The following is a 143104-nucleotide window of genomic DNA, read 5'->3' on the forward strand; positions in this document are numbered from 1 at the left end:
CAGTATACAGTATCGATACGTTTTGTATGATAAATGCAACTCTTAACAACTTTGTGACATTCTTATTTGCGTTTTAGCATTGTATAGCGACGTTTCATATACAAAATGAATAAATGTAATATATAAAAAGAAAAATAAGTTTAAATTGTAAAGTAAGATTTTATTCTAGCGTACACAAAACAACGCAAGTCAAAATATTAGTTAGAGCTTTAGGTCTTATTGTTGTTAAGAATTATATAGACCGTTTTGTCGGATGAGCGAGCCTGACCCCCAGTTAACTTCCAGTTGGTGTCTATTCATATTTAATGTTAATATTATTTAATATTATTTTATTATATACTAATTGTATTAAATAAACGATTTGTTGAATTTGGTTGTCTTTTCATTTTATGAAGTAAACAAAACAATTTGTTGATTGGCTGTCGTAATTCGGTCGCATTTAAAGAAACCGTACATATTATATTTACTATCATCTAGTGGTTGAGTATCTTGGAGTCTAAATTCACAATATTGGAAAGACAAGTTTAGCCAAGTAACGGTTCTTCTCGGTTTCTTTAGATTGTTATTAGATATAATCTACCGGCAGTCTGTTGTTTGTGAATGTGTACTGGAAGTTACACAAACGGATCACAAAAGTGCGTACGTTTGTTTATGGTGTTAATGCTGGGTTCATACCAAACGCGAATTAAGCGATTGGCGTCATTCGCACCACCATTTTTAAAAACGTGTTATTTTATGGCACTCCCTCCAGATTAAGGTGAAGACAGCGAGAAAATGATTTAAAAAATGTAAGGTTCGATTTGGTTACAGAATATTACAAATACCACACAATTACCTATTTTTGTATGAATGGGTGACTTTCAGTCCATCACCATCACATGATTTATATTGTTCAATAATCCACTGTATTTTACAGTAATACCAGTCTCTCAAATTTGCTCTTTTTAGATTTAACAGATGACGGATCAGCAACCAATTTCTGCATCTCGGAAGGTAAGATTTTCTACAGGGTATGAAACGATATTTCTGTCCATCTCTGTATTTCTATCTGCCTGTCTTTCTAATATCACATCTGTATTACGTCCATCTCATCTCTATCTCTATTTCTGTTTCTATTTATCTGACCTGTTTATCTATTCATCTTATCTGTCGGCCATCTCCCATAGTGATTACTGTATAATGTCCTCACAAGAAGCATACATGGCATCAAACAGAGACATCTGATGTTGTGGCCGATGGTTGTATACTTTCTATAACTATGCTAAAGAAATTCTCAAAAACTCTTTTAGCAAACTCCATATCTACTTGATTGATTGGTAGATTATTGTCAGATTATTTCCCATGTCATAGATGTTCATGTCATTGGTCATAGATATTCATGTCATGTCATTGGAGTTCATGTTCAATATTTTAATAACCGAATGGACGATTTTGAAGGCGATGGGTCACACGATGAAAGAATGTTCAGAAGTTCAGTTTCACTGAAAATTCGCTTATCGGTTTCGATCATCAACAGGCTATGTGCTTTTAGTTATTCTACACATTGTTTAGAATTGTACATTATCTTTTGCACACATGTGCCAAAACACATGCAATTTGCCTAAATCAAATTCAGAGATCCGAACCTATTGTTTGTTCTTATTGTGATCATTTAGTACCATGTCCCTGTACTAAGATATTATCATATGACAAAGCATGCGTTTGCAGAAAGTTGCGTCTTGCAGTTCACACAGAGACGACCACAACACAGTTTTCAAAGCTCTGTTTTCAGTCCCCCAAATGCAGTTGTCTACATGACTACATTTACATAATGATCGCATAATGATCGCATAAATTGCATGAAAAGGTTTTCAGTTAAAAACATCATTGTGTAAATGGCTTCCAAAAGATTAGAGTTGTTTGTAACTGCTAGACTGCAATGTTTTGTTATTCAATGCCGCTACACACACACACAGCAGACACTCCACAAACACATGAAAACCACAAAAAAGAAATATTGTTCTGTACAATTTATAAGCTTTTTGACCCTGGAAGCCTCGAGTTTGGTCCCCACGGTGACACGAGTCCCCATGTGTTGTTGTGCATTCAGGTTTAGATCCCCAACCGGGATATAAAAACAAGGCCATGCCCACACACACACACACACACACACACTGTTCAGTGCAAAATGGTTTGAGCCGATCAATTATAGATACACACATTAGCATAGTGTTATTTCACACCACCACAAGTGGTTTAAATTTCATACCTCTCCTGAATACAGCTCTCGCTGTGTCTATTATAAGTCACAACGTTTTTAACCTCCCGCAACCTTTTTCTACAATAGTAGTCTTTGATAAGGCAGATATTGTAGAAACCCAAAATACTTAAAGACGTTATAATGCCGTGACAAGCACATCCAAACCCCCCCTCACATTTGTAAATGCAATGTAGTTCAATTATTCAATTCAGGTGTTCACGTTTCCAAGTTCAATGATGTTTAAGCATTGGTTTAATGATGTTTAAACATGAATGGTTGCCGTTCAGATTTAATGATGCTTTATTGGTTTTCTTCTGCCAGATAACATCCCGTCGATAAACCCAACAGAATTACCAGAAGAGACCATTATAGCTTCCATTCAAACCAATTATTACCGTTTAATATAAAACTCTAAAAGTGACGATATATGTTGCGAATTGCATTCTCGGATCATGTTTTTACCGTTACAGTATGACCTTATTTTGTGGCACTTAATGCAGTAAATTTAGCACTGGCCCAGATAGTAGTCGGATCTCCGCACTTGCATTTCCATCTTTTCTGCTCTTACTGTATATAGAATGTGCAGAGGAAGACAACGCTTGCCTGTGAGGGAAGGGACGCCACACGCTTCAGAAATTAGAAAAATATATTGTTTTATAAAGCCAACTGATATAGTGGTACACTGTCGACATCTATATCGATTCCGTGTGCCAGATGGATGCAGTTTACTAAATATTGCAATTGTTTAGAGCCCCCGCGATCCCACCCCCTGTACATAATGTACTTAAATCAACATTCAGAGTTAAAGTTAAGCTCTCTGGATAGCATGGAATGGTAACCAAATTCAGATACACACCTTTTCAAACTAGTCCATAGATATTGTAAACTATGACATGAGGTTATGTTAGGTGTGTTATTGATTTACTAAACTTGTGTGTATTTGAATTAATGATCATGTAGATCCGGTAAATTTGGTAATGTTTGCATGAGCACACGCAAAGATCCTACAAATATCCACTAAAGCAAGTGCTATTTGGATCATTTGACAGCTCAGAAAACACATACATACAGACAGACTGTAATAATTTCCCCAAAATTGTCCAGAAACTGTAATTATATGGAATTGTACATATATTTCATGTCATTTTAAAAACATGATCAATTTAAAACAACGTAAATGACAAAAAATAGATGAAAACTGGGAAAACGCAGAATTTTACAGGGAAAACTGTTATTCTATGGTTTATTTGTGGGCCCTGGTTTTTATTTAAAGTTAAGTTTTGAAACTATGGTCAAAAAACGTTATATTGCAAATATATATTTTTAATGATTTCTTTACAGCCTATACGGAATTATGTATACAACAAAAATAAAAACCATTAGAAATGTTTTGTCCCATAGACGTATATGTCAAATGCCTTACTGTAAACAGACTTAAAGTGGATGTAACACGCAGTTTCTGCCAATCTATCTCATATTAATCTTGAGTACCTATAGAGTAGTACTGCATAGTTCGTATCTTCGAAGAGTCTTTAGTCTGATCATATCAGATAAAAGATTATTTCCGAAAATAGTTGATCTCCTGATACGCGTGCAGGGGGCGGAGCTTATGCACGAGCACACAACACATCATCGCATTATCCCTGCATAACTTTCGATTCGCTATTCGTTTGTGTTGTTTACCTTATGCACGTACGCACCAGTTGCCAACGAAGCACAGACAACGGCGTGGGGTTCATGACCGCCGTCTTTTAGTGCTGGGGCCATTCATCCGTTTCAAACCGTCTGCAAATCCAGCGTTACATCCAACATTTACATAACATTCATCACCCAAATGCAGTGAACAGACAAACACAGCAGAACTTTGTGGATGCAGGGAAATTGATGGGCGTGGTCTTTTTCTCGCTCTTGCTGGTTGACGTGTTGGCGTGCTTTTCCAGGAGAATTGTCCTATAAGGGACTAAGAAAAGTTGGTAACGGAATTTCACGGTCGGATAAAAACTTCCGAAAGCTAGGGGAGTGTATGGGGCACGGAAATACTACGTCCGACACATTTTTTGTTGACCATGTCAAACATGAGAAGCCAGCATATTGAACATCGTAAAGAAGTTAAAATGCTCCAGAGTCGCTTCGAACCCAGAATGTTACGTCAATATAGTAAACAGTTAGTTTGTCTAAGTTAGATTTTTAAAAAAGATGTCTTTACTGTGAAAGAAACTACAGATGACATTGGTATTTATACGCAGGTTGTTTTACTTTGACTATCGTGTGCATAAGCTTTGGTGAAAGAGACTCATACTGTGAGGGGATTGTTTTAGGACAACATGCAGTGGGTGGGCCCTTCCTGTACAGATTATGAATCACAAAATTCAACAAAAGCTTCTCTATCGCCTCTCTTTGAAACATACATCTCCAATTACTTCATATCATTTAGCTGACTTCAGTCAAATGACTTCAAACTGATTTTCTCCACGAAATCTGACCCGAGAGTTCACGTAAAATTCATTATAATAAGCTTATTGTTGTAAATGAAGGTTTTGTAAGGAGACCATTTTATCCGCACATTTATTTCAATAACCGTTTTTATTTGCAACAAGATTACCTATTGCAGCTTTTGGCGTATTGAACATATGTCGGCATTGAAGAAATAGCTAATGTGCTTGTCCAGTCGACGGACCTGGCAGATTTAATTTCTTGGATGAAAAGGAGCTATATTTAGACTCAAGTATTTGGTCATTTTATACACACAGACTGTATTCATTAATAATTTACTTGTGGATGACAGGAAGATGATTTTTTTATCATTAATAATGTGACATCAAGACAAATTCCCTTGAGAGACTGTCAATTGTATTTTAGTTCAACAGTACGATACAGTCCATTTCCGAACCTAAAATCTCAATAAACGCACATTTGAATTCATACAGGCCCACCATGGAATCAATAGATGCCTCGGAAACCAGCGGTCAGCATTTAGACCAATAAAGTTTGGTTGGATTCTCTGCGAAAATAAATCATAAGGTTACATGCAAACAATGCCAGAACTTTCATACGAATTGGCGGTCACTGTTGGTTCTTGAAAAGCAGAGGGGATTTTCAGATTTCAGATCTTTTACTGTAGACGGTAAAATCCTGTCTACCTGCACTTCTGGTGTGTCATGAAAGAAATAGCAGCCATTGGCTGAGATAAAAGGAAGAACGGCCGATGCATTTCTGTGTGCACGTGTACCTTTTCATCTCTCCCTTCAGAAGATTAAATCCCAGAGCCATTATGTCATGTCCCGCGGGAGGGATGACTGACCTGAAAGACCAAAAGTCACTTTTCTTTTATCTTTTAGTGATTTATCTTTCCTTTATGTTGTCTGCAGCGCTAGTTTACTGATAAGACAAAGGAAAGTGGATGTGTAAGAAACTAATGAATGGACACAGGAGCGATAAAAGATCAAGCTTGCAAACTTGCGTCTATCCCGTTTGACTGGCTGTTAACCAAAAAGTTCAATTTCATTATCTTTCAATTGTGCAAATGCAAATGTTTTGATGAATAAAAAAAGCCTATTGATGACAAGAGTCCATATAGGAGTTGTACATTATATTCCAGCTCTTCTTAAATCATTACATTTGCGTGAGACTAATAAAGAAACATAAAAAACCTTCCTTTCTTAGATCTCATATCTTATTCACGTTTGCATTTACAGCCATATCAGGACGTGATTCACGTCAGGTTTGATGTCAATGGTTCTTAACCCAACAAGGGTTCAAACATGATACACCAAAAATAAATATGCATCAGTAGTACAAATAATGGCTGAATGGGTAGCATGGTGAGTCCCTGGTTGTCTCTGCGCTGCTGTGTTTCGGTACTCCGGTTCATCAGCTTGAATTGTTGGAATTGCCTGTTGTGAACGGGAATTATTTGTTGGTCTGTTTTGGCCATTCAATGGACTGGCCACCTGTTTGGGGTCTTTTTCCGCAGTTGGATGGAGATGGTTTGGGGTTAAGCTTCAACGCACTTTTGGCATCCCTATACATTTATACGGGAGTCAGAATGGATAAATATGCACAAATAGATTTGAGCTGATATTGTATAGCTTCAGGTACAAGAAGAATGAGACAAAAGCATAGGTTTGGATCGGCCTTTTTATTTCTTTGGTTAAACGGTTAACCGTGGAAAGTTGGAACGGAAGCATTTGGAACTACATGGATTTTTTTTGCGTGTTTGTATTGTTCGTCCCTTTAACTTTTATAGCTTTTTAGTGAAAACCTTTTCCATTTTAGCTTGTTCCAATGTCTCTCTTCACCCATGTTCCTGGGAATTTTGTGAGTAAAGAGCACTGGTCAATATTTAGGCTTTGTTAAGGCTTTTTTCAGTTACATAACAACCAATAGGCGTCGTAATGGCTTTTCACAAATTGTTAAAAATAGAAGTCACATCCTTTAAAACACCCATTCCTACCCGTTGACAGCTGTGTGCATTTGTGTGTGTGTTTTGGTTTGAGAAAAAAAAGAAAATATTAAACCATGCACATGAATTTGTGTTTATGTAGATGTGCCACACAGACCTCCATCCATTCTCTATGCTGACCCTATGTGTGGTCATGGGAAATGTTAAGTAATAAATAAACAGTGCTATAACTATAAGTATGCAGGGAAATATCGGTCAAATGATGTCTAATATATTCATCAAATGTGCTTCGCTTTTGCATAGAGTACATACGTTTAAGCTTGTTAACCCAAGGCCATACATCAAATCGATGGCTGCAAACTCGGAGGCAGTTGTGTGTTCCCGCAGGAGCAGATGTGATGATTCATTCATTTAATTCTGTTTGGCAGCTACAGTCTGTAGGTCACTGAAACGGATTCATTACCATCTGTCTGTATGAGAGATTGAGGACACGATATTAAAATGCAGAAGTGCTTTAGTGGAGGGACGCAGCTGTTTGACAGCTCCATATTGATGAAGAAACTCGAAAACAAAGTAGTCCAATCTTTGGGGGGAATACAAAATAACTAGGTTTTTTATATGTTGTCAAGATGTTACCGTAATGTCGCAGTGGGATTCTCGTTTTTCTGTCACCTATTTTACACTATCGTTGGTCAAGAGAACATGGGGAATATCTAATATTGAACCCGTAACCATTTTTGACATTGGACAACATTCAAAAAACATTCATTACATTTCTGTTGTCTTCCTTGCTTGGATTTATCAGTGGTTCGGGGTCACGGCTGTTCACCGTGTCGGGTTCGATGAACTTCTATTGAACTTTTTAATGGATCTAACAGCATAACGCTCGCAACGCTGCCGAATAACCCAACATTGTCCTTATGTGTTTGTGCACACACACAATGTTCAAGAGTCAGACGTGATCTTCTCTGATCTGAATGTATGTGCAAGCTCTCACAGGTAGAATAAGTGCTGCTATGATTGTGTAAGACGCTTGTGTTTGGAGTGTGTATGTTTGTGCGCTGTACTCGAGAACTCATTGAACTGTCTGTCCATGCACATCATGCTAAATGGAACATCAGCCTCAATGTGTATATGTGCCTTTGGCATTGCCGGCAGGGCTATTTCGCACACTTGAAATAAAGTAGGCCCTCGAGAACAGTATATTTACAGCTGGTGAATATTTGATGTTCTACATTTGTTTTCAAAACCGCAGGAGATTTGAGGTACCAGAACTGGTGGTAGTTAAGCAAGATGTTGAAGTATTGCAGATCTAAATTGACTTCGATCAGAAAAGCAGGAGAGGGCAGCTAGTATTACATATGTTCTTTACTAAGAGCGTTGCGACTGAAACGGACTTGGGTTTGATCCCAAGGGAACGTGAACCTTAACTTTGACTTGTAATGCACTCGAAGTGACTTTGGATAAATTGGTCCCCCAAACTCATAAAAATGGTTTTTAAATGTTCCTGTGGAATACGTTCCTGGGACAAATAGTTCCAGGTTATTTCGGTGGAAGTGCGCCATAAAATCCCAAAATAATAGATTCTGTGTTTATCGGTTTGCACTTGGTCGATACTTTATCCAAGTCGATGTACAATGCATTCAAAGTATACATTTTAAATCATTTTGTATGTTTCCTTTGTTTCTCAGCCATCATTTTAATACATTAAGCCTATATTTTTATTATAACAAGCAAGAACAAGCATACCATGAATAGTGTTGATCTAGAAATTGATAATGTTTGTGTTACTTAAAGTGGAGGAGAAAGTACATTTCATGTTTTAGTACACCAGAAGCATATGCGTACAGAATTTCACCCCAACAATATTTCATTAGTTACTTACGATAACTCAATTTTGATTCTAGATTGGTTACCAGCGTTCTTTAAAAAATATTTTTTATGTTCTGGAGAAGAAAGGCATACATAATCATGAGGGTGGGTGAGTAAATGATGAAAGAGTTTGTTTTGTTCAAGTCCAGAATGCGGCTGCACGTAGGTTCCCCTTTTGTGGAATGAACTGACAGCCTCCACCCAAACTGCAGCATCTTTCTCAACTTCAACTAACCAATAACTGTTCATGGGTCAACTCGGCTTGTGTCTACTAAACAAAAACTTCACTGGTTACTCCACACTGTAAAACTGTAAAAACAGAAATATACAGTCTCAAAAAGAAACCGTCTTGCCTGTAATTTTATAGTTTTTGACCGTATTTCAAATATAAACCGTTTTGTCCTGTAATTTTATAGTTTTTGACGTATTTCAAATATAAACCGTTTTGTCCTGTAATTTTATAGTTTTTGACCGTATTTCAAAAATAAACCGTTTTGTCCTGTAATTTTATAGTTTTTGACGTATTTCAAATATAAACCGTTTTGTCCTGTAATTTTATAGTTTTTGACCGTATTTCAAATATAAACCGTTTTGTCCTGTAATTTTATAGTTTTTGACGTATTTCAAATATAAACCGTTTTGTCCTGTAATTTTATAGTTTTTGACCGTATTTCAAAAATAAACCGTTTTGTCCTGTAATTTTATAGTTTTTGACGTATTTCAAATATAAACCGTTTTGTCCTGTAATTTTATAGTTTTTGACCATATTTCAAAAAGAAACCGTCTTGTCCTGTAATTTTATAGTTTTTGACCGTATTTCAAATATTAACCATTTTGTCCTGTAATTTTATAGTTTTTGACGTATTTCAAATATAAACCGTTTTGTCCTGTAATTTTATAGTTTTTGACCGTATTTCAAATATAAACCGTCTTGTCCTGTAATTCTATAGTTTTTGACCGTATTTCAAATATAAACTGCCTTGTCCTGTAATTTTATAGTTTTTGACAGTATTTCAAAAATAAACTGTAAAAAAATACATTTTCTGGCAGCTGGGATGCAGTTGGGGAGCTAGAAATAAACTGTAAAACAACAAGTTTTCCCTGTAAAATTGAAATTTCGTACTCTCTTTCTGTAATTTTAAGTTTTTGACCCCATTTAAGAAATACACAAAAAAAATCGGAAAAAAACATGTAAAATTCAATTTTTTACAGTTCAGCTTTAATCCTCCTATTAGCATGGCCTTGTAAACTAACAGTACTGCCAAGCGTGTTGACAAAATGTTACATGCATCTCCTACTTGTAAGTCGCTTTGGATCAAAGCATCTGCCAAATCAATAAATGTAAATGTGATAACGTAAAAACAAATTTACACAAACCTTTTCAGTGAGTTCAGACCTTGCGATTCTGACCTCCACCTTCCATAACACTCACTGTGAGACTGTGTGTGTGTTTGTGTGGGTGTGTGTGCGCTTGGTGTGTGTGTGAGTGTGTGTGTGTGTGTGTGTGCGTGCGTGTGTGTGTGTGTGTGTGTGTGTGTGTGAAAAAGATAGAGAGGTTCGTAAAGCTTGACACGCTCTAAATCCGTTTGGCCTTGACACACAACTCTTTCAGACCAGCCGACGTTTAAATATTCAGGACTCATTTGAAAAGGTTTGTCTGATAAAAGATTAATGCCGTTACGTATAATGGATATTTATGGCGAGGGGCTATCTTGTGACATCATTTCTAGGTCAGATCAATTACTCACGCCTTCCTGTATCTCAGTGTTAAGAGCGTGGTGCTGGCAACGCAAGGTCATGGGATCGATCCTCGCACATAGATTCAAACGTACCGGTCGCTGTGGATAAAAGCAGACGTTTATCTTCTTTTTACCTTCCTCTTGCTTTGTCGTTTGCATTGGTGATGAACTGAACAAACATCGTGTATTAGTATTTCTGTAGTTTTAAACAAGGTTCCATCATTGTGTCAGAAGCAGTTACAGGAAAAAAATGATATTATGTTTTACAGTTTTTTGCCACCTGTAGCACCTCCCCCAAATGACTGTCACGCCATAACGGGATAGAGTCCCGCCCCCCTCTCTCTCTCTCTCTCTCGCGCGCGCGCCCGAACGCTATTGGGCTGAACGCTGACGCTAGAGTCTCGTGCGGATTACAAAGAGGAACATACACAGTGAGCGCGCGAGGCACATTGTACTGCTACGCAATGTAGCGAATCACCGCCGTAACGACACGCGAGTCCACTTTCACCGGACCGGACTGAAGTGAACTATGCCCGGCGCCGAACTCGAGAGGAACTCCTTCTTACACGGCGACATGGTAAATAACGTCCGAGTGTGATTTAATCCGCGCGGTATGTTATCTATCTAAGCCTATGCGCTCGAGATGCACGTCTCGAGCTGTCATCAAATCGTGCTCCGTACGGTTATCGATAACGCTTCTGTTCGCGAATAACGCGCGCGGCTCGTGAAATGATCGCGGTTTTACCACGTCGGCGCTGGAAACCGTATTTTGCGTGCTGGAGTTCATGGTAACGTTACCGCTATCGTGACTTTGTTATTCTTTTCCTGAGATGTATTGGTTTAACTACAATTACGTATGTAGACACTTTGGTTACTTAAACCGGGGTTCCTTTTTGTACGGATACTTGGGTAAGGAGCTACATATGTAAATGGTTAATTATACAAATGCATATTTTTTTGCATGCATGCATTATTTGTGCATAGCGTTATGAGATACAAAGTACGTTGAAATCGTGTAAAGTATTGTTCTTTGTATATTCATCTTAACCAACCGCGGTATTTAAAATCTTTGTAAGTCGCTTTGGTCTGCTAAGTGAGTTAATGTAAATACTATATCAAGTTCGACTCAGTCGATAAGACACTACAAATTAAATCAACCCTGAAAACATCCGACCAAACATGGTCTGGTAATGTCTTAATCAATAATTATATAATTATATTAGTTTATTGTTTCTTTTGTCGGTATTTACGTTTAGTCATTTAGCAGACGCTTTTATCCAAAGCGACTTAAAAAGAGTTCAGGAGCAATAGGCGATATGTCATAAAAGAGCAATAGTACGATAGGTGCTTATACAAAGTTACTAGTTTCAACAATATACAAAGAGGTTTATTTTTACTGCATTCTGCATTTCCCATTAGCATCCACTGGGATTTTATGACTAGTATAAACAGCAGACAAACATCTACCAGTTCACTACAAATCCCCATTGTGAAAGTGTTTACTAGCTGCTTGTGTTGCACATCAGAGCATTTTCAAAGGCAATCCGTTCGGACAATAGCGATCATTGGTTCTAGTTGGACCGGTTACGCTGGTGTTTCCCCATACGAGTTAACGCTTATAGTTGCGAGTCATGAAATTCGCTATTCCAAGTATCTGTTTCACACACGCCTAAATGCATTTGTAACACCGGGGTGATGGGTGGCGTGCTGCGACATGTGCTCGGGTCTTGAGACGGGCTGTTGTAAGTCGAACAAATGCTCCAGTGTGTTGTGTGTGCGCCCTCGACCCCGGCACTGGGACGGCGTGTGTCCCACACTTGTCCTGCACCCACATCATCACCCTTTTAAAGATCTCGGAGAGCGTGTCTTTTTAAACACGAAGGAGTGTATCAACTGTCAGAGGCTGTCAAGCACATTTGCACTTTGAGTAAATTGAGAGCTTAATTGAATGTGTTAATGTGTCGAGCAATTCATGCATTATTAATTCGTGAGAGAAAGCGCCATTGTGGCGGTGCTTTTCGTGTACAGCTTGATGTTTTATAAACGCGTAGTGTCTGTCTGTATCGATTACTACATTGGTGAAGCGATGGAGAATAAACTGTACATTTATACAGCAGATACTGTTGTTTTAAAACAATGATTGTTAGTTGTGTTTGCCAAGGCAAACATCGGCATGTCTTTTGCCCTCCCAGTGTTTGTGCTAGAAATATTTTGTTTAATGCCGTAAATCACATTTCTTTAGCAAGGAGAGGTGTGCTGTTACTTTTCCAAGTGACCAGATTTACGGTTTCGTCTTGGGCAATACAAAATCTTCGGGGCAGGAGACCGATAAGATTATCATTGAAGGAGTAGTTCACCTTAAATGGAAATTCTCTCATTATTTACACTCCCTCTTGTCATTTCAAACCCGTACGACTGACTTTCTTCTGTAATGTATTGGAAAAAAACGTGAGGTGTATATGGGGTTTTGGGTGGTTTCCAAGTCCTCCAAAGTCCAACATCATGTCTTAAAGGACTTAAATCTAACTTCCTTTTGCAGAACACAAAAGAAAATATTTAGAAAAATGTTGGTAACAGAAAACTGCTGGTCCCCATTGACTTGCGTTGGTTTTGTGTCCATACCAGTGGTTTTTTGGGTACCGACATTTTTCAAAATATTTTCTTTTGTGTTCTGCGAAAGGAAGTTAGATTTTAGTTTTAAAAAGACAACCGGTTGAGTAAATGATGACAGAATTTTCATTTGGAAGGCGAACTATTCCTTTAAGACATGATGTTGGGCTTTGGAGGACTTGGAAACCACCCAAAACCCCATATACACCTCACGTTTTTTTCCAATACATTTTCTGGCTTCTGGTGTCATCCACAGCTGTAAAAAAGGTTTGTTGTGCTCCTTGTAGTTATTGGAATAATATTCCGTATAATTTTATATTTATTTTTATAATTCTAAACATACCGGTTTGTAGCGCAAATAGTTTGACAGTTTCTTGCACAGTCTTGTTCTCTTTAACAGTATTTCTGTTGTTGAGGATAACCTGTGTACTCTTGATGCGCTCAACATTTTTGGTGTCTACATGTTGTGCACTTGGAGAGTAGGACACGTTTAATCTCTACCTCGCTATGAATTATTAGCGTTTCGGTCCCTGTGGTGACATTATGTCCTGTGCGAACATAACTTATAGTTATTTCGTGATAAATGAGATTGTGGAACTGACTGTGCCCCAGAATATTCAACAACAGAAAGCTTGTGGATGAGTTTGGTTTGAAACAGAGCAGATCTTATGTGTTCTGGAATACAAATGCAGGGCTCCAGACTGCGACTAAAACGGTCTCATTTGCGGCTTAAAATATACATTATCGAGTGATGTTTTTGCAGAGATTGTGACCATGCAAGTTTACTCGTTTTTCGAGAGAGAGAGAGAGAGAGAGAGAGAGAGAGATGTGAAGGTAAACCTCACTTCCCAACCACATGAGGTTCTCTAGCTACAGACACAAGAGGTTGCGGTCTTTCCTCGTAAGAGCGCTTAATTCGTAGCAAGAGCCACACTCAGCGAACAAGAGCCTGATAAGGAGGCGTGGAATATGCGCCCGCAGATCTACCCGGAAAACTCCATGGAATTCCGCGGATTTCGGCTCTTGTTATTGACAAATATACAAACACAATGACGTGCCAGATTTTAGTGAGCCCGAGGATGAACCATGTGATATTTGAGACGGTTAAAGCGAAACTAACCACGAAGAAGTTCAGGGAACGTAATACGTCTATTACTTGAGACACCACTGGATCATTTCGGATCCATTCAAGTTTCAGAGTTAAGAAAGTCATCTTGGCATCAATCAAACAAAGCTTCTCTTCCTCTTTTTAAATAAGCAGAACCAAATCTGCTATCAACTGCATTAAAAAGTATAGACTGGCAGCTTAAAAGAACAATAAGAGAAAGATATTTGGAGGAATTCTTGGAACCGAACAGATCTTGGCCTCCGTTGACTGCCATAGTAGGAAAATTAAGATTGTGTCAAAAGTGCCCATGAACTTTTCCTTTCCTACATTCTTCAAAATTTCGTATTTTCGTGTAACAGAGCAAAGACAAATTAAAAAAGCAAATTTTCCTACCATGGTAGTCAATGGGGGCAAAGAAGTGCTTGGTTCCAAGCATTCTTCCAAATATCTTTCTCAGTGTTCATCAGAACAAAGACATTATACAGATTTGGAACAACATGAGGTCGAACAAATGAAGACAGAATTTTCATGAATGGGTGAACCGTACCTTTAAGTCTAAATGTCTATGTTGTAACTGATTGCATACCACACGTGTTAACTCATAACAGTCCGTTAATTCCACGTGACGTAATAACAAAAATTTGCACGGCATGTAACAACTGCTTCGTTGCATGCTGTGCATGTATAGACAGGTGTCAGTTCTTCATATAAAGTACAGGAAGTCCATCTGTTTTCATCACCAGCATCTCTGATGTCTGTACGTATACTGATACGGTCATTGGTCAGTATTATGCATTCGAACGCGCGTTTCAGAGATTGTTGGGTGTGATTAAACCTCAACAATGGCTTTTGTCATTCCCACACAACATCTACATTATATGCCTCTCCCTGCTGTGTTTCTCCGAACTTAGTCACGTGACTTGCAAGACGGGCAAGTTTATGCATGACCTAACAGCTGGACACACCCAAGTCTTGTATCTGCAGATACGGTTTATGTGTTAGAAGTAACAACAGCGTGATAACGTATTTCTCAGGACGTGGATTTGTGTACAGGAAGAATGACTTGGTGGGGTATATTTACAGCTCATCCAGTTTGTCACGTGCCTCTTTTTTTACTTTGTGACTGTATACATAGTTTGAAGCTGGTAAAAGGATCTCTTTCAAATGAGGATGCAGTTCTCTAGTTTGTCTGTGGTATTGGTGCCTGATTTGAATGAGATTAACAAGCCACACTGTGAAAGTTTACGATAACGTAGACGAGAGGCCTTCAGACTGCATTCGATTTGTAGCTTTAACATTTCACGTCATGTATGTAGCCAAGCACGATTGTGATAAACGGCTTTTATTTTTGTATAAAGTCAAACGGTTTCATTGTAACTGGTTGTGGTTGAGGTTGAGTTTAGCTTGATGTACTACTAAAACATTTTGTACATGACAGAACTGAAAACCCTGTGTCCAAAATGACCGGAGGAGACTTGTTCTTAAATTGTTGGATTCATGAAAACGATACTTAATACCGAGTCACAGAGGAACTAAGAAGAAAATGCCAGAAATTGATGACGCTATGGTTGCTGTTGTATAAACTAACCGTAAGGGTGAGATATGGTCAAAGGTTATCGGCCCTAGCACTGTTCCTTGCTTCCATTGTTAAAAAAACGTTAACGTCTTAACTTTTTCCTGACTTAAATAGTTCTGTGGTTTTGCCGACTATACCGTTTTGACACTAAACTCTGAATTCGCTTTTTTTTACATCTTTCCCAGACAAAGCGTTTTGCCAATAAGAATACTGGAGGCTTTAATATAAGTTTTAAAGGGATAGTTCACCCATAAATTAAAATTCTGTCATCGTATAGATTGTTCCAATTCCTGTTTATCCTTCGTTGTTCTGCTGGACACAAAAGGAAGATATTTGGAAGAACAGATCTCATCCACCATCGACTCTCGTGGTATTCATTTTCCCTATGGTAGTAAATGGGGATGAGATCTGTTGGCAGAACTGACATTCTTTCAAATATCTTTGTTCAGCAGAACAAAGACATTTATACAGGGTGGGAAAAATCTGAGGGTGAGAAAATCAAATACCATTTTAAATAAGTGTACTTGAGCTTTACTGCATATAAAAATGAGACGGTTGTTTACTTCCTTACTAGAAAGTGGTGATCAAAAGAACAGCATTGTTTTTTTGTAGTCTCCTCTAGCATAACAGTTTCCTGCGGCACATTCCAGAAGCGCTGCTTAAGACAGGATAAGCTAAGGTATGAGGTCAGCCATACAGTCAAACAATTCATTTGGAAACTATTTGTGTTTGACACTTTGTAATACTTTAATACAAGCAGAAGCATATATAATAAGATTTTGGCCCTTAAGTATAATTAGGATTTAAGTTGTTTGTCCGTGCAGGTTTGGTGTTGCTTTATTCTCTTACCTCTAAGACGAGGCTTTTTTTTGAAAATGTATTTCACGGAATGAGTCATTTTATTTCACGTTGACGATATATTTCAAGATAACAATCTCCCATAATTCTATACCTAATATTTCTTAGATTGACTTCATTTATTTATTAATTACAGTTCATCTGAATGCTCACCACTATAGTTATAATGTAGGCAAGTTATGAAAATGTACTAAAGATATCAAATTCGGATCATTCCATCATATAAGAGGTGTTGTAATATCAGAGTATTCCGACTTTCGTTCATGTGAGGGCAAACGTCTCAAACAAGGTCTTCCTCAGCATTTAAGTGGCCCGAAATCTGCGTTTTGATTCGGTCCAGTTACATACCGGATATATTTCGGTTCCCAACCCTAGTTATGTCATGTTTATTAATTTTATGCTTATTTGTTTGGTGAGCCCTTCTATCCAAAGCGACCGAGTACGTTCAAGAATTTCGCATGATGCAGTTCACCGCAGTTGTACTGTACTGTATGTTTTCTGTATTACTAAATAAATGGTGCCAAATTTTGAGGTTGCAGTCTGTGATGACATCCCTGATAGCGCACATTACATCTGCAAGATATCTACAATTCATAGTTTTTTCATCAGCAATACATCTCGGAGACATCTGCTGTCAGTCATCATATAGACATCTAGAAGAGTTTATGATTTAGAATGGATGAACAACAGCTCTTTCTAAGATGTTTAGCAGATTATGCTGCAGATCTTTCCAGATCTTTAGCAGACGTATTGCTGGCGTTCGGACGTTTCCGTGACATATTGCTGACGTTCGGACGTCCCCGTGACGTATTGCCGACGTTCGGACGTCCCCGTGACGTATTGCCGACGTTCTGACGTCCCCGTGACGTATTGCCGACGTTCGGACGTCCCCGTGACGTATTGCCGACGTTCGGACGTCCCCGTGACGTATTGCCGACGTTCGGACGTGTCCGTGACGTATTGCCGACGTTCGGACGTCCCCGTGACGTATTGCCGACGTTCGGACGTCCCCGTGACGTATTGCCGACGTTCGGACGTCCCCGTGACGTATTGCTGACGTTCGGACGTCCCCGTGACGTATTGCCTACGTTCGGACGTCCCCGTGACGTATTGCAGACGTTCGGACGTCTCCGTGACGTATTACCGACGTTCGGACGTGCTCGTGACGTGAGCAAACTATGTATTGCAGGTTAATGCCAACGTCAAATAGAAGTAAACCAGATGGATTGTGCTACCTGGGATAAAACGACTAGGTACTTTGAAAATATGAACAAAATAGTGTCTTTCTATCATGGTGTATTTGCTGGCTACAACGGACCACAAGTGTTCATTAGGAGACAGTTTTCTTTTTGACAAATGACTTGTTAATGCAGTCACTACTTTGACTGATTCAGCAGTTGACAACATTGTGTAATTCGTACTGATGTAACAAGTCACATTCAGATTTTTTCAAATGACTTGAGACAAATTAGAAATGAACAACTGCCCTTTTAGTATTTCTCAAATGCTGCACAATTCTCTCTACATGTAAAATAAAAAAAACGACATTACTATATTAAAGAAAGTACTAAAGTAGACCTGAATACAAAAGAGAAACGAAAATGAACGGGTAAGAAAGTGTATTAATATAGTTAAGTGCATAATACCTTATTTTTACAGATTTGTTCCCCATTATGGTTTAAAGTACAATTGCAGGTTTTGAATATAGTTTACAGAAGAATTTGTTATGCGGACAAACACATCACTTACTCCTGCACTGCAAAATACCTAAAACACGGAATCCATAAAAATAAAAACAGGAAAAAAATGAATTTAGGAAAAATCGACAATAATTTTTTCTAAAATGTACATATTTAAGTGTATTTAATGAAAATAAATAAGTATTAAATTAAGAAATTGTATTTTTAACATGTATTTGTGAGTCACTCAGATTTACCACATTTCTGTACTTACATTTACCCAATTTAAACATTATTTATAATTGATTCAACAGCTTTTAAATGTACGGATTTACTTCTGTTATTTTCAACCGAAAAGTTTTCTGTCTTAATGTAAATGCTATTCTTTTGTTTTAGTGTATATATGGGGATGGGATCAACTGATTTCTGTCTAGTATGCATAGTCACGAGTTGTGTGTGCAGTTTAACCTGTTAAATCTTATTGACGGGAACACTGCCGGCAGAAAAACCCTTTTCATTATGACAGATTCCTTGATTTCAGGATTAGCTTTGAGTTCAGATGAACTCTTTTGTAAGATTTCGGCAACAATGTCCGGATGTGATCTTTAAATCGACCCTGTTTAGGTTAAAGCATGTGTGTGCGCGAAGTGTGAGGAACTGCATCTATTCTAAAGTAGTTATGTGAAAACCTGCTGTCTCAGACACTTGTTTAGTAGTTTCTTCTATCTGCTTTCATTTCCTCATTCTCCACATCTGGCTCGCACACACACTTCTCATTTGAATGCAGGCCGTGCACATATAGGGGAAAGGAAATTGCTTTGTTTGCAGCCCTCAGCGATATTTAAAGCACATGGACGGCAATGAAACTCATACACAAACACAGAAGGTTCATATAAAATGTGTGTGTTAAGGAATGTTCGTCACCTCCCCCTGAGCACATGCAAACTCTAATCTTTCGTCTATAGCCTCTCATTGTTCAGTAATAATCCTGGTCTAGATTATAATCTCGGTGTTGTTCGACTTGTAATGGATGTAAACCACAGTCATGGTGAGGCCCGGAGTGCAGTTGCACAGCTTATGTATGTTACGCAACTGCACAAGAGTTGTTATAAAGATGATACGAGGATCAGATTAGGGCCAGTGCAAGAAGTTCTACTGATGTATAAAATATATAACCGGTCATGCATGTCAGACACCAGATGTGGGGATGTCACGCAGGAAGGGGAAAGTGAGAAAGGCTAGACGCGACAGACTCTCCAAAAAAGGTTTGATTCGCTTGACCTAGTTCTCCGCAGGACTGTTCCTACCCTTAAGACATCAAATGGGTCAAAGGTTCTTCAATGACAGACAAGCACACATCATCAGAACGTCATGTAATCATTAAACCCAATTCACAGGCCACGTAGAAATAGTATGAACTTGAAAATGTATATATACCGGGAAAACTTAGCGCACAGTAAGTTTGTTTCGGACAGTACCCACCCATTTGCAGTTTAATGATAGTCGGGTGTTTACGCTTGGCTAAGTAGGGGGTCAAAAGACGCATCCAAAATAAAAGTTTGTGTTGTCATAATACACGTCTGTGATTCGTGCATATTATTTTTGTATTTACAAACACATTAGGGTAGTGATTGTATTGGGGGTCGCGCGAGAAACAATACCGTCTCGTCACACCCCTTATACACGTACACACACATGTATACAAATGTAGGAAATATTGACATTTATATATAAATGTTTATTAATATATACTGCGTGAGTGTGTAGATACACATAGAATATGCAAACTCACAGTACACAAACCTAAACTGTATAATGTTGCGATTAATCGGACGGCCTTAGTTTGAAGTAAATATGAAATAAAATACAAAGTAGCGCTTTTGAAAATGAATGGTTCACTTTGTCATATCAGGCAAACGCACAATTCCTTTAACATAATAAACAAACGATTATATGTATTGGTTCAGATTCATGACCGATGTGAATCAGTCGGCTGTGTGCTCTCTCCCTGCGGTCTGCATCTTCTCTCCAGTTGAGTCATAAAAGCCGGTGTCCATGATCTCTGATGACCTGTCACTGCTTGATGGCAGGTTGCCGTAGTAACAGACGAACTTGATTTCAACGCAAATGTCTGACATTTGAAAGTTTCATAGAAGCCACTTTTTCTTCTACATTATTTACAGTCGAGAGCATTGCGGACGCAGAATAATGCGCTTAATGCCACTGCTTCACACATGAGCATCCCGGACGCATAATGCCGCGGTCACACTTGACTTTTCCCTCCGTTGACTTCCATTCATACGCATGCGAAGGACCGGAAACGCAAGCACGTCCAACGATATTTTGCATTTCGCTGCATAGCAAAGTACAAGTTTGAGACTTGCGAGAAATTGAGGAATCGTCCCGCCCATATTCGTACCGAACCCCGAACGATCTTCGCATGCTCAAAGTCAAGTCTGACCGCGGCTTAATGATTTTAATTTATTTTATTGGTTTACACACAGTTTTTTTTTCTTTAAATATGCATTTTAAGAATGAAAAGAATCTACAGTTCGCTTTGTTATTAAGAGTTTGTAACACAGTTCGTAGATGTAGGGAAAGGAGGAGGCGGGAACCGGCGAACATTCAACAAAACTTTAAATAAATAAACAACAAACAAACATGTATATTTACTGTGTTTATGCACTAATATTAATTTACCGTATAACACTTTGAAAAGGGACAGTTTCTTATATAAAATTATTATAATGATATTTACAAACTATGCAATGATGGGTAACAGGGTTACAGACTTGGTGCATTTAAAACAACCTTGGAAATGCATTAATCTTACATATAGTTGCTATTCCTACGAAAACTATGCATTTTTTGTCTCTACTTCTTAAAAAATGGGGTGTTCAGTTATCTGTATTTGGTTATTAATTGTATATATTTCATTTATTTTCAGGCGGAGAGGGTTGGCGACGGGAACACCCTCAGCGTGCCGACGGCCATGCGTAGAGGTGGCTCAGAGAACTGTTTAGACCTGGACACAACAGACCTGGCGGGACGAGACGTCTCACGATCGCGTCCTGCACTGGACAGCTTGCAACAGAAAATACTGAAGATCAAGGAGCAGCTGCGGATCGAGCAAAATCTACAGGATGAAAACGTGGCCGAGTACCTCAAGCTCATCGGCAGCGCCGACAAGCAGCAGAGCGGCCGCATCAAACAAGTGTTCGAGAAAAAGAACCAGAAAACGGCGCACAACATCGTTCAACTACAAAAGAAGCTCGAGCAGTATCAGCGCAAGATGAAGGAGTGCGACATCTCGAACGGGATCAAACACACGCCCCCGCCCTCCAAAGCCTACCACGAGTTTCCCAAAGACAACCTCAAGGAAACCCTGGTGACGGGGAGCGGGCGGCACCCGCATTTGGACAAGGTCAAAACCATCGGCCCGGGAGTCTCGCTGTCACCACCGTTCTTCTTTAGCAAGTCCCGCGAGATAGCCAACCTCATTCGTAACAAGTTCGGCAGCGCAGATAACATCGCCCATCTCAAGAGCTCCATGGAGGCCGGTGGGGGTCTGCAGGCGGAAGGAGGAGGCCGAGTTCTGAGCGGCAGTGCCACGCTATCCTCCAAACACAAATACCCCAGCGATGATGAATGCTCCACGGAGACTTCATTATCTGTAGAGAGTAATGGTCACGTGTCTGGATTGGGAGTGACGGGACAGAACCTCGGGTTTGGGAAGCAAGGGGGCCAAGAGGACAACAGTCGCCTGACGGAGGCCTGGGAGGAGATCAGGGAGTTGAGGGAGGCTCAAAATCTGTTTGCAGAAGACATCGAGTCCTTGAAGACCCAGATTAAATGTGACTTTGAGAGCATAACACAAACACTACAGGAGGAGCGGTACAGGTTAATATACAGTTTTGTTATCATTTGCATTTTTTGAAAATCCGCTCATGATGGGTATTGTAGCGCTCGGATCTCTTTCAGTTGATATCTCATTATCAGTTGTGATGCGTGACGACACTAACATCCCAAACACATCACGGTGGTCTTGGGAGACACATTTGCTCTCTATAATCTCTCTGTGATACACTAACGCTGAATGTTTCCCGTGTAAGGTGTGAACAGTTGGAGGACCAGCTGAATGATCTCACAGAGCTCCATCAGAATGAAACGGCTAACCTCAAACAGGAGCTGGCCAGCATAGAGGAGAAGATGGCCTATCAGGTTTATGACAGAGCACGAGATATACAGGTACATATACGCAAGGGATGGCGAACCCTCGTTTTAACATTTTGCTCTTCCCCCCCAACTTTCACTACGATGGTCCGGGTCATTTTTTTTAACAATGTTTTCCCTTGAATTGAACCCCTGACGTTTGTGCTTCTGATGCATGCTATACCACGTTCTTTGTGTGTGCTGAGGTTTTATAAAACGTCCTTCTTATATCCAGTGCAAACCTCTATAATATTCCTTCATGACGTCTGTCTGCAGGAAGCACTGGAGGCCTGTCAGACGCGAATGGGCAAGTTAGAGCTACAGCAGCAGCAGCAGCAGGCCTTGCAGTTGGAAGGCACGGACGCCAAAGTGTTGCTGGGAAAATGCATCAACATAATGTTGGCCATTGTCACCGTCATCTTGGTGTGCGTCTCCACAGCCGCAAAATTTTCTGCACCACTGATGCGGAGTCGTCTGCACGTGTTCGGGACTTTCGTATGTGTGTGTCTACTGGCGTTCGGATGGAGTAACTGGGAGCATTTGACGTCTGCCGTAGAGCGAATGCTGGTGCCCAGATGAGGGATGTGAAACGTGCGGCGATGTTAAAACGTTCCCTCACAATGTGACCGTCCCAGGACAATGGCTTTAGGAATGTGTGAGAGACTGTTCTTGATGTACTGTAGCAGAAACGGGTCCATCTTTGTGACTGTATTGTTTAAGATAAACACGTTTCCATTTGTCTCCTGTCTTAAAAGCAAAGATTCACTTTTTGACAGGTTTATTTTTGGATTTCAGAGTAGGTAATATTTGTTTAGTTGAATCTCGTTCATATTTTATCCCATAATCGAATGCAAAATTTGTAAGGAACAAAGTGTTGTTTTTATTTATTTTAACTTTTTTGCTAGGCTACTTTATATTCATAACAATTGAACTGCACCCCTTCATTATTCATTATTATGTCTAGTTATACCACGGCCCGTTGAATGCTTCAATCTGATTGGTTGAAAAACGTCTATGGGTATGCATTACAGTTCCGTACCACTTCGGCAAGTTTAAAGAACAGAAAGGTTATAGCGTAGCCTACAGGCCGTCACCTCACACAGCATTACTGACACGTTTTGGTTCAATAAACAAAGCATTTCAAAAACAATATAGAAGTGCAAATACTGAAATCGAATAAATAAAAGCACTATATAGAAAAACCAAATGAATTATAAACACGAATAGCCTACTGGTTCGCTTTCCTCTTCCTGCTGCTTATAACCGATAACAAATATATTTTTATAGACCAATCCTTTCCAAGTTTTGCGTGATGTTTTTTTTACTACCTCCGAGTCCGCTCGCTTTACCAGGCGCTGGCCTTTCTGTCCCATTACTGCCCCTCTCTCTCTCTTACCTGCACACACTATGTGGCTCAAGCTTCCGAGAAATGAGATGCACAAGAAAGTAGTTCTACCATCAACAGCATTTAAAAGACGATGACAAACATTGAAATTAAACATTTGAACAACGGTCCATTGGATTATTAGAAAGTTAATGCACATCCGAGGTGTAATGCTGGGTTCACACCAAAAGCGAACAATCGCGTTCCACGCTCTTTATGTTTTCACGTGAGTGACACGAAATGACAAATATCTTCAATCTGCGCGGAAGGATATATTGACGCACGTTCGCCGATTAAACGGCCAACGATTCGCATCATTCGCACAGCCAGTTCGCGTCTGTACATTGACTATGTATGTCATTTACTCGCCACGTTTGGTGTGAACCCATTGTAAATCCGCTTTATGTCGTGGCCGCATTACCACCTCAGGGTGTATGTTAACTTTCTAATAATTGAACGGCCAGGAGTCCATTATTCCTCACTTAATGTGTACGTTAACGGTGTAGTAATTGCGATAAAGTCACTCAAGGGGCTTATTTTGCGATAACAGAGACTGTTACTTGTACATTATCTCGCTTATTACACGGCCTATTCCACATGAGAAAAAAACTGGACACGAAATGTGAATTTGAAATATTTTGCCTTCCGTTTACTTATAAGAAACGACATTCAAATGTCACGAATAGGCAATTTGGTGTAGTCATTTGTAAATATAACGTCATGTATTTTATCAAAAGTTGTTGAATTTGTCAAAAACAACTGTCAAAATGATTTGCTGCATCCGGTTACCGTGCGTTTGGTTTTGAGATGTTGCGTTCTGGGAATAAGGAACCTGTCAACCAATCAGAACCACGCATTCGAACGAGCCGTGTAATAATGACGATTAATATATGCCGTTTCGTCCTTTTCATTTTGGGATCGATACACGACTGTGAGATTCTTCTGTTTACTAACATAAAGCATTTTTTTGTACTGTTAGGCCTGAAGTTTTTTTTACCGGCACTTTAAACGCAAGGCCCAAATTTGTGAAATGTTTTAAATGTGGTTGACATTTTCTGTAGTTGTCATAATAGACAGAAACAATGATTTTCGTTTGTTTTATAGAAATGCCTTCATTGAAACAAAGACCTACGCTCCTGTTTCATGTTTAAGTAGTTGCGACACTATTTGGGATGTGTTCTGTTAGATTTGTATAAATTGTTGAATGCTTGGTTTAATCTATGCTTCAGTGACTCCCACAATGCAAAGTCTCACACTTGTATTACCACTGTCAGTTTTGAGTGTTTGCCTGCCTGTGGTTTGACTGAAAAATGCATAAGACACAAAATCTGAATTCACACATGTCCTTGAACTACTGGTTTGTTTAGAAATTCTTTTAAAATGCCTTTTATGCCCATGTTTGATCGACAGAAAGACTGTTATTATCTCGGCGATTTTCTGTGAATACTGTCAGAATGTTATGATCTAACAACAGGATGTTTTTTTGATAGACACGCTCCATTGTTTTCTCATAGGAAACTGTCTGACATTCTCTGAACTGAGAAATAAATTGCCTGATTTTTCTTTAGTTGTTCATTGTTTTTTCGAACATTTCACAACTGTGCTTTCGGTCTTTCGTGGGAAAGCTCCATATAACTGTGTTTCTCTAAATGTATATACAGCATTTTTTCTTTTAAACGTATCTAACCCTATCTCTCCAGGGTGTTTCATGTTTATGACCTGAGATGCTGGAATAGAAGCAGGGTTGGACCTGAACAACGACCAGGTAAGTCCAAATCTCTAAAAAGATCAAGGAAAAATCCAAGTCCAAGGCTTTATTATAGTTGTCACCCAATGGGACACCTTTATGAGTAACATTGAGTGTCCTGAAAAGAGTACATGATTACAGAAATCAAAGAATCCATTAAAAACGAAGAGAGGTATTACGTGGGTAAATATATTTGAACCACCAAATATTTACATCTGCTCTGAGCCACAAGTATGTTGAAATCCTTCGATTCAAACTCTCGTGGCGATGTTGATGAAATTGGCCTTTAATAGTTATCATTAATCGTAATAACGGGTGTCTTCGTCAACTTTAATGATATCATTGTGATACAGAACATTTTTCATGCATTCATTCAAAAATACAAACAGTAAAATATGCAGTAAATAAATGGCACGTGGGCCGTTTAGTGTAGCTTATTTTAAACGTTGACCACAGGATGCGCAGCTGAACAATGATAATACAACATTTCCTAGTCCTGTGTCTCGATCAGCCCTCTTGTTCCCGGGGGCGTGTTTATGATTTTGGGGACCCTAAGCAAAGTCAGTTATATCGAGTAGCCCTGCGCAAGGAATTGTATGATATGTGTATATAACCTGGATTTATTTGACTTTGAACCGCATAACGGCACACAAAACTGTTTACGGTTTGGTATAAAAATAAACCTTTGTTTTGGAATCAAATATCTGATATGTCCGCTTCATGATTGTGTTTCTATGCCAGGGGCGGCACCACTACTCCAAGAATTGTGGGTACATTTTCGTACTTTAAAATCCAGTCACGGAAATTTTAGGGAACGGATAAGACAGGAGGGTGACATCAAAGTACCGCGAGAGTGATTAGAAAAACCAGAAAAGTTTTCCTTTCGAATCGCTCTTGTGGAACTTAGATGTCGGACCATGCGCCACGGCGCATTGTGGGAAGTTTGTGGAACGAATGACACGGCCCTTAAAATGTCTGACTCCCTGGTCTGTGCCCTGACTACTGAACAAGGGAGCTGATCAAGACAAAGCCTCTGTCTTTTTTAGTGATTCTTAGGCACAGATGCTAAAGATGGCGACCTTCTGATTGAGCTCCCGAAGAACATTTCTGGCTTCATCCTCCAGTCTGTCAAATTCCTCTGCTTTTATCGCAAGGGTTTGCTGGTTTACTTCGAAAGATCTCTCCAGCTCTAGATCACAGCGAGTCACAGAAACACGTGAAAGCAAATCCGTCGTTATTGAAGACACTTCATGAATAAAAGAATTGTATGTGTGTGCCGCATTTACCTCTTAGTCTCTGGAGTTTGTTGGTGGCATCTTCTAGTAAATCTTGTGCCTCCTGTCTGAGTTTCTCAGCCCTCAGACGTTCACCAAATATACCCTCACCGTTCTGCTTGAGCACACCACTCACCCGTGCATACTGGGGTTCCACAAGTGAGTCAAAGTCCTGCAAAACAAATATACAGGCTTATTTTCAGATATAGCGATACCAAATCCATTCTTCCACAAAAGGGAAATTCACATGATTAGTCTGGGTGAACCATTCCTTTAAAAGGAAGATTTAGACTTTAGTACCCGTTCAGTTCTCTCAACGTCTTCGTTGATGTGTTCAGCCTGTGTCTGAATGTCCTCGGCTTTGTTGGACGTCTCTTGTGTTTTCTTTCGAAGTTCATCCACTCCTCTTTCAAGATCCAAGAATCTCTGTGTGCTGGCGCTCAATTTGAACTCCGTCGTTTCAGTTTTAGATTGTACCTGCAAACGCACAGGTCAAGCTTAGATATCACAGAAACGCAAGCCGGTTACTAACATACTGAAACTGCATTGAAGAAAGCATGAAGGTATTATTATTCCAAATTTTTGCTTAAACGAACAAGAAATATTCACTTGAGGAACAATGTGACCAACACATTTATGTCTTTCACAGAAATGTTGTGCTGTTTTGGCATTGATCTGTTTTTTGAATGTTCATGTAATAATCAGAAATAGTCTTCACAGTATGTACACAGACAGGTATGAATACCTCAAACTGCATGTGCTATACATCAGAGGCCGGATTCACAAAACATTCTGCCACGTTTTCTCTTAAATTCGAATTTAAAGCGGTGATGCAACGGGGGGGTCATGCATTCTGACTTATTTACAATGTTAAACGTGCTGTCATCTCGTGCTTAACATGGTCCACTTGTCAAACAACTAGTTGGATGTATTACGTAGCATTTCTGTGCTCCATACACTCCCCCACATTCGTACAGGTTTCGCAAAGTTTTTTTCGAACGTGAATAATCGTTACGTAACAACTTTTCTTAGTCCCTTATTGGACAATTCTCCCGGAAAAGCACTCGGCACGCCCACGCATCAACCACGGAGAGCGGGAGAATGAGTGCACAAGTCACTTTCACTTGTTTGCAGGAGAGAGAGCAAGAGCGCTATGTTAGCGAAGTTCAGCCGTGTTGTTTGTTCGCTGTATTTGATGAATGTTATATAAACGGTGGATATAACGGCAGTTTTGGAGATCGTTTGAAACTGATAGATGGATCGGCGGTCCCAGAGCTAAACGAAGCCGGACATGAACCGCACGCGGTACGTGAGTTTGCTTCCTCTAGATAGTCAAGATCGATCGTCTTCCGGGGCCTCAGCCAAGGCCGGCGAGGAACTCGCTAAACCATCCGATCGGTATTAGCGACGGGAGGAGTATTCAAAGGGCAGGGACTTAATCGACCACTAGGAACATGCTTTAGTTCAGAAGCCCCTTTCAGAAATAATCGTACAGCCGTATCCGTCTTTTATAAATGTGAGCAAACTAAGTGACTCTGCGGATATTTGAAAGGTGTATTAGTATTCAGTAAGTACTCAAGATTAACATGAGATATACAGAGACTTTCCGAGATACAGTCACTTTAAGAAAAAAGTTAGGAATGTTATGTTTTCCAAAAAAAACATTCTTACACTTTTCTCAAGGTTGATCTCAAGAATCCAAATTCTCGAAACAAATCTTAAAATCTCAAAAGGTGAATTGTTAAATACGTGTATTTGGTCGTTTCACATGTGACGTGTATTTTTGACGTTTACTTGCCATTAAGGAATATTTATTTTGATATAATAATAAGGTCTACCTCCCTTACTTTAGTTTTCTTTATTATAGTGCTTTTTACATTATTCTGGGACATAATACTCGAATCGGAGAGAGTCACAAGTCTTATGCCGTAGTAACATACAAAAGTGTTATAATAAGTATATTTTTTAACGCTTGCTAACATATTAGGTAACATGCGATCGTAAATGCCTTTTAACACATCGCATGCTAATATACTGTATATAGGCTACATAAGAATGCGACGTGCTTGTTACACACATTTAGTTTATTGTATAAATAAACATATACAGTTACCCCACAAGCAAGCGAGTTAAATCATATTATTTTAATCTTACGACAAAAATGAAGATATTCGAGAATGTTAAGAACTGTTTGAGTTTGCTCATACACACATTCTTACGAACTTCCTATAATTGATCTTACGAAAGTTCTTATATAACATTTTCGTGAATCCGGCCCTAGGTTACTAACTGTTTATATGCCTACACTTAACTTAAATGATCCTAAAAGATTGACGGTAGTTAAAAGCCACGACTGTAGACTGTAGAAAAATGATAAACCCATAGAAAAGGTTGTAGACGTTTGCACCCCTTGTCAATTTAGGAATGAAAAGATTGTGATGTTTTATCAATTTTCTTTTACGCTTTGAAAAAGTGCCATGTGAAATGATCTAGCTATGTTCATCTGAGCCAAAATACTGTACCCGCGTGATGCAAAATCAAACTCATATGCATCACATACACACTCACAGCATTGATTTGATGTCTTGTGACGTTCATATCGCTCTCAACTTCCTTCATTGTCACATTGGCCGCCAACTGTGCTCGTACAGTATCCTCTAGAGTTTCCTTTATTTCATCAGCGGACCGTTTCAGAGCTGTGGCTGTCTCGCTGTACAACACAACACACATTTAAATGTTTAAAAATGCATTACAGTATATCGGTATATATGACAAGAGCATATTTAATTCGGTTGAAGTCACTGGAATTTCTCTGATATTTTTTATCTGTGTGTATCTAAACTATACAAATGGGTTTTAGGATTATGAACACTTAGTTTGATCCTTTTCCCAGACTTGCGTTCTTTAAGTATCTTAACTATATAATAACGTTTATTCATGTGACTAACTTTTACGGTACACTTTGAACTGTATAATCGCGAGCTTAAAAAACGTGTTATGAGACGTGATGTGGAAAGTATCGCTTGTGACCGAACTGTGTTTTTTATTTATAATAAATATGATCATTTATAGATCAACTTATGTACTATAAATGATACAATAATAGCAATTTATTTAAGCTGTAATTTTGTCAAATAAGTGTGAAAACATGATGTCATTGTATTTATTATAAAAGACAATGCAATTCGCTTTATCAAGACAATTTCTGATATTTAGAAATGAAATCAATTTCCATTATGCCATATTGTGTCATGATTCTGCCTTCTCTTGTCTTGGTTTTCTGGTCTAGAGGCAGAATCATGACGGACCCACGTGTTTTATGTGGAGAGAAACATATTATTGTCAATCAGGACATAATATGCGTTCTCTCCTGTCTCGTCATTTGGCCCCGCCCCTCTCGTTTCTAGTATAGCTTTCCTCCTGTGTCTCATTACCCACACCTGCCCATCGTTATATCCTTTGTTCGTCTCCCTATTTAAATCCCTTGTATTCTCTGTCCTGGGCTCGTTTGTCTTGTATACTTGTAAATGTTTCCTTGCGTGTACCTGTACCTTGGCTCGTGTTCATGTTCCCTTGTAGTTGGAAGTCTTTACTTTCTGTTTTTGTATTGTGCCTCCGTTCAGTTTTCCCCCCATTGTGGGTGTATTATTTGTAATTTGCAGCTTTTATTTAGTATTAAACTCTTTTACCCCGTATTGCTGCCTGCGCTTGGGTTCTTCTCACCACCTGTTCCGTGACAGAACAAACGAGCCAAGACAGAACCCAGCAGCAGCATGGACACTGGCCGGTCTAGCTTGGCCCGCCGCCTCTGCAGCCTTCGCCAGGGAAGTGAGACTGTGAATGATTATGTGGAGAGGTTCCTGGACATCGCAGGACAGGGCGTCTTCGGGGAGGAGGAGCTGGCGGTGCTGTTTAACACCGGTCTCAGAGAGCCACTCTCTCGATCGGAGATGAGGGCGATGAGGCCGTTGGACTTCGACGCTGTGTGGGATGCCGCCACAGGTCGTTCGTGGTCCACGACCTCATCGAACTCCTTTGACTCATCTCCGCTGGTTGCGATACCAGAGAGTGGTCCTCTGCAGATCAGGAATGTGGGCATCGCCACGCACCACTCCCCAACCTCTGCAGCCTCTCCACAACCGCCCAGTCTCACTGGCAAGCGAGGGAGACGGGAATCCTGGGGGTCCTCGTTTGAGACCTCCAATCCCGAGCCGCTCATCCCGTTCTCTTCATTCCTGCAGCCGGCCTCCAGGCGGAGGGCTCGGCTGAAGAAGAGGCAACGGAGGGCGGCTCGAAGGGTGGTCCCGTCGAGCCCGGTGGTCCCGTCAGTCCCGGGGGTCCCGTCAAGTCTGGTGGTCCCAGTGGTCCCGTCAAGTCCGGTGGTCCCGTCAAGTCCGGTGGTCCCGGTGGTCCCGTCAAGTCCGGTGGTCCCGTCAAGTCCGGTGGTCCCGTCAAGTCCGGTGGTCCCGGTGGTCTTCCAGCCGGCGTCAAGTCCGGCCTTCCAGCCAGTGTCTCAGCCCCAGCCGGCCTTCCAGCCGGCCTTCCAGCCGGCGTCTCAGCCCCAGCCGGTCTTCCAGCCGGCGTCAAGTCCTGCCCTGCCGGCCTTCCAGCCGGCCTTCCAGCCGGTGTCTCAGCCGGCCTTCCAACCGGCCTTCCAGTCGGTGTCTCAGCCGGCCTTCCAGCCGGTGTCTCAGCCGGCCTTCCAACCGGCCTTCCAGTCGGTGTCTCAGCGGGCCTTCCACCCGGCCTTCCAGCCGGTGTCTCAGCCGGCCTTCCAGCCGGCCTTCCAGCCGGCCTTCCAGCCGGCCTTCCAGCCGGCCTTCCAGCCGGCCTTTCAGCCGGCCTTTCAGCCGGCCTTTCAGCCGGCCTTTCAGCAGGCCTTTCAGCCGGCCTTTCAGCCGGTGTCACAGCAGGGGACTCCTAGAGCCTCTATGACTCCCCCTAAGACTGTTTCACCCAATCCATTCCCTTTTGGACTGCCCCCTAGGCACTCTTTGCCTCCACCCCCCCTCCCTTGTTTGTTATTTTTATTGTCTCACCCCAACCCTTCTGTTATTATTTCTTGTATGCCCCTAGTCATGTTTGCAATGTTTTGTTGGTTTATGTCTGTTACCCAGTCTGTCTTGTCTTGTTAGTTGCTCCCCTGGTGAACGCCAGGAGTCGTTCATTAAGGGGGGGGATTCTGTCATGATTCTGCCTTCTCTTGTCTTGGTTTTCTGGTCTAGAGGCAGAATCATGACGGACCCACGTGTTTTATGTGGAGAGAAACATATTATTGTCAATCAGGACATAATATGCGTTCTCTCCTGTCTCGTCATTTGGCCCCGCCCCTCTCGTTTCTAGTATAGCTTTCCTCCTGTGTCTCATTACCCACACCTGCCCATCGTTATATCCTTTGTTCGTCTCCCTATTTAAATCCCTTGTATTCTCTGTCCTGGGCTCGTTTGTCTTGTATACTTGTAAATGTTTCCTTGCGTGTACCTGTACCTTGGCTCGTGTTCATGTTCCCTTGTAGTTGGAAGTCTTTACTTTCTGTTTTTGTATTGTGCCTCCGTTCAGTTTTCCCCCCATTGTGGGTGTATTATTTGTAATTTGCAGCTTTTATTTAGTATTAAACTCTTTTACCCCGTATTGCTGCCTGCGCTTGGGTTCTTCTCACCACCTGTTCCGTGACATATTGTTTGCTGGAAATTATTAGATTAAAATAAAAAGTCACCCAAATACTGAATGTCTGTATGTTTTGCTCACTTGGCAGCCTGTGCTTGTTTCAGCAGCGTCTCGGCAGTGCGGGCGTGTTCTGCAGTCTGGGTCAGGATATCATCCACCTGGGTCAGTCTGGCCACATGGTCACGGATCTCTGTGGTCAGAGCTTTCAGTGCTCCGGATGACACCGGCAAACTCAGTTTCATCACCTCATCGGCGACTTCCTCTATACGCTTCGGATCTGTTGTATCTACACATACACACATTTCCCAATGAATTAGTGATACTTCACATAATGGTCAGGAGTCATAATCGATCGGTTGAACAGGTTTGGGTCACGCCACAGTGTTTTATGTAACAAATCGTACTTGTAAGGAAGTCTCGAATTTGCTGAATGAGGTCTCTGAGCTCATCATTGGTCTGTTGCGCTCGTGCTTTACTCTGATTGGCTCTCAGTGACGCATTCTGAGAGCTGATTTTGGCCTCATCCGCACGACCTCGAGCATCGGACACCTAAAAAACATGCATATATGTGCTTACATAAATTCTCATACATGCTTTAGAAATGATATCTTCAATATTAGCTTACTTTTATAAACACTTTCTTTAATACTATAGTTGGATCAAGCACAGGAAAGCACGAGAGATTTAAAAACACATCGAGTTAATTTGAATAGCTACCTCCTTGTTTAGATTGTCTACCGCTCTTAAAGCGTGTAGGATCTCTTGGTCAACGTTTTTGACTCTGTTCAAGGCCTCTTGGGATCGGGTCACTAATGTCTCACATTCTGTCCCCCCACACTGGGACACGCCTTCCTCGCTCGCACACCCCAGACCACCACAGTCGCCGCAACCGTCCGGACCCGGTGCACCTCCGCACACCTAAAACACACACGTAATATGAACTTAAAATCAAATGAAAACATTGAACTGAGAAAGAAGTAAAGTTATTTGGAAAAAACATATTGAAATGGTTAATTAAATACAATAAAATGAATTACAAATTAATTTTGATACAGGAATAATAACATTAACATTATAACCGATACACCGGAAAACATGTACATTTCTAGATGGACCTAAGAAACGTAACGCTGTTTAAACAACAATAAAACGTACAAATGAAAAGGAAGACAATACTAAATATCTCTGTTTATAAACCGCATTAATGTGCAGTGCAAGCGTTTAAACACAAACCTAGTTTTGTTGTTGTTGTTTTATTGTATTTTTATTTTGAAGTCGATTTTAAAATTATATTCTTAGCAATTTTGCTATTTCTCTTTCTCGTTTCATTATTTATTTTGTTGTGTTCTGTACGTTTACCTAGTTTTTATTTTACTTCCGGTTTAATCTTAATTTCTAGAGGCTCCTTCCAGTTTATTGCTAACATTTAAAGTTCTTCCTGAACATTCTGTCCTGTTAATGTTTAAAAAAGTGAATAGGTTTAGGGGCAAAAAGCTACGCTGTAAAAAAACAATGTAGTTTTTCTGTTGCTTTTTAAAATATTTTAATTGAAAAAATCTGTAATTTTACGTTAGTTTATTACATTTTTACAGCTTTTTCCTGTATTTTTCTAAAATACTGTCAAACCCCTGTAAAATGACAAAAAAAAGACTGCAAATAAACAGGGGACCATGTAATATTACGGGTTGTTTCTGGTGCCCCAGCTGTCCGAATACATTTTTACAGTGTTAGTCATTAAGCAGACGCTTTTATCCAAAGAGACTTGCAAAGACTTCGGGGAGCATGTCATAAATGAGCAATAGTACATTAGGTGTATTTTTCGAGATTTATCCCATTTATATTTCGAGATTTGACTCAAAAACATCTGCTGTAAAAAACATCGACTTACAAGGCGGCTTAGTTCTGAAAGATCTTTGGAGTCCAGATCCGATGTTAATTTCTCCATCCTCTGCGCATGCAGCTGATGTTTCAGGTTAAACTCTTTCTCTGTGGCGTCCAGTCTTGCGTTTGCGTCAGCCCGTAGCTGAGCAGACCGTTTCACTATACTGTCTGAATCGGATGCAGCTCGACTGGCGGTCAAATTCGCCTCTGAAGATTCCCTGTAATATTCTCTGATGCTGTCCATCGCACCTGCAGACAACATGAACAAGATTCAAGATTTCCTGTAGCCGTAAAGATGTATTTGTGTGTGTGTTTCATCTGTATGTATGATCATCTGCTCACCTCTGGGGTCTGAATGTTTCATGTTCAGGACCTGCTGCTCTTTGTCTCTGGAGGTCTCGTGTAGGTTCTGGGCATCCTCAGTAAGACTGTTCAGACTCTCCACGACCTTCTGTCGGTCGGCAGATATCTGCTCCAGATCTGATACTGATCGGTTCATAGATCCTTGCAAAAGTTGCGCCATCTCACTGGCATAAAGAGTAAAAACAATATTGTAAGTGCACATACTGTCAAATAAAGTTTGTGTTATGTGTGGATGTTGCATACCCGGCTTGCTGACGTAGACTCTGCGTGTGTCTCAGAGTTTGATGGATCTTGTCATCGTCCAGTATCTGTCCGAGCTGTTTGATCCCATCATCCAGACTTGATATTGTATCTTTATAAGGCGACGTCACGCCCGTGTCTTTCAACTCCTCTACCGTGTCCATCATCCTCTGTGTTTGATTGGTCAGCTCTCCCACGTTAGTGTCCCAGTCGCGAAAGCACTTGTGACACGGCTCGCACTGAGGGAAGGTCCCCACGTAGCCACGCCCACAGGAGTCACACCTTCGCCCGGACACACCCTCCATGCACGCGCATTCTCCAGACGTCTTATGACACTGTTGAGTGGCAATGCCTCGTGGGTCGCAGTTACATGCTGGAACGCAAACATATGCTCGAGTTAATAACTCGTAGTAAATTGCTTTGATTCCTTGGGTATACATATTTAGCATCATATTCTACATTACCATTTTTCATTTAAAATATTGTTATTTTTTATTTACTCTTATTCTTTCACAGTGAAATACGACTCTGTCTTGTTTTTAGGCTTTGTGATGTGACCGTACGAGTGTATTTGATTCTGTAGCTCTGTTCTGGGTTTGCTTTAGGAATTTTGTGGGATTCAGAGTAAAGCATATTTTTGCTTCCAAATTTCCCTTTACGTGAACAGCCTCAGTGCTAAAAGTTCACAAAAAAATCCGGCCAGGTCCTGGCCTATATGCATTTGTGACGGGCCCCCTCCGTCACCGCATTGCGCATTACTGGACATCGGTTGTTTACTCGGGTTCGTTATTTAAATGTTACCTAACGGCAGACCCCGAGGGAGCGAAAACTCCGAATCGCCAGAAAGAGGGAAAAAGTGATGCTCGTGTTTTTACACACGACGATTGAACGGCCTTAACATTTTTATTAAGAGCAGTTGTCAAACGTTAAAGGTGTCATGAATTAAGAAATACATTTTAACCTGTGCTTTTGTTATATATAAGCTCATCGTATTGAAAAAATCATCCTGTTAGTGTCGGAACTGAAAACGTCCTTGTTACAAAAATTTACTGAACGCTGGAATGTACCTAGATAGGTTAAACACCGCCCCCTCAGAACTTTTCTTCACTAGCCCCGCCCCCTTGGTTCGCGAATGACTTTAGCCATGTACACATAGTACTCGCTCCCGTATTTGTGATGATTGACATACTGGTAGCCACAGCGTCATATTTTTCGGCTAAAGATTCGTTTTGTCCGTCAGTTTAAACGAAACCGTGTTGTGTTTGTGAAAATGTAGTTCGGCAAAAGGCGGATTCCATCTTTCGTTCGTATGTAGCGTCCGAACTTCTTGTCACGTGTCTTACTCATGCCACTGAACCACTGGAGTAGAAACTTCATTTTCTTTCCGGGGGGACCCACCCACATGTGCCCATGGGTAGATCGGATCTGAGATCAATCATCTAGTCATTTTCTACATTAGACGGCATGAGTTAAAGGAGTTGGTGTATTCTAGACTCACCGTAGCAGTTGACCTCAGGATCGCCCCAAAATAGGTCTCTACACTCATCACATGTCCTGCCTCCAAAACCGGGCTTACACGAACACCGACCAGACAGCTTATGAAGAAAAGACAAACATAGAAAATAGTTTGTAGAGCCAACTGGCGGTTTATCTGTCTCGGGGCACATTAACAATTACATAACATGCCTCAGAATGGCATCTGACATGTTAAAATGTTCAAAACAGGTGTACGTGGAGTTTTATGCAAGTGTGTTCACACCAGGTCACAGGATGTACTATAGGAGTGTTCAGGGTGGCACTGGCAGGGTTGGCATCCTTTTCCACTGTTTATGTTCCATGTGTCGGGTGCACAGCGGTCACACTGCTGACCCTCTACGCCAGGTAGGCACTGGCACTGCCCGCTGACCCTGTCACAATCGCACAGACCGTCGGCACAGCTGCGTCCGGAAGTGCCCATGGGGTTGCACATACACACTTAATTCAGGATTATACAAAAAACAGGTTAAAAAACATACAGACGCTTAAAATCTCACAAACAAAAAAAAACATGCCACTCACTTCTGCAGTTCTGTGCCTGGGTGTCTCCATAGTAACCATGACTACAATACTGGCACGCATCACCGTCAGTGTGAGACAGGCATTTGAGACAGACGCCAGTGCGGGCATCACAAGATTCTGGGTCCTCCATGTTGATGTTTCCGTTACATTGACATGGACTGCACCGGCCACCTGGCACCTGAGGGTCACCATAGTAACCTGGAGCACATTCGTCACACCTAGACCCTAATGATCAGGAGCAAAAGTGGGATTTGTTTTACATGAATTTTATGAAATAGTAGGTTCATGTTGTTGATTTGCCCAGGAGACGCATTTACCTTTGTACCCTGAGCTACATACACACATCATTTGGAGAGAGTTGCGATTTTGGTAACAGCTCTCAGCGAACTGCCTGCCACTGATAGGTCCGTCAGGGCACATACAGGGCCGACATGGCTCCGATGAGCCAAGCAAAGCACTGCCGTGGTAACCCATTGCACATCTGGGGGAAAGGGTTTTGGGAAGTAAATGACATGTGGTCTTTGAGTCGTGTAGTTATTTAAAGCTGCAAATAGTAACTGTTGCCTCTCTTTTGCCCCCTTTGTTTGAATCTTAAATAGCAGGGTCCTTTACATTCTTATCTTTACATGAGTTAAAGTAAAATCATGGCAAACTGACATTTGGTGCAAGAACAAGTCCTTATAGATTATTTAAAGCTGAAATCAGGGTAAGAAGACAATTTTATGCTTTATAGGCACAATATGTATTTTCCGCTACTAGAGGTCGCAAAACAATAAACTTAAGGCGTAGCTTGATGATGCTGTAAAGAACGCGAAAGGATGGGAGTTGCCTTCAAGTGCCAATGAAAATCAACCTGACGGGACTTGCATATTTTGCAAAAGTATTACATATTGCGCCTTTAAATGGATGAGATGTGCGATTATGTCAATATGCGCTATGCTTTCTCACCTCTCACAATGATGGCCAGTGGTGTAGCCCCTACAGTCCAGACACTCGCCTGTACGCGGGTTGCACTGCTCGCTGTTTCCGTTACAGAAGCAGGGTTGGCACTGAGGGAAACCCCAGTGGTTGGGTTTACAGTGGGCACACTGGCGGCCATATGCCCCTGGCACACACAAACACTGCCCAGTGGTGGGGTGGCAGAAAGGGTTCTGAGAACCCAGCGGGTCACATTCACACGCTGCAAAGGAAGGGTTGAAAAGACACAATTTAACTGTGTTTCAGTGTTAATTATTAAATAAAAGTGACTGGAAATTATGTTAAGACTAAAAACCAAAACGATGTTATATTTTTGCATGTTCAGTGTGGTCCCTTTGCCTACAGCTTACTGGCTTTTTATCAACCAGGTTCCCGTTACCATCAAGGCCTGAGATGCCTTTCAAACATCTATTCTGGGCTTTCTATTTACAGTTTAACACATTTCGCCCGACTTTTCTATAGTTCTTGTACAATTTTTATTTTGATGTAGCATCAATATTTAAGTGTATATTTAGCTCAGGTCAATTTTGCGCTTTTATCATTCATCACAAAATCTCAGTGTATTGCAAATAGACAAGAGCTGTACCAAAAATTATTTTTTAATTATTTTCCAATAGTCACACTGTAACAAAAACTTTTTAATGTATTTTTAAAAATACGGTAAAAAACCATAAAATTACAGCAAAGGACCACAAGTTTACAAGAACAACAGGGGGAAAGTGTAATTTTACAGGGAAAACCTGTAATTTCAACAGTTTATTTCAGGCGCCCAGAAAATTTATTATTTCTTACAGTTAATTTTTTTAAAACGTTGAAAAACTATAAGATTATAGAACAAGACAACACACAACATGTACAAGAAAAATGGGGAAAACTATTTAATATATATCCTTTCATCTTATAATTTCACAGATGTTATATTTTTTATTTAAAAGCAAATCACAATTCTTTTACATTGTGTTCAAGTCATTCATTTAAAAATATCTTTGTATATTTATTTAGTTTTTGTTTCTTTTGTAAAGAAATAAATGATGGCACAGTATACTTTCTCCACATAACTAGTTTCAGATTCTTTCAGATATGCCTTCAGATCAAACGATTTTCACGGAAAAAGGTTTCAGTCATATGTTTGTTTGTATGTGCGGAGATCACTAACGTCTGCATCCTGAAGGTCCAAACAAGAAGGTTGCGGGAGCGCAGGTGTCACAGTTCCTGCCTGAAACATTGGGTCGACACTGGCACTGGCCACTGCTGGGGTCGCAAACAGAGCTCAGTGAACCGCCTGGGTCACATTTACATTCTGCCAGTAAAATGAAAAAGGATTGAGAGGAAGGGAAACCAAAAAACAGTGCTCCATTGTCAGTGTTGGTTTTTTACTCAAATGAATTTGCCCAGTGGAATTTAATGTTATTTTCCCAGAAACTGAGCTACATCATGGGGTCACTGAGCCCAGAGGTGGAGCTGCATAACAGGACACCAGAGGCAAAAATTGTGGAGAACCACACATCAATTATTGGCAGATAAATCGATATATGAGAGGAGATGGAAAAACAGATTAGACCGAATCAGGGTTCAAAACCACATTGTGATGTTCTAAAATAAACAAAGTCCAGTGACTGGAGGGCACACACAGGACCTTTATTTGTCATGTTAAATGAGTCATTGGATGCTACCTTTATCATTTCAATGTTCCCACTAATAAAGTAAAAAAGTAAAAGTGTTTTCTAAATTTGACTTTCTAAAAAAGAATAATTTATGAATTAAAAAAGGCTTTTTTGCCTAGACTAAATATATAGAACTAGAATTGGATTCTTGATCTGATTATCTTACCCAGAGCTTTATTGTGCATTAGCGCAGATATGCTGTGGATGTAGTCTCTACAAATATCCGTTATGGGGATTTTAACAACATTCTGGCTGCGTTCCATGCATCGGTACTTCTTAAACATCTCCCAGTTATCTTGCTGCTGGACTCCAGAAAACAGTTCCAGATCTTGCACCACTGGCAGCAGCGTTATCTATAGAGGTAAGAGGTCACACCGTTGTGTTGTGAGTCATGAATCACCGTGTGTGTATAAATGGTTTTGCTATGTTTATAGGGCTGATATTTTCAAGAAAGTCCTCATATGGAAGCCACATGACCAATGGACCTTGTAGAGACAAACGGTTACAAAATGGACGAAAGTAATAATCTACTGTGAAACACTGCTTTGAGGACATTTATAGTTGAATTCATAAATAAAGCAAAAACTGTTTTTATCTACAAGGATTGGGTAAGGGCTGTTGCATGGAATAACACTAAACAGTTTGGTCCAATGAAAGATGTTTTTGATGTGGTAGTTGTACGATGAGGTCTTTATTAAATAAAGAAGTCTTTCTCCATATTCCCATTCAAAACTATTTTTGTGGGTCTTGAGATAGATTATACCTGGAATGAAGGTTTGGGAGCCACCGGTAGGTTTAGTGTTAATGTGTATCAATATATGTACAGTACTTACTGAATCAATAAGTGTGTGAGGAGAGGAGTGATAACTGTATGACGAGTACAGTGGAAAGTTAAATTTCACAGTGTAGTTTTGACCCTTCTCCAAACACACTGGACTAGAAAGAACTACATATCTGGAAAATAAACACAACACACAAAAGCACTATCAATTACAAATGAGTCATAATGGTTGTCTGTAGTCAACGCGAATTCCAAAAACAGTATTTTCTTTTGAAACATAAAGTTGAGTGCTGTGTCTAAAATTATCCCAATTCCCTCGTTCACTACTCTCCACAGTATACTTGAAAGAGTAAATGAAAACGAGTGGGTGAATTTGGAAACCTCCTTCGGTCAAGAAGCACGAATTCATTCAGCGCAAGCTTCACAATGGTATGTTATTGGCTAGCCGTGAGTACAGACGGTATGCATGTGACATCACATTCCCACGTGAAAACACACGCCCCCTTGAGTACTAGGACACGTTCCCTTGAGTGGTAAAACACGCAGCAAAACGTCTGCTTTCAATATAGGAGGATCAAAGAAAGAGGGCCTGAAATGTAAAGCAACAACTTCCAAAGGAACCAGGTGCCTTGGACACTGATGTTGCACGGACCTTTGCTTGTTTTGGCGTGTTCATGTGGGAAAGTGACATCACATGCATACCGTCTGTACTCCGGCTAGCCAATAACAGTCCATTGTGAAGCTTGCACTGAACGAATTCAAGCTTCTTGGCCGAAGGAGGTTTCCAAATTCACCCACTCATTTTCATTTACTCTTTCAAGTATACTGTGAAGATGTGTAGAGTACTGAACGAGGGGATTGGGGTGATTTTAGACACAGCCCTCAACTTCTTGTTTCAAAAGAAAATATTGTTTTTGTGGTTCACAAAATTTGGTGGTTCACTTTGAATAAATGCACTCGATCACATCCGCATGAGTTTAAAAATGTCTGGCCCCTCAAATAGTGGCCCATATTACGGTATGGGGGGGATTATTAATAGCCAATTGCCGTTAAAGTTTAACCTAATTTCTCTACTTGCTATTTGATGCGAATGGTGGTAAAGGAAGGGGTGTATTTATTCAAGAAAGCCTCTGAATTAAAAGGATTGGACAAATCTGTAGTGCAGGATGAGTCATCAATATTTTGAGTGTATTTTCCCCCGCCCAAAAAAGAATGAAAATGTAAAATGCTTCAACTTTTGAGAGTACACTACTTTAAAGCTGACCTTAAAGCTAACACATCTGAACTAAAAGCCACAAAACTGATTTCATGGAGTCTTTAATGCAACACTTTACAACTATGTGGTTGATAAGCGCAATTGTCTGTTCCCAGTGTTGAAAACAATGTTGCGTATAAGTTTTCCCGTGGGCAGCGCAATGCACGTGAATTTATATACTAATCTGATGAAACCGGCGAATGCAGAAACATTGTTTGGAAACCATGTCGCTCTCTTCCGCAAGCAGGGGATGGGCGGGCTGTGTGAGACAACCCGAACACAGAACTTACAGAGTGTGGTTGTAGGCGCTATGAGGCTGCTCAGAAAGCAGCAGGAGCAGAATTCGTCCGGTTAAGGCCACGTTTACACGATGAAAAACGGAAAAGATCTCTTTTGGGTTTTCGAAAAGTTTCACTTACACACGACAACGTTATCAAAAAAATCTGCATTTACACAGATCCACAAAATTGACTAAAACGCTGTGTTACGCATGACACGCAAGTAGTTGGCGACATCCCTTTATAAAGAAAAATTACCAGAGTCCCTGACGATTGATTGACGGTTTATTGGAAGGCGGACTTCCGTCGCTAAAGAGAACATACAATACAGAGCGCTGCATTTCTCCTTATTCATTTACATTTACATTTTAAATTTATTCATTTGGCAGACGCTTTTATCCAAAGCGACTTACAAGTAGTTTTATACAGTGGCATATTACTGCAGAGCAATCAGGGGTAAGGTGCCTTCAGTCATGACCTGCTGGCACTGAGATTAGAACCGGCAACCTTCTGATCACAAAGTTTACACGGAAATGAGAACGCTGTGGTTTTTCAAGCTAGCACTTTGAAACCCATTTTCAAAAGTTTGCTTTATCACTCCCCAAAACAACGTTTCCGTGTAAACGGATAGCCAAATCGCATATATTGTTTTGCGTTTCACTTGAAAACGGTCTCGTGTAAACAGCCCCTAAGAGTGAAATAATTTTTAAGTCGAAAAAACTACAAAGTGTTGCTTTAAAGCTAAGTAGTTTACTAAGGCAACCCACCAAGTGAATTTTGCAAACACTTACATTTGTACACCCCTACTATACACTAAATACCAACTCACCTGGAGCCAGGATGCAGTGAAATGCTTTGCTCATCATTGTAAGTAGAAGTGCAGAGGGCTGATGGGTAACCAGCGTCGGGCCGCTCCACCGTCATCACTACTCGCTCCCATTCATCAGGCAACTACAAAAGAGAAACCAAACTTGTTTGTCACGTCAATGTATGTAGATAAGTAACTAATTCAGTTATATGTTGAATATTGTGTTTGTGTATTACCTGCGGTTCATAGCGGATCAGGAAATTGTATTGCATAGACCGCGGCAAATTGTAAATGTTGAACCTCAGCGTTTCGCCCTCCGGTACCTTTACAAATCCTGGACCAGTCCAGGTGGGCTTACGATCCACAGGTAAAGGTCGTTGAACCAATCTCACCCCCTGTGTGCAATAAACACATTCTTATATAAACTAATGTGCTTCTGTCGCTGTGTTAATGAAGTTAGCTGGTGTAATACATTATAATGTATTGACTTGCGCTAATATAGTGCGTAGAACTCAAATACCGGTCCGAATGATGCTTCCTCAGCTTCAAAAGTGTAGTGGTCCAGTCCTGCGAAATAGTACCCAGCGTGCACCTGGTCGCAACGCCTCCCAAACATGTGTTCCTTACATACGCACTGTCCTGTCTCTGGAAAACAACTATAAATGGGAGAAATGTGCTCTTAAATATTGACATTATTATTGACATTTCAGTTTATACTGTATATATATATAAAAACACAAGCTTACTTATTATTCAAAGCCCCGCCCATGTCACAGTCACATGGTCTGCAGCCGTCCATATCATTACTGAGACCCCAGTGCTTAGGCTGGATGTGAAAATAGTTACATTCAACACAAAGGTCTTCGTATTTTGATAGTATATAACATGTACATTATATAGTAATACATTGTCATTTTAAATGATTTATTCCCAGTAGGATCGCAGGCTATCGTCTAATGTTCTCTTACCAAACACTGGTCACAGTTTCGTCCCGTAACAAGACGTTTGCAGTAACAGCTTCCTGTCTCTGCATCACAGGGACCTCCCGCTGAGAGCGTGCCCAGTGGATTACAGCTGCAGGCTGGGGCCATAAACACAAGAGCGAAAGGAAAAGACAAACACAACTTTACTGTTAACTAACAGGAAGTGTTTTAAAGCCTCGGAAATAAATCAGATGTTTACTGACGCAGACATCCCAGTGGGTCATCACTGAGGCCGTAATGTCCCTTTTTGCAGTGGTCACAGCGCGCTCCTTCAACATGAGGTTTGCAGTGACACTGTCCAGCAATCATATCTTCCGTAACATCTGTAGCGCTGTCACACGAGCCTCTGTTCAGAGAGCCCACGGGGTCACAGTCACAAGCTAAACACAAACATCGAAGGGACAGTTCACCCTCTTATCTTTCGAACTTTCTGTCTTCAGCGGAACACAGAAGACGACATTTTTGAAAAACAGTAATAGTCCGGGCATTACTTTATTCTATGGACACAAAATCCAATGCAAGTCAACGGGTATCGCCAACACATTTCAATGCATCTTGTGTTCTGCTGAAGAAAAAAAGCTTCACTTGTTCTCAGACTGAGTCCAACATATGATAATGTCAGAAGATGTATACGTTATACAGACTTACGTTCACAGATGTTGGGGTCTCTGATGTCTCTGTCGGGGTGCTGGTAATAGAACGGTTTGCAGGTCTGACACCATTGGCCTTCTGTGTTGTGTAGACAATCATCGCACACACCTCCGCTTACGTTACCAGATGAATGATACACTGCCATGTCAAAATGACAGGAATACGAGTGACGGTTACACTCACATTCTGTGAGAGAGAAATAGAGGTAAGTGTGGCTCTACATCCATTAAACACGATCGATGTCAAGAATTCCTTTAATCCTACTGCTGAAAGGCTTTTACGTTTGTGAGATCCGTTTGTGTGTTTTTTGATAGTTTACAAAGTCTGTGCTGCATCACAAATCGTCCTTTTGGGATTATAATAAACGTTGAACCTTGAATATCTGACAATATTCACCGAAACGATGACTGGGATTTTATATAGGTGGTTTGGCAATGTTAGGACAGGATTTTACCGCTTAAAATAATTTACAAACTTAAAGGTGTCATCAATAGAAAGGTTGTGTGAGAGGTGTAGACAATTAAATGTTTATTTATTTTTAACGATGTAAATAATGTTTATAAAAATGAATAACAAATAAACAACAAAACCGGTTTTATGGTAGAATATTATAATGATATAATATTATTTACATTATTAAAAAAATAAAAAGATATCAAAATGAATAATAAATACAAACAAATAATAAACATAACATAACAACATCTAATTTCAACTATTTTTTTATCCGCATTTTTTTATTTGCGTTTGTCATACTCTTGCATGCGTTTGTGTTGCGGCCCTCTGCCGGCCTCCAGGGCAGATCTTGATAAATGTCCTCACACTTCTCACAGTTCAGTCCAGTAGTGTGGTGTTTACACACACAATGACCGTGAACCTGCACACAAAAACACACACGTTTTGGGTTTACATTTTTTGGGGGACTTTCCATAGATCAAATCATTTGCATACTATGCAAATTGTATATAGTATCTCCTCCCCCGACCCCTTTCTATGTTTATACATTTTCAGATGAACGTGAAATGAACACGTACACACACACACACACACAGTCAATGCCAAATGGATGACATCGCCTCGCTTTGTCGCCGAGTGTCGCTGGCGGTCTGAACGGGGCTTTACCGGTGAAGGAGAATTGCAAACTGCCCGATTGGTATAAAAACGTATAGTATTCCATTTGAGATGAAACTTCCCTACTAAAATCCATACACCACGTGGTTGAGTGCATAGTGCATACTATGTCATTTGGGACGCAGCTATTGTGTTTACTCACCATGCCCTCAACTCCTCCCTCATCGTCGAGTGGCGCACACTCGGATGCATGACCGTAACAGAAGCAGTTGCCACGGATGACCATGTCGTAGAGGGCGTAATAATATTTATCTCGCACCTCCTCTCGATCATCGAACAGATTATCCCCTAGAGTGTGTAACTTCGTCATCCGGATGCGCAGGTTCGTGATCTTTAATAGATCTACATTCAACGACCAAAAAAGAAAAACACAATATGCAACCAAATCAAACAATTTGGCACTCGGAAAAGCACATAAAAGATTCTAGCAAGGGCCACAATATTGATCCAGTAAAACACATTATACATATAATGCATAGGTTAATCTACCCATGTAAAATGTAAAGGATAATGCAATGTAAGTCGCTGTCAATATTTAATACATTTCTACGTGTAACGAAAGGGAAATAGTGCACGTCTCTTCTGCTTGTACTAATACGGTATGTATTTACTGTAAAGCTGCTTTGAAACGATGCACGATGTCAAACAAAAGAAAACATTGAACTGAACGTTCAACAAAGAAGTTCAGAAGACGTTATGATAATAACTTACTCTGGATATGCGGGTTGTACGGGTCAGGAATCACAAATGCAGGATCAAGTGCCCTGAAAATAACCTACACACAAGCGCATACAAACATTAACAGACATTTTTATATTTACTTAAATAAATGTCAAATAAATGCTATCAGGTACTGTACGCAGTCTTGTCACCTCTCCTTCCGTTGATGGCTCAATGTCAGAGTAACGGCTGTCACAAATGACATCATCCACTTTTCTAATTGGCCCCTGAGGGACATGCGGAAAGGAGTCTGCGCAGTTGTATGCATAGTACCGGTATACCTGCCAGCTCCTGCCAAAATCTGCCGAACGCTCAATCACCATAGCGGCGGGCCGAAAGCTCTGACGAACGATATAAATCGACAATTCATTTATTTATGAAACTATGTATAAAAATGTGCTTCCTATTATTACTTTAAAAGAAGCACTTCAGTCATGGCAACGGCATTCCATGAGAGAATATCCGTCTCACCTTAAAGGTCATGATGATGTGTGTGAAGTGGAATTCGGCCTCCAAGTCCAGCTGAATGGTCACATTTTCAACTCCTGATAGAGAAAAAAGGGATACGATTAGCTGAACTTAAATTTAGTATCTGTACCAAACTATTTTTCATTTCTAGATCGTTTGTGTTATGGGCGGGGCTTAAACATTTACTCATGTGTGAAAAGCGTGTTCGTATTTGTGTACTTGAAAGTATCTGGCATGGACAGTTTCCCAACCCGGAAATATCGAAGTCATTTCATGGGAAATCAAACGTCCCTTGATCTTTGGAAATGAAAGAGTTCAATGTACTTTGCAAATATACTTGATCTAAACGTTCTTCCGAGTCCAAACGCATTTTTCTCAATTGGCGAAACTGGCTTATTCTACTGTGATATGTCCGCATTAAGGTCGTAGCGTGCAAATTACGCACCTTGTAAAATAGTTACGAATTCCCACGAGATTGTGTTGGAAATTCACGGATGGGACAGTTATTGTGTAGGTTCTCCGCAAGAATTTGGTAATGTAACTTAGGTACAAAATACAGTAACTAATAGTTTGTGTTTTAACCATGTAACTCCCTAAATATAAGGATGTTAAGAATAGGATTTATAGTATTTAAATGATAGTATTAAAAACACGATGTCTGGAGTACTTCATGCTAAACTTAAATATTACTTCTAGTTCTTAAACGAGACCACTCACGATGGTTTTTGTTGGTGTGAATGTACATTACGTCTAATAAATATGGTAAAATGGCACATTTTGTGCAAACACATGTAGTTTATTTACTAAGTAAAAATTCTGCAATTGAAGTTTGACACAGTGCCAAATAAAGCATCCAAGTCAAATTTTCCCAGACGTGGTGATGGTATGGCACACCCCTGCATTCAGTCCATCAGTATATTCTAGAGACTGGTCACTAGGGAGAGAGCGGGCCAGCTGTTTCCCACGCCCAGCTGCTGTACTCATCTCAATACTTCCTGTTTGCTCGTCTCATAAATTACCAGTATCTCTCTCCCTATTTCTCTCAAATACAAGATTCCAGTGTTTGTCCGATGGAAATTTGGACTGATGAAATGAATAAAGTAAATGTGCTCATTATAAATACATTTCCTTGGAGAATCTCTAAATAGAGCTTATGTGTTATGATTCGGGTACGAATACACAGACTTACTTTTCTGAGACTGCCACCAGGTTTTAAGACGGTTGGGAGCAAACGCTGTCACCACGTTCTCAATAGTGTGGCTGTTGGGATCGGTGAACTCATTGTACATCTGTCGGGAATCGCATTCGAAACATTTCTTATCGTCCTGATGATGGACAGAGAGAGAAGGATGCAGATGTCAGATAAGTCTGTGAGAAAAGCTCAATCTTTGGGGGATTGGCGAAGTACATTCATGCATGAGGACGCCAGATGTTCTGGATATGCACCTGTTTTTCTCAAACTGCTTTCTTACTATCATAGACACGAACGTTCGCACATTAATACTCACAAATGAACTGTATGGCAAGTATCTCAAATAAACTGAACTAGCCAATATATGAAAAGATTCAGAAAACAGAACTCAGCTCTGTTCAAACTACAACATTCTTCAAAGTTTTGACGTTTGATATCCAAACTAATCTAAATTTTTCCAATGTGTGAATGGGTTAATGTGTTAGGGCAACATAGACATAGATCCCAGGCAGATTCTCTTTCGTTAGAGGATGGGCAACTCGGACAGTCTAAAGGGCAAAGCAGTGGCCCGAGGGGTCTGTATAATTTCTAATAGAGGGGCCTTCATCCATCCTCCTCCCACCACATGTTCTCCGCACAGACATGTGATTGTTTTTTAGACAGTGACTGTGAATGTGGGTGTAAAAAGAGAACATTGTTTTTCCCAACCAACAAGGACTATGATCAAATCGCTGTCTTCGGTTTGCATGCATTATATTACAAGAGGTGAGAAAAATAACTACTAAACACATTTTATATGCGTTGCTATAGTGTAGTACTTTCAAATCAAAACCGAATCTGAGTTACATTTGACCCCCAAATCAAAGGAAAGAAAATACAAATGGTGCGTTTATCAGGGAACATTTCAGCATAAAATACATAAAGTATAAATATTTATCTCTATAGTGTATAGAGGTGACACAATATCGCCATTAGACTCGATATATTTGATAGTCATTCAGCTAACAAGACAGTTGTTTAAATGCATACTTCGCCCATTTTTCAAAATGTCTTCTTTTGTGTCCAACAGAACAAACCCAAAAAGATAAAAGTATTTTTCCCACTATGGGAGTCAACGGGGGTCAAGATCAGCTTGGTTATAAGCATTCTTCCAAATATCTTTCTCTGTGTTCATCAGAACAAAGAAATGGACGCAGATTTGGAACAACTCGAAGGTGAGTAAATTATGACAGAATTTCGGGGTGAAGTACCCCTTTAAGTCGCATTACCTCCAAATGGCTCATGATGCAGAATGTCTCTGGCTCCTTCAGTCCGCAGGTGGAGGAGGCTGTAAGTCGATGTGCTCTCCCGATCAGCAGATCGCCCGTAGAGGGGTAACAGCTCCCCTCAGTACACTGATCATTGTGATCGGGAAATTGCGCCAGGGCGTGCAAACCAATAACTGTGAGACGCAATATAAATATCAGGACTAAAATGTAAAAACAAGCTGCAATTGTCATATTTTATTAAATCCACAATAGATCTTCAGATTCGCATACGGTGTGTTGAATTCAAAGAGACAACTCTCACAATAGCCCGATAACTTCTCTAAACTGTTATAATTGAAACAATGTGTGAGCTATGTATGTGCTGAAAGGATTTGGCTTCCGCTTACATCCGAGTCTCGCATGGGAACACTTATCAACATCTGGAAAAGCTTAATTTTCACTATAACACCAAATGTCAATGAATATATGAACCACCACATGGATGCTGGTGTTGCATCACATACCGTACAGTATTTTATTTATATTTGATATGCTGTTTACAAAAAGTACCCATGTAACAACTCTTTAAGCAAAAAACAGCTTTGAGCAGAAAATTCCAGTTTTTAAAACATATAAATATGTCAAACCCTTGAGTAACTAAGGACTTTGAGTACAAACATATTCGTAAACAACTCACATGTGGTAAGAGCTGCGATCCTGAGTGTCCACATTATTGCTCTGTTTTTCCAGGAGTGTTTTCCAGGAGACTCCAGGGCTGGAGAAGCGGATCACGCCCATGATATTGAACAACACTGATGTACGCATGCACTGCTCCGAACTCACGCAAATATGATGGGCGTGTCGAAAACTACGTGCGCTGCCTAGAAAGTACGTCGGGGCATCCAAGACGCGACCTTGCGTGCGAAACAGCTGGACGTAAAAACAGCTGGAGAGTGGATGAGAACGGATTACTTCAAGGACCCCGTGCTGCTTCGAAATCATGACGAATGTGAACATTACTAAACGAGAGAAAAAAAACTGCGTTTTCCCGTTAGTCACGAATTTTTAGAACGCCCCTTAACTGTTACTTATAGAGTTGCGTAGATGTTTACATTTTATATTCCACAAGTTCCTCTAAACCTGCTTTTTATTTTATGCAATTTAATGAATCTGGTTATCGGACGGTTTGATATTTTAATTATAATAAAACATCATTAGTTATGTCCAGAGCCGTTGAAAATGAGAGTTTCGACACTCGATATCGCCGCGCGTGATCACGTGGTTCGCGGAGCCTCAATGGTTTCAAACAAATCCGAGCTGTCAACCTATTAAAATGAATTTTAGCGAGTCTGATAACACTTAACTATATTTATAGTTTTGTTTAACGAAAGCTGCATTTAGGAATTTATAGTCTGTCTGATATTTGACCTGTGTTTTGACTTGCATATATGTTTTGCTTATAGTAATGTTTTCTTGTACAGCTGCTTTGTAACAATGAAAATCGTAAAAAGCGCTATATAAATAAAGCTGACTTGACGATTTGGAAAAAGTTTCCTTAATATAGTAGCGCATGTGTACACTGAATACTGCGTTGACTTCATTTATAGAAACCATTTGTCAAACATATGAATGTTAGTTATATGAATGTAAGATACGTCCACTAATTCGTTAAAATGTATAAACATGCCGTTATTTCACAGACTACACAGCGCAGTTTTTCAACGGTTATATCGCGCCATTCATATCTATTCATTTATAAACTTCTTTCGTTAGTGTTATTACGCCCATACAATAACGTTTTAAATACAGTTATACATAAAATGATTACAATGTAAAAACAGAAATGCAGACAGAAACCGTATTTGTCAAACAGAATCAATACACTGTCACTAATTGCAGGAAATGCAACGTAAACATTGCAGTTTATGGATGTAACGTCATACAGTATGTGTGACGTTCTGTTGCAGCCGATGTTTGCATTCATTTTTTTCTGACTGTTAAATATTTAACTTGCTTCAATTATAATTCAATTTCCTCATACAAAGACCAGGGGCGCCCCCAAGGGGTTGCCACGGCCACCAACGTATTAACTCTGGCCACCCCATGGCCACCCCTAGTGGGATTTACGTTAACGGGTATACAGCTGCTGTAAGAAGACGATCTGCCACCTGCTGCATCTTCACACTCAACAAATTGATTTTGGAAAATGTTTTACCAAAAAAGGTTACGGACTGCAGCTTTAAATTAATATCATTACATTAACCAGAAACAAACATAAACAAGTATAACACACATTACACTCGATTTTTTGTTTGTTTTGGAGACACCCCAAGATTTTGGTGCTACCCCTAGTGGCCACCGCATTAAAATGTTCTGGGGCGCCACTGACAAAGACTGACTGTCTTAGTTTGATAATCCATCTGCAGTAAATGTATTTTACGATTTACTAAGAAATGTGTCTTGCAGTATGCTATACATATTTCTTTGTGTGTGTGTGTGTGTGTGCACAATACTTCAATAAAATCCCGTAAGCTCAATACATTCATTAAAAGGCATTCACAACAGTAAAAAATACGTGCTTTATTGTGTGCATTGATGTGTCGATCTTGAGAGCGCTAATAAAAACATCTTTTCCTAGGATCATAGTTCTGAAAATCACAATAAACACGAATATGTTCATTTAGAGACATCGGTCAGTGTTGTAATGGCACAACTATAGTCTGGCTTTAACTTCATGATTTAAGCTGGAATAAAGGTGTTGACGCAGAAAGGCTAAAATTCTATTCCACGCATCCTCTTGTGCGTCTGCATGCGGCTTCGTCTGTCCACCCCACAGCATGACAACTGCAATAAAAAAAACACACACAAACAGATGTAAACGCACAGTTCACAATCAAACAGAGACGAAAATATGCCACTGAAGAACACATTCACTGATGCTTGCAGTTATACACAGTATGAACGTTGCAAAAAACAAACAGGACAGCACATCATAGATGCATGCATACCTTTCTCAGTGCCTTCAAAGATGAAGTTACTGGCACGGAAGTGAGGTGTGTAAGGCGGTTCGATCAGGTGACCGGCACCAGGATACATCAGGACTTCCAGCAAGTGAAGATTCCCTGCATTTGCCATCATCTCTTTCATCTTGGTTTATAGATCACAACATTTACAGTTAATAATAAATAAGATAACATCTTTACGATGTTATATATATATATGATGTTAGTAATACAATTCCCACCACTGCGATTGAAAACTGTTTCACACTAAATATATTCTGTTCTAGTGCATCCTTATTTTTCAGAATACTTTTCAGGATATCCACATAATAAAATAAAATCTCAAAACACAATTAGCTAGTAAAGAATAAATACATTCTGTCAATATATATAACTACGACTCACATCTATAGCAGATTCAAGCGAAGGCCAGTTCTGATCATCTCCAGCGGTCACCAACAGAACTGGACACTTTATTCTCCCAACCTGTGTATATTATAACAAACAGACATTTTACAAATGAGGCACAAAAACAGACTAATAAACCATGTTGACGTTCTACTCACGTCTACTTTGAGCGTCATGTCTGAGGGAATCGGTAAAATTAGGTCTCTGTGGATTACCTGGTTATCCTCATTCACACGTATTTTATATATACTCCTGCAATCGACATTTTCCGTTATTGTTCATTATTTGGAAACAGGTTATTTTTCAAAGGTGGCGCTTTAAACAGGGAATTTATGTTCTTTTGGTCATAACTTGGCCAGATGACACAATGCAAAGACTGAACAGTTCAAACAGTTTACAGAAAGATCTTAAAATAACGTATTAATACCATTAATAAGGTCAACGTACAGACCTAACCGATAGTATGGTTGTTTAATAGTGCTAAAACGTTCTGAAAATCTCAGTCTAAAGCGTTTTAATATTGCTTTAGATGTGGTTCGGTCTGACTGTAAATGTATAAAGTTATTAAGCATCTTACTTTTTAAACTCCTCAAAGATTTCAAACAGAGATTTATCGACAGGGATCGCGTGACTTCCGCAGATACATATACAGCACTGGGGCTACAAGAGAAATAAAATCATAAGACTACCAAAAAGCTGCACCTAAAATATAAATACATGAATGTTTATGTGGGTAAAAACTAAAACCTTGATGATTTCCGAGTAGGCCGCCATGCTGAGTGTGACTGCAGCTCCAAATGAAAGTCCAATCATAGCCAGTCGGTCTCTTTGTACCTTTGGATGGTTCTGCAGGATTTGATATGCTTTCTACAAAATCGGACAAATGCAGATGATAAAAATGCTGCATGTTCAAAGATCTAAAGTCTATGAGACTGTCGACGATCTGAATTACCTCAAAGTGTGAGGAGTCAACATCCGCGGTCCTCAGCTTGCTGGGAGCCAAGTACTCGAGTGCCAGCGAGGCAAAGCCATGAGATGCAAGCAGGGCTGAGCGATACTCAACTAAACCACCTCCTCCTCCCCACAAGTCCAGCACTCCTGGGTAAGGTCCTGGTCCTAATGAATATGGGGAGACATGCAAAAGTACCAACTTCAAGCTAAGAACAGGGATCATAGTACAAGCATGATGGCATGGTCATTCTGGTTAGATTTAGAATTGCATTTATAGTATATACTGCCCCTTGATTTTGCGACATGGAGAAACGTAATCCGGACAAAAAGAGGAACTTCTCAAATTTAGAATTGAAACTTCATCCTTGAAAAGCGGAATCAAAGGAAGTAAAAAACGGTTTGGGAATACGTGACTTGTCACCTTGCAAATAGATAAACTTACAGATTGCTTGTAAATATATTGATTATTGTAGTATGTTTTATTTTTAACTGTCGTAAATGATCTTCGAAGTAGCCTAACGTCTCATCCGTTTTTTTTACACCCAAGCACCAATTAACCTTGAAATTTTAAATGATTAAATGTTCATATAATTAGGCTAGAAAAGAAAATACTTTATTAATGTAATGAAAAGAAGATATTGCTTTGGAATCTATTTTTACATTTGTAATACTAAATAAAAAAATATATATTTCTATTTGTCATTATTCCTTTTCAGTAATCAAAAGGGTAAAGCGTAGACGGACCTTTACCTTATCTCAAAACTTGCGTACACGAGCGGAGACCTGTCGTGAGATTCAGTGGTGTGCGGTGGACTTAAAAAATGAGGAGGCAGATTTCTACCCATGTAATTTTTGTTCATCTCTGTACTATTAACAAGTGCGTTTGTCAGTCATTTCAGTGTTTATGTGTGAAAAATTCCCTTTAATTACTACAAGTTCATTACAGTATGTACTTCTGATTTTTGTAGTTTTATATTTTCTCTGCTTTGGGAAAAGGTACATCAACACCACCTTCATCTTCCTCTGGTACTATATTTCCTATATAAGAATTACATCATTACCAGGGCCAGACGGAATCTGCAGACTTTTTTTGTTAATTCTGCGCAGAATTTTTTTCTTAATCTGCCGAATAGTTTTTATATTGTTTGAAATATGTTATAAGTTGAAAAAAGGTTTTAAAATAAATTTGTTAAAAGATTTGAGAGAATGGGCCTTTAAACTTTACAAAATAAAAGCATTTACAAATCAGCTGTCAAAATTGCAATTAAACCTAAATAAAAACGTTATAGACATGTTTTATAAACACCATTATTGAATATAGACCTACTTGTTTATTTATAATATACATTTAACATGCAGAATGACATATTTTTATAATGATGATCATACATGTAAATGCTGTTCACAGCTTTAAACTCTGACGATCTCAGTCGTGTTTTTGACTACTTTAATGGATCTTTCAGTGTTACTGTCTCAGCACATGAGATGAAGAAGAAAGGAATTTATGTGGAAAAAAACATAAGCGCTTTAACAAACTTGTTCGCTTTAACAAACTTGTTCGCTCATTGCATTGTTGTGTGTGAGTTTGCTGCGTCTGATTACGCAGCGCTTCTTAAACCCAAGTTTTATGTGTAGGCTAAGCTTGCTTTTATCAACAAAAACATGTGATGCAATACGAACACGACAACCATATCGTGTGGACATTTATATAGACAGATTGCTTCATTAGTGGTTTTTACTTTTGCTTTGCGTGAGGTAATATTCGCTTGGTCTGTAGCCTATTTTAGAAACGATTACGATCTATTAGATTCGCTTGAGAAGTAGACTGTGGGTGTCTTTGGAATCGATCACGCCATAAAATCATCAGATTGAAACACTAAACAGCAGAGTACTTGATTACTCTTCCGCGGAAATATCCGCGGGTACCGCGGTCCGCGGACGCGCATTCCGTCTGGCCCTGATCATTATCAATACCATCAATTTAATTATTAGCAGTCCCAGAAATATTCAAAGCATTTAAGAGATCAAATCAAATAGATGTGACTTACTTTAAACTTGCTCTTATCCTGAGCAAGCCTGATCACAAGCAAACGTTTTTGAACAAATCTGAACCACGTAATATTCTGTCAACAATCGATAACTCCTCTGGCTCTGCCATCTGCGAAACGAATCTTAACTCTGATTAATACAACTAATAAAACAATTTAATTAACGTTCAATCTAATTTAGCGCCTGCAGTTTAAAATGAATGAAGAAGACGAGCAGGAAGGCGGGATCTCGCTGATGAGTTAATCCAATCATAGCCCGTTGGAGGCATTGCCTCCTCTCACGTGACTTTTCTCCATTCTTTTCAATTACCCCCACTCAAACTCACGGCACGCTTTAGCGGGTATATGTAAAGTCTATGAGCTTAGAGGAGGCAAGAGAAACGCTGCCTCCCTTTGGATTTCTTTCGAGCGGGGTCGCTGTTTCACACTGTTTTATACGCTGATTGATCTCATATTTCGCTTAATACATTCTATCAGCTGTCCTATTTTATTTCTGAACTGTTAATAATATTCTCATTCGATTATTTTCGAGGGGGAGGGGAGGCACCGCCTCCCTTGCCTCCTCGGAGGAAACGCCCCTGGTGAGATTTGATCATAGCAACCGCACGCAGTTTTCTGGTTTGATAAATGAGGGCCATTGTGTGCACGTACATGGAGTTCAAATGTGTGTGTCTTTACCTGGAGGAAGGAACAGTGTGCCTCGTACTCCGTTTTCTTTGACATCCACCCTCTGCACACCTGGTGCCATGTACCAGCGCTCTGTGACACTGGTTGCCAGCACAGTTTGCTTGCTGAAGCCTTGAGATAAATGACCGCCATATACTGAAATATGAACTACCATAGGTGAAAGTACATCCCTCTTGCGTAATCTTGAACAAAGAGATTGCAAGGAAAGAATATGTAAGGATAGAGAAAAATGAAGACAAATGCAGCCAATAATCCGGTCTCATCTTTATAGTTTTATAGTTCATGTTTGTAATTCATTTTGTAAGTTTGAGTTACCGGAGTCCACTTCGGCTTCCAGGTACAGGCCTCATGCTCCACAGCAAACCCATCGGCTCTGTCCCTTCATAAGAGCCTCCAAAACATTCATCTTGGGCAACTAAATATCATACAACAGGATATTATTTGTATTGGATGTCTGGAGGATTCTACACTGTTATAAAAGTTACACTTACAGAATGAGTGACTACAGTTTGCACTCAAACTTATGGAGTTATACTTTCTATTAATGCGACACTATCCATGTTTTCATTCAACTTTATCGTTATATTGATCTTTTTTATTATTTTTACCACTGCTTTGCACTTAATTTCTTTATATTTTAGACAGAACCAAAAAAAGTTCCTTTTTCTTCTCATACCTTCTATATTAAGTTTCTTATACCTTCAATAAAGGAATTCGTATTCTCATATCAAATTATTTTACAGCTAGTGGGAGTCATTCATCCGATTGTACAAGGCACCTGTCACTGTTCCATGTTCATTACTGATGTAATGTCCAAACGCCTCCCAGAAGTCTTTGTCCTCAGATTGATGTAAAGAGTGCAGCGTTACCGCCTGGTTTGGCAATAAATTCTCTATGACAATCTGAAACCTCTCATCCACCAGACCTCGACTGGGCTGAACAGACAGCAACGGACTTTTCCCCATCTCAATGTTCACAGTCCTAGTTATTAACAAGAGATTTAATAAAAGTGTTAGCAGGTCTTTAGTCGTTTTCTAAGGATTGTACTGGTGAACTGAATGAAGATGCATAAACATATTTCTAGGGGGAAAAACCTTATAAGAGTTTAGTGCAATATTCAAGAGGAAGAAATGTGTGACTTATTTTGCAAGGCGGGACGCGAGCCGTGAGGGAACAGCTGAGGCCGGTGACACTAGTAATAATGAGCATCAGCTGTGCGTGCACCAGTCTCGCATCTCTCACGGAGGACCTCCGGGAGCATGAAAGGACGAGCGACAGAAGGGTACGACTAGAGAGGACCAGGCCTGGACTTTATGTCGTTTTTTTATGTTTTTACGGCAGTCGACCGCGAGGGAGCTGCCGGCATTTAAAGTTTACGTTGTTGTTTGTTTATTTAATTAAAAGATTTAAACGTTCGCCGGTTCCCGCCTCCTTCCTTGCTTTTATCGAACCGTGTTACAATTTCACTGAACAATTGAAACCCCTAGAGTGGTTTGGTTGACTATAATGATTGACGTATGTTCCGTTTGGAGCTTTATCCTTTTAAAGATGTGAAACAAACGTTACATGCATGAGGGCGAGTACTTTTGAAGAGAATATTCATTTTATGCGCAAAACCTTCTTTAAATCAGACGGACAAGGCTCATATTTTTGAATATCTCCAGATATGAAAATACAATATGTGTGGAAACGAAGTTACAGGTGACAAAGTCATTTTGTAGGGGCGTCTTGACCATTAAATGACCTTACCTTTCGGGAATCAACATGATGAAGGCATTCTTTAGGGATGATTTTTTCAGATATCGAAGTATAAAAACTGATTAAAAAAACATCAATACTGTCAAAGTGGAATGTCCAGAATGAATAGCACCAAAATTATATTTGTACACACCAAATAACAACAATGGAACTGAAATCTTACCTTTAGGATGTAAGCGAGGCTGTGCGTAAAACTCGATCTCTTGATGGTCTCGCAAATCTATCCTGCTGGTGACGAAATCCTACCTTTGACACAGTTAGTATTTGTGAGTTCACAGCACCAAAGGTCGTTTAGACCCCTTTACAGGATTGTCTCTAATGATCTTTATATCGTACGATACTTTGTATTGTGTGACATTTTCAAAATGATTACATGGAATCTCAAGTTAAAATTACAAAGAGATCTTGTAATGGAGGGATTTTTGCATTAGGTTACATTAAACGAGACGAGAAGATGTATACCGTAATGTTACGTGTAATATAGAATGTCATGCCAATCCATATTCACTCCAGTCCAGTTTCTGTGCGTCCACACGCGTGACGGTGTTGCCCGAACCGGAAGAGGGTACTAAAGCGGCGAAACTCCGGTGCGTTCTTTTAAACAGCGCGGCCGCCATGTTGGGATGAAACGGCTTTATAACTATTGTTTCTCACGAGCCAATGCTTTTTTGTCATCGCGTATTGTCATCACTCAGGTCGAATCAATTCCGCGTTAATGTTTTTTTTGTACAAAGCAGCTGACATTGCCGTCGCGACAGAAAAGAGCCGACTCGCTTTCACCCCAAAATGGCGGACATCGCAGGGCGCTGCTGTCGCAATGGAGCGTTCTATTGGTCGTGTGCAGTCACGTGTCATAATATGGAGTTAATGTGCCTTAATTTAACAAACAAATCCAGCATTTTACAAACAAACTCAATTTGCTTTGCAAAATTACCTCGCCTCGCAAACAAACAGAAAGCATTGTGCAAATACAAAGGTCCGTTTGAGCGAGAACTTGGATAATTAACAAATATAAATTATGTTTTACAAATATAAATAAAGGAGCCCAGATAATATTTCACAAATAAATACAAGCCATCCTACAAATTACTTGTAACCTGTGAACAAATACTAAACCTATGGCATACAAATGCATTCCTGTCTGTTACGATTGTGAGACACTTGCCCCTTTTAAGAGAAATTTGCTTGCACTCTGTTCCGGTCTACATTCAGTAGATTAAATATATATATATATATATATATATATATATATATATATATTGTATTAAGTGGTCGTTGTCTCTGTTAAGCTGTTTCATTTTAATGGACTTATTTGGGCGAGAATTGCTAAAACCGAAATCACCTTATCTTTTAAAGCAAACAAATATTTTTCAGTGTTAAATAACGCATGCAATTCAGTTTTGAACATTTTGCTAGTTGCTATTCACTGATTTCATGGTGGGCTTTTATTAAAAAGAAACATTTATTAAAACCAGTTAGGGTCAGTTTGATATGCGAACAATACTATTGTAATTAAGTGCAATAAAACAAAAACTCATCAAAAGTCATGTGTATAACTTTGTTCCTCCGCCAGAACACCACAACATATAGTAGCTACATATTGAATACTTCTTTTAAAGTATAAAGAGTAAACCCGGAAGAGCAAAGTCCAACAGAGGAGGGAGGGCGGGGGCTCGGTAGGTGGACGAGGGGCATGCAACAGGGAGAGGTAGCAGTCCGTGGGGCCAGTGTGGTGAGGATGGTGGGAGGAGCACGGAGCAGGAGGAGGAAGACCAGAGGATCCATGATGGAGGAAGGGCTGACGAACACCAGGGGGAGAAGGAGCCCAGGGTGGAGACGAGCAAATGGGGCGGAGTGACAAGGCTTACCCAGAGGATTGGAGGTTCCACCGGGTGGAGCTGGTGGGATGACGGGCCACAGAGGAGATGAGGGAACCTCGGATGGTCGACGATTGACCAAGCTGTAGCCGGAGGAACGAGGGAGCCTGGTGGAGTTACGGTTGTGGAGTATGACGGTCCACGGCGGAGATGAGGAAGGCAGGAGCCAAGGTATAGCCGATGGGTTGGAGGGCCGACGTGGAGTCCGGGTCTCTGAGGCTGGAGGCGGAGACATGGGATACTCAACACCAGAGGTAGCTGGCAGCTGGAGACCCAAAGTAAAAAAACATACAGTATATAAAACATTGTTTGGTTTAAAAGCTGAAAAAAAAGCTTACTTATTATTCAAAGCCCCTTTCACGTCACAGTCACATCTGCAGCCGTCCATATCATTACTGAGACCCCGGTGCTTAGGCTGGAAGTGAAAATAGTTACATTCGAACACAGCTGTTTCTCTTGTGTGAGAAACAGCTGGAGAGTGGATGAGAACGAGTACCCCTAAAGTCCGAGTCCCCCTAAAGTAATGATGGATGTGTACATGACTAAAAGAGAGAAAACAAGAGCCAGCGTCGTCTGTTGTGCCCTAGATTTTAGTCACAGCATGTTTAATAAACTTTTATATTATTTGTAACTTTTAAAAGCGTTTCCTGTTAGTTTCGAATTTTAAAGCTGAGATGTTACTTTTGGCTCAAGGAATGTTACATAGATGTTTAATAATAATTATAAATATAACATGCAAAACCATTTTTAAGAGTGAAAACAGCGCCGGTTCTAAACATTTGGAGGCCCTAGGTAGAATGTATTTAGGAGGCCCATCACAGCACCCCCAACTCCTCCACCAAAGATTTTCACTGTAAAAATATAATGATACAAAGTAGGGAGGAAAGTAATGATATAGTTTCAAAATAAAATTTAATGGCAGCCTGGATTCATTTATTTAGTGTTTTCTCGCAACAATTTTACAGTAACACAGCCATCACTTCTTCTTTTGGGTGAGTATATATTTCAAACGGAAAAAAGCACCATCATAAATAAGTGTCTTAAAATCAGTCAGCTGCAGGACAGTGTTTATTATCTTTATAGCCTACATTCAGAGACTGCACTAAAAAATGGCTCTTTGGTTTAACATGATTCAATCATGGACAGTGGTTCCACATTGTAATGAACTCTCCGCCACAGCCAGCCATGCCCCCTCAGTGCCTTCCCCCGGTTGCACCTGTTCCCTTTCACCGGACTTTTAAACTCGTGGACTAGACTTCCCATAATCCTTTGCACCCGTTCACACCATGAATGCACCCCCACCTGATCTTCATTCCCTGGACACTATATTACCCTCGTGTTTTCTTGTAGTCTCGGTCAGGTCTAGTTGTAAGTTATCAGTTGTTCTTGATGGTTTGCTATTGCCGACCCGCTGTTAAACTTGTCGTTTATTGTGGATTTACCCTTGGATGTTTTTTGTGGATTACCTGTCATTTGTTAATCTGTTTCACCAACATTAAATCACCAATCTCTTTGCCCCGTGTGTGGCATAATCCTTCAGTACTGAAGTGTTACCGAAGAATTGACCTCCAAACGCAATGACCACTCCATCACCATCTTTATCACCGGAACCCTTCACCACCCTAGAGCCCTTCACAGATCTCTTTTCAGATCTGGACTATGACGTCACCTCTCCGAGACCCATCTGATGCAGTTCTGCCAGGACGGCATGTCTCTGAAGAGGTATGCAGAGGATTTCTTTGAGGCATGCAGGCTGGTAAATTGATGCGACCCCCAATTTAAACCCTTATTTCAGTTGGGACTGGATGATGAGCTTGTTGTGTATTTGTCAAGAGATGGCGCTGTAGACCAGATCCTGTTGCCTATCAAAAGATGCAAGTGTTTTGCACCTGCTGCCTATCATGTCATGCCTGGCTATGTTGGCTTGTTTATGGACTGGAATAAAGGGTTAAGAATTGAAATCTTTCTTGTCCTCATGCTTTGGATTATCTGGATTGAAACCAAACAGAGCTACTCGCTCTCATTATGCTTCCCAACGCAGATGAATACTCCCTGGAGGACTTTTTTAAAAGTCCTCCAGGCAGTGGGGTGTGAATTTTTGCATTGGGGAAAGTGATGAGTGAACCCCACAGATCCCGAACCAGAGACTAGCCACCCCTCAGCATGGAGGGCTCACCAGACGACACCGCAGACGGAGAGCCTGAGCCCACAGCGACACCAGTACGCAGTACACATTGACTGAGCATACATTCGCTCAAAGAGCTATTTTTCGTGTGAGTTTGAGCTAGAAACCATTGTGTTACATTAAAGTGATTTGTTCAAGTAAGCCAAATTGGCTATGGATTTAATAAAACATGACATCATCCTTAGACTTAAAACGGGGTAAAACTTGAATCTACGACTCAGGTGTGTTACATGTTCGCTAATTCAACGAATTTAACAGCTTAAAACATTAAACAATGGTGTACACCGCATAATACATTTAAGAAATTGAAAATACTTGCATGCAAAACAAACAATATAGTCCTATAGTATTTACTGTAGTAAACAGCATTAAAAGTCCTAGAGACTATAGTGTTTTTTAACATTACCTTAAAGTATTCTACAGTTTTTACTACAGTTCAAAAATTTGATACAAGGGTACTACAATTATCAATAGCAAATACTAGAGAACACTGCAGTATTTTGTAATTTTCAGGTTATAGATTATTCAGGCAATGACACGGTTGTGCAGATCATAGTATAAATACATATTGTTTTTCTGACTCGTGACACGGCGCGCAATAGGGGCTGCAGAGATGCAGTAGTTTTGCATGCGAACCCCAGAAGCGAGTTAGCATTTAAGGACTTCCGGTTCCACCACCTCAAAGTCTATGGGTTTTTTTAATGGGTTCTTGGTAAATCGCTTTAAATAAGGTCTGTGTTTAACACATTTTCACGTATTGTAAGATCCCATTGCGCATATAAAGCTCACAAATAATGCAACATGGGCACAGATCTCTTAAAACGTAGATGCTAATTCATTCACAGAGAAATTCTTTACCAGGGAACACATTTATAATAAAGTTTGAACAAGTTGCTGGAGGCTTGGTGCAGGCGATATCTAGCGACCATAGTGTAGGCCTAGTCTGTTTATAGCATCATGTTAGCCTTTGAATTCTGGCAATTGTATTTCGACTTCAAAAGTAGTGTTTCCTTTGTAAAGATTATCAAAATGTGTAAACATCATAAATCTTTGTTTATCACAGAGTTTATTTTGTGCAATCTTCCAAAAGTCTATGAGAAAAATTCATATGCTTATGGTCAAGGGAACCACTACAGTGCTAACTTCCGGGTTGGCCTACAAAAACAAGTCATCTCTGTGGTTCTCGATGGCAGTTGGGAGATTTTGCCTTTCCACTTCCAGCACAGTGATGTATCGATGTTCCCTGATTCCCTATGCCGTTTGCAGTGCCCTTCGAAATTAACATGATCGCTCCCTTTGCATTGGAATCTCTCTTACGATGGGAGAAAACACCCTGTGAAGTCCACTTCGCAGTCCAATTATGGCCAAATGGAATGCACCTCATGTCTTCATGTCCTCATACAGTGCAGATGCAGACAAAGCCACGACTGTGACGTCACGTGTAGCATGTTAAAAGGTGCAGCTCATTCAATCAACCACGCAGACCAGCCATATGACATATTTAAGGATTGCGCGTCAGTGAATCTGCGTTTAGTTATACGGACTCAATGCAACCTAACTCCCAAAAACTAATTTAAAAAGTAGTGCGCCCTTGATTAATGTCACACACAAACAACCACAACAACAAACTCACTTCACACAAACACGCAGCACTGTCTAATACACCTGACAAACTGTGTCGCATGCATGCTCCACTGGTTCATTTATACTTTGCACAGACTGGTTTTCTCGTACCGTGTGCAACATAATTATGTGGCAATGTATAGCCTATACATAAACGTTACTGCTCAAGCGTTCCTTTGTGGCTTTGGATAAAAGCATCTGCCAAATGAATAAAGGTAAATGTTTTAGTCTATAATAATACATCTGAAGCAGCAGAGAAAGCCTCAAGATGGCTATGGCTCAAGAGAGGAGATCAATGGGGGCAAAGTAGCTAGACTCGCCAACTGGACACAAGCATGGGTCCTGATCAGCCTTAGCTGGGTCACCTGGATGAGGGCGTATGATGTTGAAAGACCTGAAACACCCAATGATTCCAGGAACATCACTTAAGATGTGTCCAGTAGCATCAGTAGATGTATTTGTACAGTCAGACACTGTCACATTTTTGCATGAACTAACCCTAAACTAAACTGAATAGCTGTGTGTCCTGAAAGGCAAATTAACCATGTATGAGCTAGGGATGCACAGTATATTCGTCCATATCAGTATTTGCCGATAAATGGAGATTTTTTATGTTATCATATCTGATAAATTATAAATAATTTCCTCTGGTTTAACCACTTCTGGTGCACACTGCTTTCAGTGACAATACCGTAAAGTACTGTCTTTCTGTCATTATCATCACTTACTGCTATTAGCAAAACGTTGATGTACAGTATATAGATATTTATGAATGAGTAAATTATTGGAACAAAAGCATATTGTTTGAATCAGACTGCTGTCTGGAGGATTTCTGCCTTGAGACCGGTTAGACTTGTGGCTATTGAGAACATTTTTCAATGGAAGAACATCTATCATTTATTTATCAAATAAACATTATACCAGAAAAGTTTAGGAATCTTTAACTAGTGTAAAGTAGGCTTGGTAAATGATTTTCGGAAAAACTAAATGTTACCGTGTTTACTGTAATTATTCTTTTAAAATAAAAGCATCTGCTTTGTTTCAGGCTGAGGAAAATGTAGAGTACAGTTCCCTTTCGAGAGCGGTCACTTCGACATTGCGGAGACCGCATATGAAACTCCTCCTCTTTTTCACTTTTCCTGAAGTCCTATAGGATAACGCCAGTTAAAAAACTGGCCAATTGTCGCAAGACATGCACAGTATGCAAATACTGACGAATCTAGACAGTATAAATAAAGTGCATGAGACGACAATACCTCAGAATCTTCTTTTTCACGCTGCCATCGTTGAAGACGCAACTGGATACTTCTTCACCGCATCCGATGGCTTCTTTCTGTCGTCTCTGCGCGGGCCCCATCGGCCCGCAGGATACTCACGAGCACTGCATTGCCTGCCTGGGCCTTGCCCATGCGGAGGATGCACTCTGCGAGTCCGATTGCGCGCACTGTGCTGACCTGCCGGCGCGTGTTTTGAGGACTCGCAGGAACATTGCTCGTGGACTCTTAGGGTCGAGGCTCACCGCCGCCAACGAGCCGCTGGTGAGTCCACCCACTCCACGAGGTGGCGGCGACGACCCGGCTCCGGGCCCCCGTCCTCTGCCGTCACCTCATTCCCCAGTCCTCTTCGTCGACGAGGTCCTTCGTCCTTCCATCGCGGACGCCGTTTCCTTCGGCGTCGAGGAGGACGATGACTCCATGTCCATATCAGCTTCGGACAAGGACTGGGCAGGATCGGAGCGTGATCGTCCCGATCCGGAGAGCACCCCGGACCTCCACGAGGAGTTCGTCAGGGTTCTCGAAAAAGCTGTAAGCGAGCTCGACATCACCTGGGATCCACCCGAGATGCCGGCGAAGAGTAAGCTCGACTCCTGGTACTTTCAGGCGAGTCGCCGCCAGGCCACGTCGAAAAGGAGTTTGCCGTTCTTCCCAGATGTCCACGAGCACGTGGTGAAGACGTGGTCAGCACCTCAGTCGGCGCGCGTCCACGCTGCTACGCCGGCCATGTTTGCCCACGTGGTCGGGGCCGAGGCCCACGGTTACGTGCGCATGCCACCCGTCGAGGAGACCCTCGCCGCTCATTTGTGCCCTTCCGCCACCTCACTGGGCTCGGACCCAGGCCTGCCCTCGAAGCCGTGCAGGTTTACCGCCCATCTCGCTGGTAAGGCATACGCGTCCGCTGGCGAGGCCGCCTCCGCCTTGCACACTATGGCGGTGCTGCAGGTGTTCCAGGCAAAGATCCTTCAGTCGCTGGATAGCGGCAGCCTGGAGACGGACGCTACACGGGATCTGAGGGCAGCGACCGACTTCGCGCTGATGGCTACGAAACGCACCGCCCAGGCTATCGGCAGATCTATGGGGTTTATGGTCGTCCTCCACCGTCATCTGTGGCTTACGCTGGCGGATCTAAAGGACGCCGATCGTAAGTCCCTGCTCAACGCGCCGATCACTCCCTCCGGCCTCTTTGGTGACGTCGTGGAGTCGGTAGTAGAGCGTTTTGGTGAGGCGCAAAAGCGCGCCAAGGCCATGAGTCACGTGCTGCCTCGACGCTCTTACCAACCGTCTCCAAGAGCCCGCTCTTCATCCGCGCCTCACTCCTCGCAGAGACCCGCCAAACAGCACGCGGCTCCCGCACCGGCTAGTCGAGGTCGCGAACCGGACGTCCGTCCTAAACAATGGGCGGGCCCAGCAAAGAAGAGGTACGGGCCGAAGAGGGGTCCACGCCACGACGGCGGAGCGTCATCGGCTGCCAAGCCGTCGTCCTGACGGACCTGGGAAGAGGAGGAGAGAGTCTGTGAGCGTGCCGGCGGACCCAAAGCGCCGCTGGAGTCTCACGCGCGAGATATTTTCCCGCCAGTGCATTTAGCCTCGCTGGGCCAGCGCGCTACCCTAAACGGTCCGATGACGGTAACCCCCGATCAGATTCGGCCGTTATGTCTGTTTCTGGACGCGTGGAAAGCCATTCCAGGCATCTCTCTTTGGCTGCTAAACGTGATAGAACACGGGTACTCCCTGCAGTTCAGGCGCAGACCTCCCCGCTTCAGCGGTGTGGTCCCGTCGCTTACGTCAGCGCAAAACGCACCTGTGCTAAGGCAGGAAATCCGCAGCCTGCTCGCGAAGGGAGCGATCGAGCGTGTCCCCCCGAACGAGCTGGAAAGCGGGTTTTACAGCCGGTATTTTGTAGTGCCCAAGAGAGATGGTGGTCTGCGTCCGATTCTGGACTTGAGACCCGTCAACCGAGCGCTTCACAAGCGAGCGTTCAGAATGACAACTCTAAAACAGATCCTGGCACAAGTGCGTCCCGGGGACTGGTTTGTTTCCGTAGATCTGAAGGATGCGTGCTTCCATGTTCAGATAAACAAGCGCCACCGAAGGTTCCTGCGATTCGCATTCGAGGATTCAGCGTACCAATTTGCCGTCCTCCCATTCGGGCTGGCATTAGCTCCGCGCACATTCTCGAAGTGCGTGGACGCGGCGCTTTCCCCTCTCAGAGCGAGCGGAATGCACATTCTCAATTATCTGGACGATTGGCTGATTTTAGCCCACTCTCGGAAGGCGCTAATCGGTCACACGCAGATGCTGCTTGGTCACTTGGCATCCCTGGGGCTGCGCGTGAACATGCAGAAGAGCAAACTCACGCCGAGTCAGTCTATAACGTATCTGGGGGTATGTTTCGACTCAGTGGAGATGCGCGCTCGTCTCTCCCTAGAGAGGACGGAGTCCATCTCTTCAGCTCTACATTTGCTCAGGCTGGGCCGGTCTGTTCCCCTGAGGGAGTTCCAGAGGCTTTTGGGTCTCATGGCATCGGCGTCGGCGGTCTGCCACCTAGGTCTTCTGCACATGCGACCGCTTCAGTTCTGGCTGAAGGCTCGGGTTCCATGGAGAGCATGGTCCTCGGGCCAGGCGCGAGTCCCGGTTACACGCCGCTGCCTCGACGCCCTGAGTCCATGGCGCGACCCGAGCATGTTCAGTCGGGGAGTTCCCCTGGGGCTGGTGACGAGACGCACAGTCGTTACGACGGATGCATCGTCCTCGGGATGGGGCGCGGTGTGCGAGGGCATGCCGGCATCCGGCCTTTGGTCACAGTCTCTGAGGAAATGGCACATAAATCGCTTGGAACTAAAGGCGGTGTCTCTAGCTCTTCATACTTTCCAGTCGAGGCTGGAGCAGAAACATGTTCTGATTCGCACCGACAACATGTCCGTGGTTTCGTACATAAATCGCCAGGGAGGGATCCGTTCCGGAGCTCTTTTCAAACAGGCGGCGGGTCTCCTACTGTGGGCGGATCGGCATATACTCTCTATCAGAGCAGCGCATATCCCCGGTCATCTGAACCGCGGAGCGGACATGCTTTCGAGGGAGGGTCTTCAGCACGGGGAATGGAGGCTTCATCCCGACACAGTCCTGTTAATTTGGGAACGCTTCGGGAAAGCGGAGGTGGATCTATTCGCGACAAGCGAGAACGCACACTGCCCGTTGTATTTCTCGCTGATCCACTCCCCTATGGGGAGCGACGCGCTGACGGGGCGTTGGCCGGCCGTTCGGCTTTACGCGTTTCCTCCGGTGAAGATTTTACCCCTAGTGCTGTGCAAAGTCAGAGAGGAGACGGCGTCGGTGATTCTCGTCGCTCCGTTCTGGCCGAATCAACCATGGTTCCCGGACCTGAGGGAGTTGTTGACGGCACCGCCGTGGCGGATTCCCCTCAGGAGAGACCTGTTGTCCCAAGTGAACGGCACGATTTGGCACCCCAGCCCGGAGTTGTGGAACCTTCATGCCTGGCCGCTTCGGGGATTCTAACTGCACTCCCTCAGCGTGTGCTGGATACTATTTCGGAGTCTCGCGCGCCGTCTACCAGACGTTTATACGCTCTAAAATGGGGGGTGTTTGCTAAATGGTGCAGCAGCAACAATATCGACCCGGCGTCTTGCCCCGTGTCTGATATTTTGTCTTTCCTGCAGCACAGGCTGGACAGCGGCGGCCTCCCGTCAACGCTGAAGGTTTACGTAGCGGCCATCGCCTCGTTTTGCTCCCCGGTTGATGGGCAATCGATTGGTAGGCACATGCTGGTGGTCAGATTCCTCAGAGGAGCGAGGAGACTTTTCCCCCCGCGAACCCCTTCGGTGCCACCTTGGGACTTAACACTGGTGTTGAAGGCTCTCTCTTCTCCCCCCTTTGAGCCTTTGGACGCGGCTTCGGTAAGAGAGCTCACTCTAAAAACCGTTCTCCTTCTCGCCCTTGCTTCGGCTAAGCGCATAGGGGATTTGCAAGCGCTCTCAGTCGGCGCTGATTTCATTCGTTTTGGGCCAGGCGACTGCAGCGTCACTCTCCGGCCAAAATCGGGTTATGTGCCAAAGTCCATGTCTACCCCTTTTAGAGCTCAGGTCATTTCCTTGCCCGCCTTGTCTTCCGAGTCGTCAGACTCACAGGATGCTGACGCTCAGAGAGCGGTATGCCCGGTAAGGGTATTGCGGGCTTACATAGATCGCACGGCCGGGTTTCGGCAGTCGGAGCAGCTCTTTATTTGTTTTGGTGGGGGTACTAAAGGCCGGGCTGTCTCAAAACAGAGGCTCTCTCACTGGGTAGTGGACGCTATTACCTTGGCGTACGAAAGCCAGGGTCAGAACTGCCCCTTCGGTATCAGAGCTCATTCGACTAGGGCTATCGCCTCTTCGTGGGCCTGGTCTAGGGGCACATCTATTCAGGACATATGCTGTGCAGCTGGCTGGTCTTCTCAGAATACTTATGCCAGGCTCTATAGATTGGATGTGTCCTCGTTGGCTTCTCAAGTCCTCTCGGTGAGTGCTGATTAAGCTTATCTTCTACCTTGTAATGTATTGTGCTACACAGTTGTTGCCGCATTGCTGTTTACACTGTGCTTGGTGTACTTATGTTCGTTATTATATCGCCCGGGTTTCCGTGCTGGTTCTACTGCTGTGGTGTCTGCCCTGTTCAGCGCAGCCCGCTGCATTCGTTGGGTTTGGATATGCAAATTCGACAAAAGACCAATCTAGCAGTTCATTGGCGTGCTCAGTGATCTAGCAGCTCATAGGCCGGTTTCAGCCAATCAGCGGTTAACGCTTGGGGCAACCTCGCGAATGGTTGGTTTGTCTGCTCCGCATACTGTGTACGTGTTATCCCAGTTATCGGGCTGTTTTTGCTAGCTCTCACGGCGGGATTGTACTACCGTTCCATATGCGGTCTCCGCAATGTCGAAGTGACCGCTCTCGAAAGGGAACGTCTCGGTTACTTTCGTAACCTCGGTTCCCTGAGAAGCGGGAACGAGACATTGCGGAGAACGCCGTGTTCGCTGCTTATCTCTGGTCAAGCGTTCTATCGTAGATTCTGAGGTATTGTCGTCTCATGCACTTTATTTATACTGTCTAGATTCGTCAGTATTTGCATACTGTGCATGTCTTGCGACAATTGGCCAGTTTTTTAACTGGCGTTATCCTATAGGACTTCAGGAAAAGTGAAAAAGAGGAGGAGTTTCATATGCGGTCTCCGCAATGTCTCGTTCCCGCTTCTCAGGGAACCGAGGTTACGAAAGTAACCGAGACGTTTTTCTCAAATGCTAAAACACGAAAGCCAATCCCCTAAACCAAATGACCAGTTGTCTAAACACATGTACTAAATCTAGCCATCATTTTCCAATATCATAAACACATTTCACATGAAGACACAATTCACAAAACACATTCCTCCGTTCTCATTAATCTTAACACATTTTTCCTTGTTAAAACACAAGTTGCAAAAAAACTCAAAAATAAGCTCATGTGATGCAAAATGCTTGCCACAGTCAGCAATTTTTGAACACAATGAACACACCAACACAAACAAAGACTCAAAATTGAAGACACTTGTTGCTAATGCTGTGACCACATGTATAAAAGCAAGTTCAGAGGGCACAGTTTGCTGAAGATTCCAAACAAACACTATGGATGAAGGCAGAGTCAGGGGAAGAGGAATTCGAGTCAGAGGAGGGAGAAGAGCTGGCTATGGAAGAAGAGGAGAAGGCCAACAAGGGAGAGGGAGAGCAAGACAACCTCGCACCATCATTACGGACGAGATGCGAGCAACAGTCATTGACCATGTCATTGTCCATGGCATGACAATGGCTGAAGCAGGACTAAGAGTCCGTCCAAACCTGAGTAGGTTCACCATTATCAGGGCATTCAGACAACACAACAGGTATTGTACTCCATTGCTTTCTTTGTCACAATACAATTTACAAGCCTGTGAAAGTAGTCTATTGGTTTCAAATCAGTTGTGAAACATGTCAATTGACAACACATGTAAGTATACATCCATGTTCACAGTACAGTTAGTGGACATACTGTGTTGCTCAGTGGCCTACATTACTTCTGGACAATACTGTGCTACCTGATTGACTGTTGTTCTGAACACCTGTGCACTTTCACAGGGGATATTACAGTTGGACGCGATGGCCAGACCTCATGAGTACCTCTTCCTGGATGAGGCTGGCTTCAACCTGCAGAAACGAAGGCAAAGAGGCCGTAACATCATTGGCCAAAGAGCCATCACTGAGGTTCCGGGCCAACGGTGGGGTAATATTACTCTTTGTGCGGGTTTGGAGGGGCTTGTCCACCGGCATGCTGTCCTTGGTCTTACAACACCCAACGTATCCTCACCTTCCTAGAGGAGCTAAAAGACATCCTCCTGGACCGCCAACAACACAATCCTGGGCCTTTTTAAACTTCTGTCTGCCAGCCTACTCCCCTTTCCTGAACCCTATAGAGGAGTTATTCTCATCGTGGAGATGGAAGGTTTATGACAGACAACTATACACTAGATAGAACCTCCTAAGGGCAATGGAGCTGGCCTGTGTTGACATCCCAGTGGAGGCCTTCCAAGGATGGATTCGCCATTCCAGGGTGTTTTTCCCGCGGTGCCTGGCAAGAGACAATATAGCCTGCGATGTGGATGAGGGGATGTGGCCCGATGCAGCTCAGCGACATGATGCCGCACAGTGATTGCGGTGTGACTAAAGAAAATAAAAAACGTCACACCCTGATCATGTTTTCAAGAGTACTGTTGTGTGCAATAGATTCTGTTTTTGCATTGAGTTGTGTTACATTAGTGCACATGCAGAAATTACTATAGATTTATAATCTTCGGATATCTGCTTTCAATAAAAAAATATCAGTTATCGTTAGGAGTCAAAATGTACATACATAGACTTAAAACTGACTTCCAAAGTTTCTCTGCGAATTTTCACAGTTTCTGCCAGATTATTATAGGACAATTGGGACTATGAACCATTATTCTGCATGGTTTTGAGTTTACGTGTGTTTTTACCAGGAGGAAAGATTAATGTTCCTCGTACTCCGTTTTCTTTGACATCCACCCTCTGCACACCTGGTGCCATGTACCAGCGCTCTGTGACACTGGTTGCCAGCACAGTTTGCTTGCTGAAGCCTTGAGATAAATGACCGCCATATACTGAAATATGAACTACCATAGGTGAAAGTACATCCCTCTTGCGTAATCTTGAACAAAGAGATTGCAAGGAAAGATTATGTAAGGATAGAGAAAAATGAAGACAAATGCAGCCAATAATCCGGTCTCATCTTTATAGTTTTATAGTTCATGTTTGTAATTCATTTTGTAAGTTTGAGTTACCGGAGTCCACTTCGGCTTCCAGGTACAGGCCTCATGCTCCACAGCAAACCCATCGGCTCTGTCCCTTCATAAGAGCCTCCAAAACATTCATCTTTGGCAACTAAATATCATACAACAGGATATTATTTGTATTGGATGTCTGGAGGATTCTACACTGTTATAAAAGTTACACTTACAGAATGAGTGACTACAGTTTGCACTCAAACTTATGGAGTTATACTTTCTATTAATGCGACACTATCCATGTTTTCATTCAACTTTATCGTTATATTGATCTTTTTTATTATTTTTACCACTGCTTTGCACTTAATTTCTTTATATTGTACACAGCACCAAAAAAGTTCCTTTTTCTTCTCATACCTTCTATATAAAGTTTCTTATACCTTCAATAAAGGAATTCGTATGCTCATATCAAATTATTTACAGCTAGTGTGAGTCATTCATCCGATTGTACAAGGCACCTGTCACTGTTCCATGTTCATTACTGATGTAATGTCCAAACGCCTCCCAGAAGTCTTTGTCCTCAGATTGATGTAAAGAGTGCAGCGTTACCGCCTGGTTTGGCAATAAATTCTCTATGACAATCTGAAACCTCTCATCCACCAGACCTCGACTGGGCTGAACAGACAGCAACGGACTTTTCCCCATCTCAATGTTCACAGTCCTAGTTATTAACAAGAGATTTAATAAAAGTGTTAGCAGGTCTTTAGTCGTTTTCTAAGGATTGTACTGGTGAACTGAATGAAGATGCATAAACATATTTCTAGGGTGTAAAAACCTTATAAGAGTTTAGTGCAATATTCAAGAGGAAGAAATGTGTGACTTATTTCGATTTTCAGGTGAACTATTTAATTGAATAATTTTTATCGCTGTTTTATTTACTATATGTTGAGGGGTCAGGATGTGCATGTCCAGTCTTGCAGTAAGTACAGCATGCATGTGTCCGTGAAGTTCATAAAAGAGTGCCAGATGTTGATGCTATGAGTCCGCAATGTACCCTGTCGCTCCACCTGCACTGAAGTTAACTTCACAGTAAACTTTAACCTGAAAGTCTATGCAGCGTAACATAACATGTGCGGACTCTTGACCAAGAAGGCTAAGATGCCAAGACGGGACCAAAAGTGCTCTGATATGACTGTTTACTTCTATGAATCGGGTGCGATGATTGATGCCGTCCTCGGTTGGTCTCCCTACATTCTCAAACTATCTGTAGGCTATATATGTGACTACAATAGACTTAAAATATGCATTTTATACAAAATATAAAGGCCTATATATATATATTATAATAATTGTGCATGTTTTTAATGAAAAATGACTGTCAATGTTTAAAGACCTCAGCGTTTAAATACTTCATTACACACTTTTGCAGCTAGTTTTGACAAAACACGCATATTAAATGTTTTATTAAAACACGCGAGAACCAATGAGATGTTAAATCCACGTGCCACCTGCATATCTTTGATCCGTTTAATTATACATTTTAATTTAGCTAAATAAGCTCAAAATGTAAAGTTTCTCTCACAAACATATTTTTGTGCTAAAGAGGACGTGTCCTAAGCCACTAGAGTGGTTTGGATTACTTTAATGATTGATGTATGTTCTGTTTGGAGCTTAATAGTTTTTGAGTGCTGAGTAACAACATGACGGCAGTTTATACTGAATAAAACTGTCAAATAGCGTTGCATGCATTAGGGTGAGTAACTTATAAGAGAATATTCATTTTTGGGTGAAACCTGGGCATGCAAAGCTCTCCTGAAGAATGTGACCACTTGTTTTCAGTAAATTTAGTATGTGTGGAAACTATGATGACCAAAGTACTTTATAGGGGAGTCTTGCACATAAAATAACCCTACCTTCCAAATAATTTTTTTAGATATCTAATTCAATAAGTGTCTGGATATAAAACTGTTTGATATAGCCTATCACCGGACCAAACTAGGAATACTAAAAGACTGAAAGCTTACCTTTAGGATGTTTAATAGGTTGTGTGGATGAAAACCTGATATCTGGAAGATTAGGATATCCGAACAAACCCTGCAAATGTGACTTATACTGCTAATGACAAAATGCTACCTTCAAACAGTAGTATTGTGAGCACCAAAGGTCATTTAGACACTGTCCAGATTTTTTTTGTGTGCTACTACCAAGCCCTGGTTGCACTTGACTCCGCCCACATGATCCAAAGCCAATCAGGACTTTTCACAGGCTTCATTAATGGCACCTGTGCCCACAGTTTCTTATACATCTTCGTTTGGTGGACTATGTAGAGCAGAGGTTCCCAAACTTTTTAGCCTGCGACCCCCAAAATAACAGTGCCAGTGATTTAAGACCCCCACTATCCTCAGAGGTGGTTGAAGTGGCTGGAAGTCCATCTGGCTCACCGACTGCTGGACAGAACTGAACACCCGAGGCTGGGCAGGACTGGATGTCGGCTGGAATGCCTAATGGACAGGGCATGATTTTGGCGGCTGGGCAGCGTCTTCAGATGGCTGGGCAGCGCACTCCGCCCGGCTGGGCAGCGGGCTGGGAACCCGACTGGATTGTCGGCGGGACACGACTGGGTACCAGCTGGGACGCCGGCTGGACAGGACCAGACCAAAATGAGAGGAGAATGGATGGCAACTGGGAAAGAAGCCTTTAACTAGCTCCTCTCGAAGCTGCAGGTTCCACTAACTGCGGGAATGGCTGATAATCCATCTCCTCCTGCTCCGAAAATGGTGGAGGATTGTCTATCCCGGCCAACAGGTAGACGTGGAACCAGCACACCAGGAACGCATACCTTCCTGCCCTTGACGTCCCGGGGGTGGTCCAGCAAGGGACGCTGGCACTGGGCGGGGAATGGACCTCCTCCAACATGGGACTGGGAGGTCATCGAGTTGCACCAAACAGGGTTGGAGGTAAACGGCCACCGGGAAGTGGTTGCACCATCCATGGCTGCCTGCTGGGTTCTGTTTGACTGGTTCGTTATTGTAACAAAAATCCACAAAAGGAAAGGAGGAGGCCGGAACCACATTCATTCCACATTTTAGTGAAAGGGTTGTTGGGTTTATATAAAGAGCACACATTAAAAAAATGCCCAAATTAATAATGAAAACCTTGTATACTAAATAGGTTTTTGTAAATGGTACCCCATAGAACTATAGTCCTATGAGTAATCAGGTGAAACATTTAGTTTTCTATGTTTTTGCTGTTTGTTCATCATCTGTATAAGCATTGTGTATTAGTCTCTAATTAGATAATCCTACATAAGGCTTTGTATACATATGTGAAAAACGCTGGTGTGTATAATCAAGTTTGCCTGATGTTTGTTATGTGATTGGATGCTGATTGACTTAAATCCGCCTCCAAGGTGGGTGAACGTTAAGCTATTGAGTGGGTAATGTAGGAGTCTGTCAAGAGAGACATAGGTGACGAAAGACATGAAAAGTTAGTTGTGGGTGAACAACTTGCGATGTGTAAACAAAACGTGATTTTATTTCTGTTTAAAATTGAGTCTATTTGTTATTGGATAAAGTGGGCTCAAGATAACAGATCGTTCCATTGGCGTTGTACCAAGGTGTTTGGGAGATTGCTGCCTTTACATGAGACGGCTCACGTTTAATGTTAAATCTCATGCTTCTCAGTCGATCCCTTAGAGATGGGGTGAGAAGCTTGGTCACTCGGGTAGAGCTCAAAGTAGAGTCGCTGCTGACAGAAACGTTAAGCCAGGCAATGGGTCAAGGTCACAGTAGCAGTCCAATCTGGCGACATACACAAGGGTAATCCAAAAGGCAGAAGTGAGAAAACAGGCAAGAGGTCCTAACACAATCATCAATCCAAAACAGGCTACCAAAGCGGAGGGGTAAACCAACAGGCGTAGATCAGAAAAACAGGCAGAATCATACACAGAATAATCAGGCAGAAAACAATAGAAAGGCTTGGTAAGGCAGATGAAACTGGCAATACTTCACAAAGTGCAAACACAAGATCTCTTCCTAAATACTGTTCAAAACAGGAAATGAAAGTAGAAGCAGAAAAAAAAGTGATCGTTATTTCTTCCGTATTCTGACGCATTTCCAAGTGAAAAGTTATAACAAATGAGAAATGATGTGGGTGTGGCTTGCGTTTTTTACAGTGAATTGATTTGATGTACATAATCAGCCGTTGCATTTTGAAATGAAAGGGAGGGGTTAACCGATGCCCCGCCCCAAGGCGTCTAATTTACATAATTTGAGTTTATTCAAAGTGTCTATGTTTAGTTTCATAATGCCGTTTAGGGTTTCCACTTTTGAGTCCGAGCAAATCAGACAAACAGGCCTCGTACACGTCGCCGCAGGAAGTCTGCGCAGGAGTCTGTCTCGGCTCTCTCTGAACTGTCCGTTGAGTTGTAGAACCCAAACTGCTTCTGAGCGGACCTTGATGTGCCTGCTATAAATTACATTGCATTAAAAAATAGTGTAATGCACTCTGTCTGTGTCCAGCTGATGTACGGAAGACCCTATCTAGAAATAACGCAAGGCTACGGGTCCTGAAAACATACTGTAGCTGGCTGTGTACTGAGAGACTGTGCTGAACAGCTGACAGATGTCCTAACAGATATCTTCAACACCTCACTGGGCCAGGCAGTCATCCCCACTTGTCTCAAAAATTGCCTCAATGTGGAAAAGACAAATGAGGTTGTGATGGCCTTCACGAGAAACTCGACTTGCCATACCCCCTGACTATCGATAGCATAACTGTGGAAAAAGTCAGCATCTCTCCCCTCCATCCTGGACAATTTCCATTGCACTACAAATCATCTGCCTGACTTGCAATGTTTACAATGTTCTCCTTCCACATGTACAGTATTTATTTATAGCATCTGCATATAGACTGAGGTATATTCAGTCACTCTCTCAGTAAATTAGTAGGTTTGTTTGTGTATAGGTTTATCCTTGTGTTACTCCACTGTTGTATGTCTGTATTTATGTGCCACTGAGGTCCTTTCATTGCACTGTATGTCCCCACATGTAGCAGAATGACAATAAAGCTCAACTTGAACTTGAAGAACAATGAATGGCTGTATGGTTCCATAAGGGACATTTAACATCCTTAGAACATCCTTTTTGTTTGACAAAGGTTCAGTTCAAGTTCAGTTCTTAAGACCATAAAAAGGTTAGTGAGATCTTGTTTAACATGCCACTGAATTGTACTTTAGAGAAGCAAATTGGTTCTAACAATGTTGAGTAGAAATTGTAAAAATAAGCTGATCATGACTTTCCCCACATAATAAAACATAGTAATATGTGAAAAAATATATAAAGGTCTAGAGCAAAATCTAGGTGGCTGGTAAAGTTCACAACCCAATGTTGCATTTTTACAAAATACCGTAGTTATTGCTATACATTAATAAAACTGTGATAACAGTTACCATTGTCACAAAACAATATAATAAAAAATAGCACAAATATTCTGAAACCTTCTTACACCGTCTGAACTTGTAGCTTTAATAACTGTGGTGTTTTGGCAAAGTTACCATGGTTTCATTAAAAAAGGAATTGCCTATATACCTGTACCAAACCAACATGATATTACACGTTACAGCATCCTTAAGGAAACCTTGTCCAGACGAAAATGACATCTGCAAAAACCAGATATCAAATGCACAACGATTTTATAACATAATAATAGCTGAACTGGAATGCACTTACTTATTGACCTATCAGATTATAGAGCTCTCTGTCACAGTCATGTTGATGCATTACGTATACACGTTTTGGAGTTTTAAGAAAGGATCCTCTTTCATGTGTGTTTAGCATCCAGTATGGTGAATGAGTTTTATGAAATCCCAAAAGCATTTAATAGCATAGCAAAACATTTAAGTCCGTTTTGTGGTTTTATGAACTCAAAATGACGCCCTGGTAACTTCAGAAAGAGATTCTTGCCACGTGTGTTGCTTGGAAAATATTAAGCGCATGAATACATTTTGACCCAAATCTGTCCATCTTGGTTTGTGACTGAAACTTAAACAATTTGTCTCATTTAAACAAAAAGAAATTGGCTCCAACATAATTTGGGATTTTAAGCAAAAGCTTAGAATCGATGTTACTCTTTCTTTTGTCACTGAATAAAATATGCATATAGAGCATTATTTAAAAACAATATAAAACTTTATTCTGTTATAATGCTTAAGAGCGAATGAGATTAAATACATTAGATGGAGGCTGATCAAGTATGTCCAGGACGCGTAGGCGATTTCCAGGTCACAGAATGGACGACAAATGCTTGAGTATAAGGTTGAACATCAGTTGAGAATATCGGCAAGCAAATGTGGGTGGAGCCCACATATTTATGGGTTCATTTGGAGACGGTCAGATGCATCCGCTATGTTTTGTTTTGCCAAACAATGTTCAGAGTCGGAGACCGGTACAGGTATGTAATAAGTACAGGTGGCGTCGTTGCTGGGGCGTATCTCAATGTCATTTGTGGCGTTAGTGGCTCGATGTCTTGATCTGTGGGTTGAAGTGTGAAAACAGTTAATGACAAAAGTAGCTCATGCCATAACAATGTACAAAACAAATGTAACGGGGTGCATGTCACGTACCTCCACCAAAGAAGAAATACCGCTGCTGTCAGACACAAGATAACTACTACACCTACAGTTCCGCCAATAGTTGCTAAACATAGATTGAAAAAGGAACCAGTTACAAATGTTCCTGAAGTCATACAAAACTTTTAGCGGAAATCTTCTGAAAAAAACCAATGCACTTACATTTATTATGAGAGAAGGTTCCTTCATTACGGCTGTCTAAATAAAACAAATGAATCATTTAAACATCAGACATTCAATTATTCTCCTAGTAAAAAACTTGATGTATTTGCCATATTCGGTGCGAATTCAAGCTATACATTTGATCAGTATTTGTGTTCCCTGAAAACAAACTCATTTGTACGCTGTACTGCTAATGGGGCAGTTAAACTATAAGGATAAGGTTAAACCCAGGACTAGGTTTTAGTTCAATTTAGTTAAACACACATCACCGGTGTGCATTTTGAAACAAAAAAGGGCACCGGTCTATTTTAAGATTCAAGCCGAGCAAGCTGTTTTAAGTTTAGACAGCTCTTACATTTATTTTAGTCAAGGACTAATTTAAACCCTGTACGGGAAACCACCCCTTAATGTTACGCTATACCGGTTGAGCTTTAAGGAAAGAAGTCTGACTATTTGAATAAAAGTTCAATTTAAAGTCGTCTTTGATGTACTATTCACTCCTAATGAAAAATTGAGAGAAAGCGAGAAGAATGTTGAATAATGGTTATTTTTAGAGAAAAGAAAAGGCATACATATTGTGACACCCATCAACTTTCCGAACCGTAGAACACCAGTCACCTCAAGAGTCTTCAGTCTAGTTTAATTCTTACGAACAGTTCATATTAAATAGGTTATGTCATGTCATTCCCTAACAGTTAACATCCCAGTCATGGTATAAGGTTGTTTTAACGTAACTTGTATGTCAGCAGTCACATTCATGTTGTGTTAATATCTTTTGACATCAACAGGAAATAAGTCAAAGTTGGTTTTGCATCCTGTTTTGTCTCAGTGGTTTTACCTTCATGTTCAACCAAGAACTTTATCGGTCAAGTCCCCCACACACACACCCTCATTGTCACAATATAAAAATACTTCAATTATTTTGATAAAAAACATTTGGAGAGCGATTGAGAGAGAATGGCATGCAATGGAATTAAAGGAGAACGCTAACGGTTAGATTGGTAAATAAAGTGTTATATTAGCCAAGATCGAGCTGTGAATATATTAGATATACATTACGCAAAAATAATAAATGTGTCATCATTTACTCATGAAGCTTCCAACTCCAAAAGTTGACTTTTTGTAATACTGACAAGTTTGAATATGCAAACAATAAAATGAGGTTTGAAGATCGATTTAAGAGCCTCTGATCAATATAATGTACACCCTAGTAATAAAATCCTGGGGCAGACAAAATTAAAAAACAATCTTAAAGAGATCCAGTTCACCCAGAAATGAAAATTCTTTCATCCTTTACTCACGTAATTCCGTACCTTTATAAATTACTTTGTTCTGATGAACACGGAGAAATATATTTGGAAAAAGGTTAGTCATTTTCAGTTTCGGGACATCATTGACCACCATAGTAGGAAAAATATAATGGTAGTCAAAGGTGCCCCAGAACTGTTTGTAATTTTGTGATTCTTTTTCATTTTCATTTTATTCGTTTGACAGGGACCGTGCACAGTTCAAGCCCTGAACCAGATTTAGCTGTACAGCTAATTTACATCTGTGGTCCCTGGGCAAGGAAGATAACAAAAACAATATAGACAATGTAGACAATACTATCAGTAAATGAAAAAGCTGGTTGTCCAAATTTGGTCTTCCTAAATGGAGTGTAACGGAATTAAAATCAATTCCCACTATGGAAGTGGATGATGTCCCAGAACTGAAAATTCAACAAAACCCAAAAATGTATACAGTTTTGAAACAACCTGAGGGTGAGTAAATGATGACAGAATTTTCATTTTGGGGTGAACTGTCCACTTAAGATAAATTATAGGAAGTTCGTAAGAATGTTCCTTCTAAAGAAGGTCTATTATATATATAATATTGGAAACCTCAGTACGGAAGACAACTTTACGTCATATTGGATTCACACCCTGCTTTTCCAGTCAGGGGAAGTGTTCGCCATGAAAACTCCGCCCCACGCCAAGCCCCCAGCTATGACTAGAAACCAACCAAGTCAACAAACACTGGCCTGATCCGAAATCGCCTACTTCCATACTATATACTAGACATAAATAAGTATGAGTCACGAATAGTATGTCCCAAACCTCAGTATGCAAAAAACAGGAGGCGAGAAATACCGGATGGTCTTCTTAACAACAGGTTGTGGTCCATGCGTCACAGGTCAAAGAGCATATGGGTCACATGACCACAAAACATGGCGTATGCAGTATGTCCGCAATGTATTAATACTACTTCAACTCATACTACATAGAACGTACTGTTTTAACGGTCGATAGGTAAGTACTTATTAAAAATAACAGTATGCGATTTCGGACATGGCAATAGTACTCTAACAATATAGTGCTGCAGTGGCTTCAATGTTCTAACATCATAGTTGCTTATTACAGATCAATGGATGGAACTGAACTTTTTTCTCCTTTTCAAAGACGATATACAGATTTGGAACGCGTGTAGGTAAATAATGAAAGAATTTTCATTTTTAGCCCAATGCAGATCAGCCCATCACAGTTAACGGCTTCACCTGTAGTTGTAGTCAACGATTTTGATTGTGTTGGCGACGGCTTTGCTGTCATATTTTGTCTGTTCGTGCACTTGGTGGATACTGAAGAGGGAACCTCATTGGTTGTTGTAATCAACTCTGTTTCCTTTGTTGTCGTCTTCAGAGTTGTCAGGGTGGTAGTTGTTCTTGTTTCGTATGTAGCAATTTCATTCGTTGCTCCATAAGATGTCGCTGGAGTGTGGTATAAACGTTGGTGTGAGCCAAAAGAAAACCAACATATGGACGCATAGAAAGACAACTGTACCTGCTGATGGCATGCTTGTTCTGGGAATTCTAGAAGTCCGTGCTCTTTCTGTGGATGTTGTGAATTTCTGCTCAGGTTTGGGGGGATCTGTTGTTACTAATAAATAAAACAGGACATTTTATCCCAAACATTTATTTAGGAAATTGGTCAAACTATTACAATTATCAACGGTAGTATACTGTTTACTTACTTATTCGCTTCTTGGGATCAGCTACAGGGCAGAAATGTAAAATTGTGCATATTAATCACGTGCTATTTGTTAGGATGTAACAATACAGCTTCTTAAGAAATCAGTAAGTGCTTCTTGGCCCTGAAAATGTCAACACAACAATGCTGAGGGTGTTGTTGACGGTTGCAAAGGCTTGTAATGCGGTTTCTATGGTGTTCTTAGAATAATGTGTTTTCATGTTATTATGCGCTACGGTGCCTTGGGTGGTTGTTTACAAGAATCTAAATAACAAGCCCTAGATAATCTCTACAATATTCTGGTCCGAAATAATGGCTGTGGAAACCAATTTCACATGGATTATTTTGCCAGGTATAGAGATCAAGTAATAGTAATAGCGATGCATTGCCTGCACTTGCCAAGCACCACTACTTTTACATATGTTTTAACATATAGTTCAGTCAAGTATCTATGTGTAACCATAAACGCTCTTACGTATGCACTTAAGTGGCAAACTGGCTTGGGTCCAGGTTGGTTTGCCATTTTCTTCCTTGCAGCGGAATATGTTGGATGTTCCTGCCCCCCTCACGAAGCCATCCGTGCAGTTAATGCGAATCCAAACATTAACAGGATGGATCGATGTAACAGGCATTGTGTTTTCTATCGGAGGCGAGGAATCACACATACCTAAGACAAAGTTGAGAAATGTCACAAAAGCATAGCACACAGAATGCCCTTCTGCTCGCATCCAAACCTTCTGGTCCCCAATGTAAATAGCCTTACACTTTTAAAGGGTGAACTACTACATTCTATGTATCTGTTGATTTTTTTTCCAACAGTACCCCAACATTTCAACAAAATCCATGGCAATGCACATTCATAGACAAAGTACAATTTGATGTGAAAAAAGGATGGCGCACATCAAATCTGTTCTAAAAAGTGGAATAAAGTGACATACAGTACAATATGGTGGGGCCCAGTTTTCCCTATGGTATTGAATAAGGAAAGAAAGGGAACACTTTTCTTGTATTCTTTAAAATATTCATACTCAGGAACAAATACAAGGAAATTTGTGCAAAATTGTTTTGCACAAGTCTTATTCTGTGACTAATACTGTAATGTTTTCATATTTCCAAGTTTACATTCGAATGACAGGAAACCTGTGAGATGCTTTTGCAGTTACAGATGTTACAATCTGTTGCAACAATTCATCACAATGAAGCATGAATGGTATTACAGAGCATGCTGCTTACAAAGTTGTCGGTTCAATTCCATTAAAGACTTAAATCTTGAGATATGCTAAATGCATAGATAAATAATAATACATAGTCAATAATAAAGTACTAATAAAAAAACGTATTAAAGGTGATACCTCACTGACGTATATTAACCGTGTTATTTTGGTGCCGAAACCCGGGTAAAAGGAGGTGGGAACCGGCGAACGTAAAACAGACTTTGTTGTCTATGTAAATGTCTTATAAATCTAATTAATATTTTCCTACACAGTTTATAAGATATATAATATTTTATTTGTATATGTTGAAAAGACTATAGTTCGACAGTGTCACCCTGTCTGTTCCGCTTTTATGTTGAATAATAATTTTTTTTGTTATGCTAAACTTCCCGCTATACTTCAAAATGTGGTGCTCACGTATCGTCTGAAAAACGAGCTTCGAACTGTGATGGTGTGTGGAGCTAGAGAGCATGTTAGCTGATGGCAGAAACTCTTTGATTTAGCGCCCTTGGAGAAGCGGAATGAGTTTTCACGGTGTTCATGGTGCATGGTGCTCGCTGAGAGGAATAAATAAATTGACACCCGTTTGAAACTCTCTGCGTCTTGATGAATATAACCAAGGGGCCGCGACAGTCTAAAACAGACAAAATAGGCCGTTTGTTTTACCGGCGAACGTAAAACAAACAACCAACCAAAAGCAAAATGCTCCCTCACGGTCGACTGCCGGCCATACAAACACACTAAAACACAACACAAAGTCCATGCCTAGACCTCTCTCGCCCTTCCTTGTTGTCGCTCCTCTAATATGCTCCCGGAGCTCCTCTCGCCGTTCCCCCACGACTCTAAAATCAGATGCAGTCAGCGAAGTCTAACTAAATTAGCCAATTAAACTGTGTAAAAATGTCTAAAAAATACCCACGTAAATAGTTTTATTTTCCATTCATTTATTTTGTTCATGTTACAGAAATGTGACTTCGTGGTTAATCATTAAAAATCTTATTCAGAAAATAGAGCAAATTTACTACATTTTATATCACTTTGTCGTTGATGTATAAGTTTCAACCCTAGAACTTTTCACTATGAACGCACAGGGCAAGAAACGAACCCGGGGATGCAAAATGTTAAGGGTTTGCATCTTTAATCCACGCAAATGCCCCCGAACCCCATTTTCTGCATCTGCTGCAAAGACTGTCCAAGCTGTTTGTCTTGTTCTCTAATACAAATGACCGACATGAATTTACTTCGCAAAGAAGAAATGAAGTATTGTTTTGTGAAAGAAATATAAGAATGAAGATAACGTTTAAAACAGGCCAAAAAGAGAATGAAATTGAAAATAAACGATGAAGGACAGCAGTGGTCAAATCTCGCGTGGGGCACATGATTGTAAAATCATATTTCGTTAAAAAGCATGAAAGACCAAGAGAATTGGACATTTAGACAATTCATAAAACACATCTTATATTTCCCATTCATCTGCTCAGCAGTTGTTTCTGTAAATGCTGCCATTATATTATTGATATAATGTGTATACAATTTGTTTATTTTTCTTAAATTCTAAATTATTGTAATGATTAAAGTTGTTTGTTATTTATTTTATTATAAATTGCAGTACCTTTATTTTGAAAGATTGAGTTATGCCAGAGATGCGAACTTCACGTTTTTTAGAGTTCATGCAAGCAAGCGATAGGCACGGACATTGTGCTCAGAAGGCTAAAACATCACAAAGGAGTTTATATTTATAAGGAATGTTCGAAGACTATTTCTCTTTCTCTTTGAAAAAATTCAACGCGTCCTGTGCGCTCGTACCGTTTTGCGTCACGTCACATAAACAAGACACGAGCGTAATGTTTAAATTCAGTAGCGCGCGCACACTTACCGTCCGCTCCAGCAATATTATGATGGTATCCGGCCGTCGCGAGAATAAGTATAATGAGCACATGCATGTCCACTTCTCCCGGAACGCTCAGATGGAAACTGCGCAGAAAGATGCGACATTTGTAGTCGTGTGAAAGGAGACGCCACTTTGAGCTCTCGAACCTCCTTTCACTTTCACTTCAGGCGCGTCCTTGCGAAATATATGACCAAATATGCACTTCCTGGAGGAAACTCATAGAAAATAGCCAAATTTAAGTCGTAGCATTTATTTTCATTTCATGCTTTGCTTCTGTGTAAGTAATAAGGGCCTGTAGGTTGCAAGGTAGCTGTGTTGAGCGCAAATATATCGGGATATCGGTAAACATTTTAATGGTGGGTTTGTTTGTTTGGTGCCGTTCTTCGAAATATCTCCTTTTGGGTTCTACGGTAGGCTACGAACAAATCACAGAATCGTTCTTCCTGACACGGTCGTCAATGATGTTTTTCCGAATGTCTTTTTCGGGTTCAGAACAAAGAACGTATTCAGGTTTGGAATAACCCCTTTAGTTCCCATCTGCCAATATTACATCAACATTTTGCAAAACACAGTTTCCAGGAATCTGACGGCAGGGACACCACAGGACCACACTTGCACTAAAATCTGAAAACTAGACGTCGCGCACTTGCAGACTTTTTGAAAGTTTCAGATAGAATCACACGGACTGATCGAATCTGCAGACCGGCGCAGACTTTATGTCTTTATGGTCGATCTTGCACTCAGTTTACATTACAGTGTAGTGACTGTGAACCATCAAGAAATCTTGGTTGCATATAAAAAACTATTTGGGGAAAAGCCTCATACATGAAAACTCTTCTTCAGTCTTCGGATATAAACATCGAGTGACACAGCACTAAATGTCTAGTAATACGGGCAGAAAACATTATGTGATTTCAAAGAATGCCTCCCGGAGCCAACAGTCGGAGAAGTTGGTTTGTTTCTACATGAAAAAATATTGAAAACGTTTACAGACATTAAATAACTTAAATAATGATTAGACATGTGTCATATGTTTGCGGTATACCTATATACTTCTATACGGATCGTATAAGTTAAATATTTCCTGGAACTTGACCTTTTGTAACGTAAAATAATTTGGTTTTCGAAAAAAGTCCCTTGACGGTCAATTTTCAAATGAAAATAGAATGCTACTTTGGAATTTCCTCTTTATATTTCCTCTTGTTACATATTTAATGCATGTAACACTTTGCAACACATATACGCCTAAACACTTTGCTATTTACGACTATTAGTTTTTATTAACTCACAAAATTGTAATAATAACATTCAGTGGGTCATTTTGGTAATGTGATGACTGCATGGTAACACAGCAAAACAAGTCAATGGTCTAATAGACCGCAGTAGCTGTAGGGTATTTTCCATTCAACCAACGCCAACAAACACTGTTTCGAAATAAAACTGCTAATTTGGAATGTTTAAAAGTTTGATTTTTCAATCTGCGCCGCTGTTGCGCCAGACATGAGTTAAAATTGGCCACTGCTGCTGTGCCATTGCATTTGAGCAGAAGTTTGCATATTTCCGTGCTGTGTGTGGAAGATTTAAGTGTTAAGGGTCCAGAAGAGTAAAATTCCTTTCTTTGGACCGACATCTTGTTTCACCAATAAGGGCGAGGAATCATTCAGGGTTCTGATTGGTCTTTGGTCACGGATCCAGGTGTGTTTTGCTCCCATGATTGTAATATGTACAGTTTATTTATAGCCCTCGTGTTGCAATTGTCTCTTTTCTAGCTTTGTTGTTTGTTCTGTCTTTTGCAGGCGAGTCTTCTGTTTGCCAAGTTGAGGTCCAGTCTTTTTATGTTTGTTTCTATAAAAGGGGCTCTCCGGTTTGATTCTCAATGCGACATGGCAGTGTTATTTCAAATAGAAAAAAGTAATCCACTTGCCAACATACTTTTGCAGTGTAGGCATTGACCGAATTTAACGCGTGAGTGCATGACACGGCACCAAACATGTGTTGGATTAGTAGATTGTACGAAGTCCAGGGTCCAGTTGCAGGACACATCTCTCACAACCTTCAACCACAAACGACTTAAAACCCACCTCTTCTGTGAATACTTGACAGACAAATAAAAAAGGTACACCCTCTCTCTTCTCTCAACTGGTTGTGGTCTGGCTTTTGTTGAAATTAGTAACTTATAAGCGCCTATTGTACTATTGCTCTTTTATGACATATCGCTTATTGCTCCCTGAACTCTTTGTAAGTCGCTTTGGATAAAAGCGTCTGCTAAATGTAAGTCCAGGGTCCAGTTGCATGAAGTCCAGGGTCCATTTGCAGGATGTCCAGGGTCCAGTTGCAGGAAGTCCAGGGTCCATTTGCAGGATGTCCAGGGTCCAGTTGCAGGATGTCCAGGGTCCAGTTGCAGGATGTCCAGGGTCCAGTTGCAGGATGTCCAGGGTCCAGTTGCAGGAAGTCCAGGGTCCAGTTGCAGGAAGTCCAGGGTCCAGTTGCAGGAAGTCCAGGGTCCAGTTGCAGGATGTCCAGGGTCCAGTTGCAGGAAGTCCAGGGTCCAGTTGCAGGAAGTCCAGGGTCCAGTTGCATGAAGTCCAGGGTCCAGTTGCATGAAGTCCAGGGTCCAGTTGCATGAAGTCCAGGGTCCAGTTGCAGGAAGTCCAGGGTCCAGTTGCAGGAAGTCCAGGGTCCAGTTGCAGGAAGTCCAGGGTCCAGTTGCAGGAAGTCCAGGGTCCAGTTGCATGAAGTCCAGGGTCCAGTTGCAGGAAGTCCAGGGTCCAGTTGCAGGAAGTCCAGGGTCCAGTTGCAGGATGTCCAGGGTCCAGTTGCAGGAAGTCCAGGGTCCAGTTGCAGGATGTCCAGGGTCCAGTTGCAGGAAGTCCAGGGTCCAGTTGCAGGAAGTCCAGGGTCCAGTTGCACAGAACTCTGTTTAGACACTGAGCCTGGAGTTTTAAGTGGAGATTTGCTGAGCTGTAACATTCTCACATTATTTATATTCGCACCTCTTGTGTTATTTCTCCTGTACGACACATCACTTCATTGCTCCCTGAACTCTCTGTAAGTCGCTTTGGATAAAAGCGTCTGCTTAACGACTAAACGTAAATATAATTTGGAAAAATATTTGTACGAATAATGTTGAGTGTAATTAAACAGTACACATCATGACCTTACAAGGACTGTAACCAAATAAAACGAACATCTTTGATGTGTCAGTAAGCACGAGTTTTGTGATTTTAATGAGTTGCGTCTACTTACAACTAGAGGGCGCCAAGACGCAATGATTCGGCGGTTCTCAACGGGGGGCTTCGACAAAATGAGCATTGAAATACATTTTTAAACAACTAAAAATAAATATATTTTTGCATTTCTATGTTCAATAAACACTTTTTACAGTTAATATCAAGCTCATTTTTTTCTTATTTGGCAGACGTATAATACAAAAATGAGGTTTTTTATTTTATAAATGTACGAAAGCACAAGATTACATTAAGTTCTATTGATGCCCCACATGTCAAAGATGACTTTATGAAAAAAACACCTTTAAAGGCCACAATCGTGCTATTTCAGGGAAATGTTTTTAACAAGAACGAGAAAGCACCGGCAAAAGCCTGCTGTTTAACAAGATCTTCATATTTATATATTAATATTTAAAAAATAACAAACATTCACATTTACATTGCCGACAAAATTCAAAATTGAGTTTTCAATGGACAGAATACGCGTCCTATCATGACGCGTGTTGTGCGGTTGCTGATGACGCCATCATCTTGCGACACGGCAGCGGCGCTCTCGTAGCATGTCGCGCTAAACAGCAGCGCAATCGTTTGTTTGGATTAAAGGTATGTTCGTATCATATTTGACATTCAACAATGTTAAGTGCTTTCATTATTAAACGACACGTAGCTTCAAGCAATACTGTGCGATAAGCTTGCCCACTTCCAGAGAACTGCGTATGTAAACAACGTTAGATGTCACGATCATCGTGCTGCATTGCTATATGTGTATAGTTTTAGCATGCATCTTTTAACTCCTGCTAACGTAGATGCAAGTGATTTGCATTTAAGAGTACACGCAGACTTAAGTGACTTAAACCAACGTGCTTGGAGTGCACGTTTTATGTGTGTAACACCAATAACAGTCAAATGTATACTTTCATACGTGCTTTTTACACATAATGTGTGTATTTCAGTATTTCTGAGTGTGAAAGAAAGAAAAATGTCTCTATACGACGATCTGGGAGTCGCAACCAGCGACACTAAAACAGAAGGATGGTCGAAGAACTTCAAACTGCTTCAGTCTCAACTGAAAGTGAAGAAAGCTGCACTGACTCAAGCAAAGGTTGGTGTCATTTCGAGTGTTATCATTTGTGATAACGTATATTAAGGACGCTTGGTTTATAAGAGTGCAGTTTGTAAAAGAGAAACATTGTTTTGCAGACTCAGAGGACGAGGCAGTCTAATGTGTTGGCCCCGGTTATTGATTTAAAGAGAGGAAGTACATCAGAAGACAGACAGATCTCTGGTACACCGCCACACATCGCTGCCGGAGTGAAGGTACAAAGTGTATCAAGTATTAATGCCATGTTATTAGGGTGCTAAACCACCAGCGGGTACATTGACTGTGCTGTTGTGCCTGTGTTAGGACTCTTTGTCAGGTGGCTTTTCAGCAAGTGACGTGCTGATCCCATTGGCTGATGAGTACGACCCCATGTTCCCCAACGACTACGAGAAAGTGGTAAAGAGACATCGAGAGGAACGACAGAGGCAGCGAGAACAGGAGCGACAGAAAGAGATCGAGGAGAGAGAGAAGTACGTGGCATACTTAATGTGACGGCTCACCCACAGACCCAAACCTCACTTCGTTCAAAACCGGTTTCTTCTTCTTAAAAACACGTTTTGATTCACTAAATGAGAAAAGAGTTCATTTCGCAACGATCAACACTGTTCCATACATGTATTGTGTTGGCGATAAAGCACCTGCATTCAAACCTCAACAGGGAATCATATCTCAAAGTACACTTAAAAATGAATTCGATCGGGTTGATGTGATTTAGGAAACGTAAAGAGAGGCATGACGGAGGAGGAGGAGGCGGAGCGCCCAGTGGATTTTCACGCTTCCCAACGGAGGCCGAATCAGACGAGGATGAAGAGTATGAAATAGAAAAGAGAAAGAGGAGTGGGTGTCCTTCAATTTTCCATTTCTCATATTATATTGATCTTTTCGATGAGCTTTCAGTTCAACGATGTCATGTCTTGTCCGGTACACAGGTGTGGGTGGAGCTGCCATTGCCCCTCCCACGTCACTGATGGATCAAAACTGTGAGTAAACCTTTATGCTCTATTATTTTTTCGTTGTGTAGATGGATCGTGTCCTTCTGACAGTATTTCGTTTTTTAAATGCGTGGTGAGGATAGTTTCCAGAATGTGTTGTCAGTGTATCACCACTAGGTTGCATTATTGCATTCTTTAATCAGGATTTGGGATTGAAAGGAAACAAACATTGCATATTTAGTTTCTGCGACAGCATCGTTCTCGTATGAAGAGGATGGACGCCAGCGGTCGAAAGCAGCGATACCACCTCCTGTGTTTGAGGATTCCGACAGACCCCGATCTCCACCGGGACCAACAAATACATTCCTGGCCAACATGGGGTGAGAGTGCATTAGTAGAGTTGTAGAATTTGGGTTTAACTAAACAGTGTTGTAGATTTTTGAAGTAACCAGAGGGTGTGAGATGTAGTGTGTAGTGTGATAGTCCTGCACACGGGGCCGACAGCGGCAGGTGAAAAGACTCGAGGAGTTGAAGGGCACTTCACAAAGTCGTGCAAAAAAAAAAAAAAAAACATTACTAACCTCACTATTCTTAGCTTTTATACTGTGCTAGGCTTTAATGGACTAGTTTGATGCACTTATGTATTTTCGTTGCCTATGTTGTTATAATTGCTTCCAATGTTTCCTCATCTGTAAAGTCGCTTTGGATAAAAGCGTCTGCTAAATGACTAAATGTAAATGTAAATGTCGTGCCAGATAAAGAGACAATGTTTTTCAGTGCTCATTTGGGCAAACGTATTTTAAACGGCCACATTCGATACAATCGTGCTGCCGTCTCCATGGCTCTGCTTACCCTAAACTTCATCATAACAGCTTTATAAAATATTTACATTCCAATTTCAATGTCCAGATATTACATTAAAAGGTCTTTGTTCTGTAAAAGGGTGTACTTGCAATATTATATCATTACTTTTATCAGTGGCCTTAAATATTTATAAAATAACAATGCAATTAATTTACAAAGCAAAAGTTGTTATTGCGACAGGCCTCGTAGTATGTTGCTTTGACTCTTATGCAATGCTCATGTCTCACAGGGGTACAGTGGCTCATAAAATCATGCAGAAGTATGGATTCCGGGAAGGACAGGGCCTGGGGAAACATGAGCAAGGTTTGAGCACGGCGCTCTCGGTGGAGAAAACCAGCAAGCGGGGGGGCAAGATCATTGTTGGAGACTCGGCAGAAAAGAGTGAGAGGCCACACACGTACACGCACTAAACCCGCATGCAAGCCCACACTTCCCATAGTTTCAGAGTCAACATTCGGTTGATTTATTTTGAGCCGTCTTCATGTCTGTCATATTTGCTCAATCATTTGCATGACTTTGTTCATTCATGTTTATGTGTGTTTCAGCGTCAGGACCGAGTCAGAATGTGGTTGATCCACAGGGATCAGGGGCATCAGGTTTGGCTTTGTTTTTGGTTTTCCATACAACATTCGATTGTTTGTTCTGTTAGCATCCATTTATATTTGTTATTTCATGATCGTCATCACCCACATGAATTCAGTCAATACCACAAACACATATGTAACAGTAGCTAAACTCCCTAATAAAAGTTCAAAATAAAAGAGATTTAGTGATCGTGATGAATACAAATGTGTGTGTGTTTATTTCAAAAGCGGACCCATCAAAGAAAACCGAGATCAACCCCCTAACAGAGATTCTCAAGTGTCCTACCAAAGTGGTGTTGCTGCGGGTAAACTTTCTGTCTTGATAATCTCAGAAATGAGTTCTGAATAATTAGAAATACAGAAATATAAAGGTATCAAGATGGCCATACGCTACGGTTTAACAGTAGTGTTTGATAACTGACTTGCATGACCTAGTTGTTTGTAATATGTGATACAGCTTATATTTGGGACACCGAAACAACTTGTTGGAATTCATGTAGGCTAGTGTTCAATGCATCTTTACATCCAAATTATGTTTGCGCAGAACATGGTCGGAAGGGGAGAGGTGGACGAAGACCTTGAAGGCGAGACTAAAGAAGAGTGTGAAAAATATGGCAAGGTTACCAAGTGTGTCATCTTTGAGGTAAGGCGCTTGTTTAGCTTGGCTTGTTGAGGACTTGTCATTTGCTGATGCTTGTTTGGTTGAAATTCAAGATTGCCGGTGTGATGGAGGAGGAGGCCGTCCGCATTTTCCTGGAGTTTGAGCGGGTGGAATCGGCCATTAAAGGTAAGCAAGTGAAGGACTTACTTCGAGAGTGAATGTGTGTGCTGGTGGTCTTTATTTCAGCTATCCCAGATCTAACTTTTTAAAGAAGGTAAGTGCAAGGACAACCTCCTAAGTTTAACTTTCTCAGGGGAACGTGTCGACTGAACTGGATTAATTCACTCGCTCATTTATTTCAGGGGTTAAGTAATGAATGTAAGTAGTTCACTTGAAAATGTAAAATCTGTTTTATATAAGTTTGTAATACGTGAAACATTTGCTGTTATATTATAAATCAATGTAAAATATAGGTTTTGCAAGCTCACATTTATTTCCTATTCTTATTGCTTTCTCAACCACATCTCACACTTCCGACTTGAATATTGAGATCATATTGCACAAACTACATGGTTTAAGTTGTTTGGAAACTTACTTTGAATGTCTTGTGCAATGTGGTGTATGACATGAATTTCCATATAAATATACTTGTGGCACTCGTGTTTCTGGTACAGTTTATACAGAGGACTGAGCATTACACTTTCTGATTTCCTTTTGGTTGAAAATAAATTCAAACTCCTTTTTTTTTATAAATAACAACAATCATACCTGCGGGGAGAGAGAACCGTATTTAAGAATTTGTCACATTTTAAGTTGAAATGCTAATTTGTTCACTATTTCTATGCATCCGATACAGTGTTTAGACAGATGGGGTGTTTGAAGAGGCATTTTCATTCTCGAGAAATCTACATACAGCGGGTAAAAATAAATATTGAACACGTCACCCTTTGTGTCAGTAAATATATTTCTCAAGGTGCTGTTGACATGAGATTTTCGCCCGATGTTGTTAACATCCCAACGAATCCAAACATACAAAGAAAACAAAACAAATATGTTAATAACAAATAAATTGCAGTTTCATTCTCTTTCTCTGAAAACAATTGAAAGTTTCCTTGGCTGTGTGTCTGGGAACATTGTCTTGCTGAAATGTTTACCCTCGTTTCATCATTCTGGTATCTAGGATCGCTCTGAACATTTGTCCATTCATCCGATGATATTAAGTTTGCCAGTGCCATATGCTAAACAGCCCCACAACATGATGCTCCCACCACCAAACTTCACTGTTGGTGTGGTGTTTTGGGCATCCAGAGAGTTCAATTTTGGTCTCATCTGACCAGACTATATTCTCCCAGTATTTCACCGGCTTGTCTGAAGGTCACGCAGCAAACTTCAGAGAGCTTTAACATGTTTTTTCTTCCGCAATGGAGTCTTGCGTGATGATCCTCCAAGCAGGCCACTGCGGTTGAGTGTGATTTTAGTTTTCTTAGAAACAATTGTATCTGTTAGTTCCAGGTCTTTCAGACGTTTCTCTAAAAGTGGTCCTCGGCTCTTGGACCACCCATCTGATTATTCTTTTTATTCTGGTCGTGGTTGGTTTGTGATGAAATGACTTTATTTCCACTTCCGGATTATGGCCCCAACAGTGCTCACTGGAACATTCAGAAGTTTAGAAATCCTTCTATAACCAATGCCATCAGTACGTTTTGCAACAATAAAGTTGCGAAGGTCTTGAGAGAGCTCATTGCTTTTACCCTTTATGAGATGAAACCTTGGTAATGAACACCATTTTATATGCCATCAGTTGGGGCTGAACCATCTGCTGTTCATTTCCATTGACAAGGGGCATGATATTTGTTTTGTTGTCTTGTATGTATTGTGTTTTTTTTGGATTTTTACCGACATCTGATCTAGATTTCATTTCAACTGCACCTTGAGAAATATATTTACCGAGAAAAATGGTGACGTGTTCAATGGTTTTTTACCTACGTTATGCCGCGGAGTACATAATTAGTTGGGTTTTTCTAAGATAAGAAAAACTTAGTCCATGTTAAGATGTCCATGATTTCTCATTTTAATAACGCAATTGCAACTTTCTAGGTTAAATTATAAGATATTGTGTGGAATGCTTATTGTTGTCAAATGCGTACATTTTATTTATTTACATACTTTGATCTATTCTTTAACTTTGAACAACTTTTCCTGAATGTATTACAGATCACGCATTCAAATGTGATGTGTGTAATCCACATGATGTTTTTTCTCTCTTTTTTCAGCTGTGGTGGATCTGAACGGGCGATACTTTGGAGGTCGGGTGGTTAAGGCCTGCTTTTATAATTTGGATAAATTCCGCATTTTAAATTTGGGTGAACAGGTGTGAGTGGGAAATATAGATCAGCACTACCAGGAAAGAAACGGGAGGAAATAATGCGACTGTCTGTAAATAGCATGAATCATTTTATACACCTTTACATTAGCTTATGTACCCTTGACCCACAATGCGTTTTGTGATGAGGATTTCATCGTCTCGGATACAAACCTGTGGATCAATTTGTCTCAGTGTGTCAGTTCAAACTAGCTCGTTTGGTCCTTGCGAATAAGATGTACTGTGATGAAACAACCCAAAAATAAAAAGTGCTTTTGGGAGAAGAAAGATCAATGTTGACTGTTTCTAAAGCTGGTTTGTATTTTTCAATGTTAAAATACTTCGTCCCACAGTTTAACGCAGATGGCTATAAATAAGTCATTCGTAGGTTGACTTCCTGAAGAGTTTTTTCCAAAAGAGTTCGAGTTGTCCATGTCAACGTCTTAACTAATGAAACCAAACTATGGCAAGCGTCCGGCATACACCTTTATTGAAGTATTCAACTTCGATGGAAAAGAAAAACAATACTGCACACATGTACTAAAAGGAATGAGTTCGACTGAGACGACGATGATGGTGATAAGAACGGAGTTCTGGTTCATAATTTATCTAGTCAGACAAGCAGGTCCCGGGCGACTTGTGAAAGTAGGAAACCTATATTCTTCTGACATAACCGCAACTCCCATGAGCCCTCTCGCTCTCTGATCCACACACTATTGATAGACTTAAAAAATGAAACCTTTTCCTTTAATACGTGTCTTGACCCTAGCAGAAATTGAGTTTTGTAAAACAAAGTTTCTTAACAAAAGTTGACACTTATCACAAAAAGAAACATTTTCCTTGTTGTTAACTGGTTCATTGTACAGCAAACTTATTGTAGAATTGTAAATAATACATTTTTAGAATCGACGTCTGTGTATCATTGGCTCCATTTGCTGTTTAGTAAATGTTCAATAAGAACGTGGGTATGTTGCTGACAAAGACTATTTTGTTGACTTGACTTAAATACTTGAAGTGTCGCCGTTTTCTAAAAAGATGATCGTGTTAGGGACCTCTGCATTTGGCTGTTCGTTTACAGTGTTGTTTTGGGCCGAACGGTGACGTCATATGCATGCTTATTTTTTGTTTCTTTATAAGCAGTCAGTAGAAAGGTTTCTTACACGTTCATACTTGTAACAGTGACCTTAGTCGCCCTCCAACTGTGAACTGCAAGTTCCAACAATCTAAAAATACATACTGCACCTAAAAAGACGTTACTTAGTGTTTGTCTATTTGCACATCATTAAAAAAACGATGCATTCATTCTGCATGAGGGTATATATGCTTTAACAGAATGTGTGTAGATATGTGCCAGACTGGGTCAGCGATGGTGTGATGTTCTGGTTTGGTAAGAATGAGGGACTTACGCAAGACGAATGTGCTGGGGAATAAAGGAAAGAATAGATTGAACTCCGCCAGGATTTGCTCGAACGGTACAGATTGTCATTAAAGAGCGAAACATGGCATGCAGGAGAGGGATCGGCTGTTTAGGTCTTAAAGATCTGTGATACAATATAGTTTTTAAGTATGGACAATTTAATGAATTGTTTTTCAGTACGGAGTTTTGAAACTTGAAGATCCGTTTCATTTTTAAAGGGACAGTTCATCCAAAAATCCGTCGTCATTTACTCGGGTTGTTTCAAACCTGTATACATTTTTTTTGCTTCAATGAACACAGAGAAAGATATTTGGGGGAATGTTAGCAATTCTCAGGACATCATCCACTACCATTGTAGGAAAAAATATATTGTATTTTTGTATACATAATGATTTCTTTGGAAGAATTTAGGAAAACGACGAGTTCTTTCTGACTACTATGATAGTCAATGAGACAAGAATGATGCATTTATATTTAATGTCTAAGCAGTTGGACTTCCGTGGAAAGAGGACACAAACCAAATCCAGTTTTAAGAATATTAAAGAGGCCTGGGTGGGTTGTCTTGACCACTTCTTGAGTACCACTCGCGTCTTCGAGAATTGTGAAATTCAACATTGTAGATGGTTTTCGGTACTAACCCATCTAAACAATAACATGTCAGGCGTTTGTTTTGCTGTCCGATGACATGAGGCCATATCCATGATTCATCTAGACGTGTGGGACAGTGTTGAAGGTAGAGTGAGTTCTGTGTATTTCTGTATTCTCTTGCTATTTATAGTTGTGGGGGGTTTATGTAGGAACTTTACAACAGACACGTTTAGCTCTATTTATTTAGTATTGCCCACTTTTCTCCGCTGTATATCAAAATTCTAAGATTTATACTTGGTAGAAAAAAGGAGACTAGACGCTTGGACCATAAGAAATTAGTTATTTGTGTCATTTTATTACAATATGTTTACAGTAAAACTAAAGGGTGAATTTTGTTCCTAAAAATGGAGACGAATTTGTTTGCAAAGAGCACGTTTGTTTGTTTGTTTGTTTGTGTGTGTATACAGACCTTTGTACACTTGCTGTACGTCCCCTGATGTGGATTGTTGTTGTTTTGTTTTAGTGGTTGTTCACGCACAGTATATGGTTACACCTGCGTATTACGTGTGAGAGTGAGGGGTTGGATTGTGTCTTAACAGGACAACTGGTGGAACGCTCATGGGGGGCTCACCAGTCCGGACCCTGCTTACTGGAAATGACTGGTGGCACTTGAGTTTGACGTAAAGGTATGATGTATGACATCTATTTAGGGCGATTCTGTGAAACACGCCTCAAGAATACCATGCATTAGACTCAACCGCCATTTCCATGCACTGTCGGCAACTGCACATTTCTCTGAAATTCGCTTCAGCATTCCATGGAACGTGAAAAAAACGAGAACAATGATTCATTCCTAAAATCTCGCCTCGTAGGTGAAAGCGTGCGCGCACAAACAATTCTGCGTGTCTGGGATTCATGTTCCCTCCAGTCTATTCCTGGTTTGGACATCTTATCCTTAGGAAGTTTGGATGGCCTTCGGGATCGGCGTGTCTCTTTAGGCTAATGCTGCTTTGCGTTCCCCTCGGCTCTTCGTCTGTATACAAATACACAACAACACTTTTACTGTTGCACGCATGCTTCAGACTTGAATTGCTTGCTCTATTTCATGCACTCGAGTAAATGACTTTGACACTTGCACTTTTGCGTGCTCGTAGTACTATTCCTAGACGCAATGTTTTTGAGTCTTACCATAATAAATCCTGAAGTATACAACCGTATCAACTACTGTTTATCAAATTACTATGTGATACTACAAAATACTAGTGCACAATAAATAAATACAGTAATACTGTAATATATTAGGGTATACCACAGTTCCCTATTGGAAATATTAGTGTACTTAAGCGTTTCCTTTGTATGGTTCTTCATTATGTTTTTATTATAGCAGATTCTCGATAATGAAATATCCATTATTGCAACTTTTAATCTGTTTAGGAAATTTGGCTCACTTTGTAGATTTGAGCATTCTATAGAGTCGGGATATCATATAATCCAGTACGGTGATACTTCAGCCGCGACTACGTCTACGGATGGGTTAGGCTTGGGTCTTGAACCGTGTCATCACACAAGTACTCAGGAAGCGCATACTGGTAGCTTTCCTATAGCTCTGTGGTAAGAGCATTGCGTTAACAACGCAAGGTGGTGTGTTGGATCCCAAGCGATTGCAGATAACTATGTTAAATGTATAGGATAATGCAATGTAAATTGCTTTGGATAAAAGCGTCTGCCAAATGCATTAATGTAATGTAATCTAATGCATACTAGGGGTGGAACGAGACAATAAATACCCACTAAATATAGTTTTTCTTGAATGAGGAGTCCCTCGTGCAAAACTTGTCACTGTGATGCTAGTTCGTCGATAACTTGCAGTTGCTACGGTGCAGTTGGTACATTGGTAGCTGTTTGGGCTTTGCTGTGCTGTTGCTAGGGTGTTCTAAGCAGTCGCTAGGTGGTTGCATACTGGTCCATGTGAAAGGAATCCATCTTCATTTTTTATCAGGCCTGGATGATATTTTGATATCTCTCACTCAGCACTACTTAATCCAAACCTAGGGACGTTTCCAGGCAGTATGAACTCTTAGAAACATCCTTGATGTAGGGCGATTTGGTGTAAATTGGGCAGGTTATTTAAAAAAATAATAATTATTATTAAATTATCAAAATAAGCAAAAAGTAGAGTTAATCCTTTTCTAAAGTCTTCCTGTGTCCTCCTCGAATATGAATGAATGGCCTACGAAGTCTTTGTCCAAATCTAAAAGTGGGTCATCATCACCGCAGCCCGATGTAAAACCGGTTCACCCTGCAGTATGAACAAAGGCTTGAAAGGATGAAAAGAACCTCAAGCATAGGACATGATGGAAAAAAACATGTAACTTGCAATAAACTTTCCTTCCTCGTAAGGCATCACATTTCATATTGAGCGCAGAAACATACAGTATCTAAACCTTGTGATACGTTAAAATATGTCTTTTCATTACCCTGAAAATCAGAGAAAAGGACTGAACAGTTATGTTTGCACAGAGAAGTCTGATGTCAGGTTGATGTCACGCCCTCCGTTTTCATCCTGTACGTGCAGATGTGAGAGTCATCACCACACAGCATTTCAACGGAGGAAAAGTGCCACCAAGGGGTCTTTTTGCGCATTTTGTGCGCATTTTGTGCATCTATACATCCTTCCGTCTCAAAATAAATACTATTAATAATAATTATAAATAGTATCGAAATATATGTCAGTATAAAAAAGTCCAACTCTTAAAAGTTGTCTTTGGGGTTGTGTTCCAGTAAAGTCATGAAATAATAAAATATTAGGCTACTTATAGTATCCAAATAAGCCTTGTTTTAATAATAAACTACAAAACAACGTGTTCTTTGATCTCATTCATCTTTAACTATTTCCAAACACGAAGCCACAACAAGTGGTCTCTGATGTTAAATCTGTTTAACCACACACCGATCGTTTTATTTTTATTGAATCATTCGTTTTACAATTAAATCTAAAGTGCACGTCATAAAACCTCTCGTTTTTGTTCGACCAAACTTGAATAACTAGATAATAAACCTCGAATATGCCTCCCGATATTGGCCTGCGTGACTGATGGATTGTTGAAGTGACTCCCCGCACGTAGGCATGCGTGGGGATGCCCGCTGGACGCGTGACGCATCTTTCGTCCATTACCGCCCGGCGCATCTGCTAGGCATCCAAATGCGTGCATTACAAAACCCTATAGTGAAACATCATTTCATGCAACAAATCGTGCATGAAAGTGTGCATATCATATGTGTGCGTACGTGTTTTAAACATTGACCTGTTTCGCGTTTAACCGCGGTGAGGCGCGTGTGCGCAATCTGGGTATTTCGCACGCCCCTTTGATGTTGCGTCACGCAGTCACATCGCCGGCTGAGTATTTAAAGCGCTGATGAGAAGAATCGCGATGTTACAGATTACCGGAACGCACACGGTTACAGTGAGATAACGGTTTGCATCCGATCGCTTCGCGGCGAGTTTATAACAGGTATACGTTGCTGAGAAGGATATTTCACCATTTCTTGGAGTCCGGAAGTTTCCGAAGCCGGCACAGCAGCTTTAGATATTCTCCCAACAAAGGAATGCCAAGGGAACTTACCCAAAACAAGATCCAAAAGATCTGGATTCCCTCCAAGGATGACAGACCTTCAACGCCCCGCAAATGTAAGTATCTGCGTGCAGAATGCGGGTTAACATTCGCGTGATGTGGAGCGCAAAACTCCATCCGATACATTGACTAGTAATGCGTTGATATCACGATACGTTTACGTTTGCTTGCGTCGAGAAACAATTCATAGACCATATGACCACTTGTGTAAAGTGATGGTCATCGGTAACCATAACAACTGCGTAATTCGGCTCTGGACCTCGGATCTAAAGGGTCTACAGAAACGTGCCCCAACAGCGTTGAGTGATTCGGTTGCCATGACAATTGTGAAACGACTCATCACGACAGTGGAGGTGTGTGGGAATCCTACGTGGCCGCTCTCGGTCGGCGATGATTGGATACTTGCGCCTTGCAGAATTACGCATCAAAACCGCATCACGATAGCCTACCTGCTGCATCCGTGACGTCACCGTGTCCCCCCACGTAGCTCAATTTGAGCAGTTTCTTAGATGCTTTTGTCCAAGTTATAAATGTGCGACTATAAATCATGTTATCATTTTATAATCGATAAAAATCGAATAGCAATTGAAGTATTAAATGTTCGATCGAATGTATTTCGCTTCATGTTAGTATTAGATGTATTACTGCCATTCAGATCTTCAGAGAATTACAAACCCAACATTAAAAATCTGGAAACTCGACAGTAGTTGCTGAGCGCCGTGGTTCATTTCTATTCTTTTGGTTTCGACGGGGGTGACACCTTCGGCCTAGTCGGGGTTCGTGAAGAGCCAGCAAAACAGCATAATGAGATCAGTGTCTGCTGACTGAGCGGATCTCAGGCTGTGTGTGTGTGTTGGCATTAGGGATGTTTTTAAATATTGAATCCGTCGGTTCACGTGGCCACCTGCCAATGGACGTCCATAATTCATTGAATAAATCTGCTCCCTTACGCTCGCCATCTCGGACGTGGAGATGCGCACAAACATTTACTTTGTAGAAGATATAACTCTCTCTACGTTTATGAGAAAGCGAGTTAATTTGGCTGCGAGGAATCCGCATGTGCATTTAAGAGCAATAAATGTTTACAAAATGCATCTCTGTGCGTGACAATAAGGGAATGAAGCACCCGTACTGCTTTTCAACACTCAACGAGCTACATAGCCTACTCACCGACGGTCCTTATTCTACACGTTGTGTGTTTTGATCGGTCACACGTGAATCTAGTTTCCAAGTAGTGTGTCTTAAGCATACTTGGAAAAAAGGGTTACAGGCCTGTCCAGATAATGTACATGCAGCACTTGATATGTACCAATGCTAAAAAAAAGTGCACGTGTGATGATGTATTCGTTTTTGCACATCAGCAGTTGGAGGCCCCCACCTCGCCAACCCCCCGACGGTCATAGTGATGGTCGGGCTCCCTGCTCGGGGAAAAACCTACATGTCGAGGAAACTCACGCGCTACCTTAACTGGATTGGAATCCCTACTAAAGGTATGAAAACAAACCGTGTTTACATTTTCTTGCAATTTTACAAAAAAGGGAATAGTTGGAGGTGAAGTGTGCATTTTTCACACCAATGGCACGGCATTGCAACCATCTTTTGAAAGGTGTCCATCGGTCAACAGTTAGTCCCGCCCTAAACTCATGCCATGGGTTGACCCAATGTTTCTGTGTCTGACTGGTCAGGAACAAACAAAACACCACAGAGATAAAGTGTGTACACTTTTCGGGGGAGTCCGCTTAGATGATTCAGCACATCACAATGGGATAGGAAAGAAGTGCTTTAAAAAATTCTTCTAACAACACGCTTCACATTTTCTATTTTGGGGATGTATGGGTTGATGAAGTATCAACAGATATATTAGCCTTGACTGTAAATTAACTTTGCTGTATATTACATGTGTGACTTTCTTTTTGTAGTCTTCAATGTTGGTGAGTATCGTCGAGAGGCAGTGAAGCTCTACAGCTCCTATGATTTCTTCAAGTCAGACAATGAAGATGCCTTCAAAATAAGACAGTAAGTTATACCGAAACTACACCCCGTAATAACCAAGATGAAAAATGTATGTCTTATGTTAAAATCTCAATTTGTCTACTCCGATGTGGTTATATACGGAGTAATCATTGTGTCTTGTCCTCAGGCAGTGTGCTCTGGCCGCTCTCCGAGATGTCAAGATTTACCTTACCGAGGAGGAAGGCCAAGTGGCTGTAAGTATCTGTCGTAAACATTGCGCCTTTTTGCTTGGTTTTATTCTTTCAGAGTCTCACCGGCACCTCTTTTCGCAGGTCTTTGATGCAACAAACACAACCAGAGAGCGACGGGATATGATCTTGGATTTCGGAGCTGAAAATGGCTTTAAAGTGAGTCATATTTTATAGACCATTACAGATGAAGGACACAGATGAGCAAGACCACTAATACAAATGCGTTTCTGTTGCAGGTCTTCTTCATCGAGTCAGTTTGTGATGACCCAAACGTAATCGCCTGTAATATTTTGGTGAGAAGCTCATAGTTCTTATACCTGTAGTTACCCACTTCTGATAAAGTCTTTAAAGAGCTATTTTGTCATTTCAAACCTCTATGACTTTCTTTCTTCTGCAGAACACAAAAGAAGATATTTTGAAGAACGTTGGTCACCGAACAATGGCGTTTCCCATTGGCTTGACTTTGTTTTGTGGATGGCGACCGCCATTGTTGCGTTACCGAAATTCTTCAAAATATAATCTTTTGAGGTGTGCAGGAGAAAGTCATACAGGTTTGAAATGACAGCATTTTCATTTTGTGAACTATCCCTTTAAGTTACTTGATGACAAAGTTTGAAAGACGTCTAAAAATGAAATTCATCCCTCCCAACAGGAGGTAAAGATATCATGTCCCGACTACCAAGACTGCAACAAGACCGATGCCATGGTGGACTTTAAGAAAAGGATCGAGTGTTACCGAGTGAACTACCAGCCTCTTGACCCGGATCAATATGACAGGTACTCAAACTTGAGTGCTCACACTTTATCAACATCAAAGCTTCTTCGAGATCTCCATTATAACTGCATTTCTTGTGTGTTCTCGCAGGAATTTGTCTTTTATCAAAGTGATCGATGTCGGTCGCCGGTTCCTGGTCAACCAGATTCAGGACCACATCCAAAGTCGGATCGTCTACTACCTGATGAACATACACGTGCAGCCCCGTTCTATCTATCTGTGTCGGCATGGCGAGAGCCTGCACAACCTGCAAGGCCTTCTTGGTGGAGACTCGGGCCTGTCTACCCGTGGTCAAAAGGTATAGAACTATATCCTGCCATATCAAACCGATTTTTAAAGGGATGGTTCACTCCAGAATGAACAGTCATGTCATTCTGAACCTGTAGGACACAAAAGAAGATATCTTGAGTAAACCTGCTCACCAAACAACCTTTGACTTGGACACAACATCTCAATATCCTCTCTTGTGTTCCAGAAGTCATATACAGGTTTTGAACCACACGAAAGAGATTTTTGGCCAAGCTATCCCTTTAATGCTTCTTGCCTGGCCATTTAAAAGACATATTCTTTGCGAGATGTCACAAACCGACAAGAAGCTCGGGTAGATGACAAGGACTCTATTGTAACTAAAACAGTGTGTTCTTGCCAAGGGCTACTAAATCTCTTATGTATCCAAATTGTCCAAACTCTCCAGAATAACAAACTCCCCTTCGCTGTAGTTTGCAGGTGCTCTTGCTAACTTCGTGAAGGAGCAGAGCTTGAAAGGCTTGAAGGTTTGGACGAGCCAGCTGCAGCGTAGCATTCAGACAGCCGAAGCCCTCAATGTGCCGTACGAGCAGTGGAAAGCCCTCAATGAAATCGATGCTGTACGTTCTCCAGCGCTGAAATGTTTCGTTTTTACCTGTAATTCCTATTTCATCTCATCTAATATGTGGACGCTGTCTGCAGGGTGTATGTGAGGAGATGACGTATGAAGAAGTGAGGGAAAGGTTTCCCGACGAGTTCGCTCTGAGAGATCAGGACAAATATTACTACCGCTACCCCTCTGGAGAGGTAAGAATCAAGATGAAGTAATTTACTACTATGACGAGGCAAATCAATCGTGCGTTTCATCATGAAATGACGTCTGCTTCTGTAGTCATACCAGGATCTGGTTCAGCGAGTGGAACCTGTCATCATGGAACTGGAACGGCATGAGAATGTTCTCGTCATCTGCCATCAGGCTGTCATGCGCTGTCTCCTCGCATACTTCCTGGACAAAAGCGCAGGTGAGATTTGACTTGAATCCGACAAGAAGAATAGAAAGTAACCTTCATGGCGGTAGAGAGGTTTTGCGCTGAAGCTTTACAACTCTAAACTTGTACACGCGGGTTGCATTACCTTTTGTTTCAAACCTTTCATTTCCTAACAAACAGATGAGATGTCGTACCTGAAATGTCCACTACATACTGTATTGAAGCTGACCCCAGTGGCTTATGGTAAGAAAACATTTACACCCATAATGTATGATTGCAAAACATTTTTATGTCATTAAATTGTTAATATCACAATATATGGAAAAAACTGAAACGCAATGATTTACTGGAAAATAAAATCTAAAGTGCCTTTTGGAGACCCCGCCGTACCCTATAATCTGAGACAACACTAACATTTGTGTTTTTATTTCATAGGGTGCAAAGTTGAATCTATTTCTCTGGATGTAGAGGCAGTAAACACACAAAGAGACAGACCCGAGGTGAGCACAAACCGATTTCTCCGAACACACACAGCTGAACTACTCCAGGCTCTGATCTCCTGTTCAATTCTCATCCTAAGGAGGTGAAAAGAGGCCCGAGCACTTTAATCCGGAGAAACAGCGTGACCCCTTTCACCAGCCCTGAGCCCAATAAAAAATCTCGCATTGAAGGTCTGGAGGAATCGATCAGAGAGATGTCTCCCATCCCCGTAACCCTGTGTTCAACCTCACACCCCACTCTCACCCTGTCAACACAGGTGAGTCTTCGTGGTATTAAATCACATCCTCATGTTCATATAGTCACTTAACAAACTAGTCATTGCATGGTTCGCCCATTCACGTCTTCCTCTTTTTCTCTCCATCCCTTCATCTTTCTCTATGTGCTACAGCACTGGCTTACCGAAGCCTGTCTGTAAGTCTGTCCTCTTTCCTAACTTACCTTGACGTACTTGCCTCTTGCTTGTCCATCACGTCCAACCTTTTAGTTCAGAATTCAACACATTTAAATGGGTCCTATTCCAAGTCCGTCCAGATCGACATGTTTTGTTGTGTCGACATGGATATTAGACAATCATAATTAAACGAATGAACGTAAAAGTGTATTAAAGATTAAGTACAAAATGACTAGTTTCAATTGAAAGGAATCGTACACAAAAAATATGAATGTACGTCCGCTCAGGCCATTCCAGATATAGGCGACTTTACTACTTAACTTAAACGGTGATCCTTTTGAGGACAGGTGATGATCAAGGTAAAAATCAGACCTTTTTTCTATTTTTGCTTAGATTTTTCGAATATGGCCCACAAGCAGCTTGTGTTTATATCCACGCTACCACTTTGGCGTTACTCTGCATATCCTCACTGTCTCTTTTCTTCATCTTTTGCATGCCTGAAGACGCACTTTTTTATACTACCTTCGAGCGGTATCGGCGCTGTTCTTTCAGAGGTAACGCTCACAGAGTCCGTAATGTAGTTCAGTAGCTACTGCTAGCATAACAGTAGCAAACCTGTTTAAAAAAAAAAAAATTATTTGGGTCCATTCGACACATTAAACCAATCCATTCTGCAGAGTTAAACCGTGAGAATGGTAGTTATTGGTTCAAAGGTCAACATTTTTGAATGTGAATTGTAGTTCCTGCGCCACTAGCATCACTAAACGGAATCGTAAAAGGTTTCTTGTATTAGCTGGTCAAATGTATGGTTTCGGCCCAAACTTGGTCTACTGGCTGATGAAACGCTGTGTGTTGGCTTGGCATTAACCCGCATGACTCTTGAAAGAACATTGAGGAAATGCAATCCGACGCTTTCCCAGATGGAAAGCATGTCAAGTGTTTTATTGTTAACCAAAAGCTTTGTTCTTTTTCGCCTCAGAACCTGAAGAAATGCCCCATCGAGAGCCACGAGACGACTCGGCTCTGTCTGTGAAATTGTTCAGCTTTATCGCTTGACGGAACACGGAAACGTTTCCTGCCAAGCTGCTTCCTAATTTTCATTTTTTCCATCTCCAAAAATGACAGCCGATTACCACTGGGCTTTTGTATTCTCCCTTCTTGAATTTGTAATGATTGAGTGTCGTTTGTAATAGTATGCGATCGCATCGGTAAGAATGAATATCCCGGCAGCAGGGACCGTATGTTCAATAACTTTGTCAACCCACATTTTTGAGACTTTTTTTTGGGACCCTTTTCCCTGTTTGGGGTAAGGAAATGTGTTTTTCTTCGGCCTCTGAAATGATGTAACAGACCAAAGATCGCCTCGCAGATACTTCCAGGTTGATTCGCGTCTATTTTGCACTCACTTTCCAACTCATGATGCAAATAAATAGCAGATTGTAATTGCACACTTAGACGTATATTTATATTTATATTCATTGAGAGCAATAATGAATCTTACCGTTTTACAGGCTGTTTAAAAGTTCTCATGTGTTCTGTTGTCGTTTCAAATGATGTGTTATGGATATGGATTGTGACGATTGTAAGCGTGTTTGCGTAATTTCGTCTTTTTAAGGCCTGATGACAAAGTCAATGTACCGGGTTGTTGAAGCAGGGTGTTTTATGTATGTTTGGATATGACTAAGTGAAACCGTGTTTGTATTGCTTGTTTATATTTAATGGCGTGACGGATATCACATTTTTATACTGGTTAATTCCCTAGAGTGCCTAGCGCTTGAGCTATCGGGCCACAGCTGCTTTTTATATTCTAATATGAGAAACATAGCTTTTACATTTCAGTATCTTTTAAATGTTTTTGTTGTGTTTGTTGGAGCCTGATCAAGAGATTAAAGTAGTGTTTGATTCGTAGAAGCGGATGCATTTATCCTTGTAAGCCAAATGTTTACAGTTTTGATTCTTAAGAAGAGTTTTAATGCTTAAAATGACACTTTAACCCTGCAAATACCAGCTTTAACTGTCTACAGTCTGGTTTTGTACTGCTGTAACGCATCTACATTTTGTTATGGATTAACGTAAAATTTTTGTTCATTACATGCAGTGTTGTATATTGGCTCTTGTAATTCATTTGCTTGCTTCCCATACTTGAACCTTATATTGTAATACATTTCTTGTTTAAATAATGCAAAGTAATATTTATTTATTTGTAGTTGACTGTGTATTCACTTGCGTTTCGAGCACTTTGTTCACTGTAGCGATTGTATTGCATAACAACAAGCCTAAATATCTCTTTCTGAAGAAGGTGATTTATTTTGCATATACTGAATAAACCGTCTTGATGACAATTTGTGGGTGTGTATTTGTTTCCACATAATGTATTTCTTTAAATAAAACACTGAAGGATGCTCGGCTGTCTTCCCTTTTATTCAGTCTCATTTTATCTACCGTTACCACCAACACCCTTTGTTTGCTATTCATATATTTCATATATTTATGACCCTTGTCTTTGAACCCGCTGGAATAGATATTGCCAGATATTTTCCTCAGCGGAAACTTGGCTATTCAAACTAATGCAAAATGATGCAATTTGCATGTAATGCTTGTCACATGGCGTCCATCAAATGCTCCTGCAACAGATAGCCATTGGTAGCATGACTAGCATTCTGGTTTCAACCCTAAAGTACTGTGACGTTGGTCTTAAACAATGGTTAAATCTTACATTATATAAAAATAGAACTATAGACCACTTCACGTGACATAAGCAACGTTTTGTAATACCAAAAAGATTGTTTGAACAAAATACAACCGACAGAACATTTATAACCGAATCAAAATGTTAAAGGGATATTTAAGATTTAAATATGGAAGATAAAATGAAAACGGAAGCGCCTCTAGACCAGTGTTTACATCTAATGAAATGGTTTAAAATCTATACAACATTATACAAATATTTTAATCATTTATGATTTAATTTTGATCAATAAATACATAGACGTTTGTCACTATTTTATTGTTTCCACATATTTGCCCATTTGCTACTATCGCACTGACCTTGCAGTGACCTTTATAACTAGGAATTATCTTGAAGTACGCCCCCATCGGATGACGCACCCTTGACATTTAGAGGTGAAACTTTCCAATGTATTTAAATGGAATTAAATTGTATTACAATGATACAATGTAATTATACGCATTCACTATTAACGTGACTCATTTGTTATTTGTGTGTTCTGAGCTTTATTTTTGCACAAATAATATAAAATATATTTTTAAGCACTTTGAAAAATATTTAATATTTTCAAATTTTCAGGCACATACATTATATGTCAGTCAATGGCCCAGTTTATGTGTCCCCTCAAAAACAGCTTGGTAGATCAAAAATCTTAGATTTACGATATCAACTGATATAACATTTATTTACATTTGAATGATTGGGGAAAAAAGGGGGTCCGCGTCGATGGTCCTTCAGAAGTGTATGTGACTGTGGTCGGGGATGCCAGCGTGAGCTCTAGTGTTTATTTATAGCTCACGGTTGGCTCTAAGCTCCGGGCTAAAAGGATGCAGAACGCACTTTGCAATCAGATCAGTAAAAAGTCAATGGGGTCATCAGGGTTACAGATTATCACGTGAGATGAACCCAGTGCTCCCTGTTAATCAGATGAAGATGGATGACTGTACAGTACAGAGTGCATACAGTAGGATGGAAATGCGCAATGGTCCTTTTCCTTGTGTTTTGGAAATCGGTAGAGCGAATGCGTGACTGTGGAATGTGTCACACCTTTAAAAGCATATAGTGGTATGCGTCATAGTCATAATACATATAGTCATCAACATTTTCCTTTGGAAGTTTTATAAGCGTTTTTCTATTATACAATTTGCTTTATTCAAATGTGTAAGCAGAGAAAGTTGGATAGTAGTAAATATGATACACCGAAATGTCAAATCTGCTTGATGGTGAATTACTCGAAAGTGTACTTTATTTTTACAATAAATGATCATACTTGAAATTGAAATAATGTACAAATAAAAACTCCACATGAGATGACGCAAACAATAAACTTTTAATGAATCCAAAAAACAAAGGAGAACATGCAGAAACACAAGAACATGGTGGTGCAAAACAAACACCAGTTACATTTTAGACTAGACAATGAACAAAGGAACAGGCAGAGTATAAAAAGTTGTCCCGGTAATGAGTCTGATGAAGGGCAGGTGCGGGGAATATGACGAGGAACAGGTGAGGGAAAGAAATGAATGGGGCAAAAGCGTGGAAAATAGGCTGGGGACAGACAGGATTGTTACAAAATGGCTATAGCATGCATGACAATGTGTAACGTATGCGGGCAATGTGTAACTTAGATGCGCAATGTGTATCGTATACACGTAATGTGTAACGTATGCACGCAATGTGTAACGAATCCATGCAATGTGTATCGTATGCACGCAATGTGTAACGTATGCACGCAATGTGTAAAGTATGCACGCAATGTGTAACGAATCCATGCAATGTGTATCGTATGCACGCAATGTGTAACAAATCCATGCAATGTGTATCGTATGCACGCAATGTGTAACAAATCCATGCAATGTGTATCGTATGCACGCAATGTGTAACGTATGCACGCAATGTGTAACGTATGCACGCAATGTGTAACGAATCCATGCAATGTGTATCGTATGCACGCAATGTGTAACAAATCCATGCAATGTGTATCGTATGCACGCAATGTGTAACAAATCCATGCAATGTGTATCGTATGCACGCAATGTGTAACGTATGCACGCAATGTGTAACGAATCCATGCAATGTGTATCGTATGCACGCAATGTGTAACAAATCCATGCAATGTGTATCGTATGCACGCAATGTGTAACAAATCCATGCAATGTGTATCGTATGCACGTAATGTGTAACGTATGCACGCAATGTGTAACGTATGCACGCAATGTGTAACAAATCCATGCAATGTGTAACGTATGCACGCAATGTGTAACAAATCCATGCAATTTGTAACGAATGCACGCAATGTGTAACTTATGCACACAACGTGTAACGTATGCACACAACGTGTCAATAAATAGATATGCTTTAAGAAAAGGGCAAATTAATCCAACTATATCCTAGAATACACAACGTGCTCGCAACATGGATCTCTCATGCAAACACTTCTGTTTTTCTACACGAGTTTGTGAATGTCAAGAACATTTTTATTCTCCTCTGGTTAACATTTGTATAGTTTCAACATTTGCGTTTGGTCCGTACGAAGTTTTACACTTGCATTTTAGAGTAGTTTTGTTTCTCACAGTTTTGTGAATATTGACATTATATGATATGTTTTTAGAGTGACTTAATGTGATGTGTCGGTAATGTTTGTTCGCTTCATTGTTTTACTAAACTTAAAGAATAAAACCAACGTTCCGCATTTCAACTGCTAGCCAGTGAACGTAGGACAGCTTTTTCATTTTCTGACATCAACTACAGAAAGCAATAACACAAACATGGTAAGGCTATGGATCTCGATTTATGTTATAGTCTCGGAAAGATGTTCATTTTAACATTTTCATCTGTATTTCCTTACTTTACCATTTCTTAGTTATTAGTTGCATGGCGGCTTCTTTGCCGTTTTTCGTTATAACTTCATCTTAGTCTCCATTTTACTACCCTTCTAGTATTTTGCTATTGTGTATGTAATGTTTATTCCTATACAATGTGCATGCGGTCCCTATGGGCTGAATAAATGGTTGCTATGCTGTATCTCAGTTGTATTTTACAAAGCAAAGCATGTAGTCACAGGTTGATTTAGGTTTGCTTTTTCCTCGAAAGGAGGAAAGTATAGTTGTTTACTCGTACACAACAGTTTTAATACTTCGAAGGACTTGCGTAACAAAACTGAGTGCTGCTATTATCAGGAGAAATGATTATTAAGATGTCATATCGGTTCTCTTTTCCACAGAAGTTAGACATGCAACAATGCAATGCTCTATACTTTGTAATTACAAAGATGTCAGAAGTGAGGATTATATTCCTAAGAAACAATGAAGATAAAAACAACGATTTTATCAGTTATCTTTTAACAATGTCTCTAGTTAAGGTGCACCTGCTTACTGTTTTAATGTCACAATGCTTTTGAAGTACTAAACAAATTCGCTAACAAAAACCTAACCGGTGTAAATGTTGTATCAATAGATCATTCCAAAAATTACACACTGGACCTTTAAGTATCGGTTTTCTTTGTGAATCATTTCTATGTAAAGCACTTTGAAGTACCTTTCTGTATGAAATACGCTAAAAGAGCTACTTTTGAATCGTTTCTGGCATCAGGACAAAATTAATATATTTCCTTTATTTGCTGTAATAATGTCGGTTTTAAAAACGGCTTGTATAGACTACTAATATAGAACAATAAATATTCAGACTTTCATTGAAATGTGAATCAACACAAGCATTGTTAACACAAACCAACTCAGGTTGTGCTCTTGTAACCAAATTACATGTGGGTACTGTATGTTCCAAGCACTTTTCAAACCAACACTTACGGAAAAGAGTTTAAAATGTCAAACATTATTATGAGGCAATGCGAGTTTGAGAACCTTGACAGGATTTCAACCAGACAGACACTTTAAACAACTTTAATTTCCTCCTTTCAAGGAAAGAACGATCCTAAATCAAGCTGTGAATAGATGCTTCATTTACTGGCTAGTAGTTGGTTCCATTCTTTAGGTTTAGTAAAACAATGAAGCGAACAAACGTTACCGACACATCACAAACAAAACTACTTCTATAAAATTGCCCTTCTCTTAAAACATATCTATTTATGGAGACAACATGGCGACACAAATCGTGTATTTATCCAAGTATTTCGCTTTTTATCAACCGATGCTGTCTCACAAGCACGGCTTTATAGAGCACATGCAATGTAGTGTATATATATGACTAAGTCATCCTTACCTTAAGTAACACGTACGATTTGGTGTATCATATGTAGTACTTTGTATCATTATGCTAATGTCCCCACACAGTTTTGTACAAAATTGACATAATTGTGCAATGGACTAGAAACCCGGCCCTTATAGAACAAAGACAGCGGTAACTTTGGCAGTTTGCACTTGTTTATGTCTGCTGCAGGGCGGTACAGTTCTACAAATACGCTCAGACATTTTGAACCTTGAATTGAGTATTGTGACTCTAGGAGTAGACCATCAGGCGTTTGATCTAATAGCCTTAAAAAGGCAGTAATGCAGACAAGATGTCAGACATTAAATTCTTTTGAAGAATTTACAGTATAGATTAGTGCAGTGCTGGTTTAAGAACATTTTAGAGACATTTTAAGAGGTGATTAAATATCAGTGTTATAATATAACTTGTGCTCTTGCTTGTCCTTGACTAAGTAGGCCAAATTGTTACAGTCCTGTCCACCCTGTAGATGTTTAGTGTGACAGGATTGCCCCGCTCTCTTGTTTCCTTTTTAATTATCCCATCATTGTTTCACACCCCATCTGCTCTCTCTGTCTCTCTTCTTTAAGGGGATAGTTCATCCGAAAATCATTATTTACTTAACCTCAAGTTGTTTCAACCCAGAATACATTTATTTGTTAAGGAAGAAAGGAGGAAAGGAAGGAGGGAGGAAAGGAAGGAAGGAGGAAAGGAAGGAGGGAGGAATGGAAGGAGGAAAGGAAGGAAGGAGGAAAGGAAGGAAGGAGGGAGGTAAGAAAGGAAGGAAGGAGGGAGGAATGGAAGGAGGAAAGGAAGGAAGGAGGAAGGAATGGAAGGAGGAAAGGAGGGAGATAGGAAAGGAAGGAGGGCTGGAGGAAAGGGAGGAGGAAAGGAAGAAGGAAAGGAAAGGAAAGGAAAGGAAGGAAAGAGGAAAGGAAGAAAGGAGGGAGGTAGGAAAGGAAGGAGGGAAGGAGGAAAGGGAGAGGGAAAGAAGGAGGAAGGAAAGGAAGGATGGAAGGAGGAAAGGATGGAAGGAAGGAGGAAAGGAGGATAGGAGGGAGGGAGGAAAGGAAGGTGGAAAGGGAGGAGGGAAGGAAGGAGGAAAGAAAGGGAGGGAAGGAAAGAGGAACGGAAGGACGAACGAAAGGACAATCGGACGGACGAACGAACGAAAGGATAATCGGACAGAAGGATAATCGGACGAACGAAAGGACAATCGGACGGACGAACGAAAGGACAATTGGACGGACGAACGAAAGGATAATGGACGGACGGACGAACGAAAGGACAATCGGACGGACGGACGAACGAAAGGACAATCGGACGAACGAAAGGACAATCGGACGGACGAACGAAAGGATAATGGACGGACGGACGAACGAAAGGACAATCGGATGGACGGACGAACGAAAGGACAATCGGACGAACGAAAGGACAATCGGACGGACGAACGAAAGGATAATGGACGGACGGACAAACGAAAGGACAATCGGACGGACGGACGAACGAAAGGACAATCGGACGAACGAAAGGACAATCGGATGGACGAACGAACGAAAGGATAATCGGACGGACGAACGAAAGGACAATCGGACAAGCAAAAGGAGAATCGGACGGACGAACGAAAGGATAATCGGACAGACGAATGAAAGGATAATCGGACGCACGGACGAACGGACAATCAGACGGACGGACGAACGAACGAAAGGATAATCGGACCGACGGACGAACGAAAGGACAATCGGACGGACGAACGAAAGGATAATCGGACAAGCGAAAGGAGAAACGGACGGACAAACGAAAGGATAATCGGACAGACGGACGAACGAAAGGACAATCGGACGAACGAACGAAAGGACAATCGGACAAGCGAAAGGAGAAACGGACGGACAAACGAAAGGATAATCGGACAGACGGACGAACGAAAGGACAATCGAACGAACGACAGGACAATCGGACGGACGAATGAAAGGATAATCGGACGAAAGGATAATTTGTGTTTTAAAGTATCTGCTTACAATAAAAGAGCACCGTTCCATCAATTATTGCCGGGTTGAAGTAAGAGTTATCAAATTTCCTAGAGCACGTGAAGGCAACATAATTCCTTTGGTTGCTGTTGTAGGGTAGGCAAAAATAAAAGGAATTTATTGCTGTGTCAACCCCCTCTTTCTTCCCAAAAGGGGAAGAAATGTGCCATTTCCCCACCATTTGCCCTTCTAAAGATCACAGGGGTGCTGAGATGGAGATCAACCGCTTTGGCCCGGGATGTTTGTGTATTGTGGGCCCAGTACAGTGGGGGTTAAATGTGGTCGTGATTGGTCAATTTCAATGTATATTGTTTCATTTTCAAATCTGCAGACTAGTTGCTAAACTAAACGCTCCATATTGCAATACAATATAGTCATGATATAAACGCTCTCCCACATATATAGCTATAATCACTTATTTCCGTCATTGGTATAAGTGGCAAAAGGGTGGAAATTGACAAGAAATATACAGTGTTGCTGTTAACGTTTCTTTAGTCATTTTGGCATCCCTATAGGCTGAACCACTAGTGTTGAGATGTTGTGTTTTGTGTCTTGTTGCCCAATCATATCAATAGGAAGTCAAGTTTGTTGCTTTTATAGTTTCTCCTTCATGTCCCTGCTGAAAAACAATACAAGCCTGCCCCCAAAAAAAACATTTTAATGGATTTGCTGGTATATTGGGAATGATAGTAGTTTTAATGGATCCAGGCTTGGTGTCTTTTGGTATGTGATGGATTTTATTGGTGGGATATGAAATTCTACTGGAGTAAAAGTGGTTTTGTACTGGTTTTAATGGCAAAACCCAATGGTTCATTATGTTTTTTAATGGAAACCATTAGACTTTCTGTGACTTTGCGGCAGGGCAGCTTTTTTTGAAGAATGGCAGATTGACTGTTTATGGTTTTTATGTGTTTGCCTGGTTTTAACATTATATTTTTGTTATACATTATAAGTTTTTTGTGTTTTAAAAATTGTCTGCATTTGGGTTCTGTCAATGCAAGCTCTGACACAAATGTGCCAACAGTATCCCACGAAACTACCCTGCTGAAAAAACAATACAACCCTCCAAAAAACACAAAACATTTAATGGATTTAATGGACATATAATGCGAATTGTATTGGTTTTAATGGAAACTATAATGGTGCTTACTGCTGGTATGTGATAGATTCTATTGGTGGGATGTTATCTTTCAAATGGGAACCATTATGTCCTTTTGGAATAATGCCCAAAACACACTATTTGTAATGGTTTCATGGAAATGCTGATGGTTCGTGATGGGATTATTTTTTTGTGTTTTCTTATAAGCGATCCCTAAATGAAGCGATCCAAAAAGATGCAAATATACATATCAAATGCATGTCTGACTGATGTGTGTTCCCAGGAAATTGTTTATAGCACAACATTATAAATGCATTATATGCTTTGACAGTGTCTGATGTGAAAATGTACAATTAAGGATCATTTTAAGAGTAAGTAAAACACATTGCATTTGGGTATTTAGTAGGAACGTGGTTACATTGCATGTGATGGCTCTTCATGTTTGCTCCATTGTGTGATCTGGGGCCCATCTGCTCATGACTCAGTAAAAGGTTTGAGTCAGGAGTGAATGCCAGGCCTAAGGTGTGAAGGTATGTTGATTGTATTGACAGTTGGTTAAACTCCAGGAAATAGAGAGGTCTTGCTACTTTTCCTCCCTGCATTGTTTAAAGTTGTCACCCAAGTTGCCTTTGTTGAGGGGACTGCCACCTCAAATGGCTTTAAGTTCAATGTATCTTCCAATGTAAGTCCAAATTCCCAGCACTGGTCAGAATCTTTGGGACACATCATGTATGATATATTATGGGACACATCATGTGTTAAGTCATAATATATTATGTCGTGCATGTGCACCATGCAGTAACCTGCGTTGTCATGAAAGCAGAATAAGCTAAATCATAAATATCAAACTTTACCTGATGCACAACTTACCGACTCTATGATCATCTGTAGGACGTTTGAACACGTGTCCTTGCCGGCTGCATTTGTCTCTAGGCTCTTAAAACAACTTTCTCTGACCCAGCAAAAATAAACATAGATGCTTCACTGGCTTATATGGCACAACCCCGCTAAGCGTTTTGTCTTTAAATAGAACTGTAATACTCCGGAGATTAGTTTACCGAGGTGACTTGGCATGGCAGGAAAATGATGAGCTTACAAAAACACTTTTAAATAAGTTCCCACGGTCACCCATTCAGTACCGCATTAGTTAATCACGTGAAACAATTAGCATCAAGCTAATGTGCTTTGGGGAGACGGAGTTATCGTGCTGTTCTTTTTTGCCACTTAAAGTGAATCGCTTGTCTGTACTAATAAAAGGGTACATTCGGGGTCCCGCTTATATGATGTGAAGGTTTGGGTCAGAGTTTTTTGTAAAACACTAAGTCACATATTTGTTGTGACAATTAGTACTCATTAAGACAGGAAAGGAGGTTTCTAATCCTGTCAGTTAAAGCCCACCACCACGCACAGATTAACTTGTGTCACATTGCATCAAGCCGACTTTGACTTTGAACATGCGAAGATCGTTCGGACGGATACGCAAATTCGGAGTTCACCAAACTCGAACTTTGCTACGCAGCGAATGGCGAAATGTCATTGGACGGGCTTGCGTTTTCGGTCAGTAGCATTCGCATGCGTATGAATTGAAGTCAATAGAGGGAACAGTCAAGTGTGACCACGGCATAAAAAGACAATACTACACGCTCTGAGGGGTGGAAATATCTACAATTACATTTATAAAGACATGACAGAGATTAAATTGTACTTTTAACTCGCAATTGTACACACAATTCTCTCCGAGTCGGTTAAACTACAGTCCCTTGGTTTTAATAACTGAATTTGTGCAAGGTCAAAATTGAGTCCAGGGGGCACATGACATATTTCTAGATACATGACGATGTCATCATCTTTTACTTAATACAATGTTGTTTATAGTGATATTGTTTGTTATATTTGTTTATAACGTTATATGAAGGCCTATATATTTGTTTACAATTCAAATTGTTTTGATCAGAAATCTTTAAAGAAATGTCAAGGACATCCATCACAATATATTATCTCGTTCGAATAAAAATGTTGGTTATATTCATATTGCTTGTATTATATTTATGTTTTTTTCAATACAAGCGGCGTTACAGAAATGTCTCAATGTTTCAGTAAGGCCATCCTCCACTGGGACCAATGACCGCATGACTAGTAAAACTGTAATAATGTGTAGACCAATAATAGTTCATTATGTGTAGAATATAATCAAGTGCAATGAATTGTACCCTCGTCTGACACACCTAAAAATGTAACAAAAGTGTTCAGCATTGTTTTATAATGAGTGTTTGGATTAGGTCTTTAACAAAACTACTGATGTATCGTGCTTGATAGCATTCTGTGATCAAAATTATGCAAATACCATATCAAATATTTTTGGAAAGAACATACTGTCTTGGCATATTTCATAGTTAGCTTTTTATGTAAACGCACAATATTTATATTTGTGATGATTTTATTTTGACACAAACTGTCATTTGTTTGTGATATAAATATATAATACATAAAATACAATATGCAAGTCTTTGTTTATATTATCATAGTTTATAAAATGTGTCATAGGATCTATTGTAAAAGTCTTATGATACAATATATACTGGGTTAAAGTCTGTAGAAAACATCACAACTCCATGACTGAAATGACTCATGGATGAGCAGAAAAATGTGTATTGCGATATCATCAGAGATGGCAAACTGGCACGCTGCTCCCTTAAAAACGTGCCCCTCCTCCTTTTTTCTCTTTATCCCTCGTTCACGGCTGAATAATGAATCCAGGAGTACGCTGTGATCAGACTCACGTACTCATCCGCTGCCTCTCTAACCCGCTTTCACACATGCATGCTCATATTTGCCAGCGGAAAAAGCCAAATCGAAGAGAAGCGCTTGCTCAGCATTTCATTTTTTCGACTGTGGCTGCATATTCTTCAATACAGTTGACATCTTTCCTGGCTTCCATGGGGAAGAAACATTCAGGTGGACGTGACACTCCTCACATTCTCCAGACGGGGCCACTGCCTCATGAAGGAGAGAGCAGTGCCTGAATGCCATCCAACAACTGTCCCTGGAGTCCTGAGCAGACGGTCCTCAGGTGAACTTGGGTTGCTTGCTAACAGATCGAAATGAACTTTTAATGCCATAGGACTCCCAAGTATTTAATCTGGGTTACAAAATATGATAGTCATGAACAGTTGTTCTAAACCTGTATTAATGTCTTCGTTTGGTTGAACACAGAGAAAGATATTTGGATGAATGCTTGTAAACCAACAGTTCTTGGACCCTATTGACCACTATATAGGAAAAATTACAAGGGTAGTCAATGATTAAGTATTTTTTCCATGCTGTTGTCAATAGGGTCCAATAACTGTTCGGTTACAAGCATTGTTCCAAATATCTCTCTGTGAGTTCATCCGAACACAGACATTTATAAAGAACAACTCGAAGGTGAAGAAATGAGGACAACATTTACATTTTGGGGTGAACTGTCCCTTTAACACAAATGCAGAAGTGAACATAAACCAACTTTTGGTAACATTTGAAATGGCTTTGTGTAAACGTGTGCACGTGCGGCTCATCTGACAGTGATCACAAGTTTTATTGTGCTTTTACAATGTACAAGAAGTAAGGAAAACAAATAAAAGGCCAAATAATATGACATATGACATATTTTCAAAGACAAACCAATTCATTTCAGAGACTGCATGATTAATTCATATAATAATATTGTAGAAATTACATGGAAGTCAATATCTGAGTTTGTTAAAGGTCTTTCAGGCTAAATTTCCTTCCCTCGTGAGGATGTCATCGGAAAGGACAGAAATCCGTTGGAGAAAAACAAACAAGCGGCGCAAATGCCAGACTATTACATCACAGTCACAAGGTTACTGGCAGCGTTGTGACAAATACGGTGTGCCGGCATCCCTGACTTTGTCACAAAATGGACATGGAGTTTGTGAGGGAATAACCCAAAAAAAGATACCAATGTACTCTACATAGAAACTTTATTATTCGATGACTTTCCAAGTAGTACTTTCTGTCAACAATGTCACCATGATGCAAAAGTGCTTGTCAGGTCTTAAATAGATGAAGAAAAAAGTTCATTTTTATGTCTTAACAACACAATGATCATATTTTTATTTGTAGGATTGGTTATAAAATGAAGATATAATGGAATAAGACAGATGTTTTCATTACTTTAATGCTTCTCCGATTTTCTCAGTCTTTAACAATGTTGAATGGATGTATTGTTAATTGTCTTTGCGGAAAATCGCCTTGTATGTGACATCCTCCAGTCATCCTCAACAACAGCATTTGTCAATTACAAACGAACATACGACATAACGTTTGATAACCCATAACAAATACACCTAACATTAAACCACCAGACCTCCCATTCCCAAACGCAAAATCGACAGTAGTACCTAGACAGGGATTTATTTATAATCAAATCAGAATATAAAATATATTTGTGCACGGGCAGTCAGTATCAATGGTACCCTATGGTAACTCATATTCGCCATAAAGAGGATGTAATTCATCCCAGAGAATTATATGGCATCTCCTCACAACCCAAGGTTCACATAATGTTGTCATAATGGCATGTTGACCTGCAATCTAACTTCATACTTGCAATCTTATTTAATTCGATTTGATTTACTACACCATACGAGAAATACCAAGCAATGAAGCCGAAAGTCAAAATACTCTCCGCAAAGGAGCGATGGAAAATAACTATTTTATGTGTATCCACACCAAGCTGCTGGGTTGGGTGACTTTATGTCCCTTCCGAGGTTTGTTTCTGTTGAAATTCAATAGACACTAGACTGGACTTGCCACAATACATGTAGAAATGCAGAATAAAGACTAAACTGAAGTGGTCTCTTAATTCTTTCCATCGCTTTAATAATTCGTGTCACACATTTAAGCAAAACTTTTATAAATGATGACTTAGGGTTATATTCATATTTTTTTCATTTGCAATTCATTTTTTATTGTGAATTCCAATTAATGGCGATCGAACTAGGTATATTAAGTAACAACAACAACAAAATTCAGCTTACTATAACGCAACGAAACGCATTTATGAAATGACGTGTAATGCAAACAAACTCTTCAAATGATGTCTTGCTCAAATAGTACCAGTGGTGCCTTGGCATACAGATAGTAAAGGTACATTTCCTTTTTAGCAAATCAAATGGCGGAACTTTCCAGACCCAGAGGAAGCGAGCGATGAATGAAAGCCAGAGGTCACATCATGTGTTCATCAGGACCTCTTTCAATATTACCAAAGTGTTTCAGTAAATTCCCATCCCATCAGTATCGGTCAGGGGTTAAACTCGCGTTCCTCTCTTTTTAAAGTTGCTGATAAGTTTGTTCCAAGTTGACACATGTGGTTCGTTCCTTGTTTCATGTACACGTCAACTATAAACTATCACAATGAGATGAGAAGACACTTTGCGACAACTACATTTGAAACTTGCTGTTTTCACTTTTGTCTATGTATCTACTTTCACAAACAGTGACCTCACACGGCCTTTTGAACTTTTTGTTACATTTGTTGGGCGCTTTTATCCAATGCAGCTCATTTGATCAGTTTGTGTGTTTCCTGGGCTGGAACCCATGACCTTCGCATTGCTAACACCGTGCTGTACCAAAAGAGCTACAGAAAATAAAAAGCTTTTATTGTGATGCTTAATAACTTCAAACTGCTGTCTTGAGTGTGCTTCGGGATGTTAAAGGTTGAACTGACCTGCTTGCTAACCTTGTACTGTATCAGACAAATTAACCTCAATCCTAATCTTGTTACCAAATTAAAAAGAGGAATAGATCCTATCCTATACTTGTCACGTCAAGATATTGCCTGTTGGCCAGTGCATCAGCCTAACAATAAAGACCCCATAATCTAATTGTGTTTTCTAGTTTGGTCATTTTTCACAAGTGTAATCCCATTATTGGCAGAAGAACTGGTACAGTTTAGGACTTGAGACATCCCTCTCTAATGCCAAAGATGCTGAAACCTGCTTGCCAACTAACGATTTTCATCAGATGGACGATAAAATCCCATAAAAGAACAATTAAAAAGGCCCTTATGTAGCAATTATGCATTTTTGGTATTTTCAAGCCGCGTGAATCCATTCGCCCCTCAAAACACCCTAGCAACTGCAAACGAACGGACTCACAACACCCTAGCAACCAGACAGCAATGCCTTGGCAACAAACCCGACCCAGATCTCCCCAAGATAACAAAAGTAAGTTATACAGGCAAGCATTCTTTTCTTTAGCACAAACTCATAGCACAGAAAAGAACATCTTTGGTTGAATTAAAATGTTCAGTCAGATGTTATCGGAGGCAGGAAGTATCTTGAATTTCCCTCCGAAGAAGTGTGTGTCTTGACCCTGTTCTCTTGACCATAGATCCCATTACATTAAACCGACCCTAAATCCATCCAGATTAATTTATTTTCAATGCTGCCCCAAGCACGTTGCGCACTCGAAAAGAAACCCAAGCCTCCGCTCAGGTAGACAAATGCAAAACGCGTACGTGACACATTCCCGTAGACACTAAGCGATGCCAACCAGAACGGCACCAACCTACATGCACAGAAATCCTAATCCCAAACTAATGCTGCCCAGACAGACAGACAGAGCAATAAAATGACCAATTTATTGATTGTACTTTATCCCTTGCCATAACGTTCAAAGTACAGTTATGGAGACATATTATTGATCATTGATCAAGGCATGCATGTGCGTATATTTATGAAGTATTTGAATATACAAGCTGAATAATCGGCTCACATTAAAATAGGCCAGTTACTCTATTACTCTATAGAAGGCATTTATTTAACATTAGTATGTTTCCAAAGATCTTTGCTATGCACGAGCGTAACAAACTTTTAAACAGTATAAACTAAAGCGCACTTTGAGCCTGTAGTTATGAGGAGTCAACACATACAGTATATACAAATAGACACTTAATGAAAACACAAGCAGAAGTGTCCGATTTGCAGTTCAGGGCAGGTGTGCAGACACATGAGGCAAAACCTCCTACTTCTAAGTATTTATTATATTATTATAACGATATTGTTATTGTTTGTTTATTTGTTTTGGTTAACAAAGACATCCATAAGAACAAACGCATCATAAAGATGTCTATGTATGTATGTGTATGGTGTAGGGGGGAAAGTCACAGGCGAGCTCAAGATGATGAAATATTTCTTCTGAAGGTTAAAGATAAAGTGGTCCGTCTGGTCAGGGCATCATACGATTCGAGGTCTCTCTCTCTTAGCCAGCTGGTCACACTGAAGATGTCCATATCTTTGATTAACAGCGCACAATACAAAAACAATATATATATATATATAATAAATGCTATAAGAAGTGACATCTTCGAGACATGAACTGACCTTGTGGGTCATGGACAGGATATTGCGTAGGACTGTGTTATATCACATTGATACGGTACAACTGACTCATTTTCCTGAATGTGATGAGTCACTGGTCATGTGCAGAAGAACCTTGTTCTGGTTTCCCGGCTCCCTGGTCATTTTCTGGAAAACACTAAACTCTAGTGGACATTGCGTGTAAATGCGGATTTTAAGGTACGAAGGCATTACACTGGATTGGGCAGTGATCGCTCGTGTAACATGGAAATCCCTAAAAATGTTAAACCGTGCTTCTCATTTGAATATAAATGATGAAATAATAACCCGTGTTCGACTTCACTCAATGTTGTCCCGACTATGGACAGCACAATGATGAAATGATGTCAATATTTCTTTATCAAACTCGTGTTGTTGATTTTAAAACAACTTCAGACATGATTCGAACACTTCAAATCTTTCAATAAAAGGTGTTTTGATGATGCGCGACGAGTTTAACACCTGTGACTAGCAATTAGCATACACAGGTTGTCTGAGCGCGCGAGATGTTTACGTCAGACTCGCACCCGCAGACGTTCAAGCAATCCTCTATAAAACACTTAAATGATAAAAGAACACCAGTTAACCGAGAGAGCGGGTTTTTATTGACCCTCAGGTGCACTTGGGCGTGGGGCAGGTAAGATGGTTTGCTGGTTTGTAAAGCCCGCCGTGGCTATAAAGGAAAGTTAATAGATGTGGTCTGACGCGAGAGATTTTCCACCCGACGCGAACACGCCGTAGCTGTTGGATTTTAGGCTTGTGTTTTATTAATAATGGTTAAAAACAAAAATAACGCGAACAAACATTGACTAATGGTTTTAGCATTGTGAATTGTTCAGGAACTCAATGTCATGAAGTCAATAGTTATTGTCCGTTGCCGTTTAAGGCAAGTAGGGATAACTGCAGCCTGGAGCAATGGGCGTGGCAAAAGGTGAGGCAAAAGGTATGGGGCGTGCCAAAAGGTTTCTCATTGGTCTCGCCGAACAGTATGGGCGTGCCAAAAGGTTTTGCGAAAACTACCCGGGTCACTGACGTCATCACCACGGCAAGTTTAGGTTAAAGTTTGCAAAACCTCTACATTTATGGACATTGGTGATACGTGTTCTTTTTGTAATATGCAGGAGGAAAACTTGGCTCATTTATTTTATAACTGTACTGTAACCTTAAATTCTGGTCTGACGTTAGCTCCTTTTTATTTGCCCACCTAAATATTGTTTATATGTTATCTCTTAAAGATATTATATGTTCATATACCAATGAATGTAAAAGGTATGATTATGTGGTTAATTTCTATATTTTACATGGCAAATATTATATTCATAAACAAAAGTTTGTAAAATCTGCACTTAACTGCAATTTATTTTTGTGAACTTAAAAAACTCTCTTTTGCTCATAAACAATTTTTTTAAAGTTGTTAAAATGTATGCAGACGTTTTTTTTCAATTGAATATCCCGTCTATTTTTATGGATAATCTTTTGTTTAAATATTTTATATATAGGCCTATATATATTTTTTTTTTGTGGATTTAGAATGTGTCCATAGGAAAGGGGAGAAATACTCAAAGATTTCTTTGAATAAAAAAAAATAAAAAATAAAGTTTGCAAAACCTGTAAGCAGTGAATATAAATTGTATATATTTCCCTTTATCTTTTTTTCTCTCTTTCATTACTATTATTTTGTTTCAACATTACATTGTATATTCTCATTTTTACATATTGTAGTCTTTTACGATTTAAAAAAAAATTATGCAAAACTTAATAAATAGTAAACATAGCAATTAAAAACAAATTCATTTTTTTTTACTATTTTTAGGGTTAGGGTTTGCAAACCAACTGATAAGTGCTTTACCGCCACCTGCTGGACTGGAGTGTGGAACAAAAGTTTAACGCTGATTGGCCAACACAGTAAAACTCCTTTCACCAATCAGAAACCTTTTGGCACGCCTCTACCTTTTGACACGCCCATTGCTCCAGGCTGCAGCTACCCCTGTCTCATTTAAGGGGGATTCCATGTTTGATCCATTCAGACTTATTTACGACGTTAAACGTTTTGCCACCATTAGGAGGCGCTTGCGAGCTTGCTTACCTGGATTAAAAACGCGTTTAAATAGGCCCTTTTCACAATGACGTAGCTTCCGCCTTTTTTTGCAAAGCGGTGTATCATTACATCCGTCTTGCAACAAACAACAACAAGAAGAACATCCGTCTCGCCTTCACTCCGGAATTTAAAAACAGTCACATTTTTTGTAAAGAACACTTATCCAAGTACTTATCCTAGCACCTTCCCTAACACAAAAAGAAAAAAACACTTACCTTCAAATCAAACAGGTACCGTTCGACGAATAATTTACCTTTGAACTCATCGTAAGCGAAAACTTCCTGCAAGATGTTGTATATCAACTAGCCGTATTTGTGGCGTTTACCAAGTCCTTTTCACACAAAGTTAACTCCAATCTGAGGCGCTAGCGGGAGGAACGATACACTGCTTCGCGGCAGAACGTTTTGTTTTGTAAGGTGGTCGCCGGTCTATCATCATGACCAGCACAATGTGACACTGCATATTAGCACTGTAGCACGTGAACCTTTCAGCAACGACATATATTAGAATAAAATGGAAATTCAATCTAAACAATATTGTCAAAAATGTGTTTAATGTGTATTTGTTGAATATCAAGACAAAAATCTTTTAAAAACATAAATATCAAATAATCTTTTTAGGCTTTAGTGTAAATAGTTACAAACAGAATGCCATTGACGTAGGTGTGTGGATCTATTAGTTTAAGATACCAGATATATGGTAATGGTATAAACAAAACAATCATGACAGAAGCAAACCGAAGGCAGATGCTACTGCGGAAGAAGCATCAGAGGCAAGCAACAGTCCTTACTGTAAGTGTTTACCTTTCTTGTTTACAGTTTTGGCTATAAGGAACTGTTTCAAAAGTGAATGAGAGATGTTTCCAGGCAGCTGTCCTATGATGACATTATTGACCATTTTGCAGCAATTAAGTCTAGCGTGTGCAGTTTTAAAGCTAACCTACACAATAGCATATGTTTAAATTGCAAATTTGTCATTTAAGTAATTTATCAGTTACTTCCTTTGTGCACAGTTATTTCATTGATAACTGGGAATTGTGTATTTCTGCATAATACTTAAAACACAATATGGAAGAATCACTTGCACAGTGTGATATATTTCATGCAGTTGTGTACTTACTTTATCCCGAATGTGCAAATCCAGAGAAATTCCTGTTTAAAATGGCCCGTCCCTTGTATTTTACCAGTGAATTATTATCCGGCACTCGGCAACACCCTCAGTTTCCGTTTGTAGAAACTGCGGCGACACCAACGCAGAAGTGGTCATACAGCTTCTGGGAAACAGCATCTGAAGTTCTGTTATTTTGGATCACGTTTACTTTTTGACCAGTAAAAGAATACCAAAAAAGCGTAAACTTAGTTTACTTTTTAAACGACGACTGTATGACTGTTTGAAACACGTAGAACTGTGGAGCATTACTCTACCAAATCAATTGACAAAGTCCGATGTCATTCGTGGGCTTACGTAGCATTCCACGTTTCTTGCAATTCATTATTCTAAAATAAAATTCATTCATTACCTCGTCCGTGAACATGATGGGATATCTCCATACGCCTCGGAATGGTGAAAATGACATATCCCATAATTCCACTCTCCTACATAACGTTACCTTCGCCCTTTGGTTTTTGTTTTGAAAGTGCGCCATGTAGCGGTCCAAATGTACATATTGTGGCTTTAATAGGCTATACTGTAATATATTGTTGTGATAATTCAAGTAAAATAGTTTTTAAATATACAGTTTAATATACAGTATATGTTGAAATATTCGAATTCAGACAATGTTGCAATAATTATTAAATGTGTTTTCCCAAATGTTTCTTTTACTTTATGGAAGGTTGCAAATAATTTGTATGGTGTAGAGGTGGAGCCATTGGGGGATTATAATGGGAATCTTGCCTAGGGTGCCAATGAGGATATAGAAATGGCCATGCGTTCTGGCTTCTCGTGCTTATATGGTCAAAGTGTTAGATGTATGAAATTGTATTTCTGTGCTCGATACATTCCCCCAAGGTTCCTATAGGGTTTGGAAAGTTTTTTTAAACACGAAATTCCCTCACGTAACAACTTTTCTTAGTCCCTTATTGGGCAATTCACCAGGAAAAGCACGCCCATTCGTCAACCAGCGAGAGAAAGAGCACGCCCATTCAATGCGCTTTGCAGATGTTCAGCTGTGTTTTGTTGTTCACAGCATTTGGGTGAGGAATGTTATATAAACGGTAATACATATAACATGGGATTTGTTGATCATTTGAAACTGATCGATGATGCCGGTCGTGAACCGCACATATCTGTGTTTTGTCGGCAATATGTGCATAAGATACACAACACAATCTTATGGTGAATCCATGCTGGGATATTACGATGATTATTGTGTGCTCAGGCTTTAGTTCAGCCCCCCTGCACGCCTCCAGGGGCTCGCCTGTTTTCAGAAATAATCGTACAGCTGTATCTGTCTTCTATTTGATCAAACTAAATACTTTTCTAGTACTATTCTCAAGATTAATATGAGATTGGCAGAAACTGCGTGTGTGACCTACGCTTTAACTGTTGAAATTGTGACTCCTAACTAGGGATGCACGATCAATGAAATGGTCATTTTTAATGTTATCGTATCGGCCGTTAATGAAATTTAGGTTGATATATTACATCCGATAAATAAATTCTTCTTGTTTAAATTCTTCTTTTGCACAATGATCTCGGTTAAAATACAGTACTGTCTTTCTGTCATGATCATTCACTTTACTGTTATTAGCAAAACATTGTTGATGTATGTAGATACGGTATTTATGTACAGTATGTGTAAGTTATAGGAACAAAAGCTTCTTGTTTAAATCCGACTGCTTTCTGTCTTGAGACCTGTTAGACTTGTGGCTATCAAGAAAATTTTTCTGGGTTGCTCGGGAAGAACATCTATTTGGTTGTTATTTAACCTTCAAACTTTAAAGTAGGCTTTGTACAACCTAACGGTTACCTTGTTTTCTGCAGTGAATGTTTTCATATAAAAGCATTTGTGCACTTTTTGCCTTTTGTTTCAGTCTTAGGAAATGTTATATTCATATGTAGATAATGTATATCGGCCAATATATCGGTTATCGGCTTCCAATGTTAAAGAATCATCGATTATCGTTATCGTCCAAAATGTACATATCTGTGCAGCCCTACTTCTAACTTATTACAAGACATTTTGCAGTAAATCCGATTGTTATGCTTGAAATGCTAATATGTGTGAAGAAGATAACAAATTTGTGTCTGAAAACGGTTTAAAACAAATTGTGTATGATCACAAGAAATCCTAATCCTTGTAAATCATTTGTATCAAAATAATACAAATGCTTATATAATTGACCTACCTGTGAAAATGTAAGAACATTCTGTGAACATATATCCTTGACATCTTTAATATTAACCGAGTAAGGCCATGCCAAACATAGAACTTCGTCTGCATGCACTCCACAGTTTGAATAATACGTATATAACCTTGTATAATACAATAAGCAACCTACATTTTATAACATTACACATATCGCATTACACTTACGATTCTATAAAAGGACTTTTCAATGCATCTTTTGGTAACACATTACAAAACTAGTTATTAAAGTTATGAATACAAGCACATTCACTCTGAAAAGGAAAAAGAGGAACAGATCTAAACAATTCATTGTGTGTGTTGGAGGACTACCAAACAAACACGTTAAATACTTGCAACCAAAATATTAGATTTCATTTGTTTCTTTCAAGGTTTAGGACAATTGTGAATACACTGAATGTAGTAGAAATCAAAACGTTAATGTCACTGAACAAACAACAGAACTATGCAGTACGAGATGCTGTATGTTGACTGTCCGTTTCAAACCAACGTCGTTCACATGAGCAGTATGGCATGTTATGCTGGAACATGTTTTTCAAATGAAATCGATTGAAAACATCTTGCAAAATTCTGTTTTAACAGGACTGTTGATTGCCAAAAGTTGTGACACTAGCTCACCTCTAAAATAAGGAAGTACCAAATAGCATAGGACTACTTTTATACATTTTCTACTGTCCATAGCATGACATTATGTATTTGTTGTGCTCTACAGATGAGTGTTTCTTCATGTTTCTGAACTGTTCACAGTATGTTCACAAATGTCTTTAATAAATGTGTAGGTCATTGGTTCTTGAGGCGAGTCATAACAGGGTTGATGAAGGAGAAGTTGTGGAACATGGTCTGGTCCACACTGTTGATAAGGGTACGATCCGCGATAGAAAGTCGGGGCTTCTCGTTGATAAACTCCTTATCAAAGTTACTGCAGTCGCTGGGCGATTTCTGTAAACATAAAGGCAAAACGTGTCATTCACTATGTAATGTAGTGTTGTCATTGTTCAAATAAATAAAACAAAGTGCTTATGGTCTTACCACATTGGGACAGAAGGGCGGCTCCACCTGCCGATTTTCCAGCGCATTCCAGTCAGTGTCTCTGAAGAACGCATGCTGCCGTATATTTCCTTTCACACCCAGACGCCGTTCTGGTTCCCTCACGAATAACTGCGACCAGGCACAAAATTTAAGTAATCAAAAATATTTGATGTGTCATAAAAGTGGACTATACAGTACTAGTACAGAGAGTAAGTAATTCTAAGTGTTAAAGCTCCAGTGTATGAAATTTAGAGGCATCTAGTGGTGACGTTGCAAATTGCAACCAACTGCTCACTCCACCCTCCTGACCATTTTGCGTGAACTATTCCTTTAAAGTCCCGTGAATAGGACGTTCCGATTGTTTTTACTGCCGTATTCTCATTCTGACACATTTCAGAGTGAAAAGGAATTTCAAAGGAAAAAATTTGTGGGCGTGGCTTGCGTTTTCACTCCTAATTGATTGGATATGTAAAAACAGCTGTTGCATTGAGTTTGAAATTAAGCTGGCAGCAGACTGACAGTTGAAGGGGAGGAGTTAACGGATGCTCTGGCCAAGCCGTCTATTTTACGTCATTTGAGCCGGACAGTCATTTCAGGGCGGAAGTGCCTTTTCAGATTTTAACTGAAGATTATGAGGGTAAATTACTTTTTAAAATGCAAAATGAACCACATTGATAAGCTGAAATATTTAATGAAAAAAAATGGAATTTTTAATTTCACTGGGACTTTAAGATATGACATTTTTACTTTGATTATATGAGTAACTATTATTATTATTATTTATATGAAATTCTTCCAAGAATAAAATTTTTTCAATAAAGTGGTTTTGAGGCATGAAAGAAAATTTCTGTAGAATCTTAATTTTTGTGAGGTTCACATTGAAGTGGTAGTACCTTAACCAGAAGGTCCCGTGTGTCTTTAGTCATCCAACGTGGTAAGCAAGGGTCATCGGTGCGGATCGACTGAAACAACTCTTCCTCATCGCTTCCATGGAAGGGGGACTGGCCAACCAACATCTCATAAAGAAGGACACCAAATGACCACCAATCCACAGAGATCCCATATTTCTGCCCTAGCAAAATCTGCGAAGAAGTGGTTTCTTGAGTCTCATATTTTGCATCTTTGAAAAAACACATCTTCCACAACTACAAAAGACGATCACCTCAGGAGCAATGTAGTCTGGTGTTCCACAGAAGGTGCACGTTCTAGCTTCTTCAAACATGTTCTCTTTACACATGCCAAAATCTGCAATCTTAATGTGGCCTTCACTGTCCAGCAAGATGTTATCCAATTTAAGATCTCTGCAAAGGCGAAAGCACAGACATGGGATTTCCAAAACTTGCCAACACATTCGTACAATAGCTTACATTATTGTGTATGGTTTTCACGGAAACGCACACCTGTACACAATGCCTTTAGAGTGTAGAAATTGCAGCCCACAGATGATCTCTGCAGCGTAAAACCTGAAGAGAGAAGAGAGGAGGTGGAAAATATTGAAAAAACAAATACAAGAGTGGGCAGAGCTTTTAAAATGTGTTGTGGAGGCTGTATATGGGTCTCACGTGGACCGTTGGAGGTTAAATCTGTGGCAGGTCTGGATGTGGAACATTAGGTCGCCACCGTTTAAGTACTCCATCACAAAGAAAAGATTTTCCTTGAGAGAACAACACAGAAATGGATAGATTCAGACCAGTCCAGCACTTCTATACTGTATGTAGTGTAGAATGTAACAAGTATGTGTTTTACCTTGGTTTGGAAGGTACAATAGAGGTGTGTGAGGAAGGGGTGTTCCCAGGCTAGAGATAACACTCTCCTCTCAACCATAGTGCCTTCAACATCATCATCCATCAGAACCACGTCTTTTTTTAGGGCCTTCACTGCAAAGAACTGCCCAGCGCCCTTCAACTCGGCAAGAAACACCTACAAACACACAGATGTAGTGTTTAGATGTGGTAATGCTTAGGACCACAAAAGCAGTTTTTTGTTTTACCTTTCCAAAGCTCCCCTTGCCCAGCATCTTATGCAGAATGAAGTTTTCAAGGGTAAACTTTGCATGGTACTCTTTGCGTGGGATGGCATACAAGGGCTCAGTCTCTTCGGGAAGACTTGGCCTCCGACCCTCGGTCGGGGCATCCCATGCGATACCCTGTTGCTCTATGGGGGGACCAGAAAAGGGTTAGACATCAATGCATTTATTGGACAGGGTTGACTACGCTTTAAAATGTAGTGAGCTGCTGTACTAGGCAACATTTTACACTTCATAAGTACATTAAAGATATGAAAGTTGTTCCAAACAGTAAGCTGAAAACATTTTGCTGTCTTAAACCACACTTGACTGAAGTAGAGTATCTTATAAGAGTATAAGTCCTGCTTAATGTTGACTGAGAAATGATTCCTGCGTGACCATTAACAGCAATGCATTTAAAGCTAATTGAATTATTTGCCGAGTAAATTACAGGATTAGAAAGATGCATAGAGAGATGCGAATTCACGCAAGGCGCTTTATGTGAATTGGGCGGTGTGGTTGCAGTGAACGCAACGATCACGTCGTCGTTGCAAGTTGATAAAACTCGCATGAAATTACAAAAGCCAATCAGCGAAGAGCTTATTGACACGCCCGCTTTGACACGTGTTGATGCGTGAAAGCACTCATAATCGCGTGATGTTTCGTGTCACTTGCACGAAGAAAAAACAAGTAATCTGCGAGGAATGCGATGTGAATATTCAGTTTACTTTTGGTGTGCATACACCGTTAGAGACACAAATGTTGTTTATGATAATGGATAACCGTAAAGATTGTTCTAAGTTTAATATATTTGGGAAAACGCAATGTCCACACCACAACAATACGGTATTACTGTTATTACATTTCGAATTATATTTTCTTCTAGCTGGTGAAGGTTAAAACATTGATCTGAATTTCAAGGATTTGTGCATTTAAAATATAAAACCCTAAATATAAGATTATCCATTGGTGCGGATGCCAATATAGTTATTGTTGGTGTTATTAGACAAGTTTCTCGCACATGCCACTTATTGTATAAAGGTAATTTCAATAAAAATGTTACCTCATAAAACAGGAAGAAAGGCGCGGGTTTGGAACAGAGCTTGCGTTTGAAAGTACTTACGATTTTGTGATGTTGTCGTACTGTAAGCTTACTGTACCTTTGCGTGGTAGAGCTGGGGCAGGTGAAAGAGGAGAAATTGGTAAGTGGCCAGAGGGCTCTCCGGTGACCCCAGCCTGATTTACGGCCACCGGCCCTTCACGACCAACTATTTCATTACCTTGAGAGCTACGAGCCTGTGTTGGACGGAAACACGCATTCACACACATGCAGCACAAACTTTAAATTCATATAAGGTTTGTGCCACACAAAGTTTGCCACTCGCATAAATAGTATACCATATACAGTGAGTTACTTATAAGCACAGACTACTCGTAGATTAACACAAAGTGTGCTGTGTTTTGCAGGGGGTGTGGCTTGTGTCAATCTGTGTAGTGTTTTCTCTGACCTGTTGAGCGCTCTCAATCATAGCCAGAGCTTCTGCCATTAGCTTCTGGTTGACTCCACAAAGGTTAGCAACTTTTCTTTGACACTTATGGTGAATGTTCATGCCACACTCTGTAAATGGAGCATATTTAAGTAAAAAATGGGATGTTATGAGGCCATACTAATAAATTGAAACCTTTAATCCATCACGTTACCATCTATATCGCCCCCTCTGTTCTAAACTTGAAAATGCAAGTTACTTTAATTTAGTATTTTGTCTTTGTTCTCTTTAGGGAGCGTATATATATTTAGAAGATTTTACAAGACTGCGTTATTAAAAACACTAGTTTGTACACCATCATACGAAACTACAGCATGAAACTATTTTATATATGAAACTTTTTAACAGGTAAATGGTTGTGTAATGAGTCACCTTCACATTTAAGGCCCTGGCGAGCGAGACCCCACAACAAGGTGCCACAGTGCTCGCAGAACGTTGGACTCTTGTAGTTATACACTTTAAACCTGTGTGGCATGTCAATCTTAAAGCGCTCTTTGTGGATCTGGAACACACGCATACACACATATTTACTATTTGCATGTTTTATGGGGACATAATGGTTACGTCACCTTACCTTTAAACTTAACCCTCACACAAACTTTTCTGCGTTTTACATGTTCAAATAAACAATTTAGTTTTATGTTTGAGCTGTTTTTCTCATGTGGACACGTCTAGAATCATCTCATTACCTATTTTTGTGGAATTATTTTTTACTTTTTGTCGGAACATTGCAATTAAAATAAATTCAACACAAGTGTGGGTCGATAAATACTACCATGATATCTAAATATACAGGATGTTCCCATATTATATACAGTATACAAAATAAGATGGACGCTGTTTACTCCAAAGTACAAAGAAATTACACAACAGTTAATGGATTTAAAGTAAATGTAGGTTACCATGGTTTCTTTACTGTTTACGGCCGAGCCCGTGCATTTGGCGATGATTTTGTCGATACACTTTTTATGAATGGCAGCATTGCATTCTGGAAAAATAAAAATCGGTTTGTGGGAAGGACCGTGACACTTGTATGGAAACGCTTTTTGAGAACTCCAAAAGCAAGAAAAATGACTTACGTCGACACTGATACCCCTGTTTATTCAGGCCCCTGGAAAAGAAAATATTGAAATGGATTTTAAATTCTAAACAAATCATGATGAATGAGATTAGATCTTAATCCGTATTTCACTATAGATGCACACTACAGAACCAAAATGTCTTCAGAATGCAATTGGCTTTTAAGACCCATTGAGGTGCCTTGAAATGACTATCAAGATCCTAGAAAGATTTTTAACGGTCAGAAAAATGTTAGGAGCGCCGCAGAATGATGTCATTCAAATTGTTAATTCATTTTGGTGGAAGTAAGACACTATAGGTTTGAATTCTGTCAGTGATTTGAGTCAAACTAGATAATGGATATCCTTAAAGCTAACATATTCATGCTAAAAGCCAAAACCGCTTAGAAGGTGAACAGTACCAGACAAACTCTTTGCAGACCGAACAGAAAGTCGGTTGAGGGAAAAAGGTGGCGGTGAACTCATGACTTTTGACCACATGAACTTTGGCTTGTTTGATGGCACCGCGTCTGTGATGGAGGGCGAACGTCCCCTCTTTTTCCTGCTCGCTGTCTCCATCGCCTTCGCCGTGACCTGCAGCATCTAAGAACAAATAGACACCCACACCGAATAACCAAGAGACATTGATGCATTCTGCGCCGTCTGATATGTGTGGGCTGTAACAATACATGATTTCTGACTGCATTTTACCAGATGTGAAGTTTGCCGAATGTCATATTTAAAAAAAAATAGAAGCGTTTAAACAAACACTCACCACTTCTCTCCAGAAAATACCGCGCTTCCATTAGCAAGCGACCCTGTGGTTTCAATTCCACCTGTAGTGCGGACAATCGTATTACTTAATTCAAAACAAACAATCGAAGCCACGTCGCGTGTATCCATTTTTTTCTTAAAACGTTACCTCAAAAGTATTTTTATCCAGGTGTGACTGAGATGCACAGAACCAACAGAATCACTTTCATTTACACTTAGTTTCACTGGAAAATGTGTCTGCAGCTCACCCAGATCTCCAATTTGCCGTTCTCTTTCTTGCAGCGTGAGGCGAGGGTGTCCAGCTGGATGGTGGCCTCTGTCTTTAACTCGGCCGTTTTGTCCTTGACCACCACGTGCATCACTCGTCCCCTGTGGATGTGAGCATCAAACGTGCTGCTCCAGGGGGGATACATAGTGGGTCGCTTCTGCTTGTACGCCTGCCCTTTTTCTTTAGATAAATACATACAGATTAGCCAATTAAAATATTACAACACACATTATTAACAATTATAATGCAAGATATTTTGAAGAAATGTTGTTCACTGGACCCCATTCACTTGCATTGGTTTTGTGTCCATACAATAGAAGTGAATGGGGTGCAGTGCATGTTCGGTTTCCAACTTTCTTCCAAATATCTTCTGCGGAAGAAAGTCGTGTGGGTTAGAAATGACAAGAGGGCGAGTAAACCGCTACACTTTCCTTATGGTATGTAACTGTGGTTTTTTTTTAATAAAATGAAATGGCCATGTTGGTTACCATTTGTATCACAACAGTTTAACTTTAAATACATAAATTAAACCATGGTTGCTATAATAAGACTATGATGATTTAGTGGTTACTATGGTTTTCTACAAATAAAACCATATGGTTATTGTAGTGTAACCACTTTGTTCTTGATTTTTTTCAGAGTTATAGAATGTCACGTTTACTAAGGTAAAAGGCCAAGAACGCTGCATCACATTAACGTTACTTAAACATGTCATTTAACATCCACAAAATAATTTCGCGGGGTAAAGAATTGACTCGTTTTTGCTTGACATTTAATAGAAAATGTTAAAGGTCTGAGCTCTTAGATGTTTGTGTGGTTGTGGTTGGTTCAAGAAAACGAAACCAAGGGGGGTTGCTGGGAAATCCTCGCATCAGCAATAATGCTCATATATTATGTAAGCCTAGTTTTATATAATCTGTTCAGACATCTTATCTGATTCGCACCCACATTTTGTAGGGCAATGCAAATAGACATAGGGGTATACAGTGCACAGCGCAATAAAAGCATAGGTGAGTTCTAGTGCAACTTTGGCAGTAAAGGTTCCCTTCTTTGTAACCGCAGAATGTGTCATGTTTTTACTGACGATGGCAGGCACAACAATAATTTCCCTTTCAATTAAATGCGCAAAAACACAAAATATGCTTGTTGAACAGTGTTCAGACCTAAAGAGCAACAATGAGTCATGTTGTGCGTTTCTTCTTCTATGGTCACCTTTGGCCCAGTGGATTCTTGGAAAATAAACATATTTGTCTATAAAAGGGTCATTTTTATTTATCTACCAACAGTTTTTAGCCTTATCACAGAATTTTGTCCTGTATGTCATGAACAAATTGAATCGTCACCACGATCTCAAATTTGGCTAATCTTGGCTAATTTGACGCATTACGCAATCGCAATGCGTATCTGTAATATAATGTTGCAAAATTTCAGAAACAAATCGTATGGTAGCTTAAATGGTAAATTCGTCATATTCTCAACTTCTCTTACGTCAATCGCATGTTTCCATTCTGGTAATCGTCAACTTGCGTAACATACTGTGTTCTGCTTGTAACATCGATCAAAAGTTACCAATGACCTGTTAAGAAAGTACGTTTAAAAATACCTCTACTGTTCATCCGTGTTTTCTAAATGACCCTAAATTGGGGGCTTTAATAGTAGATGAACATGCATTACTGTTGTTTTTACATGCAATGGCCATCATAAATGAATGGATATATCTCTTGGGTTCATCTTCTCACGTAATGAGGGCTCATGTCATTTTTGCATTTACATTTTAATACATCTTCAACTTAAAGTCAACACTGACTTTTGCTAGTTTTAATGTGACCTGAAAGATGCTGTGTAAGTACACACTAAAAGATACAGTAACACAGACGTCTGGGTGTTTCTTCAACTACAGGACTACAGGCAAAGGTAGAAACATTGAGGTATCCGTGACATCTGTTGTGGTAATATTTGCAGTTACATGGAAAAATATCCCCACATATTCAACATCTGTTGCTAAAGTATCTTACCGGTCTCTACGGCCTCCTTCATGTAGACGGCACAGTATGGATTGAGAACTTCTTCATAGTAGGCAAGTCCTGGGTCCATCTCAAAGCTGGAGAAGCCAATCCTCAAGAATGGAGACATGGCTGTTGAACCTTGTTAGCCTCTGATACGCGGTGTCCTTTAAAGCTGTGTTTATTTTCAAATACGGTCTTCTTATTCAATAGTTTTTACATTTGGCGCATCCATTCTTGTATCTTAGGCGGCTTCCTGAAACGATCTGACACCTTGTACAAACCCGATTGTGAATCCGTGTGGGTGTTTAGTGTTGACACTTTGTCCCGGGCCCCACAGGTATCCTCTCAGATGAAGTGAGTAGGTAGTCTGCCAATTCTGCGTGTGTTATAAAGCCGTTGTTTAAGGAGGTACGATGACAGGATGAAAACTGGGTAGTGATCGATCCCCCTCAAATCTGGAAAAGACTACGAAAACAGAATGTATAATTCTACGTGAGTCAGTAAGTAACTGTTTTGATCACATGTTCACAATTTGACAGTTTAATTTCATGTTCAAGCTGGTGTCGAGCATTTTTACATGACAAAACGTTCATTTAAGGTTTTTTTCTAAGGGAATATTACCTATTTTACAATGTACTGTACCTTTAAAAGTTACAGTGGAAGAAAATAAAGATGTTGTTTAAACATGACCATGCGTAGAAATGATCGCCTAGAAAGATTACATAGTAATAGTCATTAGTAATGTATATTTTGTAATAGAATTCATGTCAAATCTGTCTTTAGAAAGAAATTCAGAATTCTTCGTTACATCTAAACTCAACATCATAACAAATATTGCAATGCTTAAAAGGATAGTTCACCCAAAAATGACAATTCTGTCATGTTCTCACCCTCAGATTGTCCAAACCTGTATACATTTCTTTCTTCTGCTAAACACCACAAGGTATTTGGACCAAACGTATCTCGTCCCCCATTGACTCCCATAGTATTTATTTTCCCTAATATGGCAGTAATTGAGGGATGAACTCTTTTCGGATACTGACATTCTTTCACAAATCTTCCTTTGCGTTTAGCAGGACGAAGAACTGTATACAGGTTTTGACCGATTTAAGAGCAACTAAATAGCGAATTTTCAATATTTAGTGAACTAGACGAAAAATGTGATTTTATTTCTTTCAAAAGTCATATTTTATAGTGATGGTATGTGTTCTTTTACATTAGCTAGTGAACATATGTTGAGCCTGTAAACAAAGCCCGAGATAAGTTACTAAAGTTGACTAAATTAACCTCCAGAATGAAATCCCAGGTAATGACGCATGTAAACAACACGGTAATCTACCAACAGCACATCAAAGCTCTTAATGATAGACTCTGTGTAACAGGTGATCTCTAAACCTTAATTTCTTTCCATACCCTTCAGATTAACATGACACCAACTCTTGTAATGTCTCTGTTAATAATACATTGCTACAAAACGCAACAAGCGTAGAAGACAAACTGACCAGGGTAAAATGTTCAACAGTTGGACCGCTATACAACGTGAAAGACGTCGAGAAGTTACTTACCAGAGGATAAGCATGAGGGAAGAAATAGAAAGAACTATTAATAGATGTGAAACACAACTCCCATTCGAACAGCCGACCAGGATTCACTTCCCTTCATGAGTCATAGTCTACTGTCTACATGCATCATGGTTGAATATGCCGTAGCCTATGGCGTGCTGTAAGGATGTTGTAGTGGACACCCATTTATGTGTTACAGGACCAATACTACATTTTCACATTTGTCAACAATGTAGGAATGTAGCGTGACAACTTTCCGGCTGTGTTTCTGAACTGAACCAAAGATATTAATATTGACAAGATGCGCCACTGTCGCTACAAAGAATGGCAAGGAATGCAACGTTCAATATGGCCGCTCTAAGAAAGGAAGTCCCGCCTTTCAGTAAAAAGAGCCAATCGTCAATCAGTAAAGACTGACGATTCTCTGGGGCGGGGCTCTCTTGATGCACTGTGCACAGGCTCGGTCGTTGAAAGGTGATTTTCTTCCCGCACAATTTAAGCTTAGCAAACCAAGTTATGATGCAGTTCACGACATGTTTAATTATTGATCAGAAATATGTTGTTTAATTGTGATTCGAGAAACATCTGCTTTCCCCCGTTCAAGTAGATAGGACTGTCGATTTGCTATGACGTACATAACTGCCCAGAGGCGTTGCAAACATGGCCGCCGAGTGGCACGACTTCCGTAAACGGACTTTGATTGAACCGAGTTATGGCTAGGCTGGTTTTTAGGGAATTGCTTATTTGATTTTAGGCTAGGCTTTTAAGCCTAGCGTTAATACGTCTTTAAAGTCTTATGGTCGCTACGTGTGTCTCCGACCCCGCTACATTGTAAGTCAATTGGATTTTTTAAGTCACATTTATAAAAATACCACACGTATGTTAGTATAATAGTCAGCAATACAAACTAGCCCTTAAAACACCACAGTTTAATCATGCTTTAGTAATATCTTCGCATACAAATGGCTAATAGACCAAAAAAGGTTCCTAACCTTTACTTTAAAATAAAACCATGTTTACTACACTCTTACTATAATGAAATCATTTGTTAAGAGAGGCAGAAGAACAACAAAGTCATAATCTGATTTAAACACGACCAGATTTTAAACATTAAACACGACTCTCATCGTAGCCGTTTGATACATAAAACGGCGTAAAACTAAGTTTGTTTTTCGGATGGTGTGAATTGTCAAAACTCTCTTTTTTGCACTGAAAGAGTATGTATGACTGCCAAGTATTTCCTGCCATTTGACTGACAGCTCAAACCACACTTCCTGTTGCATGGAAAGACTGCAACCAAGATATTGAGTCTCTTCTCACAGTTAGGCCTACCTGCTAATAATCATGAACGCTGGCACAAAGCTAGAAAGACCCTAGCAGGACACAAACACATGACACTTTAATGTCATAACTTTGTAGTGAGCTTTTACTGGCTCTCTGAAAGCGATATTTAACGCTTCATCAAACAGAGTGCGAGGTCAATACAGACTCTGTGGCCTGCTAGGTTGAAAAGTGCCAGCATGTGAGAGTTGCAGGGGTGGGATCAAACATCGTAGCCCACCATTGAACTGCTAACACACTGGATTTCAACTACAAATAAAAGTGACCTTTCACGAGCCTTTTGGGAGGTCAGATTTATAAGGCTTGTTAAAGAAATGGACTGCGAGTTATCTGTAAAGAAAATGTTTTATTATAATATATAATATTATTATCATTTTTGTCTGTGGGTTTGCTACGTCGAAACGGTGTATTGAGGATCGTTCCTGTACGTTTCTTCCTAATTCCATGAACGAATGCTATTTTTGTTGTCTTTCACGAATTCTACGTTTTTTTTTTTTTGTGGCATTCCACAACCACAATAGTCTTTGAAACATTTATCCATTTATCCAGTCTACGGGTATTGGGCATACTGTAGTACATCACACTGATAGTGGATTTAGTGGCCATTGAGAAAGTCTTTGACCGCACAATGCTTTTGTTGACCAACTGTGATTTATTGATTAAGATAAGACAAAGATAACCATCACTAAATCAAGCTAGCTCTCTGATAGAGAGGAGTACACGCGTTGTCTGTGCATCTGTTCGTTCTATGAATCGCACTGAGAAATGAACTTCGACGGACGGTTTCTACGCTGTACTTTGTTGTCATACGCCGATCAGTCTGTGTTTACTGTGATGGGGAGTGAATAATTGTTCATGTATACAGTTTATTCAAATAAACTGAAGAATTTGAATTATGTGCAGTATCGAAAGCGACCCATTTAAAGATTGGAGAAGGACAATTGGATTTAATCCGTTGGGGAAGTTGTGTTTGGAAATATTACAAATGTAAGTCGAATAGGATCTTTTTTTTGCCGATTCATAATAGGAACGTTAAACATTAAAGGTTTGTATGGCTGACAGGTTTAGATGCAGCGCAAATATGCAAAAGGCCTATTTATGAACTTTGTCGTTTTTCAACAGTTAGTTCCATTGATCTGGATGAGAGGTTTTCCGAAAGCACGAAGATGCTTAACTGTTTTGAATCAGACCGCCACTATAACCATTGAAACAATACAGTGACAAAGCTATTGATTTAGACATTGTTCAGTGTGCACTCATACAAATGGGTTTACTTATTGGCTTTTCCTTTCTGTTGAACTGTTGTATAAAAGTATTTACATTCGTGCATTTAGCAGCCGCTTTTATCAAAAGTGAGTTACACAAGAGCGAGAAAATTCATCTTTATTTTACCAGGTTTCAACCATTTTAGATAATATGGTAACTGTTGAGGAGAGAGAAGCATTATCATGTTCTTGATCCAAGCGTTGAAAAAATAATATTGAATATTATACTCGCAGTTGTGCTGTTATGGCTGTATATAAGCACACCGTTCTTATCAGCAGCGCTCGATGGTGCTGATGCTGATATGTGTCGCATTGCTTAAATAGGAAGTATAGTTCACCCAAAAACGAGAATCTGTCAGCCTTTACTCGCCCTCTTGATATTTCAAACATGTATGAATTTCTTTTGAAAGCAGAACAAAACTAATATTTTGAAGAATGTCGGTAACCGAAAACAGTTCGTCCCCGTTGACCTGCATTGGTTTTGTGTTCATTCAATAGAAGTCAACGAGTACAACCGGTGGTCGGTTACCAAACCACGTGTTTTTCTAAGTCATACTAGGCTTAAAACAACAGTGTGAGTAAAAGATGAGAAAATATGAAATCTTTATGTGAACTCTCTCTTTAAATAGATTTCCTGTCTATAAAACAGATACACAAGCCTATGAGTCAGTACATAAACACTGAAACCCCAAACGTGATTGTTTTCCAATAGGTTTCCCAAACGCTACCTGAATATTAAGAACCTTTGTTACACAGGTTGCCTCTGAAACGTTTTGTGTTCTTGATAAAAATGTGTGGTTTGAAATTACAGCCTGACCCGAGTAACACGTTCCAGTACCCGACATTTTAAGTTCCTCTATTTTTACAGGCATTGCATCATGTTACAAAAGGAGACACGCAAGTTTATATCTTTGCATGATGGTTGATGCGTGTCATTCTTACTGGATATCAGCCAGACGTTTAGGAAACCATCACAGTGTTTTTGATACAATGCACTGACTGTTATTCACTCTAAATCATGTTGCATGGAAAAATGAATATGTTATTTTAATACAATCTGGATTCAATGTGGGTAAGGTAAAAAGCACGCACCTCATGTTACAAAGCAATGCTCAAATAAAGGATAAATGGCACCAAATCCTATTATTATAGGTGCACTGAAAATCCAGACTTGAGTTCGGAAATGCCAATCTTTTGATCCCAAGGTTTTCCACACACAGTCTATTCTCTTAAAGTTCACAACGCAGTCTATTGTGTAAAAGGTCGCATTTTGTTTTCAAAAGATCGAGTTCTCAAATGCAAAGTGAACTTCCACGCTGTTTTCAGCTTCGTTTTGTGGTTTCCTGCAACTGCAGCGCAAACAGCAAAACGCAGTCGACTGGAAAATGAGGCAGACTGTTGAATGTTTTAACATCTTACTGCCCCTACCTGTGGTCATGGCATGTCCTCGTGGCGTTGAGTAGATTTTGTAAAAGCTGACACTTATTAGTATAAGCTCAGGTTAAAAAAAGAAGACGGTGTAAAAGGTGTATTGTAGATAAACACTTACCCAATGCAGTGCACATCAACGCTGCTCTTCAAATGATGTTCTGCCTCCATTTACAACTTCAAAAAGTCAGGATGCTCGTGCGTCACGCGTTGGTGTGTATGCGTGTGCGCGCTCCCGTGTGTGTTTCTGACCTGACACAAAGGAAGCAGAAACTCTGCGGCGTGCCAAGTATCGGGCGCTCTGCTACCTGCACACATATAGTTGTCTGGTTTTATTGGAACGCAGTGGTGATATTCATATTATCTTTGATGATCGCACGCATACATCTGGCTTACGTCTA

At 40.3% G+C, this 143104-nt stretch overlaps 8 protein-coding genes across 20 annotated transcripts; 3 read left to right on the plus strand and 5 right to left on the minus strand.

Annotated features, from left to right (window-relative positions):
* Window positions 1-10651: 10651 nt before the first annotated feature.
* On the plus strand, window positions 10652-25245 carry tmcc3 (transmembrane and coiled-coil domain family 3). 2 transcript variants are annotated; one of them, XR_013786495.1, is made up of 5 exons: window positions 10652-10829; window positions 21031-21983; window positions 22196-22331; window positions 22572-23759; window positions 24109-25245. XR_013786495.1 is itself a non-coding variant. In XM_079454021.1 (4 exons), the coding sequence occupies exons 1-4, from the start codon at window positions 10782-10784 to the stop codon at window positions 22872-22874; spliced, it is 1440 nt and encodes a 479-aa protein (XP_079310147.1). In that variant the 5' UTR covers window positions 10652-10781; the 3' UTR covers window positions 22875-25245. The 2 variants fall into 2 exon arrangements, 1 of the variants encoding a protein (XP_079310147.1); XM_079454021.1 differs by having other exon boundaries at window positions 22572-25245.
* A 211-nt stretch (window positions 25246-25456) lies between these two features.
* Window positions 25457-49901, minus strand: lamb1b (laminin, beta 1b). Its single transcript, XM_079453998.1, has 33 exons — window positions 49763-49901; window positions 49087-49259; window positions 47816-47951; window positions 46630-46703; window positions 46311-46499; window positions 46150-46213; window positions 45581-45780; window positions 45064-45184; window positions 44305-44493; window positions 43860-44036; window positions 43642-43754; window positions 43420-43499; window positions 43194-43329; window positions 42910-43068; window positions 42695-42816; window positions 40385-40505; window positions 39718-39904; window positions 39044-39187; window positions 37858-38089; window positions 37227-37390; window positions 36910-37134; window positions 36611-36825; window positions 36350-36446; window positions 34855-35224; window positions 34591-34775; window positions 34256-34497; window positions 33085-33285; window positions 32772-32916; window positions 32449-32653; window positions 29269-29410; window positions 27001-27177; window positions 26713-26872; window positions 25457-26615 (listed from the first exon to the last, which is right to left on the minus strand). Exons 1-33 carry the CDS (start codon window positions 49794-49796, stop codon window positions 26479-26481), a joined length of 5316 nt encoding a protein of 1771 aa, XP_079310124.1. The 5' UTR covers window positions 49797-49901; the 3' UTR covers window positions 25457-26478.
* Window positions 49902-50909: 1008 nt separating this feature from the next.
* Window positions 50910-58721, minus strand: LOC306892755 (peroxisomal succinyl-coenzyme A thioesterase-like). Of its 4 annotated transcripts, none has more exons than XM_079454018.1 (13): window positions 58382-58721; window positions 58083-58165; window positions 57911-57977; window positions 56940-57142; window positions 56477-56576; window positions 56153-56343; window positions 53428-53591; window positions 53223-53342; window positions 53053-53135; window positions 52634-52727; window positions 52473-52553; window positions 52074-52212; window positions 50910-51909 (listed from the first exon to the last, which is right to left on the minus strand). In XM_079454018.1, exons 3-13 carry the CDS (start codon window positions 57925-57927, stop codon window positions 51779-51781), a joined length of 1323 nt encoding a protein of 440 aa, XP_079310144.1. In that variant the 5' UTR covers window positions 57928-57977; window positions 58083-58165; window positions 58382-58721; the 3' UTR covers window positions 50910-51778. The 4 variants fall into 4 exon arrangements, with proteins under 4 accessions (XP_079310144.1, XP_079310143.1, XP_079310145.1 ...); XM_079454017.1 differs by having other exon boundaries at window positions 58083-58161; window positions 58382-58719; XM_079454019.1 differs by lacking the exon at window positions 57911-57977 and having other exon boundaries at window positions 58382-58527.
* A 13148-nt stretch (window positions 58722-71869) lies between these two features.
* Window positions 71870-72960, minus strand: LOC306893295 (acyl-coenzyme A thioesterase 6-like; the record flags this gene model as incomplete). Its single annotated transcript, XM_079455067.1, has 3 exons — window positions 72702-72960; window positions 72241-72340; window positions 71870-72107 (listed from the first exon to the last, which is right to left on the minus strand). Exons 1-3 carry the CDS (start codon window positions 72886-72888, stop codon window positions 71870-71872), a joined length of 525 nt encoding a protein of 174 aa, XP_079311193.1. The 5' UTR covers window positions 72889-72960.
* Window positions 72961-77687: 4727 nt separating this feature from the next.
* On the minus strand, window positions 77688-85239 carry il15ra (interleukin 15 receptor subunit alpha). 2 transcript variants are annotated; one of them, XM_079454036.1, is made up of 8 exons: window positions 85066-85239; window positions 82451-82642; window positions 81980-82000; window positions 81790-81885; window positions 81507-81716; window positions 78974-79009; window positions 78806-78878; window positions 77688-78713 (listed from the first exon to the last, which is right to left on the minus strand). In XM_079454036.1, exons 1-8 carry the CDS (start codon window positions 85130-85132, stop codon window positions 78551-78553), a joined length of 858 nt encoding a protein of 285 aa, XP_079310162.1. In that variant the 5' UTR covers window positions 85133-85239; the 3' UTR covers window positions 77688-78550. The 2 variants fall into 2 exon arrangements, with proteins under 2 accessions (XP_079310162.1, XP_079310163.1); XM_079454037.1 differs by lacking the exon at window positions 81507-81716 and having other exon boundaries at window positions 78016-78713; window positions 85066-85234.
* Window positions 85240-88746: 3507 nt separating this feature from the next.
* rbm17 (RNA binding motif protein 17) lies at window positions 88747-95659 on the plus strand. 2 transcript variants are annotated; one of them, XM_079454034.1, is made up of 13 exons: window positions 88747-88910; window positions 89261-89409; window positions 89508-89624; window positions 89713-89879; window positions 90125-90246; window positions 90339-90389; window positions 90583-90721; window positions 91435-91586; window positions 91751-91801; window positions 92018-92094; window positions 92334-92432; window positions 92504-92576; window positions 94664-95080. In XM_079454034.1, the coding sequence occupies exons 2-13, from the start codon at window positions 89287-89289 to the stop codon at window positions 94765-94767; spliced, it is 1275 nt and encodes a 424-aa protein (XP_079310160.1). In that variant the 5' UTR covers window positions 88747-88910; window positions 89261-89286; the 3' UTR covers window positions 94768-95080. The 2 variants fall into 2 exon arrangements, with proteins under 2 accessions (XP_079310160.1, XP_079310161.1); XM_079454035.1 differs by having other exon boundaries at window positions 88758-88910; window positions 90595-90721; window positions 94664-95659.
* Window positions 95660-100152: 4493 nt separating this feature from the next.
* Window positions 100153-107903, plus strand: pfkfb3 (6-phosphofructo-2-kinase/fructose-2,6-biphosphatase 3). Of its 6 annotated transcripts, XM_079454012.1 has the most exons (17): window positions 100153-100445; window positions 101751-101879; window positions 102309-102405; window positions 102530-102596; window positions 102675-102749; window positions 102830-102886; window positions 103246-103370; window positions 103459-103666; window positions 104088-104234; window positions 104317-104421; window positions 104507-104636; window positions 104784-104846; window positions 105039-105103; window positions 105184-105360; window positions 105493-105515; window positions 105999-106049; window positions 106475-107897. In XM_079454012.1, the coding sequence occupies exons 1-17, from the start codon at window positions 100364-100366 to the stop codon at window positions 106479-106481; spliced, it is 1608 nt and encodes a 535-aa protein (XP_079310138.1). In that variant the 5' UTR covers window positions 100153-100363; the 3' UTR covers window positions 106482-107897. The 6 variants fall into 6 exon arrangements, with proteins under 6 accessions (XP_079310138.1, XP_079310140.1, XP_079310137.1 ...); XM_079454014.1 differs by lacking the exon at window positions 105999-106049 and having other exon boundaries at window positions 106475-107900; XM_079454011.1 differs by lacking the exon at window positions 105493-105515.
* Window positions 107904-128432: 20529 nt separating this feature from the next.
* Window positions 128433-142897, minus strand: prkcq (protein kinase C, theta). 2 transcript variants are annotated; one of them, XM_079454597.1, is made up of 18 exons: window positions 142825-142897; window positions 137117-137572; window positions 135082-135281; window positions 134835-134895; window positions 134482-134662; window positions 134081-134112; window positions 133904-133989; window positions 133374-133503; window positions 132963-133072; window positions 132615-132750; window positions 131440-131603; window positions 131196-131369; window positions 131012-131103; window positions 130850-130912; window positions 130612-130750; window positions 130343-130531; window positions 129450-129578; window positions 128433-129359 (listed from the first exon to the last, which is right to left on the minus strand). In XM_079454597.1, exons 2-18 carry the CDS (start codon window positions 137232-137234, stop codon window positions 129201-129203), a joined length of 2163 nt encoding a protein of 720 aa, XP_079310723.1. In that variant the 5' UTR covers window positions 137235-137572; window positions 142825-142897; the 3' UTR covers window positions 128433-129200. The 2 variants fall into 2 exon arrangements, with proteins under 2 accessions (XP_079310723.1, XP_079310724.1); XM_079454598.1 differs by lacking the exon at window positions 142825-142897 and adding an exon at window positions 137750-137816.
* Window positions 142898-143104: the final 207 nt, after the last annotated feature.

The sequence above is a fragment of the Barbatula barbatula genome (genome assembly GCF_947034865.1).
Source record: "Barbatula barbatula genome assembly, chromosome: 4".
Classification (NCBI taxonomy): Eukaryota; Metazoa; Chordata; class Actinopteri; order Cypriniformes; family Nemacheilidae; genus Barbatula; species Barbatula barbatula.

What these genes read in the sequence shown, in the direction of transcription:
- prkcq (XM_079454597.1), bottom strand. Translation starts at nt 137,234, where the DNA reads ATGTCTCCATTCTTGAGGATTGGCTTCTCCAGCTTTGAGATGGACCCA. An exon ending in ACAGGGGTATCAGTGTCGAC is followed by an intron (nt 133,990 to 134,080) that starts GTAAGTCATTTT and finishes TTATTTTTCCAG; the next exon opens with AATGCAATGCTGCCATTCAT. An exon ending in TAAACAGTAAAGAAACCATG is followed by an intron (nt 133,504 to 133,903) that starts GTAACCTACATT and finishes CGTGTGTTCCAG; the next exon opens with ATCCACAAAGAGCGCTTTAA.
- LOC306892755 (XM_079454017.1), bottom strand. Translation starts at nt 58,411, where the DNA reads ATGACATTCTATATTACACGTAACATTACG. An exon ending in ATCATGTTGATTCCCGAAAG is followed by an intron (nt 57,143 to 57,910) that starts GTAAGGTCATTT and finishes GTTAATAACTAG; the next exon opens with GACTGTGAACATTGAGATGG. An exon ending in CCTACTCGGAAATCATCAAG is followed by an intron (nt 53,136 to 53,222) that starts GTTTTAGTTTTT and finishes TTTCTCTTGTAG; the next exon opens with CCCCAGTGCTGTATATGTAT.
- pfkfb3 (XM_079454011.1), top strand. Translation starts at nt 100,364, where the DNA reads ATGCCAAGGGAACTTACCCAAAACAAGATCCAAAAGATCTGGATTCCC. An exon ending in ACCGCTACCCCTCTGGAGAG is followed by an intron (nt 104,422 to 104,506) that starts GTAAGAATCAAG and finishes CTGCTTCTGTAG; the next exon opens with TCATACCAGGATCTGGTTCA. An exon ending in CTCTCACCCTGTCAACACAG is followed by an intron (nt 105,361 to 105,998) that starts GTGAGTCTTCGT and finishes GCATGCCTGAAG; the next exon opens with ACGCACTTTTTTATACTACC.
- rbm17 (XM_079454034.1), top strand. Translation starts at nt 89,287, where the DNA reads ATGTCTCTATACGACGATCTGGGAGTCGCAACCAGCGACACTAAAACA. An exon ending in AATAGAAAAGAGAAAGAGGA is followed by an intron (nt 90,247 to 90,338) that starts GTGGGTGTCCTT and finishes TCCGGTACACAG; the next exon opens with GTGTGGGTGGAGCTGCCATT. An exon ending in GGTGGAATCGGCCATTAAAG is followed by an intron (nt 92,577 to 94,663) that starts GTAAGCAAGTGA and finishes CTCTTTTTTCAG; the next exon opens with CTGTGGTGGATCTGAACGGG.
- lamb1b (XM_079453998.1), bottom strand. Translation starts at nt 49,796, where the DNA reads ATGTGGACACTCAGGATCGCAGCTCTTACCACAT. An exon ending in GGCGGGGCTTTGAATAATAA is followed by an intron (nt 43,330 to 43,419) that starts GTAAGCTTGTGT and finishes TCCCATTTATAG; the next exon opens with TTGTTTTCCAGAGACAGGAC. An exon ending in ATAGTACATCCTGTGACCTG is followed by an intron (nt 36,447 to 36,610) that starts GTGTGAACACAC and finishes TTTCTTCATAAG; the next exon opens with CTGTCTGGTCGGTGTTCGTG.
- il15ra (XM_079454036.1), bottom strand. Translation starts at nt 85,132, where the DNA reads ATGCATGTGCTCATTATACTTATTCTCGCGACGGCCGGATACCATCAT. An exon ending in TGATCCCAAGAAGCGAATAA is followed by an intron (nt 81,886 to 81,979) that starts GTAAGTAAACAG and finishes TTTATTTATTAG; the next exon opens with TAACAACAGATCCCCCCAAA. An exon ending in AACAAGCATGCCATCAGCAG is followed by an intron (nt 81,717 to 81,789) that starts GTACAGTTGTCT and finishes ACCACACTCCAG; the next exon opens with CGACATCTTATGGAGCAACG.
- tmcc3 (XM_079454021.1), top strand. Translation starts at nt 10,782, where the DNA reads ATGCCCGGCGCCGAACTCGAGAGGAACTCCTTCTTACACGGCGACATG. An exon ending in CCTTCTTACACGGCGACATG is followed by an intron (nt 10,830 to 21,030) that starts GTAAATAACGTC and finishes ATTTATTTTCAG; the next exon opens with GCGGAGAGGGTTGGCGACGG. An exon ending in CTACAGGAGGAGCGGTACAG is followed by an intron (nt 21,984 to 22,195) that starts GTTAATATACAG and finishes TTCCCGTGTAAG; the next exon opens with GTGTGAACAGTTGGAGGACC.